At 46.5% G+C, this 119,000-nt stretch overlaps 3 protein-coding genes across 17 annotated transcripts; 1 reads left to right on the forward strand and 2 right to left on the reverse strand.

Annotated features, from left to right (window-relative positions):
* Positions 1-6,335: 6,335 nt before the first annotated feature.
* ZNF333 (zinc finger protein 333) lies at positions 6,336-26,017 on the reverse strand. Of its 3 annotated transcripts, none has more exons than XM_058525474.1 (11): positions 25,816-26,017; positions 22,106-22,229; positions 21,621-21,713; positions 20,318-20,400; positions 17,091-17,207; positions 15,817-15,904; positions 10,131-10,219; positions 9,421-9,547; positions 8,923-9,018; positions 8,105-8,175; positions 6,336-7,530 (listed from the first exon to the last, which is right to left on the reverse strand). In XM_058525474.1, exons 1-11 carry the CDS (start codon positions 25,978-25,980, stop codon positions 6,514-6,516), a joined length of 2,070 nt encoding a protein of 689 aa, XP_058381457.1. In that variant the 5' UTR covers positions 25,981-26,017; the 3' UTR covers positions 6,336-6,513. The 3 variants fall into 3 exon arrangements, with proteins under 3 accessions (XP_058381457.1, XP_058381456.1, XP_058381458.1); XM_058525473.1 differs by having other exon boundaries at positions 6,336-7,608; XM_058525475.1 differs by lacking the exon at positions 25,816-26,017 and adding an exon at positions 23,274-23,922 and having other exon boundaries at positions 6,336-7,608.
* Positions 26,018-39,586: 13,569 nt separating this feature from the next.
* On the forward strand, positions 39,587-88,538 carry ADGRE3 (adhesion G protein-coupled receptor E3). 9 transcript variants are annotated; one of them, XM_058525476.1, is made up of 16 exons: positions 39,587-39,724; positions 43,851-43,901; positions 45,124-45,249; positions 52,026-52,181; positions 54,817-54,854; positions 58,908-59,091; positions 64,789-64,908; positions 73,034-73,218; positions 75,352-75,519; positions 79,115-79,312; positions 79,596-79,831; positions 80,331-80,397; positions 80,621-80,712; positions 82,405-82,573; positions 86,180-86,275; positions 88,348-88,538. In XM_058525476.1, the coding sequence occupies exons 1-16, from the start codon at positions 39,700-39,702 to the stop codon at positions 88,354-88,356; spliced, it is 1,920 nt and encodes a 639-aa protein (XP_058381459.1). In that variant the 5' UTR covers positions 39,587-39,699; the 3' UTR covers positions 88,357-88,538. The 9 variants fall into 9 exon arrangements, 8 of the variants coding, with proteins under 8 accessions (XP_058381459.1, XP_058381461.1, XP_058381460.1 ...); XM_058525478.1 differs by having other exon boundaries at positions 58,917-59,091; XM_058525477.1 differs by having other exon boundaries at positions 45,127-45,249.
* A 10,651-nt stretch (positions 88,539-99,189) lies between these two features.
* On the reverse strand, positions 99,190-116,685 carry CLEC17A (C-type lectin domain containing 17A). 5 transcript variants are annotated; one of them, XM_058525493.1, is made up of 14 exons: positions 116,468-116,685; positions 113,028-113,187; positions 112,193-112,351; positions 110,462-110,542; positions 108,998-109,030; positions 108,862-108,912; positions 108,737-108,778; positions 108,524-108,565; positions 107,747-107,914; positions 107,599-107,661; positions 105,824-105,919; positions 105,463-105,614; positions 102,433-102,542; positions 99,190-100,466 (listed from the first exon to the last, which is right to left on the reverse strand). In XM_058525493.1, exons 2-14 carry the CDS (start codon positions 113,083-113,085, stop codon positions 100,334-100,336), a joined length of 1,188 nt encoding a protein of 395 aa, XP_058381476.1. In that variant the 5' UTR covers positions 113,086-113,187; positions 116,468-116,685; the 3' UTR covers positions 99,190-100,333. The 5 variants fall into 5 exon arrangements, with proteins under 5 accessions (XP_058381476.1, XP_058381471.1, XP_058381473.1 ...); XM_058525488.1 differs by having other exon boundaries at positions 99,190-102,542; XM_058525490.1 differs by lacking the exon at positions 112,193-112,351 and having other exon boundaries at positions 99,190-102,542.
* Positions 116,686-119,000: the final 2,315 nt, after the last annotated feature.

Genomic DNA, 119,000 nt, shown 5'->3' on the forward strand with positions numbered 1-119,000 from the left:
GTGCTGGTTCAGGCTTCCTCTTGATAAGGGAGCAAAGGATGCAATTATGCCCCTAAAAGGAAGCTTCGTGACTAGCTCACTAAAGGGTTCCTACAGCTCTTTCAGTTGAGCGTTAATCTACTGGTCATTCAATGAAGAAACTTGACTGATATCACAAAACCAGTAATTGGCAGGGCCAAGAAACAGATTCTGGGCTCTTTACTGCCAAAGCCTGTGCTCTCTACTAAATCGCTCTCTTGTTTAATTAGTATAACCAGAGTGGATGCAAAGAAAAATAGAAAATGGAAAAGAAAACAGCTTGGGTAGAGAGCCTGCCTGGGTGCCTAGCAACACAGAGAGGATGGTCATCAAATGTGAGCTTTATGGCGTCATTTGTGAGACGGAATCTGAGTGACGGATAGGCAATCGGCACAGCATCCTGGAGGTGGGTTTCCTTCCAGACGGGTAACTGGGATCAGGTGACTATGATTCTTCAAGGCCAGGTTAGGGAATTTGAACTTGATCTTGAGATCCATTGATCCATTAGAGATCCATGAAAGAATCTTAGGGGAGGTATGTTTGGCAGTCCAGGATTTGTGTCTGCAAGGGGGTAAGTTGGCAGTCACATAAGCTCCAGACTGCCCTGTGCCAGGGATCCAGCTCTGCAATTTAGACACTCCCGGGCAAGTCCATTCCCGTGCCAAAATCACACAGGCGTCCAGACGCCCAAACAGGCAGGGCTTCTCCGGCCAACACTGAGGTGGTCATGAGAGCATCACCCACACCCTACATTCACCATATGGCTGTCTAGGGCCAACGGGACAGAAACACGGCCTCAACTTCCCCCTTCTGAAGAGTCCCGGACTTCCCGGCGTCCCAAAACCGGAAGTCAGACATCTCCAGCTTCCCTAAACCAGAAGTAGTCGTGGCTGAACCCGGAACCAGAGGTCCGCAGGTCCAGGTTCCTGAGACCTAAAGAGGGCTAGAACAAGGCCAGGGGCTGGGGTTCTCTGTGCGGTGGCATCTGTCAGCCCAAAAGTTCAGGAGTGCAGAGAGCAGGACTTCAGTAGACAGGGACTGCAGTCCCCAGAGTCCAAGCATCTTGACAGCCAGCCTCTGGTCCAGCACCTGGTGTCTGGGAATCAGGGCTGTAGGAGTCAAAGGGCAGAGAGGAAAAATGTAAATTTGAAGTGGTCAGGTGACCAAAGGACTCTGGGAGACCAGGAGGCAAAGCCTTGGGCAGACTGACCCGCAACCCACCGGTGGAGGGCATGGTCTCTTCCTGAGGTACCCCATCGTGGGAAACACAGGACTCCACGTCCAGGCCGTCCCCCAGCCTGGCACCGCACAGAGCTGGTGTAAAAGCCCTGTGAGGAACGCATCTGCAGCCATCCCCTTCAGGGGCCAGCACCAAGGCCTCACGCTTCATCTAATGAAGATGGCTTTTACATGGCTTCATCTAGTCTAATAACATGGACCCATCAATGGCTTTTTCTGATCAGCAAAGTTTTGCACTTTATTGCAAAAAAAAAAAAAAAGAATCAACATAATAGCACAAAGGGGGCCCCCAACATTACCTAAAATCCTGACTACCACCTGCCGCCTGCCCCTCCGGCGTGCTCACCTTACCCTCTAGTTCATATTCCAGAAGGGCCCTTCTTGGGACAAGGTGTCCTTTGAAGACCTGACAGGTGGATCAATCTTCTACGATCATCTTTGATCCACCCGCGCACTCCTTGTGTCCCATCCCAGAGTCTGAGTACAGCCTCAGGCTGACGCACATGCCCAGGCACCGCCTCTGATCCAATTCCCCACGAATGGCACCATGAGTACAGTGCTGGGCGGTGGTCAGTTCCAGAGGCAGCGGCTTTGACTCTGCGTGGGTGAGACGAAATAGCCCATAGGAACCTGTGGCCTAATGGGATCAGAGGTCACACATACTCCCCCCGGGGGCATCCAGCCCCATATGAAGTCATAGAAACATAATGGGCACGTGGAAAGCTGCTTTTCTGCCCAGCACTACACTAGGCTCAAAGGAAGTCACACTGAGCAAGCTCCATGTGGCCTCTCCTCTCAGGAGACTTGCGGAGAAGAGGAAGATCAAGTCCAATAAGCAATTCCAAAAAGCAGCGTGGTTTAGGAAGTCAAGAGCCCTGTCTCCGGCTTCTGCCTTGGATGTAGAAACCCGGTAGGCCTTGCTGTCACCCTAACCTCAAGGCAAGGCTGAATGATTGACAAAAACATATTTTCTTGAACGTGTCCATGAGCTGAGGTCACAGGCAACTGATTAGCCTGAAATATAAGGGAAGAGAGATGGACAGGGGCACTGGCTCGCCTGTAGCATGAAGAGAAGTCAGGGACAGCAGACAAGGGGGTAAGATTTCTGCTAAAATGTTTAACCCATTGTGGGCTGGTGTGAGGGTAGAGAATCCGGGAGCCTTAGACACAAGGGGAGTTCTCACCCCCTCGTAGGCTCTTCCTGGACCACCACCAGGCGCTCACGAGGAGGACCGGGGGTAGAGACAGAGGCAGGAGAGAACCTCCCTCCTCAGCCAGATGCACAAGTTCACTAAGTACATGTTCCATCTTCCAAGTTGCCACAGACATTTTTGCCAATGGTTCCCTGACCACGCAACCACAGAGCCTTTCTCTCACCTCTAGTAGCAGTCTCCTCACCGCCTTTCCAGCCACTAAGTTTCCTCAACCCTTTTTGGCTGCTTTCTTGCCACCAAGTTCCAAAGTCATGCCACATTTTCAGTTTTTGTTACAGCAGCATCCTGTCTCTGATACTAACTTCTGTGTCAGTTATCTACTGCTGCCTAACCACCTTATGTGCTCATAATTCTGAGTCAGCAATCTGAGCGGAACTCAGCTGGGCAGTTCTTCTGATGGTCTCACCTAGGATCACTCATGTGGCTTCAGTCACCTGGTGGCTTGACTGGGGCCGGATGGTCTAAGGTGGCCTCACTCCCATGTCTGGTGGTTGGGTGGCAACCATCAGCAGGGCCCCTCTCTCCATGAGGTCTCGCATCCTAGAGGAGGCTGGCCCGGGCTTCTTCACACTTTGCGCTCAAGAATCTAACCACAGCTAAGAGAGGGCAAACCCCAATGTGTGTTTTTCAAGCCTCTGCTTCCGTCATGTTTGATAATGTTCCATTGGCCAAAGAAAGTCACGTGATCAAGCTCATCTTCAAGGAGTAGAGAAATGAGCTCCACCTCTTGATAGGAGCAGCAAAGTCACACTGAAAAGAGATGTACATAGAGGGATGGGAGAGATTACTGTGGCAACCACCTACCACGTCATTGTTCACCAAAAAACATGCAAATTAAAACACAAGAAACCACGCACCACTGTTATAGCTACAATTAAACGGACTGACAGTAGCATGCGTTGTTAAGGATGTGAAGCAATGAAACTTTCCTTCATGGATGATGGAAATATAAATTGCTTCAAGCACTCTGGAGAAGTGTTTGACAATACCTCCTAAAGCTAAAGATACGCCTACCCGGTGACCCAGCAATTCCACTCCCAGGAGAAGCGAGAACACACATCCACAGTAAGACCTGCACAAGAACACTAACGGCAGCTTTATTCCTAACAGCAAACCCTGGAGAGAACCCAAATGTCAACCAGCAGAACGGAATTTTGTGTGTGTGTGTGTGTGTGAGGAAGATCAGCCCTGTGCTAACATCTGATGCCAATCCTCCTCTTTTTGCTGAGGAAGACTGGCCCTGGGCTAACATCCGTGCCCATCCTCCTCTACTTTATATGGGACACCACCGTAGCATGGCTTGACAAGCGGTGCATCAGTGCGCGCCGGGGATCTGAACCCACGAACCCAGGGCCACTGCAGCGGAGCGCGTGGACTTAACCACTGCACCACCAGGCCAGCCCCAGGACAGAATTTTTTAATTGTGGTACATTCAGACAAGGGAATACTACACAGTAATCTTTAAAAAGAATAAACTACTGATAATGCAACAGATAAATTTCATGGACACTACATTAAGTGAAAAAACAGACACAAGAGGGCACACTGTGTGGTTCCATTTCTATGAACAAGAGAAACAAATCTACAGTGACAGAAGTCACAATACTGGTTACCTCCAGGGATGGGGCTTACTGACCGGGGCAGCGCCCAAAAGAACCTTCTGGGGACATAATATAGCTTACATCTATATATGGTATAGGCATAGATAAAATTCATCGAGATGTGCACTAAGATTTATGAACTTTTACAACAGTTATATCTCAGTTAAAAGAATTTTAAAACGCAAAACAGAACCTTGTGAGAACAGGGAAAAATGGAGCATAGCCCCCTAGGGTGAGGCACTGTGGGGAGCACGGACCTTGGAGCCAGACTCGGTCACCTACAACCTGCGTGACCTTGGTTAACTCACCTCAACTTGCTGGGCCTCAGTTTCCTCATCTGTGAACTGGGGATAATAACAGTACCTACCTCCAAGCGTTATGTGAGGACTAAATCACTTAAAAGATGCAAAGCTTAGGGTAGTAGCTACTATCTATTAGTAGTAAGCCCTAAATATTTATTTGCTGTTATGATGATGAATGGTTGAATATTCATCACTAGGGAGAAAGACAGTCACCATAAGGATAAAAGGAACAACTTGCTGGAAACTTATAAAATGTCAAAAATCTTTTCATTTAATTCCATTGCTTCAAAATATATAAATTTAAAAACGGACAGAATCACAAGATTTATTCAGCAATCCACAGTGATGGTGGGAGAGTGTAACGTAGTTCTCTCAGTAAATGATACATCCGAGACTGTTACGGACTGAACGTGTGTGTCCCCAAATTTCATACGCTGAAGCCTACCCGCAGTGTGCTGGTGTCAGGAGGTGGGGCCTCGGGAGGCGACTAGGTCATGGGGGTGGAGCCCTCACCAGTGGGATCAGTGCCCTTGTGAGACACCCCAGAGAGCTTGCTCCCCCCTTCTTCCAGGTGAGGACACAGCGAGAAGGCAGCCATCTGTGAACCAGCAAGGGCCCTCACCAGACATCAGATCTGCCAACACCTTGATCTTGGACTTCCAGCCTCCAGAACAGTGAGAAATAAATTTCTGTTGCTTATAAGCCACCCCATCTATGGTATTTTTGTTATAGCAGCCCAAACAAAGACAGAGACCAATATTTATAAATGTGTAAAAGATTTTTAAACACAAATAATACACTTGATCCAGTGGACACACGTAGAATACATGGATTTCAAGCACCCATGAAGCCTTTATGCAAACTGACCACAGGGCCGGCCCGTGGCTCAGCAGTTAAGTGCGCGCGCTCCACTACCGGCGGCCCGGGTTCGAATCCTGGGTGCGCACCGACGCACCGCTTCTCCAGCCATGCTGAGGCTGCGTCCCACATGCAGCAACTAGAAGGATGTGCAGCTATGACACTCAACTATCTACTGGGGCTTTGGGGGAAAAAAGGAGGAGCATTGGCAATAGATGTTAGCTCAGAGCCGGTCTTCCTCAGCAAAAAGAGGAGGATTAGCATGGATGTTAGCTCAGGGCTGATCTTCCTCACCAAAAATAAAAATAAAAAAATAAAAAACTGACCACATATTAAGTTAGAGACTGCACTCAGCCCTAATAAACCACCCCTGCCCTCACCCCCCAGAAAAGACAATGTCATTACCAGTAAGAAGTGCATCTTGTTCACGTAACAGATGTTCAGAAATAAACAGTCCAGGTGCAGCCACACACAGACACCACTGGGGAACCAGGATGGTTGTGACTTGTGGCCACAGAAGCGGCTTTTACCCTCGTGGTCACGAGATGGCTCCTCTACGTCTGGACGTTGCATCTGCTTGTACAAAGACAAGAGATGGAGGGGTCTGGCCAAACGTTCCTTCACGACATCTTTCCCAGGAGTCACCTCCAGTGACTTCTCATTCTCATACTGGCCAGGACTGGGGACGTGGCCTCCCCTGACCGTAAGAAGAAGTGGGAGATGGAGGTTTAATAGAACACATTAACAATCTGAACAAAAAACCCAGGTTCTTCTGTGAGAAAGAAAGGGCAATTTGGGTAGGCAACTAGCAGGACATGCCACACTCGACCTAAAAGCAAATCTCAACAAATACCTAAGATTTGTTAACCTAAAGACCACAGACTCTGCTACAATGTAACTAAATTAGAAACCAACAACAAAAAGGCAACTAAAAAATAGCCAGGTACATGCAGGAACTTTCCACAATGATAGAAACGTTCTGTATCTTGAATGGGATCTTGGTTGCATATATGTACACATCTGTCAAACTCATCCAACATACACATAGGACTTATGCATCCTACTATAAGTAATAATACCTCTATAAAAATACACCCATGTACTATTATTTTAAAATTTAATTACAAATAATTCATGGGTCAAAGAATAAATGATAATTCTAAGACAGTATTTAGAATTAAACCAAAATGGAAACATTAGACATCAAAACGTGTGATGTTGCTAAACGAGCACTATGAGAGACGATGATAGCCAAATGTTTATGTTTTCACACACTGGAAGTTAACTAGCAAGGGGCCCGCCACACGGAGGAGACGCCGATACAGGCAGGCCGCCGTGCCTCACGTCTCCTCTCCCAGCGTGGACTCTTTTGTGCACAGTGAGTGAAGAGCTGTGTCTGAAGGCTTTCTCACACTGATCACACGCGAAGGGCTTCCCCGCAGAGTGCGTCCTCACGTGCACAATGAGGTGTGAAGACTGGCCGAAGGCGCGCCCGCACTCCTGGCATGCGTAGGGCTTCTTGCCCGTGTGGGTCCTCGCGTGCTTCCTGAGCGACGAGGGCTCACTGAAGGCTCGCCCGCAGTCCTGGCACACGTACGGCTTCTCTCCGGTGTGCGTTCGCATGTGACTCTTGAGGGTTGAGAGCCGACTCAGGACCTGCCCGCACGTGGCACACTCGTACAGCTTCTCCCCCGTGTGGGTCCTCTTGTGGACGTTCAGGTGGGTGCTCGTCCGGAAGGGCTTCCCACACTGGCTGCACACGTAGGGCTTCTCCCTGCTGTGAGTGCGCAGGTGCGTCTTCAGCGACGAGTGTTCCCTGAAGGCCTTCCCGCACTGACTGCACACAAAGGGCTTCTCTCCAGTGTGCGTTCTCACGTGGCTCCGCAGGGAGGACGGCTGGTTAAAAGCCTTCCCACAGTCCCGACAAGCATAGGGCTTCTCGCCCGTGTGGTTCCTCTGGTGCAAAATCAGGTTAAAGTTCCTGGTGAAGGTCTTCCCACACTGACTGCACTCGAAGGGCTTCTCTCCCGTGTGCACTCTCATGTGCCGCCGCAGGTTCGAGGAATACTTGAAGGCTTGCCCGCATTCCTGGCACTCGAAGCACTTCTCCGTGGTGTGAGTCTTCTCGTGCCGCAGAAGGTCAGAGCTGTATCTGAAGGATCGCTCACACCTGTCACACGCGTAGGTCTTGTCCCCACTACGGATCCTCTCAGGTATGAGCAGGTGAGCGGTCTGGAGGAAGGACTTTCCATTCTCTGGGCATTCATAGGGGTCCCCGCCAGCATGAATTCTCTGGCACTGAAAAAGTGGTTTGATGTTAAAGGGTTTCCCAAGTTCATGATATTTATAGAGCTTTTCTCCAGTCTGAGGTTGCTCCTGTCAATTGAGGAAAATATGAAGACCCAAGGCTCGAATACATCCATGGATATTGTCCCCCATGTGAACTGCGTGTAGGAGAAAGACATTTCTACAGCTGAAGCTTTCACCATTTTAGTGTCTGTACCATTTCTACCCTGAATTCTCGCAAGTGGACGTGCTGCCACAGAAAGCTATCATTTTCATTACTCTCACGGGGCTTCTTAGATGCAGACTTTTCTACATTGTTTATGGCTAAATTAAGTTTTAAACACTTAACATCTGTTCACATTTATGAAAATGGTTACCTATGGGAACTCTGTGAAGACACATCTTGATCTACATTTAGAATTTTCCCCCAATTCATGACATTCACAGACTTATTCCCAAGAAACTGCTTCCTCCTGGGTGAGCACCATTTGCCCTCAATCTCTCTGGGCTCTTGTACTGTTTTCTAACCTACAGCAAACCAGACTTTTCCTACTAAAGGACCAACAATAATCCTTGTATACCTTACCCTTTTCACACCGATGGATGGAATCGCCACAAAAATATCTTGGTTAGGAACTGAATCTTGAAGTTGAGAGCCTGAAATGAATTGGGGGGAAGAAAATTAAGTATGCAGAGGAGGAAACGGTAGGATGAAGGTGACCCAAAATGTAAGCAAGGCATGCATGGATTTTTTTTTTAATACTGATCCTAAATATGGGGAAAAATTGTGAAGAGGAGGAATGTATCAAAGAGTAAAGAAAAATTTTATGATATTTGGCTTTGTGAGGAGTTAGGTAATCATAGGAACAGGGGGTGGAAACAGCAGATAACTTACTAAGAAATGATTCTATGAAGACCGGGACTGACGCTGAGAGAAAGTCTTAGCAAGAAAGTGGAGTGGGGAGGAACTGGCTGAATATACGCACGGAAATGCTAAGTGTGAAGAGGAGGTAGGACAAATCTCTCTAAGACCAGAGTACAGCAACAGAGATAAGAAAAAAAAGAAGGTGGAATTCACTAAGGTGCTCAACCAAACACCTTCTCCGTCAAGGGCACTGAAAGTGCTCCCTTACTGACGATTTCCAAATCCAACACTCGCGTGACCGGGCAGAGCTGGCGTTCACCTAATCTGCCTGGCGCTCACCTGATCTGCGTGCCGCTCACCTGATCTGCCTGGCGCTCACCTGATCCGCCTGGCGCTCACCTGGTCTGCCTGGCGCTCACCTGGTCTGCGTGGCGCTCACCTGGTCTGCCTGGCGCTCACCTGGTCTGCGTGGCGCTCACCTGGTCTGCGTGGCGCTCACCTGGTCTGCCTGGCGCTCACCTGGTCTGCGTGGCGCTCACCTGGGCGGGCTCCTGGGAAGAGTCCCCTCTCGGTGGTCCACAGCTCTTCTCTTTGCTCCAAATGGGAAAAGGCACTGGGCGTGCACAGCTGATCTCCTGCTCGTGGGAAAACACGCATGGTGTGGGCAGACTGCTCCCGCCATGAATGCAGGGTGAATACCCTGAAGGCCTGAGGGGCACTGGAGACTGGAGCAGCAAAACGAGCATGCCCAAGTTCTGACGGGCAAGGCAGAGCCCTTCCACTGAAGAGCCACCAGGTCCCTGAGGACAGTGGGACTCTCTGGTCCCCAAAACCCAGGCCGTAGCTCAGGGACACACCTGAGAAGCCCAGAAGCTTTTACCCACGGAGAAACAGCAGTGGAGAGAGGACTTTCCACACTGTCAGCGCCATCAGGGCAGGACTCTGTCTTCACCTCTCAACCTCCTCGGCCAGCACAGTTGCTGGGGACCCACAGCACCTGCACGAGTGTCTGGGTGGAGCACAGAGGCCGGCCTTACCCACGGAGGCCAGGTTCCTGCAGTTCTCCAGCATCACGTCTCGGTAGAGGCTTCTCTGAGCAGAGTCTAGAAACAGCCATTCTTCTGGGGTGAAGAGCACTGCCACATCCGCGAAGGTGACCGGTTCCTAAAACACACACCCATCGCAGCTCAGCCCATCAATACTCAAGAGGATGCTGGGGGGCTGCAGGCCTGGGGAAGGGAGACGCCGTGAAGAGGATTTGCAGACAGGGTTCTGAGGTCTCTCGGCATCTGCCCCTCGGCTCACCCTCAGAACTAGCACTCCTCTCTCTCTTCCCTCTCTGAGCGACAGCATCCAAAAGCATGGCATCAAAGGACCTCAACTTCACGACAGGACTCAGCTACTGACAATGAGGCAGGAAGCCCCTGCAGATGCATTTCCCTCCAGCTCCAGCATCCAGCTGCATCCACCTCCACATGCAGGTGGCAGGCCAGAGAGAAATATGTGATAAATGACAAGGGGAGCTCACATCCTCCCTCTGCTTTCCCTCCTGACGCTCAGCGGAACATGGCACTAGACAGCCTGGCCAAGGTCTGACTGAGGGGGTGGGATCGTTGCCCACCCACTGCTGGAGGCCCAGGGCCTGGAAGCCTAGAGACCAACCCTGTGGGGTCAAGACTCAACAGGCCCCAAGAAGGGGACAAGGGGGCAAAGCAAGAAAGAAGAGCCCCAGGGAGTTCTTACTTACCCGTGGACAGGGGGTCAGCACCCCAGGAGCTGTGGCTTCTTCCTCTGCGCGCTCCTCCCGGAACCACGTGGGGCCCTGAGCAGGGAGAGCTGGAGGAGGAGAGGGGGCCGTGAGGGCCCGCGCCTGGCCTAGAGAGCACTCACAGGACCAAGGGCTGTCCACCCGGACGGTGAGTGACCACGTGTGCACACACTCACGGGGACACACGTTAACGTACACAGAGACACACATGCACATACGCTTGCACACACACCTGCTTAGACACACATGCACGCTTGCCACACAAGTACACACGCATACACACACAGACACGTACACAGACACACCACATATACGCTTGCATGCACGTATACACACAGACAAGCACACACACACACAGAAATATACAGACACTCGCAAACATGCACATACACGCACAGAAACACCCACACACACGTTTCCTCCATTCCATATCCCTAGAGCGCACAGTCTCACTTCACGAGCAGACCGAAGTGTCTGCAGCGCCCCTACTCCCCTTGGTTCAGCCCTGGGTCAGCTTTTCCCCCCTAGCTGCTCGGCCCGTCCCCTGCCCACTCTGCAGGGCTGGTATCGCCCCAGGACTTAGCACAAGTAGGGGACAGAGACCCGCCACCACCCTGAGTCTGCCTGAGAAGGAAACGTCCCTTGCTGCCTTCAGTTCGAGACCGTCCCTTCACCCAGGCGATTCCAGACGAGCAACTGACTCCCGACCAACCCTCACCTCCTGCACCCTCGCCCCTGCCTCTCCAAGGGACCATCCCCTCAGGGATTACACCTGCACCACGTCCAGTCCCTGACCCCACGTATTAGTGTCCTGGAGCTGCCGTCACAAAGTACCACACGCTGAGGGGCTCAAAACCACAGGGACGTATTCGCTCACAGTCTGGAGGCCACAAGTCTGAAATCCAGGTGTCAGCAGGGCCACGTTCCCTCTGAGATTCTGGGTGGATCCTTCCTGTCCTCTTCCTGGCATCTGGTGGTGGCTGGGTGTCCCTCAGCTTGCAGCTGTGTCCCTCCAATCTCTGCCTCCGTCGTCACACAGTCGTCCTCTCCCGTGTCCGTCTTCACCCAGCATTTTCTTCTTCTTAGAAGGACACCAGCCCTACTGGATTAGGGCCCGCCCTCACGACCTCATCTTAACTTAATGGCAGCGGTAAAGACCCTGTTTCTAAATGAGGTCACACTCACAGGGACCAGGGGTTAGGAGTTCAACATACCTTTTTAGGGGCCCCAATTCAAACCATAACACCCCACTTTTCCCTCTAGCTACTGTGCTCTGTTCCCCATCATGGACAATCAACCCTCTCTGTGTCCATTTCTCACCTCCCGCTCACTTCCCATCACCACCACTCCAAGGACCAGCACCTCACCAGGATCACCAGTGACCTCCCTCCGCGGTGGGGATCCAGCCGATATGTTCAGTCATCCAATTCCACCATCTTGAAGCCCACCATCCCCCCAGCTTTGGTGTCCACACCCCCAGTCTCCTCGGTCTCCTGTAAATGTCCTCCTCCGTCACAACACGGGTGTCCCCACATCATAGACCTTCCTCTTCTCATCTTGCTCGGTACTCTCTGCCTCGGTGGCAACCTTGCCCACTCTGGGCATCAATTCCATTCCCAAGTCTACCTGACAAGGCCCAAATGCCAGACTGATACTCCATCTAAACTCCAGACCCAGGCACCCAACCATCGGCTCCAACACCCCCACCCACCTATCTGGGGGAATGCAACTGGAACTTACCCAAAGGGAGCTAAAGGATGGGGCCACCGCCCCAGCAGGCAGAGGACAGAGCCTCGAGTCACAGAGGATTATTCTCGGGCCTTGAACCTGCCCATCTGGCTTTCGAACTTGCTTGAGACCTGTAACCCTTTTTCTCTCCCTTCAGGAATGGAAATGTCTATTCTATGCCTGTCCCATCACTGTATTTTGGAAGCAGAGAAGTTGTTTTCTGGTTTCACAGGTTCACAGTGGAAAGGAATTTTGCCCCAGGATGGATCACACCCCGAGTTTCACCCATCCCTGATTTAGACGATTTCTATGACGAGATTTGGGACGTCTTGAGTTAATAATACTTAGATGAAATTTTGGACTTAGAGTTGATGCTGGAATGGTAAAAACTTTGGGGACGTTGGGATCATGTGAGAGTATCTTGTATGTGGAGAGGATATGAGTTTTGGGGAGCCAGAGGGCAGACTTATGGGTTGAATTGTGTCCCCTAAAAAAATTATGAAGTCCTAACCCCCAGTACCTCAGAACGTGACCTTATTTGGAAATAGTGTTTCTGCAGATGTAATAAGTTAAGAGGAAGTACTAGTGGAGTAGGGAGCCCTTAGTCCCGCATGACTGATGTCCTTATAAGAGGACAGACACAGGAGGGTACAAGGCCACGTGAGGATCAGGCAGAGACGAGCGACGCCTCTCCACGCCAGGCACACCAAGGAAGCCAGCAACACCAGAAGCCAGGAGAGAGGCGAGGAAGGGTTCTCCCCTACGGGTTTCTCAGGAAGCGTGGCCCTGCCAACACCTTGATTTCAGACTTCTGGCTTCAGAACGGTGAGACATAAACTTCTGTTGTTTCATGTACCCCTCCAAAAAAATGCGCTCGTCACCTTCTTCTCAAAGCCTGTTCTTCTTCCAGGGTCTCTGATCTCAGGGAGGGACATCCCTGCCTCAGATGAGACATCTCACCCTGACACCCCACAGACCCCAATATAATCAAAAAAGACCCAGTGACGCCATCTCTACAAGGAGCCCCTCTCCCCTACCCCATGCCTTTTCCTCCCTCCCCCACTAACGCCTACATCACACCTTTCCTTTCTGGACCCACTTACATGTCACTCCCTCAGAGGGCTCCTTCCTGAGATCTCTCCTCAATATCCTTTTCCCTAAGAGGACCCTCCCCCTTTCTTCACAGCCCTGACCTATGTGTAACCAGATGTTTGTTTGCTTCCTTAGGTGTTTGCTCTGTCACCCTCAATGGACTGGAAGCTTTGGAAGAACAAGCCTGGAAAGTTCTTTTTCCTTTCACCCCCCCCATCCACCACGTCATGCTTGGCACACAGATGCTCTGGATTATCTGGTAAATCGACGCGTGCGTCACTCAGCAAATGCACCGCCTGGTAAACGGACACGTGCGTGGCTCAGCAAATGCACCGCCTGGTAAACGGACACGTGCGTGGCTCAGCAAATGCACCGCCTGGTAAACGGACACGTGCGTGGCTCAGCAAATGCACTGTCTGGTACATGGACGCATGCGTGGCTCAGCCAATTGTCTCACCCAACCCCCTGCAGATGTCTGAAATCATCCCAGGCTTCCTCACTGTGCAGACAAGAGTTACACAGCAAGCCTGACCATTTTCCTTCACAAAGCCTGCTGGCAAGGCTGGCCCTTGGCTGGCCTGTGGGAATTTGCATTTGGGCAGGGCTCCCCCCACCCTAATAAGAGAGGCTCACTCTGGTTCAACTGTACAAACAACGTGGTTGATGCTGAACACCTGCCTTCCCTCCAGGAGCCTAGAATTTGGTACGTGCTGGGCAGAGGGTGCCCATGTGACCAGCCCCCATGAAAACTCCGGGCACTGGGTCTCTAATGAGCCTCCCTGGGAGACAACACTTCACACGTGCTGTCACAACTTGCTGCCGGGGTTATTAAGTGCCAGCATGGTCGGGTTCTGGTGAGAACACGGTGGCTTGTAGACAGCCACCTTCTTGCCGTGTCCTCACATGGCGGAGAGAGAGCTCTGGGGTCCCTTCCTCTTCTTATAAGAGCACTAGCTCTATGGGATCTGGGCTCCACCTTTATGACTTCATTTAACCTGAATCACCTCCTTCAAGGCCTGGTCTCCGATACAGTCAAATTGGAGGTTAGGGCTTCAATGTATGAATTGGAGACAGGAGGTGAGGGGGCCAGTCCATAGCACCTGGGGACATTTTTGGTTGTCACGACTGGAGGGGGGGAGCCTTCCAAGAATTCATATGTTGAAGTCCTAACCCCCAGTATCTCAGAATATAACTGTATTTAGACACAGGGTCTTTAAATGGGTAATTAAATTAAAATGAGGTCAGTAGAGTGGGCCCTAATTCAATATGACTGGTGTGCTTACAAGAAAAGGCAATCTGGACACAGACACGTACAGAGGGAAAACACAGAAGACGGCCATCTACAAGCCAAGGAGAAAAGCTGGGACAGATCACAGCCCTCAGAAGAAACCAACCCTGCCAACACCTTGATCTTGGACTTCTGGGTGATAAACTTTTGTTTTGGTACTTTGCCATGGCACCCAAGCTAACTAATACAGAGGGGTGCTACTGGCTTCTGGTGGCTGGATGCCATGGATGCTGCTCAACATCCTGCAGTGCACAGGACGGCCCCCCACAGCGAATGACCGGGCCCCAATATCAGCAGTGCTGAGGTTGAAAAACCTTGGTCTAAGCTTAAATTTCCCAGAACTCCTCTCTGCCCCTCCCCCCAAGACAAAGTCATCATCTTATATGCTTCCATTGCATTCTGGTCTTTATTTTTAAAAATCTGGGGGCGGGCCCCGTGGCTTAGCGGTTAGGCGCACGCGCTCCGCTACTGGCGGCCCGGCTTCGGATCCCAGGCGCACACTGCCGCACCACTTGTCCGGCCATGCTCAGGCAGCGACCCACATACAGCAACTAGAAGGATGTGCAGCTATGACATACAACTATCTACTGGGGCATTGGGGAGAAAAAGGGGGAAAAAAAACAAAAGGAGGATTGGCAATAGATGTTAGCTCAGGGACGGTCTTCCTCAGCAAAAAAAGAGGAGGATGGGCATGGATGTTAGCTCGGGGCTGATCTTCCTCACAAAAAAAAAAAAAATCTGCCCGCCCAGCCAGACTGTCAGCTTCAGCAGGGAGAGAGTCAGGGTTTTGTGTCCGATTGTTTCCCAGTGCCCACAAGAGGACAACCACAGAGCCCTTTGAGAGTACTTCATGAGCACAGTGTACTCCAAAGTACTTCAAGAGCATAGAGTACTCTAAGTATTTCAAGAGCATGGAGTACTCCAAGTACTTCAAGAGTACTTCAAAGCAGAGCCTTGCCCAGGAGGCTTACCAAAAATACATGGACGAACAACACATAACTTAAATCTATAATACAGATTCCAATGCAAGACTGGATGATACTGTTAAGAAAAAGAGTTTATTACTCCTACTAGAATGGAAGATGGAAGGAAACAAAAGCCTTGCAATTAAAGCTAAGACGTTATCTGTCCTCCAGAACTAACTTTTTCCCCCACTTCTTGGGAGATGTGGCTTTAACCTCATTTTTTAAAAGTCCAGTTAAAACATCTGTCATTTATAGTCAATTCAACTGTAATTTTCAGCATCGACATGATTGTGTAGTGAAGAACTTAACCTACCCAAGGAGAGGTCTGGCCTTTGCCACAGCTGAATGGGGCCTGCTCTTTCTTAACAGAAAGACCCAAGACCAAAAAAAAAACCAAGAACCCAGCCCCCCATCCTCAGAAAGCACCTTCCCCGTGGACACATACACTGAGAGGTGACTGTCTGTACCCTCTCCTTGCGGGCAGGCAGAGCAATGCCTGCAGGCGGAGGAGGTGATGGCGGACACGCAAGCTCGCAGATGAAACACAGCCCTGGGGGCCCTCTGGCCACCAGTCTACCCAGAGCTCACTCACCAGAACCACCGGCCACCCACAGGCCGGGGAGGCCCAGCGCAGGTACAGGCATGACCACCCTCTGAATCCGCACAGCCGCCTTCAGCCCCTGGACAGTGACAGGGAGAGGTTAGAGTCACCCAGTCGATGGGATCCGCTCACAGCTGTTCACCCCGACTGAAGTGGCAGGCCCGGCCCTACTTTGGGGAACACACTGAGAAAAGAAGGCACCCGCCCTGTTGACCTTATCCAGGTTTACCCAATTCTTCAATACCTGGTTCAGCCCTCTGCTAGAGCTGCAGCTGCAAGATGGGATGGGGAGAGGGGCCGGGTGGGGAGCAGCCTCTGAGCAGCCTCCAGCAGAGGGGGAAATGCTGGAGCAAGAGGGGCAGCGGATGGCCAGCGGACGAGGGGCGAAGCGAGGACACGGAGGTGGACCCGTGCAAACGAGGGCAGGTTGGGAAGTTATTCCGAAAGGAAGCCGTGGAGGGGAGAAAGGACCTGAACTCGCCTCGACTGGCCGCTGCCTCGGGGAAGGTGTCTGACCCAACCTGCATTTCTAAGGGATGCCTCTGGCTTCCGTGTCCAGGGTGGGGCCCAGTGGAAGCAGGAGCCAGTCAGGAGCAGCTCCCAGGGTCCAGAACTAACAGTGGCTCTGGGCAGGGTGGTGGCAGCGGGGACAGGAGGAGCAGTCAGAGGTAGGTCATATTTTGGAAGAAACGCTCGCAGGACTTGGTGGCAGACGGGAAGTAAATGTGGCGGGTCCCTCAGGGCAGGCGATGGGCAGGGGCGGGTGGGAGAAGGCCCCTTCTTCTCAGGGCGGGGCTCACAGCTCGCCTTAGAGCGTCCTCTGATACTCTCCACCTCGGTAGGGAAACGCAGGGCCCTGAGCCAAGTGGGCTTCACCAGCCTGGACGCTCTTCGCCCGGCCCTCGCATCATAGGACCCGCTCATTCCTGTAGGTTTCCCGCTCATGGACGGGGTGGGAGTGAGGGTGGAAGGAGTGGAGGAAGCAAGGCTGGACCAGGAGAGGCGGGGCCCCGGTGCTAGCCCCTCCCCCAGGCTGCTCTCCCCTGACACCACCATGGAGATACCAGCACTCAAGGCAGAAACACTAGGGCCTGTTCAGCAGTTCTTACCTGGAGCTAACCCTGGGCCTCCAGTGGGTTCCCAATTCCCAACATTTGGCCCTAGATTCCTCCCGCCCCTTCTGCCTCCCCAGTTACAGAAATCCCGAACCCCAGGCCTTCCTGGCTGGGCTGGGGCACTCACAGCAGACCACCTCCCAGGCTTACTGTGTATCCAGAAGACCAAGGCGACTCCCAGAGAGCTGGCCGGTCCTCTGGAACCGAAGGTGTCCCCCTCTCTCCCATCTCAGGCCTGATCTGCATCCTCGGGTCCAGCCCTGGCCCCTAGGAAAAGGTGTGGAGGGTGCTGAGCAGGACAGAGGTGACACTGCGGCTGCTCTTAGCCACAGAGACCCTTGGTTTTGGGGTAGCAGTGCCGTCGGAAGGCGGGGCACACAGGTCTGGCAGTTTCAGTGACTCCCCAGTGGCTCCCCTACTCCACTGTGGGCGCCAGCCACCAATGACACTCTCCAAGGACTGATCACACAGAGACGGACCTGACCCCTTTCTGGTTCAGGGGGCCCTGGCCACAGGTTAGGCCAAAAGCCCTCGGAGGCACCGCAAAACGTTTTACTACAGAAAGGCTGGGAGCCCTTGGTTCAAAATACGAACATTGTTCTGTTTTTTCTCAGATTCTGCATTTGTCTGCTTGGCATCCATCAATCACTGGGCCAACTACTGGCCACAGTTGTTTACATCTCTCCTGTGGTCCAGAGCCCGCACTCTGAACCACCTCCTTCATCTGATGCTCACACTAAGCCAATCACCCAGGCCGGGAACCCGATAACTGGGGACAGCCCCTGCACCCCAAGGTCCCCCAGACTTACTCACTCGCCAACTCTAAGCTGTGTACTCTGCCCTGCCTTTCCTGCAGAAACCCCAATAACGGCTCTGGCCTAGACTCTCCCCTCACTCCTGTCTGCCTCCTGACTAACCCTGGTGCTCCACCGCCGCCGTGGGGCCCTGTGTGGCGTGGAGCCCTCTGCTCTCAAGAAATGTAAGTCACAAAAATCTTCTTTGAGGGGCACTGGCCTCTCCGTGTTGTCACTCAGCCACCTCCGTAAATTAAAATCCACAGGTACCATGTTGAGACAAATGCTTTCATCAGAATAATCTTGACACAGACCACTCTTCCTGAAGACGAGGTTTTCAGGAGTTCGGCCTACTTGTTCAGCACACACTTACCGAGCACTGCAGTGTGAGCACTGCAGTGTAAGCACTGCGGAGACGGCAGAGGACAAAAGTGCCAACACCCCAGCCTCCAGGAGCAGGTGTCGTGGTGGAGAGGTCGCGCCGGCGAGAGGCAGCACGGGGGGCCTGGGACGGTGACAAGGCTGAGCATGGAGACCCCCCTTCCCCAGCCTCCTTTGGCTCTTCTAGGAGCAGCCCCCCCCTCTGTGTGCCTGCCCCTCCCCTGGTGTAGCTGGCCAGGAGCGGGGGCCACGGGGCCTCGGCCTGTCCCTGGCCACCAGCACTCATCGCCACAGGACAGGGAGGCCGCAGAGCTGCCCCATGGGCCCCAGTGATGGAGACAAGGCTCAGCGATACCCGTCACAGCCCAGAAGGGCTAGCTGAAGAGTCAGCGCCATCAACCAAGTAGCGGGCTGTGTGACTCAGGCAGCAGATCCTCAGATCTAGGCTTTGACAGTGGCCTCCAGAGTTCGGCCTGGATTCGACCCCAGCTCCAAATCCAGCTCTACACTTATGGGCTGTGTGTCTTCAGGGATGGACTGCTCAACTGCTCTACACATGTGGCCAGAGTGGACCTCCTCTGTCTGCTCAGAACACTCTGTGACCGCCCATCTCCTAGGGCTCGGATGCAGCAGAAGCCACTCCTCTCCCACACTTGGTGCCACCACTGAGCTGGGAGTGGAGTTCTGTGGAAGGTGCTAGAACCTTGTACTGAGAGGAAAGAGCCCACAGAAACCAGAGAGGACACTATCCCTGGTGGGTCATCCTCCCTCCCTCACATGGTCCACCTGCGGCTCCAGTGGGGGCCTGGAGACGCCTTCACGCGCTATCTGTTCACTTCTTCATTCAACGAGCACTGGTTGCGGGCTCTATGACGACGCACAGAAGGCTCTGATGGGGTTACTGCAACAATCACGTCAGACGAGGCCCCTGCGACCCAGCAGCTCCAATAAGATATTTTCAGATCCTAGGGTCTCAAAAACCTTGCACCCCTCCCCAAGCAGTAACTGGAGAACACCCGTTACCAAAAAAAGAGTGTAAGCCAAGGACAAGGAGGACCTGGGCAGCGGGGAGGGGTCTCAGCTGCCCTGGGGTCTGCTGCGGGCCACGCTGCGGTGAGGGTCTCAGCTGCCCCGCGGCCCACACCAGGCTGCGCAGGGTTGAGGCTCCCCTTGCTCAGGGCAAAGGAAATGAACAGAGGTCTCTACAACCCGGGCCATGCCACCCCATCCACTGGGCCAGCAGCTCTGACGCTCTGAGCCGACACCACCCATGGCAGAGGTGGCAGGGCGCAGACTCAGGGAACTCAGAGATCTTACTGGCTCTGGGACAAACAGGCCCAGCCAGGGGTGAAGCTGGCCTCTGTGTGTCCCTCTATCCAAACCCTAACCCTAACCCTCCAAATGCCCAAGAATGGGAACCCAAACCTTGGCAAGTCCTGCAATTTGGAGAGGCAGGAACTCGAGGCCAAAGCTCACGTGCACTCTCTCGTGCACTGGACGCTGGTTCTGAAGGCTTTCCCACGCTTTGGAAAGGGCTTCTTCCCGTGTGGGGTCTCCACTTGTCTCCTGAGGGCTGGGGAACCCCGACAACTTTCCCACGTTCTTCACAATCAGAGTGGCCCTCTCTCCTGTGCTTCTCTTGTTCAGATCCAGATTATTCCCCCAGAAGCCTTTCCCACCACAGTGAAAACATCGGGTGCCTTCTTTCCAGGCAGAGTTTGCTCCTGGCAAGGGGCGAGTGATGACGAAAAGCCGCCAACATCCGGCCTCGCCCAGGGATGCTCCTTGGCAGAGGCACGTTTCCAGCATGTTCAGAGCTGTGCTTTGGAACGGTGGAGTTCTTTGAGGAGGCTGCAGGCTCCACCACAAGGCTTTCCCACACCTGTAACTTCCATGGGCTTCTCTCCCCGGCGGTCTGTTTCTGCTAACCGCTGAGGAGTAAATCGTACTGCACACGATCCACGTCTGACTCTCATGGATGGAAACGTTTACTGGGGGGAATCTTCTAGGAAGAAAGAGTCTTGAGTGACAGGTGGGGTTTGCCAAATTCACGAAGTCAGGCATGGTCCCTTCAGACTGTGGGAATGTCCTTGAGGAAACGCCCCGGCTCACATGTCCCCCTGGCGCTGGGTGCACCTCAACTCACGAGTTCCTCAGCTTCTCCTAAGAGAGGAACGAAGACCAACCCCCCAGGAATCTTACCATGTGCATGTCACGTGGTGAATTTTCCTCCAAAATAACCCGCTCAGGAGTAGATGCTTTGGGTTTAAGCTGAGATTCACAGTCTAAAATGAATTGAAAAGAAAATTAACTTCTTTCAGAAAAAAATACTGGTATGAAATTGACACACAAAAAATATACAGGCGCTTTTTTTTTTTAACTTTGACCCTAAACTTGGGAAGGTACTGAAAGGAAGAAGGCATCCATGAGCAAAGTGAGACTCTTAAGAGTAGGGCTGTGTGTGGAATCGAGGCGGAAAGGAGAGGCTGTTTCCCAGCAAAAGATTCTGTGGGGACTGAGACTGATGCTGCTGGAGCGAGAGCATTAGCAGAGAAACAAGTAAGCAGCAATTAGACAGAGAACATACTGAGAAATGTCCAAGTTAAAGAGGAAGTGGACAGTCCATGTGGGCAAGGATGTGGAGAAATCGGAACCCTCATCCACCACTGGTGGGAACGTAAGATGGTTTTAGAAAGCAGTCTGGCGGTTCCTCAAAAAGTTAAACATAGAGTTACCATGTGACCTAGCAACTCCACTCCTAAAAATAAACCCAAGAGGACTAGAAACATGTCCACACGAAATCTTATACAGGGATGTTCACAACAGCATGATTTATAACAGCCAAAAAGTGGAAACAACCCAAGTGTCCATCAACTGATGAATGATAAATAAAATGTGGTCCATCCATACAGCGGAATATTATTCAGCCTTAAAAAGGACTGAAGCACTGATTCACGCATGGACAAACCTCAAAAACATCTTACTGAGTGAAAGAAGACAGACACCAAAGGTCTCATGCTGTACGAGTCCCCTGATATGAAATCTCCAGAACAGGCAAACCCAGAGAAACAGAAATTAGATCAGTGGTGGCCAAAAGCTGGGGGGGGAGGGGACGGGGAGGGACGCTCATGGGGACCAGGTTTCCTTCTGAGGTGATGGAAATGTTCTGGAGTGTATCACTTGCACAACTTTGTGAATATACTAAAAACCACTGAATTGCACACTTTAAAAGGGTGAATTTTATGATATGTGAGTATCTCAATTTTTTTAAAAAAAGAGAAATTGGAACAGATCTTTTTCTGAGACCAAAGATAAGTATGAGAGGAGAGCTAGAATGTGAAAACAGAAGAAAAGCTAAAGGAACTTATTTGAGAAACCTCACCCCAAAGAGCCTTTAATTCCCTGCAGAATAAGGGGCCTTTAAAATGCTCTCAGCCTGACACTTCCCAGTGCACCCCCCCCATCCAGATGGGTCACAAGATCCACCCCCCACCCCGGTACTCACCCACACCCGCGGCGCGGAGAATGCCTCGTGCTGCGGCCCTCAGCTCTCCTGGCCCCAGCCGGGAGCGCAGACTGGGTCTGCACGGCGCAGGCCCTGCTCCGGAGGAAGACACGCGTGCTGAGCGTGGCGGGCTTGCGGAGGAAAACAAACACCCGCCCAGGCCTGCCGCTTCCACGGGGCCTTCAGCTCGGGGTGCTGAGCAAGCACAGCCCCATTTCTACGGAACTCAGGGGTGCTCTTTCCTATGGGCCCAGACCACAGACACCCCCTGTCTGCCCCGTGGGGCTGAGGCTCCCGCAGCCCTGAAGCCCAGGACCAGCAGGCCCTGACCACAGAGAGAACCAAGTCAACGCAGTGCAGGGAGCCCTGTTGCCTACGGAAGCCAGCACACGGCAAACCCCACGAAGCCCACGCCGCACCTCTGTGCTCACTTAAGAAGCGTTCGGCGCCTGCACACGGAAGGACGCGGGAGGTGCCAGCCTTACCCCAGGAGGCCAGGGCCTGGCAGCTGTCCAGGGTCAGGTGTCCGCACAGGTGCCGCCGCGCACCGTCCAGCAACGCCCACTCCTGGCTGAGGCCCACCGCCACATCCTCCACGGTGACTGATTCCTAAGACAGCACACACATGCCGGCTCAGCAGGGACCACCCCACCACTCTGCAGGACATCCGGTCATCGCTGGGAAAGGGAGACCCAGCGCAAGAACCTTCCGACAGGGAGCTCTCTCCACACCAGGGCTAGGCAAACCCGCCGCCACCTGCTCTCATTAATAAAGTTTTATTGGCGCACAGCCACGTCTATTTGTTTACCCATTTCTACGGCTGTTTCTGTGCTAGAACAGCAGAAGTGAGTAGTTGCTGCAACAGAGATCACACGCCCCACCAAGCCAAAAATATTTACTTTCTTTTCATATTTGGACAAATCTGAAAGGATAAGCTTTGGCTCTGTCACTTCACTGACCAGTGATGGCACAGCCTGTACTTCTCAGCTTGAAAGAGTTTTTCCTAAACTCCTCCTTTAAGGCATCACAAGTTTGGGCTTGACCTCTTAATTTTTATGATGTGCCCAGGACCCCTCCCCAGACTCACATAAGCATTCAGCCATCTCTTACACCTGTTAAAACAGGACTTCCATTGCATGTGAGAACCTTTATGGTATTTTAATTTCAGAATTCTCTGCCGCAGCAATGCCCAGTAAAGCTCTCTGTGATGATGGAAGGTTCTGGGTCTGTACTTCCCAAAAAGACAGCCAGCAGCACAGGTGGCTAGTGAGCACTTGAGAAATGTGGCTCCGGCAACCGATAAACGGAGTTTTTGATTTTACTGGATTTTAATTAATTTTCATTTAAATTTATACAGCCACCTGGTTTTCTGGTAGGCCTCACGTGGGGCGGCGGGGATGGCCCTGGAGGAGCTGTGCAGTCAGACTCGGGAACTGGGCACAGAGCCCGCGGCCGCTGTGGGGACCTCTTCCCAAGCCGCTTCCCTCTGGAGGTCACTCACAGAAAGGTCTCCAGGTCCCCTGGGGCAGGGCTGAAGATGCCCCACAAGTCCCCTCCCCTTCTTCCTCAGCTGGGGGACAGGGAGAGAGGGGACAGGAACCAGAGGATGTAATTATTCCCCCACAACCATCCCAGCTCCCCCAACCCCCTCACCATGACACCAGCGCCAGGGTTTAAGGTCTCAGGAGGCGCCCTCCCGCAACAGAAGAGAGACCGGGGTTAAGGCGAGGGGGAGGGTGGAGGCAGAGCACCGAGCAGGGTATTCCACTTTTGTGGTAATTCCACTTTTGTGGACCAGCAGGGAGGCCAAGCGAAAAACCCTGACACGGAATTTATCTCAACAAGCAACTTACTGGGCCCCGAGCTACCTTTCAGACCACAGCCCCTGACCATTCCTACCGGCTCCTCTGACTAAGAAAAGGATCACATCTCCTCTATAATCCCTCAAAATACCTCTAACAGCCTCTACTTTTCCCCCACTGCCCTTATCAGGTTGTGATTTTTATACTTATCTGTTGAGGTGATTTTGCCTCTCTCTCTCCAACTACAACAGAAACTCTCCTAGTACAGACCTGTGTCCACTTTTTCAGGACTCCAAACCCTGCCACCAGCACAGCACTCAACTAAGTACTTTATATACTAGAGGTTGGCAAACTTTTCCTGTAAACAGTCAGACACTAAATACCTTAAGATCTGTGGGCCATATGGCCTCTATAGCAACTACTTAACTCTGTGATTGTAGCACAAAAACAGCCATAGAGAACACATGTGTTCCAATAAAACTTTATTTATAGAAATCAGCATTGGGGGCCGGCCCCGTGGCTTGGTGGTTAAGTGCACGTGCTCCAATGCTGGTGGCCCGGGTTCGGATCCCAGGCGCGCACCGAGGCACCACTTCTCCGTCCATCCTGAGGCCGAGTCCCACATACAGCAACTAGAAGGATGTGCAGCTATGACATACAACTATCTACTGGGGCTTTGGGGGGAATAAATAAATAAATAAAATCTTTAAAAAAAAAAAAAAGAAATCAGCATTGGGTCAGACTGGCCCACAGATGTGGCCCATGGGCCAGTTTGCCAACCCCTGCTCTATATCACGTGGTAGAGAGAAAATATCAATCACCAAAGTCTCTCATTCTGCCTCCTACATGCGTCTCAAACATTCCAACTTCTCCAATTCCACAATCGCCTTCAAGCCCCAATACCATCATCTGAGTCCTGAACTTTCTCAAGCTCCTATATATATGTGGACCCTACATTCATTGCTGCCCATCCTAAACTGCATGCTTAATCCAGGAGCTGTGTTTTGCCTAAATCACAAATGAAATCATGTCACTCTCCTTCTTAGGACTCGCATTCAGTGGCTTCCCAAGAGCCTTAGAACAAGGCCCAAAGTTGGCCAGGACCTTCAGGGCACTGCCTTCCTCGCCACCAGGCTCATCCACTCTGTACTTTGTTTTCTCTACTTTAGCTCTCCCTGCCTTTCTTAGCTCCTGGAACACACCAGGCTCTGTACTGCCTGACGGATTGTGCATCTAGAATGTTCTCTCAAGTCTCCTCCCCACTCCTACTGCACAGCCTGACCCCTTGTCTAGCTACATACAACTCTTGTGTTAGGTTCAAACATTTCTCCTTTTAGGATGTTTTTCCTCACCTCCTCCCCAAGTTCTCCTGTGACATGTTTCCATATCACCCTTGTCGTTATTCATTTAAAATCTGCTTCCCGGCTGGAATAAAACCCCCACGGGGCAAGCACTATATCTATTTTGGTTGCATGATTCCCCCTGTACAGGGCCCAGTTCACAGAGGGCCCCCCCAAGGAAAATGTGCCAAACAATCCACACTCCCCAAGAATAATTCAGTATAGCCAACCGAAGAAGGCACACGCCTGCACACACAACACAATATAACACCACAAAAATCGAAAGTAAAAATGACTGTTCAATATAACATAAATCACAACACTCGATTACAGATGTCTTTAAGACGCATTAATTCTTTCAAAAAAGGCAAGGTGGGACATGTATTCCGTTCGAAAACAAACACCTCACTCATTAAATTGAAATCTGATGTTCAGTTTTCCTCCAGAATTAATTTTTTCCTCATTTCTCAGTAGAAGTGAGCCTTAACCCTATTATTAAAAAAAAAAAAAAAGAAGACATTCCATTTATGGCCAACTCAATTCCAAGTCCCAGTAGGAACAAAGCCTATGTCATCCTTTTCCTGGAGTCCCATATGTTTTGAAGCTCTAGGGCGACTTTCAGGCTTGGGGTGACGGCTGGAGCGACATGAAGAGAACCGAACAGTCTTGCTTTTCCTTGATGATAAGACGGGTGACATAACTGAGAAGTAACTTCTCTGAAGACACCCTCACCTCACAGTGAAATGAAACTGATGTCCACAGCCCAAGTAAAAGTCACCAATTAAAAGCTCTTTTAAATGAAAGAAAGAAAAGAAGGAAGGGAGAGAGAGGAGAGGAAAGGAAAGCTAACAGGCCCTAAGCCAAAGAACTGCAAAATGTCAACCACCGAAAAACTCTGGCAACTAACGCATCCCCTGATGGCGGGTGCACCCCATTCTTTCAATTCCCTCGACAAGGCGCCCACATGGATCTGCACACGTAGACTCAGTGCTAACTTTCCAACTGCAGAGCCAGATCACAGGAAATAAGACAGAATACCGAATACCCACGAACCAGGGAGACGGGGGAGGGCGGGTGCGGGCTGGGCGGGCCGGTCACCCCGGCCCCGAGCTGCGGGCCCCGGCCGTACTTCGTGACTCCCCTTCCGATGGACGACGGCAGTCTTGTCCCCCGGACGGGGGTAGCTGAGGGCGGGGTGCGGGCGGGGCGCGGGCCCATGCCGGCCAGGCAACTCGGGGCGGCAGCACCTCGGCCCGGCCGGCCGTCCCTCCGGCCCTCCCCGCCCCGCGAGGGGCCGGGCCGCACCTGCAGACGGCCCGGAGACACTCCCACCGCAGCGCGCCGCGCCGCCGCCGTGTACTTCCGCTTCCGGTCCCGGGGCCGCCGGGAGCGGAAGTGGCCGGGGGTCTCGCTCTAGGGGCTGAAGGGGCTTCAGGCGGCGGCGGAACGGTTGAGCCCTTCTTCATCCGGCCTCCGAAGAGAAATTCTAGTTCCGTTCCCGGGGGAGAGAGACGAGGGTGGGAGTGGACCTGGAGAATGGGGTGAGGGGCGGGGCCTCTGCCCGACGGGGGGCTGGGGGCGGGGCTGGGGCCCGGTGGGCGGGGCTGGGGCCCGGTGGGCGGGGCCTCGCTGGCTCGTTGCGGTGCTCGCTGTTGAACTGCCTTCTCCCTCTTCCCTTCGCCCCCTCTGCCTTTCTCCTCGGTTTAATCCAGTCCCCTACGAAAACATACCCATACGTAAGACTTTTTTTCAGAATTACTAATTTCTTCTAAAAATAGAGTTATATATTTTATTTCTTCTACATCTTGCCTTTCGCTAAAAATAAGATGTGAAAATCTTCTCAGATGGAAGATCTGAGTGTTCTTTTTCAAAATTATGTATTTGTTATGTAGTATAAATAATACACATAGGAAAGTGCGAAGGGCGGTTCTCACTCCATCCCCAAGTTTTCCTCCCCAGAAAACACGACTTAACCAGTTCCCTGATACTGTTTATGTGTCAAGCAGACGTGTGTATTATTTCTTTCAATAAATACCTGTAGGTCAGTTGATTGCTACATGCGAGGTGCTAAGGTTGCAAAGCCCCTTGCTGCAAGGGCACTTCGATTGGAGGATTGGAGGGGAGATGTGGAGAGAGAGATGAGGTTGATCCATTCCTGTAAAACTAACAACACGTTTTGTATGTGATGTATTGACAGAATATTTATTTTTTAAAAACTGATAAGGAGGGCCGGCCCCGTGGCTTAGTGGTTAAGTGAGCGCACTCCACTACTGGCGACCTGGGTTCGGATCCCGGGCTCGCACCGACGCGCTGCTTCTCGGGCCATGCTGAGGCCACGTCCCACATACAGCAACTAGAAGGATGTGCAGCTATGACACACAACTATCTACTGGGGCTTTGAGGGGAAAAAATAAATAAATAAAATCTTTAAAAAATAAATAAATAAATAAAAACTGATAAGGAGATATGGAAGAAAAACCAAGAAATTTGGCATAGTTGGTTGGAAAGCGAGCCTTGAAGGATGAATATTAAGTCATGGGGAATGGTTAGTGCAGTGAGTGGGAAACGTTGCAAGTTGGGGGGACAGTGTGAGTGAAAACAGAGGCATGGAGGATATACGTGTTCTGGGAACAGTGAGTAATGAGTTATGGCTAAAGATTAAGGGTATGTGCACGTGTGTGTTACTGTCACAGGAATAGACAAATAGAACAAAGAAACAGGGCTCAGAAGCAGACTCAGACATATATGGACGTTTAGTACGTGTTAGAGCATTTCAAGTCAATGGGGAAAGGAAGCTGTTGGGACAACTGGCCAAAGGATTAAGTTGTTAGCCGCTATTTCACATCATTCACGAAAATAAATTCCAGATAGACTGACTCAAACAGAAAAAAGAACTTTAAGATATTAGAAGAAAATATAGGAGTATTCCTAACAGATTTTGCTTTGTGTTTTCCAAGGTGTGGTATTAATGCATAGCACAATGGTTAAGAGTCCTGGGTCTTGGTACTTACTGGCCAACCTGTGACCTTTCTAGCTTCTCTGTGCCTCAGTTTCCTGTCCCCCATTGAATGGGGGCACTAATGGGGTTGTACTAAGGACTGGATGATATAATGCCTGTATGCAAAGCACTTATCATAGTGTCTGACATGTAGTAAGTGCTCAATAAATGTTGGCTTTTATTGTATAGTTTCTGATGAAGTAACATATCAATATAAAATCTCCCCCTCTTCCTGTTTTAAATTTCGCCTTGAATTTTAGTCTGTTTCTAATATTGCCATGCCAACTTCTTGTTGTTGTTGTTAGTATTTGTCTGATATGTCTCTTATTTTCAGCCTCCTTGCCATTTTGTCATAAGTGATGTTTTTTATAAATAGTACATAGGTGGGTTTTGGTTTTTTAACAAAATATGAAAGTAACTTTCTTCTAAAACAGAACTTTAATCCACTTACATTTAATGTGATTATTGGTGTGTTTGATGTATTTCTGCCACCTTATTTTACATTTACCCTATGTTTTCTATTTATCGTGTTTATTTGTTGTATGTTGATTGAGCCAGGCCTCTTTACTCTTGTTCTCAATTTGCTCCATCTTTTCTTCTGTATGTTAATTTAGAGAAGTATAAGGTGTGGTCAGAATTAATTTAGGATTATTTGGTATCGTTTCCCAATTGTCAATTATTTTCTTTTTTGCCTTTATTTTGCTTTTTTGTTACTAAAATCATCCCTGTTACTTATAAAAATATTGTAAAGTATGGAAAAATATAAAGAAATAGAAAAATAATTTCTTTGTATTCTACATGTTCCAAAATTTCACTATGGTCTACTCAGTAGGCTTGTTTAATCTAGAGACTCATGTCTTTCAGCTTTGGGAAATTGTTTTATGTTATTTTCTTGGATAATAGCCTCGTTTCTGTTTTTTTCTTTTCTTTTTGTTTCTTTCCTTCTGAAACTCCTCCAACTCTTTATCTTTTTGGTCTCCTTTCTTGCAGATTGTCACCACTTTATGTCTAATCCTTCTATTGAATTTTCATGTTGGCCACCATAATTTTAATTTCTTAAAACTCTTCCTTATTCTCTGGAGGTTGCAACTATTCTTGTTTCACCTTTTTTAAAGATACAAATTGAAAATATTTTTAAGAGTTCTCTTTGTTCTTAGAGATTATTTTAGGACAATTATGGAATCTCCCTAACACTGACACTATCACAATTGGGACTCCACTGAGGCCGTGAATTTTTCTGAGGCTGTAATGCTGCTACCTGCAAGATAAAACTTTGAGGTTAGTTTTAGAGTATTTCAGACTGAGGCTATAAGAAATAAGAGATTCTTTTAGAAAAGTAATATGAAGTCCCTGATTCCCTGACAGTGACTTGAGCAAATATTTTAGCATTTTGAGCTTGTCATTCTTTTATTTTAAGCTCCTCATCGCGTTTAGAAGCAGCTACTGGCCGCCTTACAGTGCTCAGATTCCTCGCACGCTCCTTGCTGTTCAATGCCAGTGGCCATTTGCCCCAAAACTTTCAATGGACACTCATTGCAGATGAGCAGAGGTCATTATTTAACTGTTTAAACCACTACCAGCGCCCCACCCCTTAATGCTCACTGAATTTTCACTGCCTTCAGCCCCAACCAGACCCACTGACCAATCCCGAATTACCATTTCTTTAAGGATCTGTGGCCTTCAACCACTCCTGGTACTGCTTTCTATATCAGTGACGGTTCTTAGTTCCAAAAAATAGAAACCAACTCTGAGTACTTTAGGCAGAACATGAATTTATTAGCGGATGTTAAGTAACTGAAAGACTCTTCATGAGTTTATGCAACCCGGATTAGGGCCTCACTCACACTTCAGACTGACGTAGAGAAAACCCTCTGAGCACTGCTGGGCACTGGACATTCGTTTGTGTCGTCTGAGACTTCTGCCGTGGAAAACAAAACAGATGGGGTGGATGAAACTCATAAGATGTACGTATGGATGGGTAACTCGTAAGCAAACTTCTCTCCTCTCAACACAGAAAGAAGGACCAAGAGGCACCTGATATCCATGATTCGCTACATATGAAGCATTTCATGTTTATTAAGTCTGCATTAGCTACCCACTGGGGACACTGATTTTGGCGCCACATGTCTTCTGCCCAAGAAATGCCATGGCCACTCAGCGGGCTACTTGGCGAGCTACAGCTGTGGCCAGGTGTGCTGTCAGCTGCATCTCCCCAATGCGTCTCTGGCTTTGTGGGCTGCGTCTCTCAATCTGATGTATGCTTGCTCCAGGGCGCCTCTGTCTGGGGACCTCTTGCTCAAACCTCAGCTCTGTCCTCATAGCCATGTCAGCAGCAGGAAAGCCTGATATGGCAGAGAGAACGAGAAAGACATCTGAACATTATGTACCCAGGACTCTGCATGGTCTGTCCACTCACCTTAAGTGTGTTAGTTTACTCCCTCTCTCCTCTTTTTATCACTGTGTGTTATAAATTTATTTAGTAAACCATGTGATTTAAGCATTTCAGTCTGGCCTATGAGCCTTTCCATTCTGTGACCCCAGCATGGCTTGCCTGGTGATGTAGTTGGTGGTGTAGTCATTGCAGTAAGGTGATCTCCCACATGACAGGCACAGACCCCACAGCCTGTATGCTGATGTGGCCAACCCTGGGTGCTGGACGCCAGCCCTTGATCCTCTGGCACTTATACCCCCAGGAAACCTTGGGGTTTAGCTGCTGCTATGCTCACCAGCACGGGTCCCATGAAATTCTCGCTGTCTGCGTTACTAGATTGGCATCCAAGTGACATCGCATCTGCTTGGTGGAGCCTAGACCTGTGCTACTGGGGAACCGAGGGAAGACAGGATCTGACTTGCATAGTCAGAATCACAGGAAGTGATGAGATGAGCTGGGCAGTCAGAAAGGAAGGACAAATATTCCCTACGGTCAGTCTGGTCTGCCATCCTCCTCTCTGCATGTATGCAGAGAGGGATACGTGGAAGGCTGCTCACCGGTATTACTCCTGCTTGTGTCTGGGAGGTGAACTTTTGTATTATTCTTTGGTTTCTTCTTTGGACTTCACTGCATTGTTTCAGAGGTATGGGATAAGGCCTAAAATTAACGTCCAATATTGTGTGCAGCCTTGACATCTGGGAAAACCGGGATGGCCTGAGTGGCCTAGCCGTAGGTTCACCTCCCCACTCTACTCCCACAGAAATGATCCCCAAGCCAAACAATCACCTTTATCATGAGGACCAGGCACAGTTCCTGCTCATCCCTGAGTAGTGGGCTTCAATGCCCCACCAGCCTGCAGAGTTTCTCAAACAAGCCAATCACATCCTCCCATGGGAACCAAGGGGCACCTCACCCTTTTATCCCTGCGAAGCCTGCCTGCCGCAGCCCTGGCTGTTCACTCTGTGCCAAGTGCGACCCTGTGGAGCCCTGCGTGGCTCGTGGCACCCTCCTCCCAGGGCCGTGAGTGTGTGTGGCTGTCGATCTCATCCACCCACTGTCAGACGTCACGAGTTCAGCTGTCCCCATAACCCTCAGGCGGGAATCCCCCCTCACCAAAGAGAAGAAGAGGAGACAATCAATCCAAGAGGGAATATAAATCATAAGTCTTTTTAAAACATCATTTGGACAGAATAAATCAGAATTTTAAATGTGTTTACCCTTTGGCCCAGTTCCAGCAAATTACTCTATAGAAATATTTGCACAGGATCTCAGTGTTATAAGGATGCTCACTGCAGCATTATTTGTTTATAAGATAAAACTGGAAGCAGCCTAAGTGTCCATCAGTAGGGGGTTGAGTAATTCCATACAATGCAATATGGTGGTCATTAAAATTGAAGTGATATATATTTTACAATAGCTACTCAAAATCTGTCAGTGTTGTGAGTTAATTACACAACATCCTTATTTTTCTCCCCTGATATTTATCTTTCCCAAACTAACTTTGCACCAACTATCTGATTTTATTCCCTAGAACTATTTCCGTGAAAATGTATTTTTTTCATAAAGGAAAAGAAGATCAAATTTTGTTAATGCCATGAATGTATTTCCCCTACAGAGTAAATGGATTAGCAAGATTAACTCCATTTTAAATGTAAGAAAATTAAGATTGAGTAAAATGAATCAACCTGACATGAAATCACCAAGCACAGAGAAGTCATATCTTAAACATTTGTTTGATGGATGGATGGATGGATGGATGGATGGATGGATGGATGGATAGGTGATTGGATGGATGCATGGAAAGATGATAGATGGACGATGGATGGATGGATGATTGGATGGATGGATGGATAGATGGATGGATGGATGGATGGATGGATGGATGGATGATGTATGGATGGGTGGATGAATAAATGTGAAGACTAGATTCCTAACTCTCATTTCCAGGCACTTACTACTAAATTTAGCTTATTAACTTAATGAGTATCACTGGACCTGAATTTTCAAGTGCAATAAGAACATAATAATAGAAATAAGGTGATATAAAAAAAGAACTAGTTAATATCTCTGTAGGATTGCCTCAATTCCTCATATCCTAAAAATTTAGACCTGCATCCATACCTTAGTCTTGCTTCATAAGCCCAGCATTTGGAGCTACTTTGAAATTCTTATTCCTTAGTTTTCCCAGAAGGTGGCAGTATGGTGTAAGAACTAAGTACTCTGTATTCTAGGTCCAAATAGGATTCAACCATCATCATCATCATCAATAAAATAATATCGCTCATAAGGGATCTTATTTGTGCCTTTTCATAATCTAAGTATAGTGTTTCTAAATCTTGTCTCAGATAAAACCAGTCGGGGAAGAAAGAATTGAATTATTTTTTCCTAGTTTAATGACATAACCAAATAAGAGACGGACTGTGTTAGGTCAGGCTCTGTAGACGGGGTTTGGGTGCTCATGACTTATTGGGGGTTCTCCCAGGAGAGGGAGAGTGAGGCAAGTAGATCATTGCAATCAATATTTATTGAGCACCTATTGTGTGCCAGACCCCGTGAGAGGTGCAGAAGCTACAATAATGAATAAACCAAACAGAAATCCTTGCCCTGGGGAGCTGACATTCCAGTAGCACAAGAGACAGTAAGCAAAATAAAGTAAATAAGAAAATTGTTTTGTACATCAGAAGGTGGTGGGTACAATGAATAGAAATAACTGGGCAAAGAGGATGGGGCATGTATGCATGTGTGCATGTGTGCACACATGCGTGTGTGTGCGCGTGTGTGCCTGTGTGGGTGTGTGTGCCTGTGTGAGCACACGAGTATGTGTGCGTGCCTGTGTGTGCATGTGAGTGTGTGTGTGTGTGCGCGCCTGTGTGCATGCGCCTGTGTGTGTATGTGATTTCAGACAGGGCGGTTGGGGAAGGCCTCACTGAGAAGGGGACATTGAAGCAATGACTTGAAGTGAGGAAGTGAGTCATGTGGTTACTTGCAAGGATCTGGGGAAAAGCATTTAAGTAAAAGGAACAGCAAGTGCAAAGACCCAGAAACGGGAGTGTGCCTGTCGTGTTCAAGGAAAAACAAGGAGCTCGTGTGGCTGAAGCAGAGAAAGTGGGGGGGAGACAGAGAGGAGGCAAGGGCAAGGAGGTGACAGGGGCAGACCACGCAGGGCCTTATGGGCCACAGTAAGGACTTTGGCTTTTACTCTGAGTGAGGTGGGAGTCATGAGGGCTCTCGGCGGAGGAGGAACAGGATCTGACTTAGATTTAACAGGATCATGTTACCTCTGACCTCAGTAAAGCCTTGTGAAACATCACAGCTTCGTTGAGATGTGCCAGGAGGAAGCAGAGAGAGCAGCATTTCCAACCTGAGTCTAGTGCATGAGTATCAGAGATAGGAGCCAGTACAAGTCAGTGAACAGATTGTTCGTGGAGGTCAACAATAGCAAAGACAGCTGTCTGGCAGTAAGGGAAAAGTCAGGGATGGATGGGTGGGTGGGTGGATGGATGGATGGGTGGATGGATGGATGGGTGGATGGATGGGTGGGTGAATGGATGGATGGATGGTTTGGTGGAAGGACAGAAGGATAGGTGGGTGAGTGGATGGATGGATGGACGGGTAGATGGATAGATGAATGGATGGATGGATGGATGGATGGATGGATGGATGGATGGATGGATGGATGGATGGACGGACGGACAGATGGATGGAAAGGTGGGTGGGTGAGTGGATGGATGGATAGACAAGTGGATGGATGGATGGATGGTTTGGTGGATGGACAGAAGGATAGGTGAGTGAGTGGATGGATGGATGAATGGACGGACGGATGGGTGGACGGACAGACGGATGGACGGATGGATGGACGGGTGGGTGGATGGATGGGTGGATGGATGGGCAGATAGATGGAAAGGGCATCTGCAAGGTGGACTGCAGGCAACTCTCAGAAATAACTGAGAAGACACTTTTAGAGGGTCTGATTTTCAACAAGAAAGCCCCTGGAGTTTTATGCTGTAATAACTTGGTTACAAAAACGAATTCTAATATCATTTTGTCATCACAAGTGAATTGGGTTTATATTTGTGTGCTCTTCTAAGCAGTGTGAGGGTGGTAGAGAGCCAGCAATGGCTTCTGGTTCTTTTTTGGGTACTTTTAATAAATACCATCACCATACTCCTGATGGACCAGAGAACAATACCATGTGGAGCTGGGTGCTCAAACTTGAGCATGCATCAGAATCACCTGGAGTACCCATCATACACAACTTGCTGGGCCCCACCCCAGAGTTTCTGGTTCATCAAGTCCGGGGCAAGGCCTGAGAATCTGAATTTCTGACAAGTTCTCAGGTGACGCTGATGCTGCGGGTCCAAAGACCATATCTTGAGAACTACTGATGTAGAGAAACATGGACATTGAAACATTGATAGCTCTGCTTTTGAAGTAATTTTACTTTAAAGTAAAGAAATTTCAAGAATGTATTAAACAGTTTACTTTCCACTTCTGTTTTCCTTTTCATCCATGCTTCCATTTCTAAATAAATTTACAATAGCTCATTCAATAAGAATAAAATAAAAATTCTAAAAATAATAAAGCATTGTATCATAGATTAATTCTTAGGTTTGGTGGTACATAAAATAATGGTGAACCTTGAAGTTGATGATGCCTCAGGTTTGATTAAATATGCATAGCGGAGGGAGAGGTTAACTCTACCTTGGGAGTGGGAAGGGGGCAGAGTGGGGCTTTAGCGGATCTACCTTGGAGATCAAGGAAGGATATACAAAAGAATGCACATTTGAAGGACTTGGCCTGGGGCAGAGCAGTGGAGGAAAACGGCAGTTCCAGGTGGCCACACGTGCAAAGGCCTGGAGGCTGGAAAGAGCGTGTGATGTTCAGGGATGCCTGGGCAAGTAGCTCAGGGCAGGTGGGCAGCCTGAGGGAGGAAGGTGGGACATGAGCCTGGAGAGGTGGCCTGGGACCAGATCAGGTGGACTTTAAGTGTCTACTAAGCACATTTAGCCTGCAAAGTATCAGTGGGGCTGCGAGGCAAGGATGTGATGAGGTCAGATTCACATTTCAGAAAGCTCTCTAGGCTGCAGGGCGGAGGATGGGGCGGAAGGATGCCATTTAGGAGACTATGGAAGTTATCCCAGATCAGAGATGCCTGAGGGACAGAGAAGTTGAGTAACTTTCCCAAAGTCACACAGCTAATAAGTGTCAGGGCCAAGATTTGAACCTAGGCAGTCTGTCTCTAAGCCAACACTTGAATTGCATTGGCCTGACCACTAGGTGGCACCAGCTGTATTTCTTGATCAACTCTTGCCTCCAACTATCTCCCCACCTCCAAGGACCAGTAGGGAGGAAGAACAGGAAGCCCCACTGCATGGCTGCTGGGCTAGTGAGATGTTGAGTGCCCAACAAACTTACCACGCAGGACTGATGGCCTTGACAACCCCAAGAGCCAGCTAATTCCACCATGCTCCAAACACCAAGGAAGTCCCTCTGTTCATCTTCCCTCTCTCGCAGGCTTGTCTCCAACCATCTCTGAAGTTGACTACACTTGTGTCTCCACTTCTCCACTTGCTGGTTTTTCCTCAATCCACTCCTTTCTGGCTTCCACCATCATCATTACCACTACCACCATCACCACCACCACCTCCACCACCATCATCACCACCTCCACCACATCACATCACCACCACCACCTCCACCACCTTTATCATCACCACCATCATCATCACCTCCACCACATCACATCACCACCACCACCTCCACCACCTTCATCATCACCACCATCATCATCACCTCCACCACATCACATCACCACCACCACCTCCACCACCATCATCATCACCTCCATCATCATCATCTCCACCACATCACATCACCACCACCACCTCCACCACCATTATCACCTCCATCATCGTCACCTCCACCACCTCACATCACCACCACCACCTCCACCACCATTATCACCTCCATCATCGTCACCTCCACCACATCACCACAACCACCACCTCCACCACCATTATCACCTCCATCATCGTCACCTCCACCACATCACATCACCACCACCACCTCCACCACCATTATCACCTCCATCATTGTCACCTCCACCACATCACCACAACCACCACCTCCACCACCATTATCACCTCCATCATCGTCACCTCCACCACATCACATCACCACCACCACCTCCACCACCATTATCACCTCCATCATCATCACCTCCACCACATCACCACAACCACCACCTCCACCACCTTCATCATCACGACCCTCATCATCACCTCCACCACATCACATCACCACCACCACCTCCACCATCATCATCATCACCACCATCATCATCACCACCACCACCACCTCCACCACCTTCATCATCACCTCCATCATCATCACCTCCACCACATCACATCACCACCACCACCTCCACCACCTTCATCATCACCACCATCATCATCACCTCCACCACATCACATCACCACCACCACCTCCACCACCTTCATCATCACCACCATCATCATCACCTCCACCACATCACATCACCACCACCACCTCCACCACCTTCATCTTCACCATCCTTCATCATCACCTCCACCACCATCATCATCACCTCCACCACCATCATCGTCACCTCCACCACATCACATCACCACCACCTCCACCACCATTATCACCTCCATCATTGTCACCTCCACCACATCACCACCACCACCTCCACCACCTTCATCATCATGACCCTCATCATCACCACCACCACCTCACATCACCACCACCACCTCCACCACCATCATCATCACCTCCATCATCATCACCACCACCACCTCCACCACCTTCATCATCACCTCCATCATCGTCACCTCCACCACATCACATCACCACCACCACCTCCACCACCTTCATCATCACCACCATCATCATCACCTCCACCACCATCATCATCACCTCCACCACATCACATCACCACCACCACCTCCACCACCATCATCATCACCACCCTCATCACCTCCACCACCACCCTCGCTTCCTCCACCTCCACCATTTCACTACCATCGTCATCAACACTGCCATCAGTTTGTCGCCATCACCACCACCACCACCTTCATCACTGCCAGCACCACAGCACACTTGTCCCATGACCAACATCACCTCCACCAACACCGCCACTATTTTCACCACCATCATCATCACCACCACCCCACCCAACCACCTCCACCATCTTCATCACCACCACCACCATCATCCTCACCACTGGAACTGCTCTTGCTAAGAATACCAACCACCTCCCTGCTGCTCCGTCCTGTGACTATTTTTCAGTCTTAATTCAGTCTGGTCCGTTTCCTTGCCCCCATGACACCACACTCCACTCGTTCCCCCATCTCTCTGTCCTCTCACTCTGCCTCCTCCGTTAGCCACTCCTCCACTTCTTGATGTTTAAGTACTTACTTGGGGCTCTGTCCTCACTCACTATCTCTCCCTAAATGATTTAACCCACTTCCGTGGCTCTAACTACCATCTATTGGCTGGATGGGAGCCCTCTCTTTGTAATCCTTTCTATATATATAATGTATATTGAAATCATAGCACCTCAAAATCAAGTTATCCAAAACTGAATTCTATCTCTCCCCCAAAACCTGCTTTTCCTTCTATGTTCTGTTTCTCTATAACAAAGTGGGACTGCCATCCACCCAGTTGCCTAACCCCACTTCAAGGTCCTATAGAGGCATCTTTTTAATTTTTTTCCAATTGGCCCATGAATTCATTCATTCAGCGGTGATATCATGGGAAGCAAGATGGAAAAGAAAACTGTGTAGGTTTACATTCTAGAAGGGAGAGAAATTTCAGAAACAAATAAACAAGATAATCACAGATTTGGATAATACAATTACAGAAATAAATAGGGTGATTTAGGGCAATTTGGCAGGAATTCTTCTAGTGGGGTGGTCATGGAATGCCAGTCTGAGGAAATGAGTTTTGGGCTCAGTGAGACATGAAAGACAAGAAAGAGGCAAACGTGTGAATATTAAGGTAGAAAACAATATAGGCAGTGCAAAAGCATGTGCACAGGCCCTGAGGTAGAAAAGAACTTGATGTGCTCAAGGAACAGAAGAGATCCCCGTGGCTGATGCACAGGGGGAGAAGGGGAGAGTCATAGCAAATGAATTTAACATGTAGATGAGGAAAAATCTTGTAGGGGCTTATAGGCCACGATAAGAAGTCGGGGTTTTATCCTAAGTGCGATGGGGAACCTTAGAAGGGTTTTAAGCTGAGGAGTGACAGAGTGTGATTTGTTTTGAAAGATAGCTCTGGCTGCTTGGCTGGGAATGTTCTCGAGCAAAGAAAGGAGGCAGAGAGACCATATAGAAGATGTTGCAGTACTGCGTTAGCTCTGCCCGGATTATTGCCCACCTGGACGGCCATATCCACTCCTGCCTCCTCCAATCCATGAAGCACCCAGACGAACTCCCCCAAAGCAGAGCCGACTGTATCACCACACCTGCTGAAAAAACCTTCTATGATTCAAATTTCCTCCAAGCTCCTCTCCAGCACAACTCAGAGAGGAAAGAGAAAAAGCATTTGGAGGTGTTAAGAAACAAGAGAAAAATGACTTTAAGACATTTTTCTGTGTATTATGAATGGAATCCCCTGTTTACATTTTTGTGGTACTTTAGCGATTGCGTTTTTGTTTACTGCTTGGATCTTGGATTTCTCAGGTTTCCGGATGTTCAAAGAGGCACCGCCTTCCACAGCTGGACTGAGAGCTGGCTCGGTTCTAACTGTCTGGCGTCCCCATTCACTCTACGCTCTACGTGGGACAGATTGTGTTAACTTTGTTCGCTGCTACACCCTATGAGGTACCGCAGATCCTGTCACTTAATAGTATTTGTCTTAATAAATATTTGTTGAAGGAGGGAGTGACTTAGGGGCCTTTTCTCCCAAATCCTTCTGTTGGTCTGGATTGCCCCAAATGACTAAATAATATATCACCTTCTACCAACTTTGAGACTCCAGTCAGATCTGGTAAGTGCCATCTCCTGGAGGGGAAAAGTCCCAAGATTTGTGAAAATAACTCCTCCAGAAACTTGAGATTCCAACAGAGACACCATAAATTCTGGCTTACTTGGCTCAAAATTATAGGGCTATTTAAGGTTTATTTTGGCTCCAAAGTCATCTCCTGCCCCAATGCTATGTAACTAAAGGGCATTCCTTTCCGAGGGCCAGTTGAGTCTGTCATCTCAAAGGCAATCAACAACAGCTAGGAAAACCTACTACCAACGAAGCATATGAAAACAAATGCAGAAAAGGTATAGAAAATAAACAAATAAAAAGCAGAACCATGGGTCTGATGATGAAAGATGAGAAGTTCTCTTTTCTGAGAACAGTTCCCTAAATCAACTGATCTAAGGTACATGTGTCAATTCTGATAAAATTTCCTTGAGAGGGGAAAAGCGATCGGCTTCAAGCACAGGAGGAACGCCGAGAGCTGGCTGGCGAGGGTTACCCGCAAGCAGGAATGCAAGGGCCGTCACTTCTTCCAGGTATGTGTAACCTTCACAGTGACCGTCCCTTAACCTGCCCCAACAGGAGCTGTGTGGTTCAGCAATTGGCTGTCTCTCCTTCTCGTCTTGGCTCTGCTTTGGACACTCTCCTCTTCTCTGGGAATACAGTTTCATTCCATGCCACCCTATTCAAACTACGCTCTCAACTATCCCTAAAATCTTCCTTACGCTCCAATCCAATGAGTTGCTCATCTTCCTCTTCACAGGTTTGTTTTCTAGTTGATATCCTCTCCTCCTTGATAACTTCTGTGACCTGGCACTGCCCTGACTTTTTCTCTGCCTCTCTTGCTATCTTTCCTCCCCCTCCCGTTTCCTTTTCCTGTATCAAGAATATTAATAATAATAACAAGCAATATTTTTGAGCACTCACTATGCACCTTATATGTATTAACACATTTAATCCTCACAATAGGCCCATCAGGTGGGTACTCTTATTATCCCCGTATTACAGATGAGAAAGCTGGGGCACAGAGAGGTTATGTTACTTGGCCAAAGTCACACAGCTCGTAAATGGCAGAGCCAGGATTCAACCCAAGCCACCTGGCTCGAGATCTTTGCTATAACGGCCTCCCACAGGAAGCTGCCTGGGGGGGGGTCTTCTTTTTTTCTACTCCCACTCCCTAGAGGAATCTCATGATCCTGTGGCTTCAACCAGCACCTCTGTGCAGATGGTTCCTCAACTCTGAGATCCCATCCATCCTTCTGGCTCCAGATCAAATAACAATATCAGTAGCCACAATATCAACCAAAGCTTACATTTTTCAAGCACCTACTTTAGCCTGGCATCAAGCTAAAACTGTTTTACATTCATTATCGCCCAGCATCTCCACATCACAGACACCAGATGGCATCACAGAGAGGTTATATGACTTGCTCAGAGTCTCACGGTTATTTGTTGCAAAGGCGGGTGACAGACCATAAAGTCTATCAAAGCAATATGAGCTACTTGAAGGCAAATGCCATGTTCCCTCCCTTTGCAGCCCCTTCCACAACAGCTTATATAAGAGGTGTCCAGCGTATACCTGTGGAGTCAAATTTAAGTGACAGAGTGCGCAATATTTTGTATATGCATTATACCTCAATAAAGCTAAAAAAAAAATTAAATGAGAGAAGCTCAAACAAGATGTTTCCTGCTTTGCGGCCATTGGAGGCAGATTCCTGGACACTTCTGAGATGCACTATTTGTGAGCCTTGGTTATCCATGAGCTCTCTGCCCCCATCACTGGTGGGACAGGCGGGCAGCAGGATGAGCGCCACGTCAAGAGTCAGAATAGGATTCTAGTGCAAACAAGAGGATACTAGAGGCAGCTAGCGTTTGTGGAGTGATTTCTGCCGGACACTGTGCCTTACGAATTTCCTCACTTGTCATCACCCCAGCCCCAGGAAGTAGGCAATGCTGTCACCTTGTTTCATGTAAGGAAACTTAAAGAATTTAAGCAACTTGTCCAAATTTGCACAACTGGTGTCCCAGCCACCTGACCTCTGGGGACCTGCTTCCTCATTGCAAAAAGAGTCAGCGAATGATTTCTAAAGTCTCTTAGAACTTTAGACTCTGGTACGCTGGTGACTCTTTTGGAAACCCTAATTTAAGACACATGCACATATTGGGCATGGGATTGCTGGCTGGGCTGGAAGGAGACCCTGAAGGCCAGGCTTGAGGAGATGTGGTGGTGCGCAGCCTGCCTGAGATGTAGAAACCAGGAAACACTTTCTAGCCGTCTGTCTCACTAGCTGGCTCTCGAGCCACAGTCACCATGTGGGCAGGTGTAATGTTAACGTGGCTGCTGAAAATTAATTATTCTACAGAAGTAGGAGGAAAGGAAATTTAAATTCATTAGGAAATAGGCGAGGACCCTGCCATTAAGTGGTTCACAGCCCAGCTGAGAACATATTCATTAGACAACCAAAAATATTCAAAATATTCTGTGATTGCAGTTGCATAAGTAACTGATCATGAGACAGACCTGGCATCTTCTGTGGGGAAGGGTGAGGGCAAGGGAGGAGAAATAACAGCCCCCCAAGACATCACCGTCCTAGGCCCTGGAACCCATGGGTATGTCACCCTATATGTGTAGGGGAGGAAAAAGTTCTCCACCTTCTTAGGGTCTCCATCTGAGAATAAGGATTAAACTGACATAAGACAGATTAATAGGAGAGAAGCATACGAGTTTAATTAAATTGTGACATGTACTTCAGAGGCTTCACAAAAGAATGAAGACCCAAGGAAGTGACCAGAACACAGAGCTTTTACACCTTTTAGACACAGAAATGATAAACTTGTGAAGAAATGACAAAACAAAGGGGTTTGGGCTAGGAGCAGTAAATTGTGGGGAAGTGACTAGGAGATTTTTGGGAGGGAAACTTAGTGAAAGATTAGGGTTGTTGTCGTAAGTGTGTCTATACAGATCCACTTAGCATCCATCCCCAGTCTATGGTGAGAAGGCCGCTCTCCTCCTGGTACAGTCGTGCGTCGCTTAAAGACAGGGAGAATTTCTGAGAAATGCATCTTTAGGCGATTTTGTCATCATGCGAACATCAGAGTGTACTCACACAAGCCTAGACGGCACAGCCTACTACACACCCAGGCTACATGGTGCTAATCTTATGGGAGCGTCGTCATGTATGCGGTCTGCTGTTGACCAACACGTCATTATGCAGCGCATGACAGTACAGGGAGGGCATCTCTCTCATGGGAAATTTTATGGCCTGTTTTTAGGTAGGAAAAGGTAGGCCAGAAATCCATTCCTGCATCTGCTTTCTCTCAAGTGCCTTCAGCTCAAAATAATCAGTATGCCAAAGCAACTTATTAAGGAGTGGCATGTCCTGAACTCCTTCACGTGATCAAAGGGACTTTGCAGATGTGGATTAAGCTAAGCGTCTTGACATTGGGAGATTAGCCTCGACTGTATGAGTGGGCCCAATATAATCACAAGGGCCCTCATAAGAGAAAGGCAGGAGCCCAGAAAGGGGAGAAGATGCTACGCTGCTGGCTTTGAAGATGGGAGAAGGGGCCATGAGCCAAGGAAGGTAGGCAGCCTCTAAAGCTGCAAAACACAAGAAAATGGATTCTCCCCTAGAGCCTGCTGACACCTTCATTCTAGCCCAGGGAGACTGAGTTTGGACTTCTGGCCTACAGAACCCTAAGGGAATAGATTTCACAATTCAGCGGCTGAAAGATTAACACCTTGTGCATCAAAGAGGGTCTCCAATGTCCGTTCTGGTTGGTCGATTCCTGCACCAAACCAGTTGTTAAGTATTTTTAATATTGTCCTCACAAATGGCAAATAATCCTAGACATTGGTATGTAATAACAGAGTGAGAAGAAGGTGAGGGGAGAACTAGCCGTCAGAGTGATGTGAGATTCATTAGGGAAGGGAGAGAAAAGCCACCCATCTGTCCAGCACCTGCAGGTCTTTGCACAAACAGGAACATGGCTGATGACACCACCAGATGTTGTAAGGTTTGGGGAAGAGCAAAGAGCACGTTACCAGCCACAGTAGAGGTGGCTTCCCCAACTGTATTTTCCCAAAGGAGGAAACAATACTTCCCTTCCAAGGTGTGTTTCTAGAATCTTTCGAATCCTCCGTCAAGAGGAAGACTCTGATTCTTGTCCACCTGAATTTGGGTGGGCTTGCGACTTGCTTGTGACCAAGAGGCTACGGTGGAAGTGGAGCCACATGACTTCCAGGGCTGGATTTTAAGAGGCGATGCACCATTTTCTGCTGGGACACTCACGCTTAGAGCTCTGAAGTGCCATGCAAGCTGCCTGACTGAGGCCGCCACGTTGGGAGGAAGCCCAAACGACCCCAAGCCCTGAGACCACACGAAGGGACGGCAATGCCCAGCAGTTCCCAGCCGCTCCAGCCCCAGCCACTGTCCAACCATGACTGTGTAAGAGACCCCAAGCCAGGACCACCCAGCTGAGCCTTTCGCAGATTCCAGAATCACAGAAACCAGGAGAGAGAACAAAATGAACTTTGTTTCAAGCCACTACATTTTGCAGTGGTTTGTTACACAGCAATAGATAACTGATACACAGCCCTTGGAGAATTTCCTGGAATCTTTCCTCAATCATTTCGTGTCTCTCTCTGCTTCCCTGTTTCAGGACTCTTCTTTCTGCTACGCTTGTCGGGAGTCGTGGCTCAGAAGACCAACGGTGAGTGCTCGAATCCTGACTGTTCCACAGCCGGAGACCAGGGACGGTATAGACCAAGGATGCGCTGGGAGCACCACATCCTCTAGTAGGCTAGAGAAAAGAGGCTGTCCTGGGGACAGAACCCGGGCAGGCTTGCTCCCGTAATTCGTTTTAATTGATCATGTCATCAATTTTGGATATCTTTAAATTTATCTTTTTATTTTACTTTTGTCTATTTGTTTGCTTTTAGTCACCACAGTGTGCCTGATGTAGAAATAGAACAGTGGATAAAACAAAGTCTCACGAAGTAAACATTCCAGTGGGGCAAGACAGAGCCTGATGGTAATCATTTCATCCTGATTATAAGCAAGTCAACAAAAAATGCAGGCGATCATTTCAGGTTAACTCCAATCCCTTGGAGACGTCACCAGATTCTGATTCGGCAGGTCTAGGGTGGGGCCCGAGATTCTGCATTTCTAGGCAACTCACAGGGGATGCATTCTGAGCATCCACGCTCTGCACAGTGCCCCCATCATGTTCCCAGCCCCCACACCCCCTGAGCCCAGCACTGTGTCCAGATCTGTCCACGAGAGCCAAAGCTTCAGATAGCTCCTCATCCCACTATTTCCATTCATTCCCAAGGGGCCTCAAATTAGGATCTTTAGTGTAACTCTGTCTAAATGAATCTATACATATTATTACAAAGATAACATGTACCCTTATCAGAATATATCTTCTGTGGTACCCTACAAATTCAAATTTTTATAATCGTAGCTGGCACTTCTTATGTGTCAGGCACTGCCCAAAGCACTGTATTGTGTTAATTCACTTACTTCTCACAATAATCCATTTTACAGATGAGGGAATTGAGGCACAGAGAGGTTAAGACACTTGTGCAAAAACACACAGCCAGTAAGTCTTGGACCCAGAATCAAACCCAGGGTCCAAGGTCTTAACCAACTCACTGCCCTTTTATAAATTCTGCAGTGATCCTGAGAATAGCATAATTATGTTGCATTGAAATTTTGTGTTAAGATTAATTTGTTTAATGCCAACCCCAGTCCTTCTTGTGCACAGGAATCCCACTTTTCTCTGCAACTTGTATTTGGAATCTCTAATTTTTGAATGTACTGAGATCTCACAAAAGGAAAAAGGTGCAGGCTTCCTCAGCCTCGAGAGGCCCTGCTCAGAGGCAAAGCCAAATGGTAACCAGGTGACATCTGACCTGCCTCTCTTCTCCCAGCAGCTCGCTGTGCTCAGTGCCCCCAAAATGCTTCCTGTGTCAATGTCACTCACTGTGCCTGCAACCCTGGATACGCTTCTGAATCTGGGCAGAAATTCTTCACATTCCCCTTGGAGACATGTCAAGGTAAAGGAGTAATTTTCAAATCACCCAGATGTGCGAGTGGAAAGGACGCAGCATAAAAACCGTAGCAGGTGATTGCCTAATAACGTGCCAACTCAACCTTCACCAAGAAAGAAATGCTCTCATGAAGTCAGGAAAAGAGGGCTCTTCCAGAACCTAGCTAAGGCTCCGTCTTCTCCTCCATAACGTGGGGATGATGATGCTGACTTCACGAGGGAGGCGGGAGGGTTTAATAAGGTAATGCATGTGACAGCACTTCATGAATTATAAAGCATCATACAAACGTTTTTTTAAGTTAAGAAGGAGAATATGCACTGAAGTCATGGAAAGGAGAGAATAAAAGCTAGAGCAGAAACTTTTGCAATATAAAACCCTATGGTCATCTAAGATGCAAAATGCAGTTTTAATTCAATAATTAAAATATCCAATCCTATGTAAGAATAAACACTCCAGACTTGAGTTAACATTTTTTTGAGTTAATATTTTTGCTTTCTGTGTTTATCTATGTTGTTTGGTGCATACGTTTATGACCAGGATAAAATTTTCTTCATAAAACATGTCAAATACCAACACATAGAGTCCCACTTCACCTTCTTTAGAGCTTTGAACCTTAAATTCCACTGAGTCTGATATTAATATTACACACTCTGTTTTATTTCTGTTAATAATATTGGATTTTCCCCCTCTCCTAGTTTGAGCTCCCTCCTGGTTGGAAGCCGGCAGTCAGGAGTAGGGGATACGATTGGCTTCTCTCCTCCTTCCCCACCTAACTGTCTACTCTTCCTCACCCAATCTTGCTAAGGTTGGGACCCAGCCGGGAGAGGAGGAAAGGGGGCAGGAAAGTCCACTTGACTGATGCTATTGTTGCTGTTTAGCTTCCAGGTTCCTGAGTTATTGCACTTTCCATCCTGATAGCCTCAGTCTGTCCATTGAAGACAGTTCCCCTCTCCCCCAGTCACTCCCCTGACATTCCCTTGACAACAGCCTATCCCCCCACACCTTCCTCATCCCAGAGGAGCCCTGCGTATTCTCCAGCTTCTCCAGGATCAAGCCCATCTGCCGCTCCAGGTGGCTGTCTTGGACACAACCTAGGCAACCCCACAGCAGAAACCTCTCACACATGACCCACTTCTGGATCTTGGGAAATATTCACACACCCTTTGCCCAAGAAGCCTGGGGTGTGCAGGTGCAATAATATCTCTTCTTTGCCCCACTGCAAGGCAGTGACTCACCCTTGAGATTTTTCACAGGGAGATAGGCAGAATCAGCTGGGTCCCCACAAAATGCAGGGGACGCGTAATTAGCTGGGTGAACTCCTTAAAATCCCCCTCTCTCGTCTTGAGATGAAGAGGAAAGCACCGACACACACCTCCTCTTGGGTAGGAGTGGAGGGGCTCACAGCACAGCATCAGGTCTCTCCAAATAAACCCTCCCTCTCTTCCTCACCAACTCCTGGCTTTTAAACATTTGATATGACTGAAGGATCTAAGAATCGTGTGACCAGATCCCAGACACCTCCTCCTTTGCCAGTGTTGTATCTTGGCTGGTTCCTTTCTTGGGAATGTGGTGTCTGAAGGTTCTAGTTTAATAACTGTTATTATGACAGGTTAATGTCAAAGTATTACCTCACCATGTGCATTTTAAACGATTACTCTGTAGAAAACGGAGGTGATATTTGAGCATACTTGGCAAAGGCCATCACAAATACAAAGACCCTTGGGTCGGAATATGTCTAATTGGCTCAATAAAAACAAAATGAAGTCAGCCGTCCATAGCCTGGTAAGTGATAGGGACATTGGTTGGAGACAGAGTTGCGGACCAATCTTGTAAAGCCACCATCATCTTTTTTTATTGAGATATAGTTCATAAAGCATAAAATCCACCCTTTGAAAGTGTACAGTGTAGTGGGTTTTAGTATGTTCTAAAGTGGAGCACCATCACCACTATCTAATTCCAGAACATTTCATCACCCCCAAAAGAAACCCAATACCCATTAGCAGTCACTCCTCATCTCCCCCTCACCCCAGCCCCTGGAAACCTCTACTCCGCTTTTTGTCTCCATGGATTTGCCTATTCTGGACATTTCATATAAATGGAATTATATAATAGGTGGCCTTTCTTGTCTGGCTTCTTTCACTCAGCATAATGTTTTCAAAGCTCATCCACGTTGTAACATGTGTCTGTACCTCATTGCTTTTTATGGTTGAATAATATTCCATTGTATGGATACACCACATTTTGTTTATCTGTTCATCACTTGATGGACATTTGGGCTGTTTCCACTTTTTGGCTATTATGAATAATGCTGCTACAAACCTTGTGTACAGGTTTTAGTTTGAACACTTGTTTTCAATTCTTTGGAGTATATATGTAGGAGTGGAATTGGTAAGTCATATGGTACCTCTGTGTTTAATTTTTTTAAAACTTCCAAACTGTTTTCCAAAGTGGTTGCACCATTTTACATTCCCACCAGCAATGTATGAGACTTGTGATTTCCCAGCATCCTTGCCAAAATTTGTTATGGTCTGTCTTTTTTATTATAGTCATTCTAGTGTGTGTGAAGTGGTATTACATTGTGGTTTTGACTTGCATTTCCCCAGTGACTAATAATGTCAAGAATCTTTCCTCATGCTAATTAGCCAATTGTGTATCTTTTTTGGAAAAAGGTCTATCAAATCATTTACCCATCTTTTTTAACTTGGTTATTTGTATTTTTACTGTTGAGTTGTAGGAGTTCTTTGTATACTCTGGATACTAGTCCCTTATCAGATATCTGATTGGCAAATATTTTCTCCCATTTGTGGGTTGTCATTCCACTTTCTGATAGTGTTCTTTAAAGAACAAAACTTTTTAACTTTGATGAAGTCCATTGTATCTATTTTCTGTTTTGTTCCTTGTGCTTTTGATGTTATAGTTAAGAAACAATTGTTTCGTACAATTGTTCATTTTTGTATTATAAATTCCTAATTCTATTAGACAATGACATAATCATTTCTAATTTTTAATTTATTAGGGATTTTAAACTAATGGCTTAAAATCTCTACTTTTTACATTTTTTAGCAGTTTCTTTGTGAAAGCATATGATTGATCTTATAAAAGAAAATGTATATTTTCTTTTTTTTTTTTCGTGAGGAAGATCAGCCCTGAGCTAACATCCATGCTAATCCTCCTCTTTTTGCTGAGGAAGACCGGCTCTGAGCTAACATCTATTGCCAATCCTCCTTTTTTTCCCCCAAAGCCCCAGTAGATAGTTGTATGTCATAGTTGCACCTCCTTCTAGTTGCTGTATGTGGGACGCGGCCTCAGCATGGCTGGAGAAGGGGTGCATCAGTGCGCACCTGGGATCGGAACCCAGGCCGCCAGCAGCGGAGCGCGCGCACTTAACTGCTATGCCACAGGGCCAGCCCAAAAATGTATATTTTCTGTTCAGGGAAAGTGAGATTCCCTCTCTGCATAGGTCTCTGTCTATTTCTCTCTATTTCTGTCTCTTTCACCTCTGTATGCGTGTGTATCTGTCTTTGTCTGTCTTTCTGACTCTATATAGGTGTGTATTTACTGATTGTATTTATTCATTAATTTCTCTATATCTTTAATTATTTTGTAGCCACTAGATCTTTCCTGTGTGTGTGTGTGCTTGTTGATTGTGACACTCAATCCCTCTCTGTCCTTGTCTACCTTTTCTCTGCTACTTCTGGGAGAAGGGAATTGAGAGTCCCGCACAATCGTGTCTCACTTGTTCCTGCTGCTTGCGTCTCTGCCTGTTTTGCTCTCTTTATTTGTCTGTGTCGCTTGGTGCACACACATTAATGACCAGGACACAAGTTTCTTCATGAAGTTTGTTAAGTATTAATACACAGTGTCCCTTCTTTAGAGCTTTGAACCTTCCACTGAGTCTGATATCAATATTACACATTCTGTTTTATTTCTGTTTTAATTCTCCTAGTACATTTTTGTGCACCCCTTTATTTTGAAAATTATCAGTCTCTTGAAAATAGCATGTAGCTGAGTATCGTATTTTAGCCTAATATTCCAGTTATCTGTTGCTGCATCATAAACCCCCAAATTCTTGACACAAAACAATCATTTTATCATGCTCTTGGGTTCTGTGGGCCAGGAATTCAGACAAGACAGAGCAGAGATGGCTCTTCTCTGCCCCATGATATCTTAGGCCTCAGCCAAGAGGCTCCCGTGACTGGTAGTGACTCAAACGGCTGAGGGTTGGAATTCTGTGGAGGCATCTCCACTCACACGTCTGGTGCCTGGGCTGGAATGACTCAAAGACTGGAATTATCTGGAACTGACCTCCTATCCCAGGTCCCTCCGTGTAGCTTCAGCTTCTCGCAGTTAACGGATGAATTCTGAGAGGGCGTGTCCAGCAGGGAGCCTTCAGAGACGAGCCTTCCAAGAGACCCAGGCAGAGCTGCCTGTCTTGGTGACTGTGTCTCCAAGTCCCGTGGTGTCACTTCTGCAGTCTGTTGACTGAAGCAGTCATGAGCCCACTGAGACACAAAGGGACAAAGCAATGAGCCTACATCTCAACGGAAAGAGTGTCAAATAATTTGGAGGCCATGTTTCAAACCTGCCATCCCAATCTGTTAGTCTCTATTTTAACAGAAGATTTCTGTTTATATTGAGTGTATATTAGTCTCTTATATTTAGTGTAATGACTGACGTTGTTACTCCCTTCATATTATTTTCCATTTATTAATTTTATATTATCATTTATTCATTTTTCTTTTTTGCACTGGTGTTTGTTTGATCAAGTAACTGTCAATTCAATTTTTCCCTTTATTTATTTGGATGTTCTACTAAACTTTTCCATCCTATTAATGGTTACCTTCTCTTTTCTTACTTTCATAACCAGACACGTTTCTCTACTGTTATTCTAAAAACTCACCCGTGATTTTCCCCACCAAGATGCTTCACTTCACCCTACTTCCCCTCTCCCAGTAAAGAGATGAGATCTGTAAAATGCTCTTATTTTACTCGTCTCTTTTCCTCGTCTCCCCTCCCACTCCCTTCATGAATATTAATTTTATCTCAAGGTTCATTGCTCACCCCTGCTTCCTCTTCCCTTCATCTTCCCCCAAATTGAGGTTTCCGTACTTGCTAATTTCATACTTGTTAATTTGCTGTTCTCTTAGAGCACTTTCTTGCATGCTTTTTTCAAATTGGGTACATGGGTAATATCTCTCCCAATTATTGCATAATCTCACATTTCTTTCACTCTCACAAGTAGATTCTACCTTGCCTTGGCTGGGAATCTTTTGGTTCAGTCCTCTTATCCTGGTAATCTATTGATGCCTATCCCAGGAATCACAGAAACTACCTTTAAGCTCCCAGGGTTGCAGATGGGAAGTCCAACACCAATTTGAGTCTCATTCCTTTGTAGGAATGTAACTTCTTTCTGTCTCACGCTTCGTAAGGTTTTTCCCAAAAGCCTCCAGAAGACTGTCTTGACTTTTCATTGGTGAGGGGTGTGTCACATGACCACCCCAGCCAAAAGGGAGGCTGGGAAAGAGAGTACCTGAGGAAGGAGAACAGTCGCCATATCTGGCCACCCCAACAAAGAATGGCTATTGAATGGGCAACAAACAGCGAGTGCTACACTGTGTCACACTCTGAAAATCCCAAATTTCGTGTTTTCTGTACCAGACACGGAAACCACACATTTTCACTGCCTACTGGACATCGTTGTGAAGGGGCTATAGTGACCCTCAGGACCGGAGACATGTTGACTTAACAAAGACATTCCACCTGAATTAGTTAGTCTAGCAGGTATATTAGTCTGCTCAGGCTGATATAACAAAATATCACAGACTATTCTGTGGCTTATACCACAGAAAGCTATTTTCTCATAGTTCTGGAGGGTGGGAAGTCCATGATCCAGGTTCCGGCAGATTCCGTGTCTGGTGAGGCCTCTCCTCCTGCTTGTAGACGCCTGCCTTCTTGCTATGTCTTCACTCACATGCACGCAGTGGCAGGGGCAGTGGGGAGCCCTCGTGTCTCTTCTTTTAAGGACAGTAATCATATCAGATCAGGGCCCCATTCTTAAGACCTCATTTAACCTCACTTACCTCCTTAGAGTCCCCGTCTCCAAATACAGCCACACTGAAGGGGTTAGAGCTTCAGCATATGAATTGAGGGGGGATGCAAACATTCATTCCACAACAGCAGACATGGCCAGTACCCCACTTGTATGCCCTTGGCATTTGCCATTCCTTTGCACACCAAGTCTGAGGCTTTCTCTGGCTACTGGAGACTCCTCAGCCCATGCTCAGGACAGGAGGAAGCACTGGGGAGTTAACACTCACTGGGAGCATTCCTCCACCAACAAATGATGAGATTTGGTGGATGAACACCCCAGCTCCCTCACCCCTCAGGTGGGGTCGCTCTGAAGTGTATGCTCTACATTGCTTCCCAGAGGTTCCCGGAGGAATTGACCCCCAGTGGCCCACAGTGGAAGCTTACTTGATACTATCTGCTTCCTTTTCTGCCTTCCATCCCCTGTCTCATCTCACCACTGCCCTTCCAGTGTTTTCTGGGATCATCTCCCAAATAAAGTACTTGCACCAGAATCTTTGTCTCGATGTCTGCTTCTTGGAGAACCCAACCACAGTCAGTGAGGAAAGGAAAGAACAAAGACAATCATTTCCTTAACTGAGTTGTCTTGGAAAGCCAGGATAGACGCTGGTGGGAAGGGTATAGCCTCTGGCACATATTAGGTGCTTGGTAAATCTTTGTCAAATGAATGACCAAATTTCTCCTTCGTGTTCCAGATATTGATGAATGTAAACCACCCGTTAGTATATATTGTGGAGCGAATGCTAAATGTCAGAATGTCAAAGGAAGTTTCTACTGTCACTGTCACTCTGGATACGAGCTCCTCTCTGGGGGGACACAGTTCAAGAATTCCAATGAGAACACCTGTCAGAGTAAGAAAATTCTTGTTTGCTTGTCTCCCTTCCTCATGTTTCTTTGAGTCTAACACCAGAAAACATATTTTTTGTAGTGGGGCCAGGATGTGTTTTTATTTTCTGGAGGGAAATGGATGATGGAAAGAGGAGAAAAAAGGAAAAAAGAAGTTCAGAGAAATAACAGGGTTAAGAAGGCAAGTGGACTTTGGAGATGGAGATGACAAAGTGGTGACTGAGACAAGATTCTTTGAATTGCAAAGAAGAAAAACCCACTCAGGCTAACGTAAGCAGAAAAGATGAGTTTATGATAAGGATGCACGGACAAGTCTTGGAACTCAATGACAAGAATACAGCGGGGCTTCTGGAAGGAACTGAAACTGGGGAGTCAGCACCACCAGGGCACTCCAGTCTCTGACACTCTTCGGGTCTGCTCCTTTCTTCTCTTTCATTGCAAGCTGGCTTTCTCTGCTTCCTAGTCCACAGGACAGGAAGTATAGCCACCAACAGCTCCAAATCTTGCCATCATTATTGATCCAACCACCCAAAGAAAGATCAATTGACTCTCTTTTAGACCTAATTGGAAATTTTTTGGAAATGTACAAATTGCCCAGTTTGAGTCATATGCCCACCTTTGGATTTGTGTTCGGGGGGAGGTGCCATGTTATATAAGCATGACCAGCCTCATGGAAGCCATACAGGTGGGGAAAGTCTATACACAAGATATATGGGAGTTGGCGGACTATCCATGAGGTGTTGGCTACAGTTGATATCATAAGAGAGAGAATCTTTAAAGCTAAATTCTAGGAAGTTATTAGGGGAGAAACAATAATACTAATAGCTAATATTTATTTCATTTGTACTATATGCCAAGTACTACACTAATCATATGAAGTAAGCATTGTTGTTATAAATAAAGAAATTGAGGCATCCAAATTTAGGTAACGTGCCCAAGTTCAGCCAGCTAATAAGCATGTTTTTAACCTGAGTCAGCTTATACTGAGGGCCCACACTCTTAGCCACTTGCTGTACTGCAACATTGGTCTCAGGGAAGCCATAAAAGGGACAAAGTATTCTTATTCTGGTGCAAAAAAATAAGAATAAATTATGCCTCTTTATAAGTCAAGATCCAGCCTGGAAAACAGAAACCACACCAGGTCTTTCAAACATCAGGAATTTCATATAGAGAATTGGTACTGGTGAAGGAAGAGCTGAGAAGTCAAAAGGGGGATAGTGAGGCAACCCAAAGAATAGCGGTAGCAGAAATCTGCAGCCATTCTGTACCCAGAGGGACAGGGGAGGAAGAGCTATCACCAGAGTGCAAGAGCTAGGTCTATCTAATCAGAGGTGGAAACTTGGAAGAGATACAGCCAGTGCTGGGGATACCACGAGAAGTAGAGAGAAGGGGAGAGAAACACCTTGGGTCCTCCCTTCCTCTGCTCTCCAATATTCCACCAGTATTTCCCATGGCTGAACCTTCAGGAAGGCACACGGCAAGAGACCTTGGCAAATGGCGCTGTCTATGAGACAGAACAGAGCATGGAAAAAGTAGGATCTGAGGGCAAATCGGCAGTTGGCTGACACCTCTGTTGACAATGTACAAACAGACTGAGATTGTGCCTGGACTCTGATGTTATCTGTTAAACTCACCTTATTTTACAAGGAGGAAAAATACCCTTGATTATTTCCCTAATTTTAAGAGCTCTTCACAGTACTTTCTATACGGATTGAATCCGTCTGGGGTTAGTCATCGCCAAGACTGGTAGGTCCAAGGAAGCCACCGTGAAAAACTATGCAGCTTTCAGCCAAAAGCGCAGTTTTCTACAGTGAATGTGTTTTCCAATAACAAACATATTCTAGACTCAGCGTTGTAAGTCAAAGTGCTTGAACTCTTAAGATGAAACCCTCAATATTACAAGAAAGCTCTTTGCCCTTTTTAGGGCAAATAGACTCAGCTGAAAACCAAGATGCAGGAGGCACAGATTTAACCTCAGACTGATGGTAACAGGCAAGCAAACATTTGCTATCCTTTCCTCGTCTTTCTAAAATAAAGATGGTCGTCCTCACAAACCACAAAAAGCAACACACAAAGGTGTCATTAACAGCTGATAACCAAAAACTGACACTCCTGTTTCAGTTGTAATTCTCAGCCAGGCTGAACTTAAAAGCCTGAGGCATCTAATTTTCTGTTTCCTCAGCCATTTCGGTTTTAATGTCCAGCCAAGACCGCATTTTAAAATGTGGAGCCTACCTGTTTCTGCTCCCTCTACCCTGGGTGTCTCTACCACGGCAATGTTGATATGTGGGCTCCAACAATTCTTGCGGTCGGAAGCTGTCCTGTGCGTTGCAGAGTGTTGAGGGCATCCCAGGCCTCCACCCACTAGATGCCAGCAGCATCTCCACCCCAAGCTGTGACCACCAAAAATGTGTCCAGCCATTGCCAATGTCCCCGGGGGCAAAATCACCCCCAGCGGAAAAACCCTGCTCTACACCATGACAAGGAACTCAGGTTCTGATCCCCCGAAAGAGCAAACAACCTTGTCAGTGAGCATGAAGAGTACGAGTTCAGACCTTCCGGATCAACGTTACCCACCTCAGCTGCCCACCTCTCCACCCTCTCAGCTCCAATAGTAACTTCCTTTAATGTCTTTTGCAGAGACCACCACCCCAGCGACAACCACAGGCAAGAAAGAGGTGAGTGGAAGCTGAGTTCTGGAAACCAGCCGGGTAACAGACATTTGCAAAGCCCAAATCAGCAAGTAGGGGTGGGCACTCTACATTACGTGTATACTGTGTATTATATATCATATGCTGATATGGCATATACATCATATGTTATGCTACATTATAATATATGTTAACTATAATATTATAGTGTTGTATATAACATGATATATACGTATACATCACTGTGTTTATCACCATATGTATATCACCATGTATCTCACTAGAGGGAGAGAGAGAGATACAGTGTGTATGTATACATGGGTGTTGTGTACTGCCCCCTAAAGACAGGATCTGTCCCAGACCGAGAGAGACAGCCTAAGCGAGACTGTATCAAGGTATGCTGAGCTGCTGGAACAAAAAGACCCAAACATCCGACGGCTTGAAAAGGATGGATCTTTATTACCGTCTGCGTTCACAGTCCAGAGACGAGCAGTCCAGGCTGGAGAAGGGGTTCTGCTGCTCGAGGCCATTAAGGGCCCCGGGTTCTCCCCACGCTGTTGCTCCACCACCCCCTGGCGCCTTGTCATCAACTGCACAGTCGAAGCTGGTTTGCTGCGACGTAGCACTCACACCGGTTGGGAGAGAGAAGAGGGAGTCCAGGGCAAGCTGTCTGGAGTGAAGGGTGAAGAGGGGAGCATGGAGAGAAGAGGTGCAGCTACTCACTGTGTGATATGCTAGTAAGATTGTGATAATTTCCTTGAAGGCGTGTCCTAAAATGACAGCCCAGAGGTTGCACATAGCATGGGCAAGCCTAGCTATAAGGGAGGCTGGGACAACACAGTCCGTAGCTAGGCAGCATGGCCCAGATAAAACTTGAGGAATTCATTCAATTATTAAAAGGAAGAGGGGGAAATGGATATTTGAAGACAGTTAAAAGAGAGAGGGATACCGAGACAGCGCCCATTAGTGTCTGTAAACGAGCTCTGAATTGTAATGAAAAGAATGATCCATGTCTCTGAGAACCTGTAGCCTCGCAGAATGGGCTTGTCCCCTCCTCTCCTCACCCCCCGCCCTCAGCAGCACTCCTCCAGAGGGACTGTTCACGCCTTACCCTCCCAAGCTCCCCCCTCCAGGTACGTGCTGCTCTCTCCACCTGAACCTCATTTTCTCAATTCCTCCCCTGGCCACTTCCTCCCGCTCTTAAAGAAGTCTCAAGACTCAGTTCAGGGGTCACGTCCTCCTGGATGGCCTCCCTAGACATCCTCCATCTGAGGTAACGTCATGTTCCTGTGGTGCCAGGATGTGCAGGTTAGAAGTGTAGACAGCACCACAGTGGCAAGCGACATGGGTAAAACGACACAACCTCTCTGTTTAGTCAGGGTTCTCCAGAGAAACAGAACCAATAGGAGGTACAGATACAGATACATAGAGATTTGTCATAAGGAATTGGCTCAGGAGATTATGGAGGCTGACAGGTCCCAAGAACTGCAGGTGGCAAGCTGGGGACCCAGGAGAGCCAAGGTGGGTTCCAGCTCAAATTCAGAGGCCTGAGACCCAGGAAGAGCTGATGTTCCACTTTGAGTCTGAAACTAAAAACCAGTGTCCCAGCTCGAGGCAGTCAGGGAGGACAAAATTCCCTCTTACTCAGATTTACTGTTCTGTTCAGGCCCCCACTGACTGGATGAGGGCCCCCACACCAGGGAGGGCAATCTGCTTGACTCCTACCCATTCGAATGTAAATCTTATCCAGAAATACCCTCACGGACACACCCAGAATGATGCTTGAACAAATATCTGGGTACCCCATGATCCAGTCAAGTTGACACACAAAATTAACCATCACACTTTCTAAAATTGATTTACTCATGTGTGAGATGCAGGTAATAATGGCTCCCACCTCCTTGGATGGACGGGAAGGTTAGATGAAATAATATGTGGAGTACTCAGCACAGTGCCTGGTCCAGAGTGCACGTTCCATCCACGACATCATTGTTATCTCTGGCAGACTGACAACATCTACGTGATGTGTCGTCACCCCCAAACTTGAGCTTCTTGAGGGCAGGAATCAGACCACACCAACGTTGGGAGTCCAACAAATGTTCATTGAAGTAATGAACAAATAATCGTGTAATCAACAGAAACGTTTCATATAAAATTTCATTGCCAGCTTCCTCAAAAATTTAAACATAGAATTTCCATATGACCCAGTAATTCCACTCCTAGCAATATACCCAAGAGAATTGAAAACAGGGCCTCAGACACTTGCACACCCATGTTCATGGCAGCACTATTCACAATAGCCAAAAGGAAGAAACAGCCCATATGTCCATCAACAGATGAATGGATAAACAAAATGTGGTATATCCACACAGTGGAATATTATTCGGCCATAAAAAGGAATAAAGTCCTGATTCGTACTACAACATGGATGAGCCTTGAAAACATGATGCTGAGTGAAAAAGGCAAGACACAAAATGTCACATATTGTGTGATTCCATTTATATGAAATGTCCAGAACGGGCAAATCCATAGAGACAGAAAGCAGATTAGTGGTTGCCAGGGGCTGAGGGGGAGAAAAATGGGGACTAACTGCTTAATGGGTAGCAGGTTTTATTTTGGGGTGATGAAGATGTTTTGGAACTACGTAGAGGTGGTGGTTGCACAACATCGTGCATGTACTAAATTGCCACTGAATTCTATACTATAAAATAGTGAATTTTATGTTATGTGAATTCCACCTCATTAAAAAAATGCCTTGCCAGAAAAAGGTGCAAAGTCATCGTGCTGGATCAGACAGCACGATAGCAATTCTGAAGAGCAAATACTTTGGCATCTACTCTGTACAAATGGTTTTAAAACCAAAAAGATTTCAGCTGTCGTTTAGAGGAGAGAAATTTTCTACATCAGGCAAGGAAGGCTGCTCCTAAGCTAGAAAACTCAGCTCAGAATTTCCATGAAGACTCGTTAGAGTGAAGGAGAAGAACATTAAAAAGGTTTTTTTGAACCCTGGTTCTGAATGTTGCTCCAGCCCTTTCTAAATATTGCTCTGCTTGTAACACTCTGGTGCGATAGCGTTTTCCTCTTAAGGGCGTTCATTCAGCCCGTGAGCACTTACTGAGCACTATTTGCCAAGGACTGTTCCAGGTGCTGGGAAACAGCTGTGAACAGAACGAAGTCCCTATCCTGAAGGGACTTACTGTCTAATACTTTAATAAACCGACAAGTCCCCTGGGGAGCGTGTTTAATTCGAGTTTGGATTCAGGACACCAAGAGTCTGCGTTCCTAGCAGCTTCCAGGCGATGCTGAGGCTGCTGGTCCAGGAGTCACGCTTTGAGCACAAGGATGTGGGGATCTGCGTGAAAATAGTCTTTCAAATCACCTAAACTTCACCTTGGCCCTGCATTCTTCTCCAGCCGTGGGTCCATCTCTTTGCTATCCTTCATAGACAAATTTCTTGATTTAAAAAGGCCACATAGAGTGAGTTCTGACCTATAACTCTACTTCCGAGTTTCTCAGCTTTGTGTAATGTATAATATTATAATGTTATAATATTTGAGACTGGCGTTCTCTGCTGTGTGGCGCATCTCACGCATTATAGGATGTTGAGCATCTCTGGCCTCCGCCCACTAGACACGAGAAGCATCCCTCAGTGGTGACAATCATAAATGTCTCCAGACATTTCCAAATGTCTGCTGGGGATCAAAGTCACCCCAGTTGAGAACCACTGGTCTATTTCGAGCGACCTCAACACTTCCCTGTTGGTGAAAGATGTTCCTAATAACTAACCCTTGTCCGCTGTTTACTGGGCACAGACAGTGTTCTAAAAATGTAGCATCTCTTAACTCATTTAATCTTCCCAAAAACTCTATGGGGTCCTATTACTATCCCATCCTAAGATGGGGAAACTGAGGCACAGATCTCTTGAGTGACTTTCCCAAGGTGGTATAGCCTGTAAATGGTGGAGTTGGGATTTGAACCGGGTCCTCTGGCTCCAGAACCTGCTTTCTCAGGCCTTCTACTGTCCCTCGGGTTGTGGGACCTATCGGATTGGATTTTTTTTAATTCTTTATATCTTCCAAGGTGCAACAGATTGTTGAGGAATTCGAGTCACTTCTCACCAATAAGACTCTATGGGGAACAGGAGAGAAGAGAGAAATCGCATCCCAGGCCACAAAGATTCTCCAGACTATGGAGTTGAATGTTCTAAAAACTGCCTTGGAAGCCCCAGACCGAAAACTCCAGAAAGTCCAGAACAGTACTGTTGGTAAGAAGATAATAAGGCTGGTACACAGGGGCTGGTTTCTAGCAGAGGTCTGGGTTAAGCAATCAGAAAAATAAGTAAATACACTGCATGAGTCATTCATACAGGCATCCCTCAGAGATATTGCAAGCTCGGTTCCAAACCATTGCAGTAAAGTGAGTAACACGAATTTTTTGCTTCCCAGTGCATATAAAAGTTAGATTTACACTGTACTGTAATCTGCTAAGTGTGCCATAGCATTATGTCTAAGAAAAATGTACATCACTAAATTAAAAAATACTTTATCGCTAAGAAATGCTAACCATCACCTGAGCTTTCACTGAGTCCTCATCTTTATGCTGGTGGAGGGTCTTGCCTCAACGCTGACTCATCAAGGTGGTGGTTGCTGAAGGTTGGGACGGCCACAGCAATTTCTTAAAATAAGACAATAATGCAGTTCCCCACATTGATGGACTCTTCCTTTCAGGAACGATTTCTCTGTAGCATGCAATGCTGTTTGATAGCATTTTACCCACAGTAGAACTTCTTTCAAAATTGGAGTCAGTCCTCTCAAACCCTGCCACTGCTTCATCAACTAAGTTCATGTCATATTCTAAATCCTCTCTCATCATTTCAACAATCTTCACAGCACCTTCACCAGGAGTAGATTCCATCTCAAGAAACCACTTTCTCTGCTCATCCATAGAAGCGAATCCTCATCCATTCAAGTTTTATCATGAGATTGTACCAACTCAGGCACCCCGTCAGGCTCCGCTTCTTTTTTTTTTTTTTTGAGGAAGATGGGCCCTGAGCTAACATCTGTTGCCAATCTTCTTCTTTTTATTTTCTCTCCCCAAAGCCCCAGTACATAGTTGTATATCCTAGGTGTAGGTCCTTCTAGTTCCTCTATGTGGGACACCACCTCTGCACGGCTTGAGGAGCAGTGAGTAGGTCAGCGCCCAGGATCCAAACCGTTGAATCCCAGGCCACCCAAGCAGAGCACGCAAACTTAACCACCGGCTCCCAGGCTCCACTTCTAATTCTAGTTTTCTTGCTGTTTCCACCACATCTGCAGCTACTTCCTCCACTGAAGCCTTGAACCCCTCAAAGTCATTGTGAGGGTTGGAATCAATTTCTCCCAAACTCCTGTTAATGTTGATATTTTGACCTCTTCCCATGAATCACAAATGTTTTTAATGGCGTCTAGAATGGTGAATCCTTTCCAGAAGATTTTCAGTTTACTTTGCCCAGATACATCAGCAGAATCACTATCTATGGCAGTGATAGCCTTACAAAAATGTATTTCTTAAGTAATAAGACTTGAAAGTCAAAATTTCTCTTTGATCCATGATCAAAATGTCTGCCCAGATTCTGCAGAGTGGACGTTGTGTGAGCAGGCATGAAAACAGCATTCATTTTATGGACATCTCCATCAGGGCTCTTGGGTGACTAGGTGTATTGTCAATGAGCAGTAGTATTTTGAAGGGAATCTTTATTGCTAAGTAGTAGGTCTCAACAGTGGGCTTAGAATATTCAGTAAACCATGCTGTAAACAGATGTGCTGTCATTCAGGCTTTGTTGTTCCACTTACAGAGCACAGGAAGAGTAGATGTAGCATAATTCTTAAGGGCCCCAGGATTTCTGGAGTGGTAAATGAGCAGTGGCTTCAACTTAAAGTCACCAGCTGCATTAGCCCCTAACAAGAGAGTCAGCCTGTCCTTGAAGCTTTGAAGCCAGACATTGACTTCTCCTCTCTAGCCGTGAAAGTCCTAGATGGCATCTTCTTCCAATATGAGGCTGTTTCATCTGCAGTGAACATCTGTTGTTTAGTGTAGCCACTTGCATTAATGATCTGAGCTGGATCTTCTGGATAACTTGCTGCAGCTTCTACATCAGCACTCACTGCTTTACCTTGCACTTTTATGTTATGGAGACGGCTTCTTTCCTTAAACCTCATGAACCAAGTGCTGCTTCTTCTGTTTCTTCTGCAGCTTCCCCGCCTCTCTCAGCCTTCACAGGATTGAAGAGAGTTAGGGCCTTGCTCTGGATTAGACTTTGGCTTAAGGGAATGTTGTGGCTGGCTGGATCTTCTACCCAGACCACTGAAACTTTCTCCCTATTATCAATAGGGCTGCTTTGCTTTCTTATCATTCGTGTGTTCACTGGAGTAGCACTTTTAATTTCCTCTGATAACTTTCTCTTTGCATCCACAACTTGGCTAACTGTTTGGCATAAAAAGCTTAGCTTTCAGCCTATCTTGACGTGCTTTTGACATGCCTTCCTCACTACATTTCTAACTTTTAAATGTAAAGTGAGAGATATGAGACTCTTCCTTTCACTTGAACACTTAGAAGCCATTGTAGGATTATTAACTGGCCTACTTTCGGTATTGTTGTGTCTCAGGGAATAGGGAGGCCCGAGGAGAGGGAGAGAGACAGGGGAATGGCCTGTCGGTGGAGCAGTCAGAACACACAACAGTTATCTATTAAGTTCACCATCTTATATGGGTGAGGTTTGTGGCACCCCAAAGCAATTACAATAGTGACATCAAAGTTCACAGATCACAGATCACCATAACAAACATAATGATAATCAAAAAGTTTGAAATATTGGGGCCAGCCCGGTGGCGCAAGCGGTTAAGTGCGCACGTTCCGCTGCGGTGGCCTGGGGTTCGCCGGTTCGGATCCCGGGTGCACGCCGACGCACCGCTTGTTAAGCCAGGCTGTGGCGGCGTCCCATATAAAGTGGAGGAAGATGGGCATGGATGTTAGCCCAGGGCCAGTCTTCCTCAGCAAAAAAGAGGAGGATTGGCATTGGATGTTAGCTCAGGGCTGGTCCTCCTCACAAAAAAAAAAAAAAAAAAAAAAAAGTTTGAAATATTGTGAGAGTTACCAAAATGTGACACAGAGACACAAAGTGAGCAAACGCTGTTGGAAAAGTGGTGCCAAGATACTCGCTAGACACAGGGTTGCCACAAACCCTCAATTTGTGAAAAACACAATATCTGTGAAGCGCAATAAAATGAGGTATGCCTGTACAAAATTCTAGAAAATGCAAACCCATCTATAGTGACAGAATAGGGGCATTGGAGAGCTGAGAAAGGGGCCTGAGAAAATCACAGGCGACTGTTGGGGCGATGGGAACGTTCCCCACCTGATTGCGGTGGTGGTTTCACAGATGTACACATCCCATACAACCCATCAAATTGTACACTTTAATATGTGCAGCTTTTTGTATACCAATTACATCTCCACAGAACTGTTAAAAAAAAATGGTCAATAGTTTCCAATCCTGCATCTGGGATTCTGGCTTAAAGGTAGTTTTTTGCTTTTTTTTAACCCAGTGGCTTCTTAACTTAAGCCCATGTCACAGTGGTCCTGTTTAAACCACCCCAGAAGGAATGTCTTCCTACACATTTAAAAAATAAAAATACTTTTATTGTACTCGTCATACATGTTCATTATTTAGCCACGTGGGGAGACGATATGTTACTTAGCCTGACTGTGGTAATCATTTCACTACGTATTGGTGTGTCAAGTCATCGTATTATACACCTTAAATATATACAATTTTTTATGTTTAGAAATAAAAATAAATAAAATACAGTAGCAGAACAAAATATTAAATTTTTTAAAAATTAGAAAAAACACAGAAACAAAACTAAATGTAGACCAGCCACGCCTGCGCACAGCCCAGTCTTCCAATCCTGTACCCATGTGGGCACGTGTTTGATGAAGAGTCACATCTTTGTTGTGTATACTTTACACACAGTTGCACAACCTGCTTTTTGACTCACTGCATCGCTGGCATCTTTCCATGTAAATTGTGTACGTTATCATTACCTACGTCATCATCTTCAATGGCTTATAGAGTGCATTGCATGGGTGCGCTATCATTTATTTATTTCCCTCTTCTGAGAAATGGGGGGTTTTGCCCAACAACCCTGTGATAAAGACCATTGAAAATGTCTCTGTGCGTGTTTGTTTGATATTTTCTTAGTATAAACTCACAGAGGAGGAGTCGTTAGGTCAAGGGGGAAAAACACTTTATAGACTTTTGATGCGTATGACTATATTGGCCCCCAGAAATGCTGTATGCTGCACTTTTTATTCAGCTCAGGGCTGTCAAAGGATTTGTGTGTGCCTAGCTAACAATTTTGTTTTACCAATTTGCATGATGAAAAACTTTATGCTCTGTAAAAATAATAATCAAAAAAATTTAAAAATAAAATCCAATACCTAACCTTCTTGGGAAACTGGAATCTGGACACTTTCCTTCAAAGTTAAACCATTTTCCAGACTACAAGTAACTCTCCTCTTTCTTGACTTGGCCGGATCCTGTTTGTCTGATCCGTGACCGGTGCCCTCCCCTCGGTGGGTCTCAGTCTCCTCGTCTGTAAATGGGGATAATAACAGCACATGTAATGTTCTGAGAACTAGGGCTGTGATTGCCATGATTATTCCATGCTCTACTCCTTATTATTATGAAGTTTTGTTTAAACAGTATCATTCTTTTCTTCACATTCCTATCTACTTCATAGTAGTATCATTCTTTAAGTGATATTTTGTTACTTGTTTTTTTTTAGCTTTTTTGTGTGGTGTAAGGAAGATTAGCCCTGAACTAACATCTGTGCCCGTCTTCCTCCATTTTGTATATGGGGCGCCACCACAGCATGGCCTGATGAGCAGTGCGTAGGTCCACACCCGGGATCTGAACCTGCGAACCCTGGGCCGCCAAAGTCGAGTGGGCGAACTTAACTGCTACGCCCAGCACTGGCCCCTTTTTTTAACTTTTTTAACATACACAAAAGGAGACATGACAAGCCCACTGCACTCACCACCCAGTTTCAATCATTTCCAACTCATGGCCAGTCTCATGCCATCTGCTTTTTAAGCTAAATATTTTTATGACCTTTTGTTTCTTGATCACAATTCTTCCAAGACTTCATTTTTATTGGAAGCCTGGTTCCCCGTTTCAGAGATAAGCCATCGATTATTTAATCAACTCCTCCTTGCTAAACATTTAGTTTATTTCTCATTTTCACCATTATTATCTATGCTGCTTGTGAACTTTCTTGGAGATAAATCTGCCCTAAATCTCATGCATGATTGTTTTCTGAGAATAAATTCCTAGAAACAGAATTGTTGCTTCAAAGATCATGTGCTATAGAATGTTAGTTAAGAACTTGGTTTCAGGGCTGGCCCCGTGGCTTAGCGGTTAAGTGCGAGCGCTCCGCTACTGGCAGCCCAGGTTTGGATCCCGGGCGCGCACCTACGCACCACTTCTCCGGCCATGCTGAGGCAGCGTCCCACATACAGCAACTAGAAGGATGTGCAGCTATGACATACAACTATCTACTGGGGCTTTGGGGGAAAAAAAAAAAGGAGGAGGATTGGCAATAGACGTTAGCTCAGAGCCGGTCTTCCTCAGCAAAAAGAGGGGGATTAGCATGGATGTTAGCTCAGGACTGATCTTCCTCACAAAAAAAAAAAAAAAGAACTTGGTTTCAGGAGCCAGAGTCTCACTGAACTTCTGAACTTCAGTTTCCTCATCTGGATATGGCCCCTCGTGGGGTTATGGAGTCTGTTATAAGATGAAAATGTATAAGGCTTTGCCCAGTGCCTGGAACATCCTACATGTTCAGTAAATGTAGGCTGTTCATGTAGGTATGCATGTTTTTAAAGCTCGTAATAACAGTAAGCCCATTGCTTTTCTTACCAGCTATTGAAACTCGAGTTGTTACAGAAAATTGCTCCGAGGAAAGCAAGATCTTCACTTTGAATGTGCAAATGAACTCAATGGATATCCATTGCAATGACATTGTCCAGGGAAACATACAAGGTATGTGTGGTGGCTGCATGCAGAACCCCTAAGACACACAAAGTAACACCACTGTGAGTCCTGAGGAAATACCCCCAATAGGCTCCACCCGAGTGGGTCTGTTACCCTAAGACTGTGTCGTCTGAGCCTTTTCCTTTAAAACAAAAAAAAAGACATCTTCCTACAGTGGAGGCTTTCTCTTCCTCAGCTTGGAAGAGACTTCTTTGCAATTGGGGCTGTTCTGTCCGGGTCTCGGTTTGGGTTCACCTGGAAGCAGTCCTCAGGACAAGTGTAAGGAGTTCAAGTATAAGGCATTCATTTGGGGGTTGACCCCAGGAAGCAGCAATAGGTGTATTAGTCAGGGTTCTCCAGAGAAACAGAACCAACAGGATGTGCGTGCACAGAGAGACAGAGACAGAGATTTTAAGGAGTTAACTCGTGATTGTGGAGGGTAGCAAGTCTAAAATCCAGCCAGCCGGCTGGAGACCCCAGGGAGGAGTTGATATGCAGTTGAGTCTGAAGGTAATCTCTTCCTCGGAGGAAGTCAGTCTTTTTCTTAAGACTTTCCTCTGATTGGATGAAGCCCACCCACATTATAGAAGGTAATCTGCTTTACTCACAGTCTACTGATTTAAATGTTAGTCTCATCTAAAAAATACCTTCACAGCCACATCCAGACTGGCGTTTGACCAAATATCTGGGTACCTTGCGACATGACACATAAAATTAACCACCCCAGTAGGGGAGCCAGGAAGTGAGACAGGGAAGAGGAGACAGCCAATACAGGAATTACGATAGTGAGCAAGTTTCTGCTGGTGGTAACGGGCTCAGTCTCACCCACTTATCCCATTGAAGGAGAGGGAGCGGGCTGTTGAACCACCTGCTCTGATACATCACTGGTTGAGTGCCCTTCCGGGGAGTGGGGGGTAAACTTCCAGGCCCTTCCAGTCTGCGCTGTGTACAGACAGACATTCACTCCAGGGAAGGCCCCCAGGCCGTCACAGCTGCTTGCAGTGGAATTCATCCCTCGGCAATGAGAAACCGAGAACATCAGGAGAATCAAGTCAGGGTGCCCGGAGCATCCGCTACAGACCATGCAAAAGGGACGATTGTTACTATTAATTGTCCCAGAGTTGCCAGACTCCCCGATTTTTCAAGAGAACCCAAAATTTGGGCTGTTTGCATGAATACCTCCAATTTTTAAATTTGGCAAGAATACTTTTCCTACAACTGCCATATAGTTATAACTGCTCTAGCACGTTCGATGGGCTCTTAAAATCCAGTCACATACACGTGGGTACAGCTGGTCTGTGTTATCGCCCAAAGCCCCAAAGTCAAGACAATGAAACACAGATACTAACCACACGCTGAACTGAGAGTCTCTCGAGGCAATTCATTCCCATCACTTCCTCTCTCCCCCAAGAATATAAGAACTTGAATCTGCCTCCATTTCAGGATGGGCCGGGTGGAGGATGGAAGCCAACCTCCAATCACGCCATTTCACACTTCCTCTGTTACTCACAATTCGTAGAGCGTGTGCAGGCCAGGCACAACATCTCTGCAGCCCACTTTGCTCCTCGGTCACATTCCAAGATACTGGGGGTTAGGGTCTCAACACGTGAGTTCAGGGAGGACACGACTCGGCCTGTAATAACTGCCTATGCTGAACTGTTTAAGTAAATGCAGACACAGCGCTATGGTTGCCTCGAGGCACACCTGCACAGATATGCCCGGCAGCAGACTGCGTACCGTCCCCTAATGGGCCCTGTGAGCTCACCTCCCAGTGTTGCTTTGGCTGTGCCTCCGCCGGGAATGCCAGCCACCACTCCGCTGGGTGAACTTTCACTCTGCGTTCAGCACAGCTCCCCTTTCACCTCCTCCAGGATGCCTCCTGGGACTGCCCACTTTCAACGCAGCACCGGAGTCCAGCCCTGCCACTCTGTGCTCCCTCAGCATCTCCAACCTACCTGATCCTGGCATCTAAGGTGTTGTGTTGTTTCTGTTGGTTGGCATGTCCCTGCCCCCCCATCACACTGGAGTCCCCATAACAGTAGAAACCACAATTTCTCTCCATATATAGTCACTGTTATGGGCACAGTACCTGGAGAACAGTGACAAATGTTTCTTGAATTAAATCCACATTAGGTTAAGGCCTCAACATTCCTGACGAGAGAAAAGGATCCATTGACAGGTTCATGACAAGCTCATAGAGGGACATTTCTCTGTCCTTCAGGTTCTGAATAGGGCTGGTCATTCTTTGCTGTGGGGGCCATCCTGTGCCCGGTAGCATGCTGAGAGCCCCCCTGGCCTTTATCCACTAGACGCCAGTAGCAACCCCCTAGTGGTGACAACCAAAAGTGCTTCCAGACGTTGCCCAAGGTCCCCTGAGGGACGGAATTGCCCCCAGTTGAGAACCGCTGGTGTAGAGCGACCTTGTCATTTATCTCCAAATGGTGACAGTTTTAAGATTGGAAGGGGGTGCTATTAAATTACACCAGTAACATTGGTTTGGGACATTATACTTCAATAAAATAAATAAATCCTTTAATATACAGCTATAAATAAATAATAAATCACACCGGGACAGCCGGTGTGACCTGGGATGGTTGCAGGTAACCCGAGACATACCATCACATGACCCCACACACACACAGTAAAACTTCTCAGAGCACAAACCCAGCCATGGAGACCGGCCTCGGAAACCTCTGCGGCCTCTCTTCTCTGCTTGAGATTTTGCTCCTACACCAGAATGTTTCAGCTCAAAAACAAGTGGTTTCTAACCCTCAGAACAGGTGGTTGTACCACCTGTTTTCCAACCATCTACTGTTGTTTCCTTCTGACAAACGGAAACTGCCGTGAAATCAGAGAAACAGAAGTGAATCTCCACTCTGATCCCTCAAGCGAGGCCACAGAAGCCTGATTAGAGAAACCTGCCGAGGGATTTATTCTAGTGGGATGACCCACACAGCTAGAGAGCGGCAAAGCCGAGATTTGAATCTAGAAACCTAGTGCCTGCCCCTCCACCCTTAACTACTCACTGATATGGCCCCTTTGCCATGTTGACTTCTCAGCAGCTACAAAGAATGATGGATGCTTACTGACATGGGAAAGTGTTCATAACATATAACATATACGTGTATGCATTAGACTGCCAGGGCTGACATAACAAAATACCAGACTCAGTGGCTTAAACAAGAGAAACTTATTGTCGCACCGTCTGGAAGCTGGAAGTCCGAGATCAAGGTGTCGGCAGGGTTGGTTTCTCCTGCGGCCTCGCTCCTTGACTTACAGATGGCCACCTTCTCACTGTGTCCTCACATGGTCTTTCCTCTGTGCGTGTGCAGCCCTGGTGTCTCTTTGTGCGTCCAAATATCCTCTTATTATAAGGACACTGGTCAGATTGGATTGGGGCCCACCCTAACGGCCTCATTTTAACTTAATCACCTCTTTAAAGGCCCTCTGTCCAAGTGCAGTCATATTTTTTTTGCAGATTTTTTTTTCAGGTGTACATCATTGTACTTCAATTTCTGTGTAGATTACGTCATGTTCACCACCCAAAGACTATTTATAATCCATCACCATGCACATGTGCCTAATCACAGCTTTTGCCCTCCTCTCTCCCCCCTTCCCCTCTGGCAACCACCAATCCAATCTCTGTCTCCATGTGATTGTTTGTTGTTGTTTTTATCTTCTGCTTATGAGTGAGATCATATGGTGTTTAACTTTCTCCCTCTGAATTATTTAGCTTAGCACAGTACCCTCAAGATCCATCCATGTTGTCACAAACGGCTGGATTTCATCGTTTCTCATGGCTGAGTAGTATTCCATTGTGTATATATACCACATCTTCTTTATCCATTCACCCCTTGATGGGCACCTAGGTTGCTTCCAAGTCTTGGCTATTGTGAATAAAGCTTAGGATTGCTCTCGGCCAGCCATGAAGTGCTGCGGCTTGCAAAGGTGGCTTTTTTTTTCTCCAGAAAGGAATTTCTGCCTCTTCCACCTCAGTCAGCACCATCCCTCGTTGTGGGGTTTCTTTTTATCCAGTTTTCAGTTCTCTCTCAGGGGTAATTGTCCCAAGAGTAGTTGTAAATTTGTTCTGTCCATGGGAGGAGGTGAGTTCAGAGTCTGCCTACACCGCCATCTTGACACCAACCCATATAGTCACATTCTTAAGTACCAGGAGGGAGGGGGGAAGTAGGACTTCAATATATGAATTTTGGGGGAACACAATGTAGCCCATAACACTATCCAACTGACATGTCATGCGCATGTCCTACTAACATATAATAAAATTATAAATATATGATATAAATATATCAAGTACATATATATTTTTAGCCTGTTAAAGTATGTCGAATTATGACATTCTGTGCTTAAATCCTTCAGTGGCTTTCCACTGGCTTAAAATAATAGCAAAAGTCCTCCCCAAGGCCCATAAGGTCCTGTAGGGTCTGCCCCTGTCCCCTCCCTGCCCTCACCTCCTCCCCCTCGCCCCTTCACTCACTCTGCTTCAGCCACACTGGCCTCCTCGCTGTTTCCTGAACAAGCCGAGCACGTTCATACCCCCAGGATTTTGCCCCTGCTATTTCTTCCACCTAGAGCTCTCTTTTCTCGGATATCCACACAGACCTCCCTCCCTTCACTCTGCTGTCTGGAAACTGGCTAAAATCTCTCTCTGTTCTCTTATCTTGATTAATTTTCTCCATAAGACTAATGTTCTCTGATATACTCCTATATTTATTTGTTAACATTTTTTTTGCGTGTCTCCTGCACCAGAAAGTAAGCTGTAAGAGCAGAAACTCAGTTTATTTTGTCCCCCAATGTGTCCAGGGGATAATGTCTGGAACATAGTAAGCATTCCATTAAAAAAAATAGGTTGATAGAGATAGATAGATAGATAGATAGATACATACATACATACATACATACATGGATGAATGGATGGATGGATGGATAGAAAGATAGATAGATACATAGATACATAGATAAGATGGATGGATGGATGCATGGATGGATGGATGGATGGATGGATAGATAGATGACACATAGAAACATAGATATAGATAGATACATAGATATAGATAAATGGATAGAGATGGATGATAGATAGATAGATAGACAGATAGATAGATAGAAATAGAGATATATTATGATTTGCATATATATGACTTAACTCTAGATCTGGTTTACATATATAATATAGAGAGAAAGGAAATTATTAGATACATACACACATAGAGATGAAGCTACATGTAACCCAACTACAAATGGATTTCCCTGGGTCCAGTCTCAGCATTATGTTTCATCCAAAAGAAATGAAACCAATTCTAAAAGTCTTGAAAAATAAGTCAGTCTTTGCTGAAGTCTCTTCAAGAGGCAGCAGAGGGAGTGGAATGACATCACAAGAGACTTGCTAACTCCCTAAGCGTCCTCTCCACGGCTGCCCACTCTCTCTCCTCTCTTCCTCCCTCAGATGCCGTCTGCTTCTGCCTCGTCTCTGCCTCTCCTCCCACATTTCCACCATTTTCTTCTAAGGGGAGATCCATGTCATGTATTATGTAAATCAGCTTAGCCTCCCTTGGTTGTTACAGTTCTTCTGGCCTCCCAAGTTTTACCTCGTTCAATACAAAAAAAGGCTTCAGGGCCACAAACGCAAAGTCTGCCTCAGAATGTTAGAAAAGGAGAGACTCTATGAAAATCTCTATTTTCACCCTCATGAATCTGAATGTGTACATATACATGTTTATGTCTGTACACATCTGTGTTTGTGTGTGGACGTGTGTATATCTATATCCAAACATATATATCATTTTTTTTAAAATAAATAATGACTTTCTGGAAAATATCAATGAATGCACGTCAAACATCATATTCAACTCATTAATTAATGAAGGAACCAATAAAATGTTAAGGCAAGGTCAAAGGCAATTTGAAGAACAGATACACACACACCTGCGTGCATATCCATACATGGGACAGTCACGAATGCTAAAATCAATATGCTGACAGATGCAAAAACTAATTAATATCCTATAGGGCAACATAATGTAATGTTTGGGGTTACATTTTCTACAGGGCATAAAGCAGCCACATGTCTACCAGACAAAATGCATTTGTGTCTATGGAAAGAACCATTTGTGCTACTATCAGTTTCTACATGTCATCTTCTATCCTACAGAGTTGTGAAATTGCTTGGCAATCGCAAGTCAATAAAAGATGCAAACTCCCATGGAATCAGATAATCCTTGATAGGCAGCTTTCCACTGGAGGCAGATCTGGTCATAGCTTTCACCCATTAACAGTTCTTGGACATGCACGTATGTTTGGATACACAAATATACGCCTAGAAAAAATCCAGAACTCCAACAGTGATCATGTCTGAGTGGTGGAATTCTGTATGGATGGTATTTCATTTTCTTTTTTCTCTTCTTCTTATAAAAATTGTTTCATTTATTTTTACAGCAAATAGATTGTGGTGTATCAAATAAAGTGACACCCTACAATAAGTAAAAACATTAACCAAATATACATTTACTGGTAGGACTAGATCTTGAAAATATTAACTGGAACGACAAAAGAAAGTTGAAAAAAATATCCAAAGTGGGATATCGTTTATGTGAACTTTTAAACACAGAAAACAATCCTATATATTGTTATGGAAACATACATATGTAGTAAATCACAAAAGCATTCATAGAAAGGCTACACTTGAAGTCTGTGGTTATTTCTGGAGAAGGAAAAAAGCACGAAATAGTGGGAGGTTTAACCGTATCTGAAACATTTTATTTCTTTTTTTTTTCCACTTTTTTTATTGAAGTAACGTTGGCTTATAATATTATACAAATTTTAGGTGTATGTCATTATACTTCATCTTATGTATAGACTACATTGTATTGACCACCAAGTCTAGTTGCGGTTCGTCACCATACACGTGTGCCCCTTTACCCCTTTCACCCTCCTCCCGCCCCTTCCCCTCTGCAACCACCAATCTGTTCTCCATATCTATGTGTTTCTTTATCATTCACATATGAGTGAAATCATACAGTGTTTGTCTTTCTCAACTTATTTCACTTAGCATAATACCCTCAAGGTCCATCCATGTTGTCACAGATGGCAAGATTTCAGCTTTTTACGGCTGAGTAGTATTCCATTGTGTATATATACCACATCTTCTTTATCCATTCATCCATCGATGGACACTTAAGTTGTTTCCAAGTCTTGGCTGTTGTGAATAATGCTGCAATGGACATAGGGGTGCATGTATCTTTTCAAATTACTCTTTTCGTGTTCTTTGGTTAAACACCCAGAAGTGGAATAGCTGGATCATAGAGTATTTCTATTTTTAATTTTTTGAGGAATCTCCATACTGTTTTCCAAAATGGCTGCCCCAGTTTGCATTCCCACTAGCAGTGTGTGAGGGCTCCCTTTTCTCCATATCCTCTCCAACACTTGTTATTTCTTGTCTTTTTAATAATACCCATTCTGACGTGTGTGAGGTGATATCTCATTGTGGTTTTGATTTGTACTTCCCTAATAATTAGTGATGTAAAACATTTTATTTCTTTAAAAAATAATTTTGAAGTTAATCTGACAAAATGATAATATATATGTTAAATCTGGATGTAGATGTCAGTTGTGTCTTTTTTTATACTTTTCTGAAGGTTTGAAATATAAATTAAACTTTTTTAGGAAACAAAGAAGATATTTTAAAAGAATTCACCATTTACCACATGCTTGGCACTGTGCAGGGGGCTCTGTGGTTTCCAAATAAAATGTTCTGTATGGTCACTCAGGAAGTTGAGTGCCCGTTGGGAAAATAGAATTCAATCCACATGAAATAATGCGTGGACAGTGGAATTCTCACTGGCGCGGCAAGGGCTGCACTGGAATATGAGTTCAGAGACAGAAGCACTGCGAGCTGCTGGAGAAGACTTCCTGAGCCAGAGGCTGGGTTTGAGCTGGGTCTTTGAGGATGAGTTGCATTTGGGTAGGAAGAGCATGGGAGGAAGAATGAACTTCCTAAGCACACCTGGGCACACCTGAGCAGGTGTGGCGATCAGGGAGACGTAGCAGGTGTGAGGTGGGGAAGAGGGATAGAAGGAATGGTGGAACTTTTTAAGACTCCATTTTCCTGTTTCCTCAGGTCCCAGTGCAGTCGCCTTCATTTCATACTCCTCTCTTGGAAACATCATAAATGCAACTTTTTTTGAAGAGATGGATGAGAAAGATCGAGTTTACCTGAACTCCCAAGTAGTGAGTGCTGGTATTGGACCCAAAAGGAACACATCTTTCTCCAAGTCTGTGACTCTGAGTTTTCAGCACATGAAGGTGGGTCAAAGCCGCAGCCTGAACTTGCTCAGGTTTCATGGGGGTGGACCGAACAACCTGCTCCTCCTCCCAGTCAGGAGTTGTAGACCTGCGACGTCCAAGATGGTAGCCAGAGGCCACCCGTAGCTATTGAGCATTTGAAATGTGGTGGGTCTGAACTGAGATTTTGAAGACTTAGTATTTCTGGGTTTATATGTAATATTTCCAGATTTTGAAGACTTAGTAAAAAAAAAGAATGTAAAATATCTCCTTAATAATTTTTATACTGATTACATGTATTGATTTATATTGACATATTAAAAGATACTATTTTCAATGTAGTGGGTTAAATAAAATATATTATTAAAAATAATTTGACCTGTTTCTTTACCTTTTTTAACATGGCTGGTAGAAAATTTCAAGTTACATAAGTGGCTCACATGCTATTTCTCTTGGGTAGCATTATTCTAGTTCCTGGAATTATTTTGACTGCAGGTACCTCCTACGTCTGTGAAATTTGAACTGGAACATAATATTCATTCTCGCACAGAAGACTAGCATTAATTATAAAGACTACATAACTTGATAAGAAAAAATTTTTTTATTTAATCCATTACCTCTTCCCATGTGCTGCACTAACTCTTAAAGGCAGGACGGTCAATAGCCAGACATAGACATAATAAAATTCATTTACTCCTTTCCCTTTCAACTCTGTTAAGAAAATAAGAGTTGAAGAAAACCCTACCACTTGCGACAACATAGATGAAATTTGAGGGCATTATGCTAAGTGAAATAAATCAGACAGAGAAAGACAAATACTGTGTGATCTCACTTATATGTGGAATCTTAAAACTCCAAACTCATAGAAACAGAGAACAGATTGGTGGTTGCTGGGGATGGGAGGTGAGGGAAATAGGTGAAAGTGATCAAAGGGTACAAAATTCCAGGGGCCAGCCCTCTGATGTAGTGGTTGGGTTCTCATGGTCCGCATCAGTGGCCCTGGGTTCTCGGGTTCAGATCCCAGGCTCGCATATACACACTACACATCAAGTCATGCTGTGGCAGGGTCCCACATACAGAATGGAGGAGGATTGGCACAGATGTTAGCTCAGGGCCAATCTTCCTCACCAAAAAAAAGGTACAAACTTCCAGTGATAAGATGCATAAGTTCTGGGGATGTACTGATATACAGCATGGTGACTCTAGTTAACAATACCGTATTGTGTATTTGCCAGTTGCCAAAAGAGTAGCTGTTAAAAGTTCTCACCACAAAATAAACATTGTAACTCTGTGAGGTGATGGATATTAACTAACCTCACTGTGATAATCGTTTTGCAATATACACATAGATCAAATTGCTACATTGTACACCTTAAACTTACACAACGTTATATGTCAATTCTATTTCAATAAAGCTGGAAAAAATAAATAAAACTAAATTTTAAAAAAATTTTCAAGAAAATAAGAGTTAAGTGGGAGAAGGCTGGGAAATATAGGTATTCTCTATCTGATGCATAAAATCTAGGAATAGAATTTTTGATGTATGGCATGAGGCAGTGGGAGAGGAGCAAGAAATCTGGGGATGGTCCAGTGGGTTAACAAAGGAGATACAGCCCCAGACAGGAGAGCACCCACTCGTCTCCTTGGCCTCAGGAAGTGATGCTCTGGAAGCCCTTACGACAAGGACAAGAGGCTGAAAGCTAATGTCATGCTCTCTCCTGGTGACATTTCTTTCCTACATTCCCCCTCTCATCACAGGAGCAATTATTGTGTTGTAAGAGGTCGGGACAGAATTGATGTGAAGGGACAGGGAAATAGGGCTTAAAGAGTATGTGGAAGAAGAATTTATATGACCCTTACACTCCTTCTGTGTGACTCCCATGGTGGTGGACAGAGTCCTGACACCAGTGACATCTTATCAAATGCTGGCTGTGGGAGAGGGCAATGATCTTGTCCTACGGTATGTGGAATCCCAGTAGAGCTGGGACTAGAGGGCAGGTATCCTGGCCGCCATCCTCTTCACTTAAAGTAGAAATCACCTGAGTCACTTGTAACCCAGGCGTCTCCTCGTTCGCCACCCCCCCCCAGCGTAGACTGACTCTCTGAGGGTTGTCCCTCTTGAGCAAGAACGTGACTAGCCCATTCTATTTTCAGATGAGGCACGGCAGCAATAAGGTCTTCTGCGTCTACTGGAAAAGCACGAACGGGGACGGCCACTGGTCCCAGGATGGCTGTTTCCTGAAAGAAGTGAACGAAAGTCACACCACGTGCAGTTCCACCCACCTGTCCAGTTTCGCTGTCCTCATGGCCTTCAACAGCCAGGTATGATGTAACCTTTAATTCCTCCGCCTAATCCTATTTGAGCCTCTACTGGGTGGTGATGAGTGCTATAAAGAAAACGAAGAAGAGGGAGCAACTGGGGTGACTGCAGACAGCCTGCTGCTCCAGAGTGGTCAGAGGGGGCCTCTGTTGGAAGTTAATATCTGAGCTGAAATCTGAATGTTGAGTCAGCAGTGCTACAACGTGGATGAACCTCGAAAAGATCCTGCTGAGTGAAAGAGCCAGACGCAAAAGATCACATCGTGTGTGATTCCATTGATATGAAATGTCCAGAACAGGCAAATCCATGGAGACAGAAAGCAGATTAGCGGTTGTGAGGGCGGGGGAGAGGGAGGAATGGGGACGCAGTTGGGGGGAGACTCCTTAATGGGCCTGGGGTTTTATTTTTCAGGGATGAAAATGTTTTGGAACTAGACAGAGGTGGTGGCTGCACAACACTGTGAATGTACCAAATGCCACTGAAAAATGTTCACTGTAAAATAATTTCATATTATTTGGATTTTATCTCTGTGATATTGTGTTGTATAATAAGAAATACATATTTGGTCTTTTCCCCTTTTCTGGCACAGAGTTCCTAAAAGCCTTGTAATTTCCTAAGTGAAAGGTGATAAAGATGTCATTGGTTATGTTAATGAGGTGACTTTTGGAAAGCCCCTAAGGATGGGGGCTGGTTGCCAGGGGACCCAACCCTCTGGTTAGAGGGTTGGAACTTTCAGTTCCCCTCCCAGCCTCCAGGGAGGGGAAAGGGGCTGGAGGATCAATCGGTCAGTTGTGCCTGTGTAATGAAGCCCCCATAAAAACCCAAAAGGAGTGGGTTCAGAGAGATTCCACGCTGGCAAACATGTGGAGATTCGGGGAGAGTGGCTTGCTCAGAAGCTCCATGCCTTCCCCGTACCTTGCCCTACGCATCTCTTCCATCTGACTGTTCTTGAATTATATCCTTTTATAATAAACCAGTGATCTAGTAAGTAAAATATTTGACTGAGTTCTATGAGCTTCTCTAGCAAATTAATCAAACCCAAGGAGGTGGGGTCGTGGGAACCTCCAATCTGTAGCTGCCAGAAGCACAGGTGACAACCTGGGCTCGCACTGGCTTCTGAAGTGAGGGGAGGCCAGTCTTGGGGTACTGAGCCTTTGACCTGTGGGATCTGACGCCACCTCCAGGTAAATAATGTCAGAATTGAGCTGAATTGTAGGACTCCCAGCTGGTATCCAAGAATTGTTTGTTGGCTATGTGGGGAAAACCCACACACACAAACATTGGAATTGGGTCCTCGAACCTTCTAACCCCAATAAAAAAGTCAGTAGGAAAAAGTCTCAGGAAAAAGCATCCCAAGAAGAGATACACATATGTGTAAAGGCCCAGAAGAAGGAGCAAACAAACCTGGTGTCTTCCAGAAAGAAGTGTGGCCGGAGCAGAGTGAGTGACAGGAAGTGGAAGGAGACAGGCTGGAGAGACGGGAGCAGGGAAGATGTGTCAGGCCTCGAATGCCACGGTCAGAAATTTAGATTTCCTTCTAATTGCAATGGGAAAGCAATGGAGGATTTGCATCAGGGATGCTGCATATTTATGTCATTAGAAGATCCCTCTGGCTCCCGGGTCAAGAATGGATGATGGTGCAGCAAGAGTGGACTCGCAGAGAGATGATGGTGGCCAGGATTCGGGTGGCAGCAGTAGAGGTGGTGGGAGTAGGTCAGACCGGACACGTATCCTAGAGATGGGGTCGGAGGACTCACTGATAATACAGGCTGGGTGATGACACATCCCTCTCCTCCTTACAGGGATGGAGGTAGTGCCCTCAGAACAATGCATGTTGGAAATCTCGGACCCCTCCTACTGCACAGGGCAGTGGGAAAGCTAAAATAAGTTAAAAAACATAAAATACTTCTTTCATTCATCATTGCATTAATCAAATTCATCTATGAGTTGGGCATAGCCTTAGTTCATTCCTTTTCGTTGATGTATAATGTTCCCTTGCTTGACTATACTATAATTTACTTATCCATTCTACAGTTAATGGATATCTAGATTGTTTCCTGTTGGGGCTATTAAAGGCAATGCTAGTTTTCTAGGATAAAGTACAGAAAATCCCACGTTGGATCCTCCAGGGCAATGAGGAAGCAATATACTCCAGAGGGTACAGGTACAAGATAGTGAAGCCTCTGTCACCATGGTTTCTAAGTGACGGCATGGAGCAGAATATTGCTCCATCAAAGTCAAAAAACAGACACAACTACACTATATTCTCAGGGGTTGCATACATAAGTGGTAAAACTATAAAGAATTGCTTATCATAAAAGGATCATGGCTTCTCTAGGGGAGAAGGTGGTTTGCAATTGGGAAGAGCTTCTGGAATAGTGTCCATAGACTAGTACACGATCTGAGTGTTTAATAGTTATTAACCATATAATACATTGACATTTATGTTCTTTTCCGTATGTGTGTTATATTTCAAAATTTTTTAACTTTAAAAAAGCAAAGGATTTAAAAGTTCTATAAAGTGGCATCGAAATAAATTAAAATACCCATATAATTATAAGGGATGATGACTATCATTTCCCGTTAGTGAGTCTTGCTAAGTCTGTTTGGCTTACCAGACCCCTGGCCCTTGTCTTTAATGAGATGAGTCCCCAAGAGCTGAATTAGACAAGGTGTCTTACTTTGGGGTCACCTGCAAGCAGGTCCTGAGACAGGATTTGACGGCAAGTAGTTTCTCTGGGAGGTGAGCCCGGGACACATCAGTAGGACAGTAGGGAAGTGAGAAAGGGAAGAGAAGGCAGCCCGTAAAGGATGTGTTAAAGAGAAAGTTAACTTCATGGACAGACAACTGGGGCTTAATCCCATTGGGTACTTTTGGGAGATATCGTAGGACATGCACTAGGAGCCATCCACACAAGGGCACGGGAGCTGGGGCATTTATCCACCAGTTCCCCACTATCATTGTTGGAGGGCAGCTCCCACATGCATTAATGTCCTGGCCCTTGTGACCCTGTGGTGTATCTAAGCATTCCCACGTGGCAGGACAAATACCCTCAGTCAGGGTCACTGGAGTTCACAGGAAGCAGCTGAAGGGCAGGTACAGGCGACTGTGAAGAGATTAATAGCCTCTGCTGCACAGGGCTTCCTACGTCTCTTTGGGTGAAGACTTAGTTGGGCATATCCATTCATTTCAACTTGAACCTGCTGTACAACATAGAGCCTATGGTTAACAATATGGTGTTGTGCACTTAAAAACAGTTAAGAGAGTAGATCTCATGTTGTGATTGCACCACAAAAAAACAGAGAGAGACACAGGCGTCTTTTGGAGGCGATGGGTATGTTTATCACCTTGATTGTGGGGATGGCATCATGGACGCCTATGTCCAAACTCATCAAAATGTCTGCATTCGGTAGGCGCAGTATTCTGTATACTACATAAGCTTCAATAAAGCTGAAAAAAAGACTTAGTCTGACAGACACTTCACACACTCCCTATCACCGGCTTTGTGCCTGTGTTTGGGATGCCCTATTCCGAGGGAGGACAATCATAATCCCAGAGCAGGAAGGGGTGACTGTGGTCTCTTTGCCGCGTCCCAGGAGGAGGACCCCGTGCTGGCTGTGATCTCCTACGTGGGGCTGGGCCTCTCTCTGCTGTGCCTCCTCCTGGCGGCCCTCACCTTCCTGCTGTGCAGAGCCATCCAGAACACCAGCACCTCGCTCCACCTGCAGCTCTCCCTCTGCCTCCTCCTGGCCCACCTCCTCTTCCTCACGGCCATCGACCGAACCGAGATCAAGGTACTGACCCTGTCCCAGTGGGCCCTCTGCCCTGCCCCAGGGGTGCTGAGTCCATGGAGCCATGCTGCACTGGACACTGTAATAAAATGGCCCTGGGTCCCCAGGGGGGCTGGAGGAGTGGTGCCAAGGTGGGCAGTGCTGGCATTGATTATCAGCCACCTTTACTTTTGATGACCTTGTTCTACCATCAGGTGCTCTGAACTCAATGTCAGTGTACAGGAGAGGCCCTGGGCCACCCTCCACCCTGACAGTCCCTCCTGGTGACACCTGCCTCTGCCCCCAGGTGCTGTGCGCCCTCATCGCGGGTGCCTTACACTATCTCTACCTGGCCTCCTTCACCTGGATGCTGCTGGAGGGCCTGCACCTCTTCCTCACTGCTCGCAACCTGACGGTGGTCAACTACACCAGCGCGAGCAGGTTCATGAGGAAGCTCATGTTCCCTGTGGGCTACGGGGTCCCGGCTGTGATTGTGGCCATTTCTGCAGCGTCCAGGCCTCATCTTTATGGAACACCCGATCGGTGAGCTTGACTCTCACCCTGTGCCGTGGACAGTTTTGAGGGCAATGTTAACGACGATGATTGGGATAGCCACATGAATGTTCTCTGCTTTCTCCCTAAGTGTAACAGCTCTAACCTCTTTCCCAGTGAGGCAGGGAAAGATGACAGCAAGAGCATGGAAGGTTCTGGAAGGAGGGAGTTTTGCAGTTAGATACCAGCTTCATCCCTCCCATAATTTGGGACCTCGAGTCCTCAAGTCTTAGTCCCCTCAATAGCAAAATGGGGATAATAGTCATCCCCATGGTCCTACCTTCACAATGCTGGTGTGGAAATTCAACAGGACTGTGCTTAAGTTTAAGGTAGTATTAAAGCATGTAGTGAACAGTCAGAGCCTTCGGTGTCATAAACTGACATTTTCAGGAGACATTGGAAGTTCTCTGTTAGGAAAAGGTGTCACTTCATGTTTGTTTTGTGTGCGGTCTCTGATCTCTCTGTCTGTCCCTTTTTGCACGCTTCCCAGCTGCTGGCTCCACGTGGACCAGGGATTCATCTGGGGTTTCCTCGGCCCCGTCTGCGCCATTATCTGTGTGAGTGAGTACGTGGCTCTGGTGTTCCTGACCAAAGAAGCGCCAGGTGCGCTGGGTGCCAGATAGTACAAGGGGCATCCATATTCTCAGCTGTATGATTTGATTTTTCCACCTTCTACCAGTTCAATCCCACGTGCAGGGAGGTAGGAGTGGTGTGCGATTTACAGTGGACATGGCACATTATTTTAACTTGCCTTCTGCATGGTCTGTGTCGTTCCTGCAGGTGAATTTAGTATTTTTTCTCTTGGTCCTCTGCATTTTGAAAAGGAAACTTTCCTCTCTCAACAGTGAGGTGTCAACCATCCAGAATGTAAGGTAAAATGGGATAATGGCATTTTTCGACCCCCTTCTCCTCTACTCACCTCCTAACATCCACACACACATACGCCCCACAACCAGGCTCCAGGGACTCACAAGACCACAATTAATTGTCACAATTAATGAGAAGCTGGATTAGCTAGAGTACAGGCCAAGCTGCTGTGACCAAAAGCCCCAAGAAAAAGAGTGAAATAGAAGTTCATTTCATTCTCATGTCCCAGTCCAGAGGTGAGCAGTCCAGGGCTAGTGGGGAAGCTTTGCTCCACACAGTGATCCAGGGACTGAAGTTCTTTCTGTTTTGTTGCTCCACCATGCCCTAGGAAGTTGTCTTTATCAGTATCCCATCCACGGGAAGGCGTTGACGTGGAGGTCGCACGTTTCACATTTGCTCATATACTATTGGCTAGACCTTGGTCACATGGTGATGCCTCGCTGCGAGGGAGGCTGGGGAATGTAGTCTCTAGCCAGGTCGCTGTGTGTCCTTGACAAAACTCAAAAAGAGAAGGGCTCTAACACTAAAAGGAAGAAGAAGAGATGGAAAAAACCAGCAGTTTCCACCACTCAACACGAGATGCACTAGGAAAGATTTAGACTCAAATATATTTTACACAATGCTATTTCAAAAAATTTGGGGCTATGAGTATTTTTTTATTTTGCAGGATCATTTTTCATTTGAACATGAAATTTGTTGTTGCTTTCATTTTAACCACAAAAATAACACAAATGTTAAAAATTCTTAATATTTTTTAAAATATACAAAGTAAAAATTATGAGTGGCTAACTCCCACTTTTCCTGAGACTTCCACTTCCCCCAGAAGCCAGAGGTAACAAACTGTGTGATATGATATGTGTAATATTTTCCCCAGACCTTTTTCTGTGCGTTTTCTGTAGAACAGACAGGCACACCTACAGTAGCCTCACACTATGCAAATTTCTCCTTAGCTAGCTTTCCTCACTTATGTAATATTATATTTTAAAATTAGGGATATACAGGGGCCGGCCTGGTGGCACAGTGGTTAGGTGCGCATGCTCCGCCTCGGCGGTCCGGGGTTTGCAGGTTCGGATCCCGGGTGTGCACCGACACACCGCTTGTCAAGCCATGCTGTGGCAGTGTCCCATATAAAGTAGAGGAGGATGGGCACGAATGTTAGCCCCGGGCCAATCTTCCTCAGAAAAAATAAATAAATAAAATAAAATTAGGGATATATAGATTCTTAAGAAGGGTGACCTTACATCTAGGTTTGCCTGGGACAGTCCCAGTTTATGCCTGTTGACCCATTGTAATTATTAACTAGCATCCCTTTTTATCTCAAAAGCCTCCCTGTTTGAATAACAAATTATATGACACCGCCTATCTATAAATGATGTAGAGAGCGAGAGAGCACCCAGTTTTAGAATGCTTTATGTATGGCACTAGTTTTATTCTGTATGCTGTCCTAAATACTTTACATATGTTAAGGCTTTATTTAATCTTGGCAGCAACTCTCTGAAGTAGGGCTATTATAAACATGACGACACTGAGTTACAGAAAGATAAAGTACTTACCCAAGGTCACACAGTCCGTTAGTGCTGCCTTGGGTTTAAAACTGGGCAATCTAGCTCCAGAGTCCTCGCCATTAACAACCATGCTATAGGGGTGTTCATGTCCATTATTAGCTTTTTTACATCGTTGTTTATGACTCTTCCCAGGATGCTGACATTTAAAGCCACAGCTCAGCTCTTCATCCTGGGCTGCACGTGGTGTCTGGGAATCCTGCAGGTGGGTCCAGCCGCCCACGTCATGGCCTACCTCTTCACCATCATCAACAGCCTGCAGGGCGTCGTCATCTTCCTGGTGCACTGCCTCCTCAGCCAGCAGGTAAACACTGACCTCTTTCTTTATTGTTTTAAAGTTAAGAAATCTTTGGAGGTATGTTGTTTAATGAACATCTAAATCCATATTCTCTAGATTTTCATATGAGCTTGTGAGCAGTGCATAAACACTGCCTATATTTTTCTCTACTTTAAGATACTGTTGATTATAAGATACACCAATTTATTAATGGCTTACAGAAAGTAAATGATTGCTACATCAAGGATATATGTTTTTCTTCAGCTTTCCCATTTGTAATAGTCAGCTATTGCTGTGTAACAAATAACCTCAAAAATCTCGGTGGCTTAAACATGAATATTTACTTTTCTCCTTCTCGAGGCAGCAGGTTGATTGAGACTCAGCTGATCTTGGCTGGGCTCAGCTTGGCTTGGCTCCAGGAGGTAGGTCATGTTCAGGCCTGCTCTTTGTGACTCATCCTGAGGCTTGGAAGAAAGGGAAGCAGCTCCCTAACATAAGTTCTTCTCATGACAATGGCAAAATCACAAGAAAGCGAGCTCTACTGGGCAAGGCCATTTCAGGTCCTGTGATTCTCTTTGCATCGCCTACACTAATATCCCATTGACCAAAGAAAGTCACATGTCAAGCCCAAAGTCAGTGGGAAAAGAATGCACTACCTGCCACGAGGCTAAGACAGGGTGTAATGACTACGGCAGAAGAGTGAATAATCGAGATCAGTAATGCAGTCTACCACACCACTTAACATGAGTTCTTAAACAGGTTTCCATGCGATGGCATAGTCTCCATACTATTATGTTTTAATTAAATTACATAATAAGCTAATTTTTCCAACATTTTACTATGAACATTTTCAAGCATACAAAAAAGTTGAAAGAATTATACAGTGAACACATATATACCAATCACCTAGATTCTATAATTAACATTGTGGTATATGTGCTTGATCACATATCTATCCACATATCCATCCTTTCATCCATCTCATTATAAGCAGCTGCAGCTTACGTGCATAGCCAAAGAAAACTGTAAGCAGCTCTTCTCAGAGGATGTACGCCCCTGAGTGAACACAATGAAAAAGTCTTATATGTGCTCTTTTCTCAGTTCATCTCAGTTGCTGAAGGATCTCACAGCGCAAGCTTCCACTTTTTCAAGATATATATTTTGTACTCAATATGAATACTAAACACAAGCCAATTCATTTGTCTGCCCCTGAAACAAAAGAAACAGTGTTGTAGTCTGCAACAGAAACAGTGTCCTGTGTCCAGCACTGGGGAAATATTGGCTGCTTTGGTCTTCTTGAGACAAGCCTCTAAGAGGGTGCCTTACTAAGGGAGCTCAGGGATCGTTTGGACGGCCTCCTGGCTCTAGAATCGAAGCCCTAGGAAAGATGCAATGCTACTGTATACTACTGAACTATGTTGACATATTTCTACCTAGATTTAGTTAAATTATGTTACATCTATAGAACAGGATACTCTGCAACCATTAAATACAATATTGTAAAAGACTGAAACCCCAGTGAAGCTGGGATCCGCATGATCCACATCAGGAGGCACAACAGCCAACTAACACAATTCAGCAGCCAGAAGGAATACAACATTACTCCCGTTCTTTATTTGTTCCTCTCAAACGCCATGAAGAGGACGCATAGTCCACGTATCCCTTTGTTGAGTTCAGCCACTAAGGTTTTGAGCTTGTTTGTTACTGCAGCAAAACATGCCCTGACTGATACACTTTCTTCCCTGGTCCTCCTCCTCCTTCTCCTCCTCCTCCTTCTCCTTCTTCTTTTTCCCTCTCCTCCTCCTCCTCCTCCTCCCCCCTTCCTCCTCCTTCTTCTTCTGCCCTCTCCTCCTCCTCCTTCTTCTGCCCTCTCCTCCTCCTTCTCCTCCCCTTTGTGTTTTTCTTTCTTCCTCACTCTCTTTCTCCCTCCCATTCGCTCCCTCCCTCCCTCCTTCCCTTCTTCCCCGCTCTGCGTCTGCGTGCACAAAGAACCAAACTAGGAAAGAAACAACAGCTTCTCAGAGGATTAGGGAGAGGAAGAAACTGAACTGACAAAGCAGACATCCTCTAGAGAGCAAAGGACAAGCAACAACTTAGAACATTCAAATGTCGATTTTTATCCAGGCACAAGAATACCTTATGACTGGGTGGATATTAAAAACGTATTAGTGAAAAGGCAAGTTTCACAGCATTGCTCCAGAAGCTCTCCGTGCGTTTATATAACGTGTATAAACCTTTACTGCTCATGTTACTCTTGGTTATGATTTACGCACGGGTGTGGGTGTGCATGGAAAGCACCATGACCCTCAAGCAATCTTCCCCCTTCTGAGTGGGGCACATTTAGCAATGTCTGGGGACATTTTTGATCATCACAACTGGGGGAAAGAGTGCTACTGGCGTTGAGTGGCTGGAGGCCAGGAATGCTGCTCAACATCCTACAGGGCATAGGTCGGCCCCCACCACAAAGCATGATCCAACCCCTGATACCAGTAACGCCAAGGTTGGGAAATCTTGGTGTGGCAGATGCTGTCGATGGCCCTCTCGTGTCCCTTTGGCGTTCATCTCTGCATGCTCAGGGTTGCTTATTGCAGACACCTGGGACTCTGTGCCTGTGAGCCTCTTTCTGCCCGCAGGACATGCCTGACTCATGAATAGGGAAAGCTGGCAGTTCCAGAGAGTAATGGCTCTTGAGAGCAGCCATCAACTAATGACTGATGGGAGCTTGTGGATAAATGTCCCAGCTCCCTTGTCCCTGAGGTGTGATGACTCTGAAGTGTGTCCTATGCTGTGTCCAAGAGTTCCCCAGTGGGACAAACCCCACAGTGGAAACCAGTGGAAAGAATTATGCACCCTTTACTGGCTGCCTTCCCTCCCCTATCTCACTTCCCCACTGACCTACTGGCGTTTCCTGGGACCACTCCTCAAGTAAATTCCTTACACTTGAACCCTTGTCTCGGGGTCTGCTTCTGTGGGACCCCAAACCAAGACACATGGAAGGACACCAAAACATCATCAGTGATTTTTCACTAGATTGAGCAATTATGTGTAACTTCTATTTTCTTCTTTTGCATATGCATATTTTGTAAATTTTCTACAACAAAAATGTATTCTGTAATATGAAAAAAAATGTTGTGGTAAAATATACATAAAATAAAATTTACCATTTTAACCATGTTTAAGTGTACAGATCAGTGGCGTTAAGTACATTCACATTGTGCAACAATCACCACCATCCAACTCTAGAACTTTTTCATCATCCCAAACTGAAACCCTGTACCCATTAAACAATAACATCTTATTCTCCCTTGCCTAACCCCTGGTAACCAGTATTCTACTTTCTGTCTCAATTAATTTGACTATTATAAGGATCTTGTATGTGTGGAATCATACAATATCTGTCCTTTTGTGTCTGGTTTATTTTGCTCAGCATAATGTCTTTAAGTTTCGTCCATGTTGTAGCGTGTGTCAGAGTTTCATTTCTTTTTGAGGCCTAATAACATTCCATTGTATGTATACACTTCATTTTATGGGGAAAGGTTTTGTCATAATGTCTTTATCCTCTTCCTGACTTGCTGGCTTTTCTCTTCTCCAAAGCTAACAAAAACCATCTTGGTATTTCCTTTGATGTTTCAGGTCCGAAAGTGGTTTGGACAGATCATGAAATTTAAATCTGAACCTGAGACTTACACACTTTCCACCAGGCCTGGCCCAGACTCAAAACCCAGCAAGGTAAGAGGACTTGTCACCTATTCTTGTGTTTGACCCCTTGACGCCCTGAGCCTCCATGTCTTAGTACGAGCTTCCTTCCCTGGAAGGTACCAAGCAGGGCTCTTTTCCTGATGACCTGGTTTGCACTTCTCATTCTCACTCTATCGTTCCTCAGTGACTGTTCCTTGCTCACTAACAGTGCTTAAGCTGGCTTTTGTTTATATTCTTGTCATTCAAAGTATGGATAAAACATATCACCAGCACCACTACCATCTAGAGTATAACCTTTTGGGGGAAGACTTACAATCATGGACATAGAGTGGTCATCATCCTGAAACCCCACTATCCCATAGGAAGAGGGACGTGAGCCCAGTGGAGTTGCTGGACCCCACGGAAAGGGCTCCAGGAGAGGGACCTCCCAGGTGCTCTACATAATTACAGGGGACGAGTACGTGGAATAATGGGACCTTCCTGGGAGAGGAAATGGTCCTGTTGGAAAGGGAACTTCTCTGGAACTCGGTGGCTGGTCTTCATCTGTTCTTTCATTGAGCTAACTCAGGCTCAATGCACCAAGGAATAAGCCTCCAGCACTATCTGAGCTTTCTCTCCATACTTGTCCCTTATTTGCTCTTAGAGAAATGAGAGAACATACTTGTAAGAAAGTATGTCACTAGATGAGCAGGACGGGCTCCAAAGCTCATAATCCACGAAAATTCTCCCCATCTCATTTGGTTTTATGCCTCCCAAGTGCACATCCACCACATCAGCTTGCCAAAGAGCCTTAGAATATGTTATTTTTAAGCTGAACAAAATTGAGAAATTTCTGATCCATCATCTTCTACATTTCTTGAGATGATATGTGATTTTCTTCAGCAGTGGAAATATTGAGGTCACTGAAGAAAGGTCTGTCCCTTATTGGAGGGCAGGAAGGGGAATTCATTCTAAATTTTTCCAAAAAGACCAAAAGGAAAACAGGACCAGGAAAAAGGGAAAAAAGTCTTAGCACGTGTCAGGTGATTGGAGAAAATGTTTATGAATATTAAGCTTAATCATTTGCAATGAAAATAAAATTGTGGTAAGTGCTAACCATTGGCTGTGACCTTTGAAAAGCTTCCCAGATAATCCAAAATAACTCCCAAAGATGCCAGCACTCCAGCTACTGGTTTCCCACAATAAATAAGGAAATGTTTCTTTATCATTGCTTAACATTGTGGAAATTGAATAAGATGAGTGTATCTGTAAAAAGGGAATATATTATATATTTTATGTATATTATATATATTTATTTTTATATTTTTATGCATATAAAATACATTAGCTCCCTTTAAGAAATCATTTGCTTTGATTAAAATAATCTCTTAAGCTTTTATTTTTCATGTACATGTTATTAGTAAAAAGCTAACAAAACCCTTTCTCCTCTATGGACAAATTTGACCTTGGGTTTACTTTCTGGCTCTATTCCCTAGAAACTTGATAATGTTGGAGGGGCAGTTCTGTGAATGAACCACAAATACCAGGAGGGAAGGTACAGCTTGGGACTTTCTGCGTACAATGACTCATATTTATATTTGCCAGGAACTCCATCTTCACTGGCTGCTACAGGAGATATTGGTTCCCCTGTGGAACTTGGGGCTTCTAAACCCAGCTGTAGCTTGTAGGGGGCAAAGAGAATGTTTGTTGAGTTCTACAATGTGTCAGACACTATGGTAGGCAGTGGACATACAAAAAGTGACAAGACCAACACAGTCCTTAACTTCATGGAACTAAGAGTCTAGCCTGTCTTAGACAAAAACCAACACCCCAAGGGCTGAAATTCTAGAGTGGGATACTACTTCCAAAAATTTTTCCAAAAACATTCTTCATCCTGGGTTTTTGAGAAGTCCTCCCCTTATAAGCTAAAGAAGGCCATACCTGTCCTAGGATTCCAAAATGCTAGGAGATCATGCCATCCTTGCCTGCTGGATGGAGCTCTCTGGCTTTAACCCACTCCTGCTCTTTCTTTCTGTTTTGTTGTTGTTGTTTGGTTGGTTTGTTTTATCTTTACATCTACCTTCAATCTAAACATCTTTTGGGGGGGGGGGATTCTTTTCCAGAGCAAGTGAAGAGAAAATACAAAAACTAGAACATTCAACTCCACATGGATCTGTTTTGCATCGTGAAGAATGAAGCTAGGGACAGGGAGACTCAGGACACATGTCATCCTTGAAGAGGAAACGTTTCACCTTTACTTCATGAGGTGCTTGTTCTGCATAATGAGTTCTCAATAAATGTGTGTTGAACTGGATTTCTCTTGGCTATGATGTGTTCAGCCAGTGTTTGTACCTGGATACACAAATCATGACCATTGCAAATACTCCCTTGACTTTTTCTAAATGGGGAGACTCCTTCCAAGGCCTTTACTCAAGTTCTTACTCTCACTCATTCTAAACTTGCTCCTTAAACTCACCCAGTCCCTCAAGCCATCAGCTTCTCCCAAACCATTAGCTTTACTTCCTTTCGTATCCAGGCTAAATCTCATGATCAACCAGGTCAAATGGTTCTCTCTCATTCTTTCAGCACCTTTGCTTCCTCATTCTGATTCCATACGTACCTAGGGAAATCTCACACCAAGACTGATCCAACGTGGAAGCCACCGTGGATAGTCTACTCAGCAGCCATCACCACCACTACATGTTCCTTATTAGCAGAACCTTCCGATTTGGGGAAGCAATGTGCCTGAACCCAGGGGGTCCGTTGAGACTGGTCTAAGCCCTATGATTCTCAGCTGGGGGTGATTTCCCTCTCCCCCTCAGGGACATTTGGCAATATCTGGAGAACGTTTTTGGTTGTCATGACTGGGGCAGGGGGAACGATACTGGCATCTAAGTGGTAGAGTCCAGGGATGCTGCTAAACATCCTACTCTGCACAAGACAGCCCCTAGACACACAAAAAAGAATTACCCATCCCCAAATGTCAGTAGTGCTGGGATGGAGAAACCCTCATCTAAACTAAACCACTATGGTCTAAACCATAGTGATCTCATTCCTATTTTCTAGAGATTGATTTGGGGTGGGCATTTGGACCAATTCTATCCAATGAGATATAAGAAACACCTACTGGAAAGTGCTTTTTCTCCTTGATGAAAACAAAAACAAATTCAAAGACAACCTGCTCATGACTTCCTATTTTGGGCTGTTATATAATATGATGCTTGGAGAGAAGACGTCATGGAAATAATAAGGATGGAAGAGTGGAAAGACGAAAATAATCTGGGCTTTTATGACATTTTTGGGTGGCTGAACCAACCCTTGGACTTTTCCCTATGTAAGACATATAAATTACTACTTTTAAGCCACTTTGGGTCAGGTAATCTGTTGCTTGCAGCCAAAGCATCCTTCCTTATGAACCAACCATTTCTCTTCTCCACTCCTCCATCAAAGCAGTGAGACCCCAGAATCACTCAGCTTTGAGCCATTACAAATGTGCCCTTTCTGATCTAAACAAGACTCTTCATGGTACTTGGAACTTGCTCTTCCTATCCCTAGTCAAGTTGCCCACATGAGGAGTTCTAGTTTTTCACTTCCTTCCTCAATCCTCATGACCTTTCCCTTTACATAAGGGAGAAGAATTTGTCTCCTACTTCACAGAGATAATAAACACCAGCTGATGGAAACTCCTTCAACTTTCTGACATCCCTTACAAATATACCCACATCCACACCCATCCTTGCTTCCTTCTTTTATCGATGCCCATCATCTCCTGCCCCGTTCTTTCACAGCAGCAGAGTGGTCCCTCCTCCTGTTTAAAGCTAACCTCTCCCTCTGTGCGTTGGATCGCGTCCCCTCCTTCCTCTTTGGCAGAACTTTCTCCATCGACTGTCTTCTCTCTCTCCTGAGTCTTTCCCTCTCTCACATCCTCTCTCCTCATTCCTCCCCAGTGGCATTTAAATATGATAAAGATGGGACAGTAAACTTTTTCTGTAAAGGGCCAGATAATAAATATTGTAGACGCTTTAGACTTTTCAGGCCATACATAGCTATAGAGATAGATAGATGATAGATAGATAGATAGATAGATAGATAGATAGATAGATAGATAGATAGACAGACAGACAGGTAGATAGATAGATAGATAGATAGATAGATAGATAGATAGATAGATAGATAGATAGATAGATAGATGATAGAGGTACACACACACACATAATATATACATGTATTAAGAGATATATGTGTATATCTCTTAGAAAAGTAAAGACCATTCCTAGCTCACTGGCCATACAAACACAGGCTGCAGGCAGGATTTGACCCCTCAGGCTATAGTTTGCTGTCCCCTGTGCTAAAGAAAGAGAAATGGCAGATTGTGGGAAAATGGCCACTGTACATGTCTCCATTCTCCTCCACTCCCTTCCCTAATATGTCTGCCTCTTTGAACCAAAAGTCTGCTAGGACCCATGGCAGCTGGGTGGGAGTGAGGTATCTCTGGGGAAGTCCCCAAAAGGAAATCTGAGGTGGAAATGTGTCCCCCATGCACCAGGTAGAGAGCCCCAAGACAAGCTGAAGACTGCTCTGGGGTGAAGACCAGACACAATCCATCCCAGAAAGAGTCTGGCCCACAGGGGTCCACGGACCTCTTGGGATAAGGTCAGCATCACTCCCATGTGTGTGCGTCTGATCCCTCTGGCCCCCAAGAACTCCAAGAGGAGTCCTGCTCCCAAATCAAGAAGGATGTGAGGATACTGGGGAGCAGGGAGGCACCTCTGCGTGCCTGCCTGCTGCCCACGTGGACCCCACAGGATGGAGCATCCATCTCCTCCATCAGTTGGGAAACTGCCGCTGCTTAGAGTTCTCAACCCCCAGATCTGAGCCCCAAAGAAAAATGACAAATTGTGAGAGGGCCCAGCAGCTGCAAAGAAGATATTGACATCAACATAACTGACACCCAGCAAAATAGAGCTTCTCCTGGAGAAGACAGAAAACAACTTTAAACAAGAATAATATAAGAAGGTAAGGAGATTCAAGTACAGAGCCATAAAGATCCATGGAACTAAATAAAAAGGGAATAAATAAAAAGAGGAATTTTGCGGGACGAAGTGAAGAAGAGGGTGATCAGAGGCAAGAGCCAAATTAGTGGCTTAGAAGACAAAGTCGAGGAACTATCTCAAAGCACAGAGCAAAATGCCCAAAGATGAAAATCATGAAGGAAGAAAACATCAATCTGGAAGACCTAGGAGATCTAACATGGCAATAATAGGGGGTTTTGGAAAAGTACGGGGGAGGCATGTTCCAGTCTCTTCTACCCAAAAAATGCTCCCTGCTGTAATAACCACTCTATTGCTCTCTTTCTCTTCGCAGCCAAAATTTGAGAAAAGTTGTTTATGCTCTGCTGTCCCCACTTCCTCCCACCCCCTCACTCTCAGCTCACTGCAGTCTGACTTCTGCCTCCAACACACCCAAGAGTGGTTCAACGTCCCAAGTGGTTTCTCAGTGCTAAGTCCACTGGCTGCTACTCAGTCTCTTCTAACTTGACTTTTGGGTCACATTTGACTCCGTTGATCCCCTTTTCTTCTTTTTTTATAATCAAGTGTTTTTGGTTTTTTCCAGCTTTATTGAGGTATAACTAACAAATAAAAATTGTATATATTTAAGGTATACAATATGATGATTTGATCTACCTATACATTAGCCCCTTTTCTCCTTGAAGCATTCTCTTCTCTTGGCTTCCCTGATACCACGCTCTCCTCCTATAAGGGTGGTCAATTCATCCCAATTTGCCCAGGACTTTCCCAGATATGGCACTGAAAGCCCTACATCTCAGAAACCTCTCTGTCCCAAGCAAACCAGAACCATGTCGGAAGCTCATCCTCTCCTGTCCTGTAGTGTCTTAGTTTGGGTCCCCCCAAGAGCAAACTCTGAGACAAGGATTCCAGTGCAAGTAGTTTATTTTGGAGGTGATGCCAGGAAAGGGCAGCAGGGGTGCAAAGAAGTGAGTCAGAGAAAGAAAGGCAACCAGTGCAGGATGTGTTCAAAGATGAGCTATTGAGCAGGCGAGTGCTGTAGGCAGCGGGAGCTTACTCCCAGTGGGGACCTCTGGGTGATCACATGGGACACGTATCTCGGAGTCACCGTACCTGAGGGGTGAGGGAGCTGGGGTATGTGTACACCAAGTCTAGGTGTTGGTTGAGGGCTGTTCCAGGAAGCATTTTCCCCCCGGCCCTTCTCACCTGCCATTTGCTGGACCAGGTGGACTCTGGTGGCAGCTGCTGGCCACTAGAAGTCACTGAAAATGTGAGGATCCAGTATCTAAGCAGGGCACGACAGCATCTGCTACACACAAGATTCCATTCTTGAACCAAGAGAAGTTCTAAGAACTTCAGCAAGAGATCATGAACCACTAAAACTTAAATGTGTTGTGTTCATAAGCATTTTTTTCTTCCCTATCTCGTAATGATAACTTCTTCTTTCTTATTGCTTAAGCTGAAAACCTTGGGGTCATTCTTTCCTCTTCTTTCTCTCACAACCCACATCCAATCCATCAGCAGATCTCATTAGCTGTATCTTCAAAATATATCCAGAATTCTTCCTACTGTCACAGTTAGCCCTCTAGTCCCCATCATCTCTCACCTGCATTACTGTAATAGCCCCAGGAGAGCCACACAGATTATTATCCACAGACCCAGAACTCAACTCCTGGTCTCTTATCTCAACCCAGGGTGTCTGTTCCACCACACCATGCTGTTCCTTTCCCATAATTGCCAGCTGAAACAAGAGGTACAAGGCTTGGGTCCTCAGGGATAATTCAAGTTTACAGACAGTCTCTCAGAAGGTAGCAGGTGCTACAGAAAGAGATCAATCACTGGAGGTACAGAAAGTCCAAATACCAGCTCTTCCACTTATCCACTAAATGACAATGGACAAGCCATGAAAATGCTCTGAGCCTCAATTTTCTCAGCTATAAAATGGGGCTGGGAATTATTCCAACCTCACAGAGTCATGGTGAAGATTAAATGAGAGCCACTGTGTCTATCTAGCACACAATACATGCTTGATAAACCGTGGCTATTGTTATTTTTATCCACCAAGAATGCTCAACCTTTGCTACCCTGAACTCAAAGTGGTAAAGGGGACCTCTTTCACATTTATCTCTCTACCTGAAATTATACAATTGTGACAGATGCGGAAGGGAGATAGGTTTGGGCCAGCTCCACCGTAGACCCCCCCAGCGTGACTCAGAGATGAGACCACAGCCCCCTGCTTCCTCATTTCTCTACACATGTATTGTAGGAAACTGAAGTTTCCTCTACTGAGATGTGGGAACTTCCACTGACCCCAGATAAACAGTTGCTTGGACCAATGTTCCCCTGGGTGGAGGGCTTAGAACAGGATGCCCACCCACTCTGCAGTCTATGGGCTGCGTGGGGGCTGGCGAGTAGGGGCAGTTGTGGAGGTGGGAGGAGACAAACATAGAGGGAACAGGAAGTGAAGGGAACATCCACCTCCCCCACTGCCCCCCAGCCCAGAGCCTCCTTGCTGTAACCTGTGTCTCAGTTAAAACATGAGCAATTCTGTTATTAGCCAAGAGCTATTGTGGATCAATAAATTGATTGATTTGGAGAATGTCTACCCACCCTTGGATACAACTCAGTGACTGTCCAAAGTCGCTGTGTTGAGCTGTACTCAGCTGGGGTAGTACCAGCCCTTTAGGGGGTGTTTTTGCTTGTCATAATGACTTTGGGGGCACTTCTGCCATTTAGTGGGTGTTACAGGCTGAATTGTGTCCCCTCAAAATTCCCATGTTGAAGTCCTAACCCCCAGGACCTCAGAATGTGACTTATTTGGAGATAGGGTCTTTAAAGAGGTAATTAAGTTAAAATGAGGTCCTTAGAGTGGGTCCTAATCCAATATGACTGATGTCCTTATAAGAAGAGGAGACTAGGACACAGACAGTTACAAAGGGATGACCATGTGAAGACACAGAGAGAAGACGGCCATCTACAAGTCAAGGAGAAAGGTCTCACCAGAAACCAGCCATGCCGACACCTTGGTCTTGGACTTCCAGCCTCCAGAACTATGAGACAATAAATTTTTGTTGTTTAAGCTGGTCTGCGGTACTTTACTATGGCAGCCCCAGCAAACCAACACAGTGGGCAAGGACCACTGGCATTTTGAGAATCTCTAACATTGCAAGAGCTCATAGGCCAAGAAGATCCACTCAGAAGTCAAGTGAATTATTTCATCAAAGGTCTTTACAAACCACGAACATCTCAAAGGCCCATGCAGGTAGATATCTCCATTGTTGTCCTGAGGGTCTGACCAAGTGTTGGCCTGGGCTGGCCACCCTGGGTCAGCTGGTCTGCCTTTCTGGAAGTCCAATGGGCCAGGTCTTGGCAGATGTCTGGTTCTGCCACCTAGCTTGGGCAAACTTCACCTGGGACATTGAGAAAGTTGCTTGTCAAGAATAATTTTGCCCCAGCCACTTCCCAGAAGCTAGTCCACATCAGGCAGGCAGTAAGGGAGCCCAGTCCCAGCTCATCATGGTTCAGAGGAGCACTTTTGAAGGAGTATTTTCAGAGGAGCACTTTCAAAGGAGTATTTTCAGCTTCAAGTCAATGTCAGACCTGGAGCCCCAAGGGCCAGCATCCTTTCCTGAGAGCCATGGTCTGGGACTTCGTGAGTTTCCTCCACACTTTGAAATGGGAGACCATCCCTAAGACCTGGTGTCCCTCCAGCTCACCCTCTGCTATGGACTGAATGCATGTGTACCCCCAAAATGCATATGTTAAATCTGTCTATGCAAATAGCCAATAACCATTCTGTAGAAAGGAGAGATGAGGTGAGTTTTACTTGCGCTGGGGAGGCAGTCTCCACAAAGGGAGACAGTGTTCCTGTGGTTTGCAGCACGACTATATACCATGTCAGAACAAAGAGCATACATCAGGCAGGAAGGGATACATTCTTTTCAAAGTCACAAAGAGATATTTTGCTGCAGGTTAGCACGTACACAGCAGGTCAACTTGACCTTGGTTTCTGGGAAGAAAAATTTTCCCTCAAAAGAGGACTGGTGTTGACATCAGTGGAAGGGAGGCATTCATCCCTCCTTCAGAGCACGTCCTTTGCTTTGGGGTAGTGAGTTAAAGCAGATGGGCAATGTATGCTTGTCCAGCCATAAGTCAGGCTGCTCTGGTTAAAATAAAGTTCAGGCCAAATCAGGTTTAAAGCAGAATAGCTTCCTCAAACACCTTAGCATTTTTAATTTTTATTACATCATGTTCCCCTTTTGATCAATAATTTTTCGATAAAAAGCATCAATGATCAAAATATTGTCCCTCAACACCAGGATGGTTGCTTCCTGCCCTGGGTCCATCATGTCCCTTGCAGCTGGGCTGCATTCTAATTTACCCAGTTACCCACATTGGAGGGGAACAGCTGAACCTAGCATACAAGCATGGAGGTATAGATTGATAGGGGAAGAATTTCATAGGTTATGTAACTTGTCAATTATTTTTAGATTATTGCAGAAACATTGTATATGTGCTTTTGCATGACTTCTTATGATTACGTTGTTTATAGCATTATACAACAGATAGAGTAACAATGATAATAAATTTAATACTTGAAATGATTAGTTTAGAAGAATGAGTTTCCATCATTCCAGCCTGCAAGCCAGTCTTACAACACTGAGCAAAGAATTGCAATTATAAAGTAGGTATGTAGTTTAAGCATTACAAAGGTTTAAATGAGAAGATATAAGGTTTGAAATACAGGCCTGGTCCAGAGTCTTGAAACAGCTGTCTACAACAGATGCCATCTTCTTCTCATCCTGGTTTGTAGGTCAGTAGAAGCTGTGTGTCAGAAACAAGAATTGTAATCTACTCAGGTGAAGGAACCTTTCTTATTTTTTGTTTGTTTGTTTTGGTTTTTGTGACGAAGATTAGCCCTGAGCTAACATCCGTTGTCAATCCTCCTCTTTTTGCTGAGGAAGATTGGCCCTGGGCCAACATTCATGCTCATCGTCCTCTACTTTATATGTGGGATGCCTACCACAGCATGGCTTGATAAGCAGTGCATAGGTCTGCACCCGGGATCTGAACCTGCAAACTCTGGGCCGCCAAAGTGGATCATGCAAACTTAACCACTGTGCCACTGGGCCAGCCCCTAGAGGGGCCGTTTTTGAATCCACTAGTCTATGCCTTTTAATTTCACAGTGCATGGATTGGTTAAGAGTACCTGGTATGGTCCTTTCCATTGCGGCTGCAAAGAGTCTTTTATTTGATGCCTCTTCCAATAAACAAAATCTCCAGGTCGTCAAGATCTTCGTCTCCAAGGAGCTCACTGTGAAAAGAACCTGCTACTAATTTTTTATTTCTCTTTAGTGACTCAATGAGACCCTGACAGGGGCCGGCCCGGTGGTGCAGTGGTTAAGTGTACATGCTCCACTTGGGCAGCCCGGGGTTCATTCACAGGTTCGGATCCTGGGCACGCACCAATGCACCACTTGTCAGGCCATGCTGTGACAGCGTCCCGTATAAAGTGGAGGAAGATGGGCACGGCTGTTAGCTCAGGGCCAGTCTCCCTCAGCAAAAAAGAGGAGGTTTGGCAACAGATGTTAGCTCAGGGCTGATCTTCTTCACAAAAAAAAAAAAAAAAGACTCTGATGATAATGTAATATATCTCCCTCGGGCAAAGTTCGTTCATACATTCCCTCATCTAATTGCATATGCTGTCCTGTTATTATTTCAAAAGCAGACAGCCGATGTTGAGCAAAGTGTGTAGATCTAAGATTGAGGAGCACTGTCACAAATGGATTTAATTATTTGTCCAGTGAAATGAGTTCCCCAGTCACTGTGTAACTTGATAGGAATTTCCCAAACAGGAATTACCCTTTTCAATAATAATTTACCTACTACTAAAGCCATTGCTCTTCTGCAAGGAAAGCCTCAACCCAATGTGAAAACATACCAATCATTATTAAAATATATTTATATCCTTGAGATGGTGATATTTGAACAAAGTCCAATTGCCATAGCTCAAAGGGTCCCTTAGAAAGGGGAAAGTGGCCTTGTGACCCACGGAGTGGTTTCCTGGGATTATATTTAGGACATATAGTACCACAAGCATATGCTTCCTGAGCCACCATGGGAGTTTCCAAAAATATTGTTTCCCCATTAAATCATCTTTTCAAGTGCCCAATGAGTTGAATGATGTACATGTTAGAGTAATAGCAATTATTCTACACATTTATATCAATTACTATAGATTTTATCAAGTCCAAATCACATTTATGTGGCAGGGTCAAAAACTCCCCCTTTTTCTTGCCAAATTGGTTTCTTTTCTTTCATGGCGATTTCTTGAGCCTCTAGAAGGAAATGTTTCAATGGGTAGCAGGGTTAACAGCAGTGGGCATTCTCGAGGCTGGACAGGATGTATATTCAGCTTGGTAATGTCCCTGCTCATCCTTTAAATAGGACCCATCTGTAAACCAGATTAGATCAGCATCATCCATGGGAGTCTCTGCAGGTCATTCCCAGGAGTAAGAAGGTAATCTGTTAATAAAATGCAGTAGTGTTCGTTTTCCTCCCATGGTGATGGAAGCAAGGTCTGTTCAATCAAATCAGACTGCTCAGACTTAAGTAATACATATAAAGTTTGAGCAATGAGTGAAAAGTTAGGCACCCAATTCCTACAGTATCCAGTCAGTCCTAGAAACCTCCTCAATTGATCTTTTGTTAGAAGTTTTATGAGGCCATCAGCTTCTCCATTAGAGTTCTGCAATTTCTTACCCAGTTCATTTTTAGGATCTGAAAGTTCCTCAGAAACCTATATGTTGGAGTAAATGTCAGAGTCCCTGCCATGAATCTCTCTGAAGATGAAACATATTTGTAAAAGTGTCAGAGTAAAACAACTATCTGTAATGACAAAAGACTTAACACTATAATGCAATTGACAAGGAAATTGGTTACAACATTTTAAGATAATGACTAGGGGAATCATTTGATTTCATACATCTTTTCTTTCTACAGCTCTAAATCCATGATAAAGCCATTCTAGTACTCCTAACTTGTGGTTTAGGGAGAAAAAAGATAATGACTAGAATTACACCAGAACATATCAGATTTTTAGGAATTTTGCATAATTTTTTAGAACACGTATTCCTTCTGAACACAGGAAATTATTTTGGCAAAACATAGAATCCTTGCCTTTTAGGTAGACTTACTGTAAGGTGAAGAAAAACTTTCATAATATCTTTAACAAGAGCAGACTAAAAGTCCAAGAAAATTATCCTTTTAAGAGAAAGAAAACTAAATTCTAATTTTTGCACCAGCTTACTATTGATATTAAAACATTCACTTAATAATTCATTTCAATCTTAGCCAATGTCACAAGGCACAAAACTCTTTCTTCAGGGTTTTTCTTCCACAAACCTTCCATCACTTTCTTTTACATTCAGAATTTGTCCCGTGCCTCCTTTCCTTCCTAGTACTTTAGGACAAATTTATCTTTCTTAACAAAACAAACAAAAATATCTCCATTCCTATACCTTCTTCACTGAAAACATACATCTTACTTTCCTTGCATACGGAGATGTTTTCCTTATTTTTTTATATTAGCATCCTATGTATTGGCAGACCCACCAATACTGTCTAGAAACATGTTTCTCATAGAAAATTCCTCAATGTGGCACAAAACATGTTTATTAATAAACCCAAGTATTTTTCCAGTTTCTCTGAAATAAGAAGCCAAAGATAGATAAATCTATGTTTAGTAATTAATTCTAACAATTTATCTTATGTGGAAATGACCTAGATATTCAATAAATTTTTATCATTTAACTTAATTTAACAAATCTCTAAGGTTTCAAGTTATCAAAACGTCTTGAAGTTATTTTAAGTACATATACCATAACATAATTATTGTTAAAAATTTGAGCCAAAATCTTTTATCTTTTTCATGTCTATTTATTTTGTTTCCAGTAATTATATTTAGATTTCCTACAAAAATTTCATGAGACATTAGACAAAATCAGTTATTATTCTGTCATTATTTTTTGCTGACAAGTTTTGTAACAGAGATAACATGTGTGTATCATATCCAACGCTGATAACTCTGAAAACATGTTTATTTCAATAAAACCAACAAACTTAAATAAGCTTTCATTTACCAAAGATTATTTTATATCATGTTAACTTGAAAGACATTTGGATTAGTTTCTATTACATTTAGAAATAATTTATATAAGCTTACTTTAAGCCAATTAAATAGAGCTCCTTTAGAAATTATACCACCCAGAGGTAGAAAAACATCATATATATAACATACATAGGTACATAGACAGATGCAAGCAGAGACCTTAAATAGTTTTCATTAAATTTTTGCTATGAATCAGGTACAATACAAAACTCACTAATTTATAAAAGAATAGTTGGACCCAAACTGTATTTCTGGCAGTATTAAACAATTCCATTAATTTTTAATTTTAGTTTCCCCTTAACTGTTTAAGGGAATAACGTAACAGTTTCCCAGAAAATCTCAGAATCTCACTAACTCTGGGAGGGGCTCATATTGGGTTCTCCTTCGAAGGTAGATTATATTGATGTCTGTAAAGCCAGAACGTAATAGACTTTTCTTTGGGATACCTCTTATAACTTAATTTTTATTAGCTTTCAATACAGCTATTTTGGAATTTTGAAGGAAACCCCAGAGAGCTCCCTCACCCCTTCCGCCATGTGAGGATACAGAGAGAAGATGTGTCAATGAACCAGGAAGGGCCCTCACCAGACATGGAATCTCCCTGCACCTTGATCTTGGACTTCCAGCCTCCAGAACTGTGAGCAACACCTGTCTGTTGTCCCCCAGTCTATGGTTCTGTTATAGCAGCCTGAACGGACCACGACACCATCCAACTGAACAAACCTCCACGTCCTTGCCCTGGAAATGGTCTGACTTGCACCAGGGAACTTGCTGCATCCAGGCTGCTGGTTCCACTGGGGCGCGTCCATGTTGGTTCATGGAAGGCAGAGCCGTTCATGAAGAGCAGGTGGTCCTCCTCTCAAGAGCCAAGGGGCACTCAGGTGCGGACCCCACCCAGCCTCAGCCTGGGCTTCAACAGGAACACTTCCGCTCACAGATCCAGTACGTGGTTTTGTCGCAGGAGAGGTCATTCCAGGTGCCCCCTTTGTTCATGCTGGCACAGTCCTCGTCATGCATGTTGTTAGGCTCCTCCGGGTCCCAGAAGCTGGATGGGGAAAGTGGGTGGGGAGGGATGAAGAGGTGGAGCACTGGGGATTCTCAGGGCCATGAAACTACTGTTCTGTGTTTGTCAAAGCCCAGAGAATGTACAACACAAAGAGTTAACCCTAATATGAACTATGGACTTTAGTTAGTAACAATGTGTCCATACTGGTTCATCAGTTGTAACAAATGCACCACACTAGTGCCCGATTGTAACAGACGAAACCGTGTGTGGGAGAGAAGGAGTATATACACAGGAAATCTTTGTCCCTTCTGCTCAATTTTCCTGTAAACCTAAAACTGCTCTAAAAAAAATAAAGTCTATTAAATTTTTTAGAAAGAATGTCAGGGGAAAAAGAAAGGCCTTCATGTTTCAGGGCGTTTTCTTTCATTTGAATCATTTCCTCAGCCTGTCAGAATTACCTGAGGATGCTGCCTCACTCCCTTCACCCCTCCTTGTCTGTCCTAATTGAGCCCACTTCCCTGACAGTCTCCCCACTCCTGAACCAGTTTCCTGCATCTGGTCAGTTCCTGCCTCCTCTTCCAAAGAATCCTTCCTTTGCACCCCTAATCCTCCCAACCTTCCAGCGATTGTAACGTCTTAGATCAGCTCCCCTTAACGCAGAGCCTGGCCCAGCAGTTCAGGTGCACAGGGTGTATTCAGGGATGCTCTCAGGAGAGAGGGAGTGAGAGAAGCAGCATGGACCAGAGGATGGAGGTGACCGGGACGTGGCTTCAGTTGGGTCCAGCCTCAGCCTGACCCCACCAGGAGCTCTGGAGTGTGAATAGCACCATAGAGCCATCCCAACTTGAGACAATGGGTCCAGGCTTCTCTTGGCCAGTCGTCGGCTGTGAGCTGACCCCAGTGGGAGTAGGGTAACCTCCTAGGTGAGCCGGCTTCCATTCAGCTGAGGACAACTCTCTGGAGAAACCGTAACTGTGACCTTTTAGCAGCCAATGCCCCCTGCTGGAAGATAGCTGCACCAGCCCCATGAAGGGATCTAAACTGGGTACCTGCAGTGCTACCCATGCCATGCCATCTCTATTTACAGAGCTGCGCTTCCTTCCAGGAATCTTTAATACAAAATGAGATCCTAGAACAAAACACTAATGTCTCTAACATATAAAGAGCTCCTAGAAATCAATAAGAAAAAGGACCAAAATCCCAATATAAAAAGAGACAAACAATATGAATCGGGTTATTCACAGAAAAGTTAATACCTATGGCTATTAAACATACAAAAAGATACCCAATCTCAGTCATTATAAGAAACACACAAATTAATACTACGTTGGGATTCTATTTTTCACCTATAATTAAACCAACAAAATTCCAAAAGTTTGATGAACGTGCGTGCAAAAAAAGCATAGTCAAGCTGGTGAGAGAATAAATTGGTATAACCAGTATGAGGGACAATTTGTTAATATTTATTTAAAATACGACACATACACTCCTTGAGGAAGTAAACATAATGGCTAAGAGTGCAGACTTTGGAGCTAGGTTGGTTGGTACGGCCACCTGCTTGCTGTCTGAGCTTGGGCAGGTCACTTAACATCTCTGTGCCTCAGTTTCCTCATCTTTGAAATGGAGATTATAATAGTATTTTCCTTATGGGATTATTAAGAAGATTAAGTAAACGAGCTAATATACGTAGAGTGAAAAAAAAATGAGATCCTGCTCATCCTTTTGGCAAACCAATCTTCCTCTTCCTCACACCCTGTAGGCACCTCTCATTTCCTTTTTTCCCAACCATTGGCCTGGGGACTTGATGTATTTGAGCAGTTGTGCTAAAAGGTAGAGATGTTGCAATAGAAGAAGAATTAAAGGTACAGGGATCAGAAGCCCTATTAGAAAAAAATCACCCTTGTCCCTCCTCTGTCCAGCCCAGCCGGGGATTCCAGAGAATCTGCTGGCTTGGGCTGCATAAGGAACACAAGGAGCAGAGACCCCAAGAGCCCTGGATACTTGCCTCAAAGTGACGGGCGATCCATCCAGCCACCTCCAGTCCCCTTCACGGTCCCTGTCATTCAGCCCCAGCCAATACACCCGCGGAGAGCCATGAGCCTTGGTGACAAAGTTCTGCAAATACAAACTCCATTCAGCCATTAATTCTTCTACTCAACCCTCAGGGTGAGGGTCCACCCTCTGCTCTGTCCCACATACATTTAGGGCTTGCGAATGTGGGGCAGAACGTAAAGAGGAAAAGAAAGGAGAGAAAAGGGGCTTCCTGACTTTTGTATTTCAAAAGCCCACGCCTTTAGAAGAAAAGGAAAAACACTTTGGGCCAAAGACGAAAGATTATGAAGAAAATATCATGATTAAAAGCAACTCCTCCACAGGCACACTGATCTACGGTGAAGGATGCCGGATCAGTACTTGCCTGGGGTGGGGGTGGGGAGGTGACTGGAAAGGGGCAGGAGGGGACTCCCTGGGGTGTGGAAATATTCTACATCCTGATTGGGTTCACAGTTACACGGGTGTACTGTATACATATGTCAAACTCACTGAACTTACACTTAGGATCTGTGCATTTTACTGTATGTAGATCATACTTCACTCACCCAATCTTATCACAAGACCAAGATTCTCTAAAGGGTGGAGAGAAGAGGTTGCAGTGGGAAAGAAGTTATAAAGATGTGGACATGGTGGGTGCCAGAGGGGGGCTCTGCATTCATGCACAGTGATCCCCAGGTGATGGTCAAACTCCCAGATGGGTTTGGAGACTCTAAAAAGTAGAGAAGACCTGGGACCTGTGTCCTAGGTAAAGCCCCAGAGAGGTGTCAGGAAACCAGAAAGAGAAAAAGGCTGCCTTGCCCATCAAATTAGAATAGTGCCTAGCACATAGTAGGTGCTCAGGAAATGTTGGTCGAATTAATGAATTAATAAGTGAGCTACACAGTTTACATAGATTACCTCATTTAACCCTTATTGTGACCCACTGAAGCAAGCATTATTATTATTATCCCCACTTCATAGATGCGAAAACTGAGGCACAGAGAGCTTAAATAAATTGTCCAGGCTCATCCAGCCAGTGGACATCCCAGTGGATACTAGCTTGGACTGAAGATCTCAGGGACCATTCACGTCTCCCTCCACCTCGACCCCACATAGGCTGTCCCCATTCAGAAGAAAAACAGATGATCTCAACCACCTGAGACTAAACGTCCACCAGCCTGGTATAACGAGAGCTCCAAAGGAGAACTCAGTGAGTGATGTAAAGCAAACAAAGTGATATTTCTAGGACTGATACCTGCTCTGCTGACAGTCTGTAATTTAATCATCCCAAAACTCTGCTATATTAGCAAGTCATACAAATGATGCTATGAAACAGAAGGATAGGAAAAAACAGAGGGGATATACAGGAAAAAACTAATAAGATGGTTGACCTAAATCCAGCCAAATCATAAGTACATTAAATGTAAATGGTCTAAAAACACCAATTAAAAGTGAGAGGTTGTCAAATTAAATTTAAAAAAGACACACACACAACCCAACTATACGCTGTCTGCAAGAAATTCACTTAAAAATAATGACATAGAAACTTGAAAAGATATCTGCACTCCCATGTTCATTGCAGCATTATTTACAATAGCCAAGACATGGAAGCAACCTAAGTGTCCATTGAGGGATGAATGTATAGAGAAAATGTGAAATACATACACACACACACACACACACATATATACATATATACACACAATGGAATTCTATTCAGCCATAAAAAAGAAGGAAATCTTGCCATTTGTTACGACATGGATGGACTTTGAGGGCATTATGCTAAGTGTAATAAGTCAAACAGACTAAGACAAATACTATATGATCTCACTTATACGTGGAATCAAAGAAAAAAAAAGAAAAGTATTGGTGGTTGCCAGATGTGGGGGAGGTGGCGGGTGGGAAAAATGGGTGACGGTGGTCAAAAGGTACGGACTTCCAGCTATAAAATAAATAAGTCATGGATATGTAGTGTAATGCCCGGTGACTATAGTTAATAATACTGTATTGCATATTTGAAAGTTGCTCAGAGAGTAAATCTTAAAAGTTCTCATCACAAGAAAAAAAACTGTAACTATGCAGGGTGATGGATGTTAACTACACTTGTTGCTGTGATTGTCAGCAATACATACAATTATCGAATCATTATGTTGTACACTTGAAACTAATGTTATATGTCAAGCATAAATAAACAAACAGATAAATAAAATGGCATCAATGGGTTAAAAGTGAAAGGATGGAAAAACTACACCACACAGACACTAATCAAATAGTGCTATGAGGTTTATGTCAAGGGCGTGGACTTTGAAACCAGCTACCTGGGCTTAGCTCGCAGGTCTGACACCCACCAGCTGTGAGTGACTGCAGGCAAGTTGCTTAGGTGAAGTGTGCCTCAGTTTCCTCACCTGCAAAGTACAAATGACTGCACTGTGTCCAGATGGTATTACTGATAACTCTAGTAGTACTGAATCGTTAAAGTTGCTTACACATATTCCAATTCTTCTCCTCGATACACACAGGGTAAGCTATTTCCCTACCCCCGTAAGGCACAGGAGTGTCCCTGTGACTTGCTTTGTACATTCAAAAGCTTTAATAATCACTGTATGATTTTCCCCATACACTTTCACCATTGGGTTATGGGGACTGTCTGTTACCTCAGTCTAACATAACCTCTTCTGATCACACACTAATTTATAGGGTTGTAGTGAGGATTATGTTAACACGTGAAAGACGTAAAATGTTTGAAATACAGCCTGGAGAATAGAAAGTGCTACCTAAGAGACAATCATTATTCTGTCTCCATGTTAGAGAGAAAACTGAGACGTGCACGGGATAAATGAACACAACCTCTGCGTGATACAATCTCAGTAAGAGCTTACTATTAAAGTTGTAGTGGCTCAAAAGCAATCCCGGTTTCTCTCGATCCAGGACAGGGAAGGGTGTGTGAATCCTGGGAGCTGCAGGCTGGCCTGCTGGTCCTCAGGGGCTTGGAGGGACAGCTCACCTGCTCAGCAAAGCTACTGATGATGACCAAGTGAGAGTAATTCTCCTGGCAGAACGTCCGGGCTTCATCCCATGGCTTGGTGCTCGGAGAGAAGTAGTAACACTTGCCCTCGAAGGGGAGCCAGCCCTCAGGACAGGTGACCCTGCTGCAGTCTGGGGACAGGACAGGATGCTGTCAGAGTGGCCCTAGAGCCAGGATCATGTACAGGGTGTGACATGTGCAGTTGTGTGGGCTGTGCACTGCTCTGCCCCAGGGGCCACCATTCCCATAGGCTGCACTGAGAATCACTCTCAGGGATTTGTGCAGGGTTCCAGCCCTGCCATGCCCCGCATCTCAGGGCAGTTGCCCGAGTCCCACTCACCTAATAAGCCCCGAAGCTCCGCCAGGGACTGGTTGGTGTTAGCTCTTATGTGGTCAATGTCCTTCTTCAGGCCAGCTAGCCCCGCCATTCCAGTCACTGTCAGTGGGGATGGGCTGGAGGGTTAGAGACCCAAACATCCACCTACCCACCCGCCCACAACTGACTGCAGACACACCAGGGAGAAGCAAGAGCTCTTCCTGTGCTGGAACTCAAAAATGACATGCTCAGCCCATGGAGGGGTGGGGTGGTTCCTAGAGTGGCTCAGGGGACGGATTAATCCCTGGGGCTTGGGGAAGAGTGGGGATGGTGGACTTCCTGGAGGAGGTGGGTTTTGAAGGAAGATGGTGATTCCGTAACTGTGAGGGGGAGGGGGAGGCACAGCACGCAGTGACCGCCTTGGAAGCAATATAGAGGCAAGTATGTTGGGGAAGGCTGGTGCGGCAGAGCTAGAGCGGGACCTCAGAGGAGCTCGAGCTCAAAGCAGGGCGAGGTTCAGTGTCCGAGTCCTTGAATGTCAAGCCAAGGGTTTGGCATTGGACTCTGGACAGTGAGAAGCCATTGATGGGGTTTGAGCAGCAGAGTGGCTTGATTTGGGGTGTGAGGTGAGGGAGTGTGGAATGGAGCAGTTTTCAGACCTCAGCAATCATGGTGAAGGCTATGGCAGCCCAGAAGACTCTTCTACAACTAGTGTGCGTATTCCCACTACTCTCACAAACACGCCCTCTTCCAGCACTCCCTGGGGTCATCAGCAGATGGCCCTTCAGTTGGACAAGATAGACACATAAGATGGATAGATAGATAACATATATATGTTATCCTTGACACCCTTCCCTCTCGCTCACCACCATTCTCAATCCATCCCCAGGGGTCTGGCCAATTTTACCTCCTAAACCTTTCTACCCCACCTACTTCTCCACATCCCCATGGCCACAACCCTCCTCCAAGCCACCACCATCTCTCATTTGTCAAACTGCACCATCCTCCTCCTTTGTACCTACAATGTTGCCTCCACCCACAGGGCCTTTGCACATGCCTGAGACCCTCCACCCATCACCTGGCTAATTCCTTCTCTTCCTTCACTCAGATGCAGCACCATTTCCCTGGGGAAGCCTTGTATGACCCTCCCAAAGATAAGGTCAAGATCCCTTGGTAGAATTTTTCATAGAATCACCTTCCTCTTACTTTGGACTATTCCTCAAAATTTGGAGATTTATATTCATTTGGGTGATAATTTGGTAAATGGCTGTCTATGCCTGTGCTGTCCAACAGAAATAAAATGTGAGCCACATAGGTAATTCTAAAATTTTTAGTTGCCACATTTTTTAAAAGTCAAAAGAAACAGGTAAAAATTGAATGCTATTTTTATTTATCCCAATATGTCCAAAATAGTATCATTTCAATGTTGTAATTGATATTAATGATTATTACTGAGATATTTTACATTTTTTGTAGCAAGTCTTTGAAATTGGTGTGTATTTTGCACTTACAGCATATACCGGCGCAGAATGACCACATTTCAAGGGCTCAGTAGCCACAGTGACTCATGGCCGCCATATTTGACAGTGGAGGTCCGGACAGACACACACACACACACACACACACACACACATTCCACAGAGACATGGACTGTGTCTGATGTGTTCACTGTCCTACCCATGCCCGGTACCTAGCACAGTGCCTGCAAAGATGGGGTTGGGGCTGCTCTTGGAGCTGGGTTTGAGGGTCATGTTGGTGCCCGATATGTGTGGCATGAAGGGACGATTGAACGTGCTCACCATTTGCTCGCCAGGCCATCTGCTGAAAGGTTAACATCCTCAGTTCTTCCACCATCTCCTGGTCTATAAGGAGAAGTCCAGTTTCAGCACGGGTCCCCCTGTGCCTCGTTCCCAGTCTCCCTGCACGCCCCATCCTCAGCCCACTCACACTTAATCAAGGTCACAGCCAGCCCAGTGCAGCCCAGGAGCAGCGACACCACCACCAGCAGACACAGGTACACCATCAGTCTCTCCTCCTGGTGGCACCCGGGACCCCCGGACTTCTGACTGAGCCAAGGTACGGGAGTTGCTGTGGCTGGGGCTGGGGACAGAGAGACTGACACAGGTGCTTCAGTGTGAGGAAGTGACCCTTGAGCCTTTCTCAAAGAGCAGAGGTCAGTGGTCATGACTAGATCACCAGATGGGTTAGCAGGAGGGTGTTGGGGAAAGAGAACTCTGAAGAAGCCCAGAGCATTTATGGAGCTCTTACTGTGTGCCAAGCACATATCCTGTTACATCCTTCTTATCTTATTGGATCCTCACCCTTATGACGTAGATGTGAATATTATTCCCATTTTGCAAACGAGTAAACTGAGGGCTCGGAAACGTCACGCATGACTTGGACTGAGCTCTGCTCTTAACAACCATGATGTATTATCTTCTACTCTCCAGCAGCTCCTTCCTAAGCTTCTCCCAGTTCAAGGAAGCCTGTGGACCCTCACATCCGGGGCAGAGAACATTTCCTGTACCTTATGCAAGCAGGACGTGGGGCCTGAAGGGGACCAGGCAGACACTCTGGGTCCCTGGGGTCTGGTTTAGACTAAGGGAGGAGTAGCTTCTAAAAGGAGAAGTTCCTCTGGCCAGGGTCTCACCCCAGAGCTATAGGTCTGATTCAACTACACTGGCGACCATGTGAGGGTAGACAGGGCACACCTGGAAGACTTACTGGCTAGGGATGGCTGGAATGGAGGATGCTCCAGATCACTGCCTAGGAGAAAGAGAGAGAGAGGTTTACTCAGAAGTTGCTGAAAGACTCTGTCTTCCAAGAGCAACGGCCCCCATCCCCTCTGGTTTGTTCTCTGGTTAGAACTGGGGAACTGGAGGCAGGACTTCCAAGTGTCCCTTCTCAGGATTCTTAAAGGGTCCTCCCACTGCTCACCCAGTTGAGGGGACGTGAAGGTGACAGGGGTGAGGTCCAGGCCTGGAAGAGGTCAGAAAGACAATGGTCACACAGAGGAGGACTCCAGACAGGTGAACAGGAAGGTACCAGCCCTAGAGTCTCACCTGTGACCTTTGGGGGTTTGCAGGGACGTGGGGGGTTCTCTGTTTTCTTTCCTGAAGAGGGAAGAAGGGTTGGCTGCTCAGGCCCAGAGCAGGGCAAAGCTGGCACTGGGCCTGCTGTACCCCAGCCCCAGCTCACCTGCCCTTGGAGGTCTCGGTGGAGCCATCGAAGCTGGGGAAGAGAAGCTCAGAGTTAGAGCTGCTCTGAGGATGGGAACAAGGTGGACAGCAGTGATGGAAACAGGACTGAGGTTACAATGGAGGGTTAGGGCTGGGGCGGGGCATGAGAATGGAATTGGGGTTAGGGATGGGGACAGGGTTAAGATAGAGGGACCAGCCATCCTAGATCACCCGGGAATTTCCCAGTTTTAAAACTGAAAGTCCCACATCCCAGGAAAACTCTCACCCTTGGGAAAACTGGGACAGTTGGTTACCCTACGTTAAAGACGCAGTTGAGTTTGGGGATGCGGATGGAGTCAAGATTAGGGCCAGGATGAGGGTTGGGTTGGCGTGAGGATGGGGTTGAAGATGGGTTGGGGATGGTGATGGACATGGGAGAAGGCTTGTGAGGCAGGATGTGGTTGGGATGAAGAATGGGGTTGTAGCTGTGTTTGGGGATGGGGAAGAGGTTGAGGCTGGGTTGGACTTGAGTTTGGAAAAAGGGAAGAAGTTGAGGTTGGGTTGTAGTTGTGTTGGGGCATAGTGATGGTGTTAGATTTGGAAATGAGGAGGGGGCTAAGTTTGTGGAAAGGGTGGCCTTGAGGATGGGGATGGGATCAGTCTTGGAGCTGGATTTGAGGATCATGTTGGGACCTGGTTGGAGCTGGAGACAGGCAGTCAAACAGCAGAGCCTAGTTCATCTCCCTTCTCATGCTGAGCCCCACAGTGCCCTGGGACCTCCCAGGTTGGCCCCAGTCTGGACTCAGAAGAGGGGGATGTGGAGCCCCATCCCACATGGAATGGCCCCCGTCCAAGGTCACCAGGGCAGCACGGCTAGCCCTCAGGGGCTCTGGTGGCAGTTGACTCAGGGAAACCCAAAACCTCCACTTTTATACCCACTTATCAGACTCTTGCTGAGTCCCGGGCCAGGCCTGGGCCACCCAAGTCTAAAGGCAAGTCTGGGCCCTGGATGTGAATGCAAGGAGGTTGGGGAGCCAACAGTCCACCTGCAGTTTCTGAAACACCAGCTTTCATGTCTCAGGGCCTTGGCATCCACCTCTTCTTTTCTGGGCTTCTCTTCCCAATAAACTCCTACTCATCCTTCAAGTCTCACTCCAATGTCCCATCCTCTGACTCCCAATCCCCCCACCATTGCGGGCAGAGCCCTCAATTTCCCTCAGGATTTTCAATCTCTTGGTCGTTCCCCCTCAGACCTGCTCGCCTGAGGCTGTGCCCAGAACTGCCTCCCCCATCAGACTAAGAGATCCTCAAGGACAGGACAGAGACAGGGATGCTCCCGCCATCACGGTGCCTGGCATGGGCTGGGTACACGAGAGGCTGACCATGCGTCTACGATGCCCGGCTAATGCCCCTGGGGCCCTGCTCCCCACCTGATCCTCCAGGCCACACGTCTCTTCACCTGGCCTCTGAAAAGTGTTCTTACCTGGCTTAGGAGGAAGGTCCTTGTAGGATGGCGCCATGTTCTCGTAATCGTCATCATCCTCCTCCTCCTCCTCTCTGTTCCCTTCCAGAGGAAAGGCATGTGAGAGCCCAGCCCGTTCCCTCCTCCATCCTCAGGCCCTGGTATCTAGCCCCAGGGTGGGGATGCTGTACCTGGGTCCTGACCACCCCCAGCCCCCAGCCCATGCCTGGCCAGGGCCATACCTGGCAGGTCCCGACACACAGAGTTAGTATAGTGGGTGGGCATGGCTGCAGCTTACACAGGAGCTGAGAAAGAGTGGCCAGAACCTGACAGCTTCTGCTCCTTGTCCCTCTTACTCACGTGTCTGGGGCTCTCTCAGTTCTCTTTTTCTTTAAAAGTCAAGAACATGCAAATGCATCTTGAGGGGAACCCCCCAGACCACACACACACAGTTGTCTTTCTCCCCAGTTTGGATTCATGCGTAGAAGTAAGAATGACAACAGCCCCTGCGTTGAGTTCCTATAGGGCACCAAGCCCTGGGTGGAAAGATGGACAAGCTCCTTCCTTCATGGAACTTTCCATTGACACAGGAGAGACAACAAACCAGTAAAGAAATATAGAAATAAACACTATAGTTTGTTTTTTTATTTTATTTCTTATATTGCGACTAAGTATTATTTAAAAAAAAATAAAACAAGGTAATGGGATAGGATGAGGGCTAGTGTAGATAGGTGATCGGGGAAGGCTTCCTGGAGGTGGTGACCCTTGTAACAAGATGTTAAAGTGATAGATGCTAAGTACTCCCACATTCCACAGTGAAGTGCTAGGACATTGGTTCAGTTATCTATAGCTGCATCCAAATTATCCCAAAATTTAATGATTCAAAACAATAAGAAGCACTTATTATCTCACAGTTCCTGTGGTTCAGGAATTCGAGAGCAGCTTAGCTGGGTGGTTCTGGCTTGGATTCTCTCACATGGTTGCAGTCAAGATGCTGCCTGGGGCCACAGTCATCTGAAGGCTGGACTGGGGCTGGAGGATCTGCAACCAAGATGGAGCCCTCACACAGCTGTTGGTGGGAGGCCTCAGTTCCTTGCCACGTGAGCCTCTCCAAAGGGATAGTTGAGTGTCCTCCCAACACGGCAGAGGCCAAGGCAGAAGCCACAGTGCCTGTTGTGATCTAACCTCACAAGTCACAAACCGTGGTCTCTGCTACACTTTATTCATCACATGGATGAGATCTGAGTCCTTGTGGGAGGAGACTACAAGACGATGTGAATATCAAGACGTGGGCGGCTGTCTTGAAGACTGGCTACCACAGTCATATAGACTGAACTTGCAAAGGAAGGTCCTTCACTCTGAGCTTGACATTGACTACAAGGTTTTTAAACAGTGAAAGTTAAAGAGAGAGGGAGAGGTGTGCCCACCCCATGGGGAAACCGAGGAATGAGGTTTTGGTCCCACCCAAAGCAGCATGAAGCAAAAGGATGGACGTAGCAAGAAGGGCTGCATCTTTGTACAGCAAGATGTGCGAGCTTCCTGTGAGCCAGGTGAAGGCTGTGGACAGCCAGACTGAAGCCACTGGGAGAACCCTACCCAAGAGGGCAGCCTGCCTATGTTTCTCAAAGGGACCACATCACCCTTTGGGGCCAACAGCCCTAGAATCATCCATGACTCCTCTCTTCTCTCTCATTCCATGGTTACGGCAAATTGAATTTTCAAATGATGGTGCAATAATATCTTATGTCCTACCTGGTTTTATGCAATGTGACCTTGCCACTGCAGCAAGAAGTAGAGACAACTCCTCCTCCCCTTGAATCTGGGCCTTGGTTACTCTCTTATAGCCAATAGAATGTGATGAAGTGACAGCTACCATGCTGCTTCTGCTCGGCTCTCTCAGGACACGTGCTCCTGGCCGCCATGTTGGGAGGAAGTCCAAGCCTCCACTCAACAAGCCCAGTTGAGGCCAGAGTTCAAGACATCCCAGCCCAGGGGCCAGACATACGAGTGACCACACCTCCGGATGATTCCACCCCCAGGACAGTAGTGTCACCTCTGGTCCTTTGTGTCTTTCTGTCTGAGGCCCCAGTCAGTTTGAAGCAGAAACAGGCTGTCCCTACCGTGCCCTATCCCACAGAATCCACGAGCATAACGAAGTGATTTTTTTTTTAATTACAGTGCTTTTTTCTTTCTTTCTTTGTTTCTTTCTTTCTTTCTTTCTTTCTTTCTTTCTTTCTTTTCTTGAGGAAGATTGGCTCTGAGCTAACATCTGTTGCCAATCTTCCTATTTTTCTTTTTTCTCCCCAAAGCCCCAGTACATAGTTATATATCCTAATTGTAGGTCCTTCTAGTTCTTCTATGTGGGACGCCGCCTCAGCATGGCTTGATGAGCGGTGAGTAGGTACGCGCCCAAGATCCGAACCTGCAAACCCTAGGCCACCAAAGTACAGCACCCAAACTTAACCACTATCCCACTGGGCCGGCCCCTGCGGTGATTATTTTATGCCACTAAGTGTGGGGTGGTTTGTCGGATACCCTAGATAAATAGAAATAGGACCAATCTGTTAGTAATTCTGGTTGGCTCTACCTTCACAACACGTCCAGCACCTGAGCGCCACGTGCCTCCTGGTCTGAGCCGTCATCATCTTTCACCTGGATCACAGCAATAGCCTCCACCATGGTCCATCTGCTTCTGCCCCTGCCCTCTGTGACCAAACTCAGAGAAGCAGAGAGGTGGTCACCAGGGACTGAGGGAAGGGAAAAATGGAGAGATATTGGTCAAGGGGTACAAGGTTTCAGCTTTGAAAGATGACTGAGTTCTGGAGAACTTGTGTACAGCTGTGACGATAGTCAACAATTTGTACTGTGTACTTGAAATTTGCTAAGAGGGTAGATCTTCAGTGTTCTCACCACAGAAAAGGGGAAAAAACGGAAAATAGTAACGTGAGGCGACGAATATGTTCATTGGCTTGGTTGTGGTGAATATTTCACAATGTACACGTATGTCGGGGCATCAGGTTGTACACCTTAAATGTATACAACTTTGATTGTCAATTATATCTCAATAAAGCCGAAATAAAAACAATAAAGTCTGTCTTTAAACTTTAGATATTTTGTTCATTGTGGATTTTTTTCATTTGTTTTTATTTTTTATTGCATTAATATATAACTTAACTTGGGGAAATAAGAGAAGCCTGAAATGAAGGTGTGGGCAGGGCCGTGCTCCCTCCGGAGGCTCTGGGGAAGGATCCTTCCCACCTCCACCAGCTTCTGGGGGCTCCTGGCGTTCTTTGGCTTGTGGCCTCGTCCCTCCAGGCTCCGCCTCCTTCCTCACCCGGCCTTCTCCTCTGTCTCTGTCTCTGTCTCAAACCTCCCCCTCCTCCCTCTGAAGCTAGATGCTAGGCTGCCAGCTTTGAAGATGCGGGAGTGAGCTGTGGGCCGAGGAATGCCCCTCTAGAAGCTGGAAAAGGTGAGAGAACAGATTCTCCCACTAAAGCCTCGGGGGAGCGTGGCCCTGCTGACATCTAGGTTTCAACCATGTGAAAACTTTTGAACTTCTGATCTCCAGAATGTAAAAGAATTAATTTCTGTTGTTTTAAGCCACTAAATTTGTGGTCATTTGTTACAGTAACCATAGGAAACTATCACACGTACTCCCAAGGGCGAGACCCCAATTCCCCTTTTGAGGGGCTTTCCACTGGTAGAGAAAGGAAACGATTCAAATTGGATTGAATGGCAAGGAAGCCCCTTTGGGCCATGCATGAGCTGGACCTTCTCCAGTTACACTGCTCGATGGGACACGCAGAACCTCCCACCAGCGTGAGGCATGGGTGCGGCTGTTCCCCTCCTGCAGATGGGGAGATGGAGGCTGGTCCGAGAAGGAAGAAAGAAGTCATCCGCCCAGCAAACACCCGCTGAGCACACACGGGAGCATCAGGATCCCGATGGATATGGGGGCTCAGGGGGGAGGGACAGGAGGGGATGCAGAGTACACCAACCAAGAGGACCGAGAGCAGGTCTCCCCAGCAAGGGGAGGGCCTTCTGAGGTGGATGGGCCTGAGGCAAAGTAAGTGCCACGAAGACTGGATGGTCTCACTGGGTGAGTGACAGCTGCACGTCCAAGGCCATCCTTCAGGACCTGGCACACAGTAGGTGCTCAGGGATTGGTAGTGGAATCAGTGCCATCAACTGGGTATAACATAAGGCCATGGGCCTGCTCAACCTCGGCTCTGCCCCGTTCTTGCTGTGTGACCTCATGGAAGGAGAACAACATCTCTGAGCAACAGTCTCCTGATATGTCCAATAGGGATTGGGATCCAGTTGTTCATTCACCCATTCAACAGGTGTGTGTCGACCACCTACTGTGTGTTAGGCTCTGTTCTAGGTACTAGAGGTACATTGGTGAACAACAGCAACAAACAATCCCTACCCTTGGGAGTAGCAACAGGGAGAGAGAGAATGAATAAAATAAGTAAGTCGAATATCTTAGAAGTTATCTTAGATCATCATAAGCAGAAAAAAGAAGAAAAATAAAGCAGGAAAGGGGAATCAGGTGAGCATGGCGGTGGGGGGTGCAATAAAAAGGAAGGTCAGAGAATGGAAACCATACGAAGCATGTTCTCAGACCAGAACTGAATTGCACTAGAAATCACAGAATGATTATCTGGAAAATCCGCAAATATTTGGAACTGAAATTACACCCACGGGTCAAAGAGGAGATCAAAAGTTGAAAATATTTTTAATTGAATGAAAGTGAAAGCACGCCGTATCAAAGTCCGTGGGTGCACTAAGGCGGGGCTGAGGGAGAGCACAGAGCCGTCCACGCTGATGTGACGACGGTGAGGGGTGCACTCAAAAGCTGCTCAGACAGGAATTTTTTCTCTTTTTATTCAAGTACACTCTTAGAAACATCTTTACCTGCGTTTCTAGACGCTTCTCTGCGTGCACTACAGAATCGTCTACACACCCATCCACTAAAATAACACTGTTCACAGCTAGACAATAGACACGGAAGGAACCTCATCAAAACATGGGGGTTTTGCCCTATGTGCTTCGATACACCCCTCCATGCGTTCCAAGATGGTCCACACACTCGTGGGCTGATAGAACACTCTTTCAGTCTCACTGAGCCGTCAGCACTTTTAGAGCCATCTTTCTTACATGTGTCTACAAACACTTCCTTACATGCATTACAAAATATATACCCAATCCACACCCTGAAATCATACTGTTTTTGAGAGTAGATCTTCAAAGTTCTCATCACAAGAAAAAGAAAATTGTAACTAGTTATGGTAATGGATGTTAACCAGACTTATTGTGGTGATCATTTCACAATATATACAAATATTGAATCATTATGTTGTACACTTGAAACTAACATAATGTTATATGTCAATTATATCTCAAAAAACAAAAAGAAGGTGATTGGAGAAGGCCTGACAATTGAAATAGACTGAAGGAGGTGGGGGAAACCCACGTGGATATCTGGAGGAAGAGCACTCCAGGCTGTGCAAAGGCCCTGAGGACAGCAAGCTCCTGGTGTGTCCGAGAAACAGGAGGTCGTGGATCCAATGTCCCCTTCTCAGTGAGACTTTCTAAGACAGCCCTATCTAGGGCTCCAAGCCAGCCTGCTCCACACACTCCGTACTTTGTCCCTCCTCAACAGGTGTCACCATCTTATTCCCATCTGACATATGGCTCACCTCTTTATCTTGCCCGCTGCCTGTATTTCCCCCAATTAGCAGCTCAGCTTCACTGCCTGGCACACAGTAGGTGTCCAGTGGATATTTGTTGAATGAATGAGTGACGGTCCTGCCTGCCAAGTCCTGACTAAGGCCACCCCGGAAGCCAGGCCCCTTCAGGCTCACCCGCCTGTCACCCTCACTGTCAGCAGCAGCAGCAAACCCTGGGCAGCTCCCAGCTAGATTAGAGGTGCCGGCATCTGTCTGCCGCAGAGGCGAGGCCTTCCCCAGGGGCTTTCTAGGCCTCGCTGACTTTGTTTTTCCTCCTCCCCCGGAAATGAATTACCCAGAGCATCCGATCTCCCATCCAGCAGACCGTGGTGAGGTGCAGACACTGCCCAGAATTTCCTTCTCCACCCCCGGCCCCAACTGCAGCCTCTGAGGTTTTTCTGCTCACAGAATGGTAGCGCAGCCTCTACCCGGGGCAGGCCAGGTGGGGCAGGCCAGGGAAGCAGGAAGGAGGGTGGGGAAGCTGTGGGCAGTGAGCCAGAGCAGCTGAGGGCTGCGGGTGGGGCGGACACAGGAAGGTCTCCTTGTAAGATGGTAGGCAGAGAAAAAACAGGAAAGGCGTGGGGCACCGGTGACCGAAGCCCGGCCCCCTCCTCGCCCTAATATTATCTCCTCCAGGTCCCCCACTCTGAGTATGGACAGGCCGGGCTGAAGCATCCGAGTCCCGGGGCTTCAGGACAGAATGAGCCACATCCCACCACCCACTAGGATCATCTCTGGCCCGGACCCCTTCAGCCTCTAGGGAAATGAGTGGTCCCAGGAGGGATCCCCCTGTGGATGGCCTTCTAGTTGGAGAGTCACTTCCTGAGGTCATACAGGGAGAATGAGCTGGGACCATGGTTTTGCCTCCCTGGGTCTCCTCCCAGCTCTGACCTCTGGGTAAGGAGCTGAGGTGAAAAGAGAAAGGGAGAGGGAGGAGAGACACCCAGGACAGGGCAGGGCTGCCTGGCACAGCTGGGCAGGTTGTGCACTGCACAGTGCTAGGAGTGCCATTCACAAAGACCACAATGTGAATGCTGGCCCCTAGAGTCAGAAAGGGCACAAGAATCACAAATCTATGCCATGGCCTGGGGACAGGCCACAGGTAGCCCTGGAAAGGAAGTCTTGCTCACCGTTGGTCAGTGTACGAAAATCTAGCTCAGCAATTCTCCCCAGGGTGGCCCCCAGACCAGCAACAACACTATCACCCCAGAAAATGTTAGAAATGCAGATTCTGGGGCCTCGCCCCAGACCACCTGAGACAGATACTTTCAGGCTGGGTCTGGCTTTTACTCCACATGAAACGGGGAGCCACAGAGGGTTTCAACAGAGAAACAACACGATCTGATTTCCATTTTGACAGGTGTCCCCCGAGGGTGACAGCTCAGGGAAGGTGAGGACAAGGAGAAGGCTATGCCCTCACGCTGGGAGAGGTGACTGTGCCTTGGATGGGGCTGATGGCCACGGAGGAGGTGGGAAGGGGTTGTGTTCTTGCTAGATTTCAACAGTGGAGCCAAAGGAATTTGCCAATGATTTGGACGCCTGGAATGAGGGAAGGACAAGAGTGGAATATGACCCCAAGCTCTGGGGCCTGAATACCGGGAAAAATGGAGCAGCCATTGCCCAAGACGGGGACACAGAGTGAGAGCAGGTTTGGGAGAGCACAGAGAGATCAGGAGTGTGGTTTGGTGCCACCCTGGTATCTGTTGCCCCACGTTGAACCCAGCATATACGGGATTAAAAACCAAAATGCACTCATCCCCCTTCCCTCCTTCTCTAAGGTCTGCTCACAGGTAGATCTTGGTTGTTTTAGCCTTTGTATCCCTGAATTCCACAAGGCTAATGGACGTAATAAATGGTTACACACTGAGTTCTGGCAGTTACCAGTTCTTGAGGTTTGTTACCGGGACACTGACATCCAAAAGCTCTCAGGAAGCTGAAACTCCCCAACTCCCGGTTCCTGGCGCCGGATCCACCCTTCATCACGGAGACCGACAAACGGAGGACCCTGCAGCTTCCCTTATCTCGGCCAAACGCAGGCTGGTGGCAGGACACCGGACTGCAAAGCCACAGCTCCGCTCCCCATCTAAACCTTGTCAACTTTGTAATCGTTAATTGGCGGCAGTTTTCTTCTTCTCCCCAGGGCCCAATTGTGGGTGGCCTGGGAACACTGATCTATGGGCCCCGAAACTCCTGCTGTAGACAGAGACAACAGCTGGCCCGGCGCCAGAGGGCTGGGACCCCCACAATATTCTCCCCCAACAAATGTTTTGGACAGTACATTCTTTCCCACAGATTTTCCTTTTAATTTAGCTTTTTTACAGGTACCAATAAAACAGCTGTTTATCATAGAGCTCTCTAAAAAATTTTTTAACTTAAGGATCCATTGTTTGGCCATTTTTTCTTCTCCCCAGTCTAAAGAATATTGTGGCCATGTGGTGTTACAAAAGAAAATCACCCCTTTTTAGACATTGGCCTATAACTATATTAAATAGACCATTCAGCTAGAATGTGTCCCAAGGGACTCTCAGAGTGGACAGATGCTGTGCCAATCTCTAACCAAAAAGAAAACATAACAAGTGACCCAGACAACTAAACTACACCCAGTAAGAACAAACCAACTCTTTCCGGGAAATGGCTCACAGTAACACAATCAACAGAAAGACGACGAATGCCAAGGCAATCCACCAAACCAAACAGGAACCAAAAACCAAGGCCAACAAACCAAACGAGAACCAGCATCCCTGAGTACCAACGGCAAATCGAACCATGCAAACATTCCCTTGCCCACTTAGCTGTGACTTCCACGCTGACTGGCGCCACAAATGTTC

The sequence above is a fragment of the Diceros bicornis genome, chromosome 30 (assembly GCF_020826845.1).
Source record: "Diceros bicornis minor isolate mBicDic1 chromosome 30, mDicBic1.mat.cur, whole genome shotgun sequence".
NCBI classification, from domain to species: domain Eukaryota; kingdom Metazoa; phylum Chordata; class Mammalia; order Perissodactyla; family Rhinocerotidae; genus Diceros; species Diceros bicornis.

Excerpts from the sequence above, each read along its gene's own strand:
- CLEC17A (XM_058525488.1), bottom strand. The coding sequence starts at position 113,085 with ATGATGACGGCTCAGACCAGGAGGCACGTGGCGCTCAGGTGCTGGACG. Across the intron at positions 108,566-108,736 it reads CTTCACGTCCCCTCAACTGG|GCAGTGATCTGGAGCATCCT; the intron begins GTGAGCAGTGGG and ends TCTTTCTCCTAG. Across the intron at positions 105,615-105,823 it reads GGAGCTTCGGGGCTTATTAG|ACTGCAGCAGGGTCACCTGT; the intron begins GTGAGTGGGACT and ends TCCTGTCCCCAG.
- ADGRE3 (XM_058525476.1), top strand. The coding sequence starts at position 39,700 with ATGCAAGGGCCGTCACTTCTTCCAG. Across the intron at positions 43,902-45,123 it reads CGTGGCTCAGAAGACCAACG|CAGCTCGCTGTGCTCAGTGC; the intron begins GTGAGTGCTCGA and ends CTCTTCTCCCAG. Across the intron at positions 79,832-80,330 it reads CTTTATGGAACACCCGATCG|CTGCTGGCTCCACGTGGACC; the intron begins GTGAGCTTGACT and ends CACGCTTCCCAG.
- ZNF333 (XM_058525473.1), bottom strand. The coding sequence starts at position 25,980 with ATGGGCCCGCGCCCCGCCCGCACCCCGCCCTCAGCTACCCCCGTCCGG. Across the intron at positions 9,548-10,130 it reads TGCTGACCCCCTGTCCACGG|GAACCGGTCACCTTCGCGGA; the intron begins GTAAGTAAGAAC and ends TGTGTGTTTTAG. Across the intron at positions 8,176-8,922 it reads CTTCCCAGGAGCCCGCCCAG|GCTCTCAACTTCAAGATTCA; the intron begins GTGAGCGCCACG and ends AATTCATTTCAG.